A 144,179-nucleotide genomic window follows, 5' to 3' on the forward strand; every position below is an offset into this window, starting at 1 on the left:
AATACTGTGTGCAAACCGACTGGGAATACATGTTTCATAACTACTATAAACTTTTTACAACTAGCCATTGTGTTGTCTGTGAAGTAAATATGATTAAACTTATCCATAATGGATGTTCTACAACACGTTACTATGTATTAAATATATGCTATCCGATCAAACGTATCCGAACACCTCCACATAATGTGGAATTAACCACTAAGTCACACTTTCGTACCAGTACATCATCTTTTAAATAAAATAAATTTGTTATCCTACATATAGATAAGAAAAGCTCTTATAAATAATACACCAAGTAAACAAGTAGCTGCAAACTCTCTACGCAGCTAATGCTAGGAACACATCCAACTGTGCTACTTCTTTGTAACTTTTAGTCAGTCAATTTAGTGAAACAGATAGGCACGCCCGTCCTCTATCAGCCAAATCTGAGTTGGTGCCCAGCGGCAATAGCGACTGGCTTCCGCCTCGCACTTTACTGTACGATTTTGAGTTGATCCAACCCCCTATCACAAATTATGTCTCTTCTCACTTGTGCAAAATAGCGACTTTTTATGAAGTATTTACAAAATACTTATCTCCCTTTAATTGGGGCCTTTTTTATTTCTGAAAATTCCGCATTAATAATTCTTAATTTAGGAATCACTACAATCTGTTCCCACGGTTTGACCGTTGATTCAAAATCTCCCTTCTCGAAAGAGGGGAGGGATGATGTCCTTTCTGTAACGGTTCCTTTCAGGAAAATTTTTTGAAAAACCTCTATTTCTGGAAGGCATAGGCCCAGCTTTCACTGGTAGACACATGGTCCCCACCCCAGGCGCCATGGCCGGCTTTGAAACGGGATGTACTCTTCACACAGGGTCGTTTCATTATCTCAAACAATTTACAGCTGATAGTAATTTTAAAACATTAATAAATGATAGAAATCGAACAGAAATGAAAAACAGGGCGACGAAAAGTGGATTGCCCTACTTGTTGTTGTTGTTGTTGTGGTCTTCAGTCCAGAGACTGGTTTGATGCGTATCTCCATGCTATTGTGTCCTGTGCAAGGTTCTTCATCTCCCAGTACCTACTGCAACCTACATCCTTCTGAATCTGGTTAGTGTATTCCTGTCTTTGTCTCCCTCTACGATTTTTACCGTCCACGATGCCCTCCAATACTAAATTGGTGATCCCTTGATGCCTCAGAATTTGCCCTAGCGACCGATCCCTTCTTCTAGTCAAGTTGTGCTACAAATTCCTCCCCAATTTTATTCAATACCTCCTCATTAGTTATGTGACCTACCCATAGAATCTTCAGCATTCTTCTGTAGCACCACATTTCGAAAGCTTCTATTCTCTTCTTGTCTAAACTATTTATCGTCCATGTTTCACTTCCATACATGGCTACACTCCATAGAAATACTTTCATAAACGACTTCCTGACACTTAAATCTATACTCGATGTTAACAAATTTCTCTTCTTCAGAAACGCTTTCCTTGCCATTGCCGGTCTAGATTTTATATCCTCTCTACTTCGACCAACATCAGTTATTTTGCTCCCCAAATGGCAAAACTCATTTACTACTTTAAGCGTCTCATTTCCTAATCTAATTCCCGCATCATCACCCGATTTAAGTCGACTACATTCCACTATTTTAATTTTGCTTATGTTGTTGTTCATCTTATATCCTCCTTTCAAGACACGGTCCATTCCGTTCAGCTGCTCTTTCAGGTCCTTTGCTGTTTCTGACAGAATTACAATGTCATCGGCGAACCTCGAAGTTTTTAATTCTTCTCCGTGGATTTTAATTCCAACTCCGAATTTTTCTATTGTTTCCTTTACTGCTCGCTCAATATACAGATTGAATAACATCGGGGAGAGGTTAAAACCCTACTTATAAAGCTAATTTACTTTCCCCTATACACTAACGCAAGAAAAATCGCTACCCAAAAAAATAATTAATATAGAATAAAGAAATTTCGGGAATATGTTCATGCATTGTGTTGCACAGGTGAAGGATGTTAGTTTCTGAAATGGAGCTCCATGCCGGTTGCATACGGGCGGCTAGCGCTGTTTGTGGATGACGCTGGAGTTGTCGTCCGATGATATCCTATATGTGGTGATCGGGCAGATCAAGACATCTTCACACGCTATAGAGCATGCTGGGTTACAACAGCGCCATGTGGACGAGCCTTATCCTGTTGGAAAAAGCCCCCTGGAATGTTGTTTACGAACTGCACCTCAACAGATCTAATCATCAGACAGATGTACATATTTGCAGTCTGGGTGCTTGGCATAACTACTAGAGTACTTCTGCTGTCGTATGAAATGACACACTGGAGCATAGCTCCAGTTGTAGGTCCAATGTGTCTAGCATGCAGACAGGATGGTTGCAGGTTCTTAACTAGCCTCCTTATAATCAACACACGACCATCACTGGCATCGAGGCAGAACCAGCTTTCATCGGAAAACACAACAAACTTCCATTCTCTCCTCCACGATAGTCGCAAATGGTGTTGGTTTGGTGTCAATGTAATACATGCTGCACGCCACCTCGCTAGCTGCCTCAAAGTAACCGATTTGTTGAAGTTCTTTTTGTCACTGTGGTGCCTAATGCTGCTCAGATTGCTGCTGCAGACGAAGTACGATGGGAAAGAACGATACCCCGAATACGATGGTCACCCTGTCGGTAGTGCCACGTGGCCCTCCGGAACTCGGTCTTCTTGTAACTGTACGTCATTCTCGTGATCCCCGCTGACAGCACTCATGTACAGTGGCTATATTTCCACCAAGTCTTTCCGCAATGTCTCAGAAGGAACATCCAGCCTCTCGTAGCCCTATTACACTACAAAGTGAGGTATTGGCAATGGCGTCTTTGTCACTTTAAAGGCATTCTAGACAGCACCCAATCTCAAAAAATGGTTCAAATTGCTCTAATAACTATGGGACTTAACATCTGGGGTCATCAGCCCCTAGACTCAGAACTACTTAGACCTAACTAACCTAAGGACATCACACACATCCATGCCCGAGGCAGGATTCGAGTCTGCGACCGTAGCAGCAGTGCGGTTCCGGACAAGCGCCTACAACCGTTCGGCTACAGCGGCCGGCACCCAATCTCAAAAGTAATCAACTCTCACGACCGTACAACGTGTATTTAATGCAAACCTGTTTTGCATCCTCTTAGTGGCGATAATAGCGCCGCTCTTACGTGACAGGCGCGAAATTTGAATAGACATCATCTTCTAAATGTTGATACGCGCTTAATAAATTTCGTTTATTTCACACAACTGCTTCTTGGCGTTGAGACTATTTGCTCATCAGTGTATAATACATTTTACTACTGACTGGAGTGATGTAGGATGTGGTTGCGGCCTCCGTAAGATTGCTATCTTGCAGTCTTCCGTAAATGATTTTATGATAACTGAAGATCTGCTGGTCGAATGCAGAAATACATTTTTAAACATGGCTGTTACTGAAAAACCGTATATGATTTTCAAGCATATGAATCATACATCCAACCGATCGCAAATAACTGTTTGGTACAATTGACCTAGATTTCGACATCCACTAATGGTGTCTTCATAAAAAAAAAATGGTTCAAATGGCTCTGAGCACTATGGGACTCAACTGCTGTGGTCATCAGTCCCCTAGAACTTTGAACTACTTAAACCTAACTAACCTAAGGACATCACACACATCCATGCCCGAGGCAGGATTCGAACCTGCGACCGTAGCAGTCGCACGGTTCCGGACTGCGCGCCTAGAACCGCGAGACCACCGCGGCCGGCAAGTGTCTTCATCAGAATGAAAGTTTGAGAAACCGTGAAATTGCATTGTGAGAAGGCAAGTCAGAATTTAGAGCAGCTATGCTCAAGTAAAAATAAAATAAATACGTTCCAGCCTTGTCACGAATGCCTAGCTTGGAATACCATCCTACGTTCGTTATTACTATTGTTCAAAAAAATCTGATTCAATTACAGAACACAACTAGAACACGTATCTGTCATTCGGTAGAACAATCTACAATATTTTCTGTATCTGTAGCTGATACAACGACTGTGGAGAAATATACACAGCCCGACAAGAAAAGGGAAGCACCCTGAAGGATACAAGGAAACTAAATGAAAATTCGTGGGATGAGAGGTATTGCGGTGTTGTTTCAGTGATAACAAAATTGAGTCATATTTACAAAGAACTCTGAAGTATGAGGCCATTCAAAGGCATGACGTTGCATCTACTCTGCACTGGACGCATGCGGAAATTCCACGGGGAAGGGTGTTACCAAAACGTTTATCCACCCCTTAGTAAACTGACCAGCATCTGCTGCAACTGGTCCCTGATATCCTGGATACCAGAACTGCGGCGTACTTGACGCCCAAGGTCGTCCCACACAAGTTCTATTGGGGACAGATCTGGGAGTCTCGTTGATCATAGACGTACCTTAGCAGAATGCAGACAGTTCATAGATATATAAGTGTCACGTGTAGAAGTCTATTGTCCTGTTGAAAAGTGCCGCCACAATGCTGTGGCGTCAGAGTTAGAACACGAGGAAGCAACATTTCCGTGACGTACGTTGTTGTGTGAGAGTCCTCTTAATCACTACTAAATGTGACGTCGTACCCGATGGGTTCCCACATCACGATAAAAAGGGAAACACCACTGTTCTTCTGCAAAACGTTTTAAGAATACGACCTCTCCCCAGATCGCCGGCATACTTGCCGACGTTGATTATCCGGGGTAGATGCAGAACCGCGATTCATCGCTAAACACAATGCGGCGCCTTTCATTTGGAGTCCATGCCTCCCGGTCAGAACACCACTCTGGACGTAGCTGTTCGTGTTGCGGTGCAGACGGCAACTTACACGTAGGACTGTAATTCCCGTGAGGGATGATAAACAGTTTTTCAGGGAGTCTATTACTCGTTCTCGGATGGCAGGTGCAGTTGTCTAGGGGGTTACAATGCGATTAGCGCACAGTATGACTACCCTCCCATGTGTTCGTCAGACGTGGTTGACCGGAACTTAAACGATGCAGTCCAGCATCGGAACACTGTCACAGCCAAATACTCCTGAGTCAGAATTCTGCATGATTCAATCACCCGGCCAAAGAGAACTCGGTCAGCTGCTGATAAAGGCTGCCTCGCAAGAGTGTGTGGCACCTATATGTCCCTCTCAGCGATCATTCAACATCTGTCCCTGTTCCCACCCATCATATACGGAAACGGCAGGGAGCTCGCTTTGGGGTGGAAAGTACTGGCACCACAAAATAAAGTATACATTAACAACAGTTTTGAGATCCCCTGCTGGTTTAATTTGTGGAAAGCGGCCAAAATGAGTGGCTGCAGTTGCACTCCATTAAAAACAGAGCAAGCCAAACATTAATTTTAGAACTTAATACCCGGCTAAATGCGCCATTCAATCTCACGCCTCAAGGGCAAAACAACATTAATTTAAAACTGGCTGAAGGCCAGTCACTTAAGACTCAAATAAGAATTTGAATTTTAAAAGACAGAAGGCCTCATCTTAAAACATTTCTCTAAATTAATCTGAACCCAAACAATTCCACGCCCTAAGGGCAAAACAACTTTAATTGAAAATCGGTTAGAAGCCATACATAAACAAACAACAAGGATAAATAAGAAAAGGCAGCACATCAAACGGCACTCAGAAGTTTCGAAGGGTCGGCCTGGAATTCAAACACTAACGCTCGTTTAGGTGAGACAGAAAGTCGGCTCAACAATTCTCAATCCGACGGCAACCCAACCGACAGACAGTCAACGGACCAAGCGACAGGATACCTTCCGCTCTACCCGACTAGCACACAACAGGGAGTTGAGTGGAACAACGCAGAAGGTATCGGTGCCCACAACGAATTACACATTCAGCTGTCAAACTACACAACGAGGAAAATACACTGCCTGAATTCGCGCCAATGGCCAGGGCAGGTAACCGGAACATTAACAACCACAAGGCAGAAGATTCTTCTGGTGCACTTCAGTTCAAAAATAATCAGGTTAAGTTAAACTCCTCAGGAGGATGGCTAGAATTTCGCCAACTTGAAAACACACATTGTTGCTCGCGGGAATGTCCCAATAGACCACAACGAAATTCAAACGACACAATGTGAACAGTTGGGGCTGGCTGGTAGATTAAGTAAGGACTCAACTTTCGTGTCTGGGATCGGTGAGTCACGGACCTCCTAGCAATGGGGACAGCCCCTCACACTCCGACTATGCGCGGTCGCCGCCAGCGGCCCTGGCCAGAGGCACACCACGGGACTTCCTCGCTGCTCCACGCCAACCGACCAACCTCTCGCACACGGCACAGCCAGAAACTATGAGCGCGAGAGCAAAGATAGTACAAGGCTGCGAATATCGATACACGCTGCTGCTGCTGCGACAGTGTAATCGCGATAACCACGGGAGAATCATCACCGAAAAGCAACCAAGGTTTAATGCAAAGCATGACACGAGCCAGCCACGGCTCGAGTTTATAATAAACAAAATGTTTACAGTTAGAAAAATACAACAGTAATGAAGTGACGTGAAACAAATAAATCTGAAGTAAAAAAAATCTTTGCAGTACTAGTAGTGATGAAATAGTAACAAGTCAAGAAAAAAATTAATAAATGAAAAGAACAGCTTACAGTCAGATGTCAAGTATCTTCCACAGTTGCACTACAAGCTAATTACAATTAAGTGCAATTTAACCAAAATTACTCAACAGTGGCTGCTGAATAACTTGAAAAAACTTAGCAACTGCCAAATTAACTTAAAACCCAATTGAAAGTATTTTCACCGGCAAGTTGAAGAACTCTAAGTTACAAGCAAGTGTAGTACAATGGAGTACAGTACAAATACCAAGGTGAAAGTGCAAGGCAAATCCAATATTATCCTTCGCAACTGCAACAACAGCTCAACACAGTGATAATACTTTTTGATTAACTCTAACACAACACAACTTGTAAGTAGGCTGTTTAGGTTTTCTTATTGGTAACGCCACGTAGAGCTCTGTATGAAAAATCACTGGCTGTGCTGTGTGCAGCCTGTGGCTAGTTTGCATTGTTGTCTGCCATTGTAGTGTTCGGCAGCTGGATGTTAACAGCGCGTAGCGTTGCGCAGTTGTAGGTGAGCCACCAGCAGTGGTGGATGTAGGGAGAGAGATGGCGGAATTTTGAAATTTGTAAGACTGTATGTCATGAACTGCTATATATATTATGACTTTTGAACACTATTGAGGTAGATACATTGTTTGTTCTCTATCAAAATCTTTCATTTGCTAACTATGCCTATCAGTAGTTAGTGCCTTTTATAATCTACTTCAAAAAGTACGAGGGAGCACAAAAAGACATTTTCCTTCACAGGAGTTGCATACATAATTTTTGTTAATGACTGGGTAACTTTCTTGCAGAGTAAGTTTTTGTGATGCATCACTCTGGTGTTAAGATGTGACATAGGTATTAGACATGGCCATTTTTACTGTAATATTTTTTCTGCTAGAGCTATGTCATGTTTAGACATAAGTTATTGCATTTGCTGCTGCTGTTTGCCAGGCATAGTGCTACTAAATTTCACTTTACATTACTCTGTTAAGCCAGTTTTCCTACGAATTTATTTTTCTTGTTTGCTGCGCATTGCCTTATATTAGTTGTAATATTGCATTTGCTTTGCTAATTTATGCTGCTTGCTTTGCCATTTGTATTTTTTGTCATTGCTGTTTGTGTTAATTGTTTTGTGCTGCTGCATTGCCTCGTCCCTTAGTTTAGCACCTGAGCTCAGTAGATTTAAGTTAGCTTAAGATGGGGTAGGCTATATGAGAGAACGAGTTGTGATGAATTGGAAGAAATGTATTGAGAAGCTATAAGAAAATGGTTTGGCCAAAAAAAGAATTTTGAAAGAGAATATGAACACAAAGGTAGGGTTTAGGGACAACAGGTTTAGGTAGGATTTTCTTGGAAATAAATGATGAGGTAATATAATGGAAAATAAATAACGAGGTAAGAAATGTGTGAACATATAAATACAGAAAGCATGCTTGGATAGAATTTTTTTGGTGGAAACAAATGTTGAAATAAGAGGAAAGATATATGGAATGAAGTTTTGAGGTGGACTGCAGTACCAAATGTCACACTGCAAACAAACCCTGTCCTGTATTTTTGTGTTATTACACTATGTGATTTTGTGTTTTTCCTGTCTTAATGTGTTTAGCTAATAAGAGTTATGTTGTAGAATTTTTCTGATAATGTTATTTACTTTGTAAAGATGTTTAGACATTATTTATTCTGTTCTGTTTTAATGCTCATGTGTGAAGTTGATGTTTCAAAAGTTATTCTGATCTTTTATGTATGCACTTATGTCATAATTCTTGTAACACTGGTGTACATGTTTATTTATATTCTTTTGTAAAGCCTGTTTTACTACAAATGTTATCTGTATTGTTATGTTCTTTAATGATGTATTTTGTACCTTTGTTATTGTATTCTTATGTTATCAAATTGTAATTGACAACAGTTCATCAAATTAAGTAACTTGTAAGTTACATTTCACTGCAGACGTTTCTATTGGTCATAGTATATGGACAATATGTGAGAAGTAGGGACTGATAGTGTTTGCACGTGTGTTAATAATTCAGCAAGGGACTGGATAACAGCATTGCTGGTTCTAAGGACATTTCAAAAAATTTTTTTTGTGAGTGCACGAGTGGTGGTTCATGGACTTGCTATATTATCCGCAAGACTCTTCAATGGTGATTGTGCACCTGCACAGTCACAACAGATGGCTGCTGGCCATCTCTACAAGGACTACAGTGGGTCTGCATCTTTGATGACCCACCAATACCATTATTTCTACAAGGACTACAGTGGGTCTACACCTTTGCTGAATCACCAGTGCCATTATTTCTACAAGGACTGCAGTGGGTCTGCACCTCTGGTGGCCCACCAAAACCATACTCTCTACCAGGACTACACTGGGTCTGCTCTGTGATGACCTACCTACCAATATTCTTCAAAACTTCGACTGACTCTGCTGTGGGTTTGCTCTGTTGTGGCGCATTACCTGTCTGCATGTCAAGAGTCAGCAGTGTCTTTCCGTTGGAAGTACAACACTACTTCTTCAAGACTGCATGGAAATCCACTACTTCCATGTGCATTTTCTTTTACTAATGAGACTTTGTGAAAAAAAAACACTGCAATTTTACTGTGATGAATGATCAGGACTGTCTTTATGGACTGTGAGAAAATTTTAGCTTTTGACCAACATTGCATCAATAAGTGTGTGCATTTGATATCTTTGTTATTGTAATTATGAAACATTTTATCAAATCATTATTGGCCACTGCCCAAAACAATTTGTAAAATTTTTGGTGGGGAGCATGGGGGCTATGTAAGTAGGCTGTTTAGGTTTTCTTATTGCTAACGCCACGTAGCGTTCTGTATGGAAAATCACTGGCTGTGCTGTGTGCAGTCTGTGGCTAGTTTGCATTGTTGTCTGCCATTGTAGTGTTGGGCAGCTGGATGTTAACAGCGCGTAGCGTTGCGCAGTTGGAGGTGAGCCGCCTGCAGTGGTGGATGTGGGGAGAGAGATGGCGGAATTTTGAAATTTGTAAGACTGTATGTCATGAACTGCTATACATATTATGACTTTTGAACACTATTGAGGTAAATACATTGTTTGTTCTCTATCAAAATCTTTCATTTGCTAACTATGCCTATCAGTAGTTAGTGCCTTCAGTAGTTTGAATCTTTTATTTAGCTGGCAGTAGTGGCGCTCGCTGTATTGCAGTAGTTCGTGTAACGAAGATTTTTGTGAGGTAAGTGATTTGTGAAAGGTATAGGTTAACGTTAGTCAGGGCCATTCTTTTGTAGGGATTTTTGAAAGTCAGATTGCGTTGCGCTAAAAATATTGTGTGTCAGTTTAAGCACAGTCATGTATAATTTTTCTAAGGGGACGTTTCAAACTCTACAGCTAAAATGACAGCCGGAAACTATACTAGAGGTAGTCTCTAAGCGGCTTTTATTTACTTTCACGTATAGTTTTGATAATTTAAAAATCCAAGCTACGTTCGCTGTTCCAATGACAATAGCAAGAACAGTACAGATTAAGAAAGTAAATGCTAAAAATAGAATTACAGTCAGAACAAAATCTTATAAGTTTTCTCACAAGAAACTTTAACAACATTTTAAAAGAAAGATAAGTTATGAATTAACAGCCATTTGCCACGTAAGGAAACCTTAAAACTGGAGAACACACATTAGGTTTTCCCCCGAAATTCTGTGAAAATATGAGAACTCCGTAAGTAACAGTACTGCAGTCTGGAACCGCGCGACCTCTACGGTCGCAGGCTCGAATCCTGCCTCGGGCATGGATGTGTGTGATGTCCTTAGGTTAGTTAGGCTTAAGTACTTCTAAGTTTTAGGGGACTGACGATCTCAGCTGTTAAGTCCCATAGTGCTCAGAGCCATTTGAACCAAGCGAATGTCGTGCGAAGCTTATCGAATGTAAGCCGATCTCTGCGACTGGACAACTGAATATGTGATGCTGAATGGCGACTTTTGCAGAAAGATATAGTAGTGTTTTGTTAGTACCGTGTATGAAACGCTTGTATATCATTGGCGTCGTCGCGCGTGTGTGTGTATGTGTGTGTGTGTGTGTATGTGTGTGTGTGTGTATGTGTGTGTGTGTGTCTGTGGACAAGATGACCTGACCAATTGTTGTGGCAGTTTGGCAACGGAGAACGTTTAGGTGGTGACAATGAGTGAAACCAGCTCCAAAGCGCAAAGTGTCAAGTATCAAGTTATTTTAATTCGACTGTAGATACCTCCATAGCTAGACGAGGGCGGGCTTATATCCCGTCCGCCGCTGTTTTTGCGGCTAAGTGTCCTCCGGTCTCCCAGCGACGACCAGAGGCATACCTAGCGTAGGCACTATCGATAGTAGTCGTGAGTGCATGGCACATATGTGCTACCAGACCCACTAAGAACACTAAATACGAGCAACACTACTGTACTTTGGTGCCCGTTCTGCCTGTCACAGAGAATTGTAATTCTTTATCATTTACATATCCGCCGATGTTGTGTAAATGTACAGAGTTACATTCAAATACGACCTTATCTTACCGGTGCTTCACTTTCTCTTTATCATGCGGTGTGTATCGGTAAAGCAGGGAGAAACTAAAACAGGATTCCATGAACACACAGATAACAGTAAAAAGCATGCTTCAGCGTACAGAACACCTCAGACAACAAAATTGTAAGATGACGGACACTTCGCAATGCCTGCCGACTTCACTCACAAATTTTGCATGGGATTTAGGCGAGGTATTTTCGGAAAAGAACAATTGTTTGTGGTAACAACGAACACCTGCCACGTCATATAGATTTATTAGGAAGGTCGCACATTTATTCAAACTCCTTCACTTTCTACGAATCACGAACTGAGCTGTCACAAATTAGTGAACGGTTCTAAGTAGCCAGTCAATTGCACACGAAAATCCACGTAACAGTGACCTTTTCACGAAACACAGTTGCTTTATTTGGCACATTCCAACTGTGTCACACAATCCGAAGATACCTTCCATTTCGCCGACTAATTTAATTTCACACGAGCACCTGCACTAGCCACTAAACTATTTTCTAGCTCCTTCCACCCATGTACTTCCGATAAGAGGCCCAACAGTTAATAACTTTCTTAAAACACGACATGTTGCCATCCAGGATTAATTCTCGATCTATCCTGCTATTCTCTTCCCTCTTACAAATTTGTATTAAACGACTGATTCCACTTCTCCCGTCTTCCAATGTCTTCTCTTTCCTTTTATACATGTCCATAGGCTTTAAACGATTTTTACGTACGGGATGTCTCAATTTAGTTTTTCTACCCGTAATAACACGAAGCCTTTACTATTTACAACAACACTCTTTATTACTACTGCAATTTCTCCAAAACAGTTTCAATTTAACTTGATCTCCTTTCAATACCCCTGTCTACACTCTTCTCCACGAGTATCTAGACATTCTCAAAATATTACTTCTTTCCGTATTACATGAACCATTGCTCTACTAACGTTCTGCCATCGTCTCACACCTCCACTAGCAACTGCCTTCCCTTACATTTAACGAAAATAGGTAATAATTACGATCTAATTGGCACAGTGTTTCGTTACGTAGGCAACAAGTTTTACATTGTACACATTGCAAATATTAACATTAAATAAAGTTACAACAAAAGAAACAGCTTTGTAAATGAAGGTTATAATCATTAGTATTAATAAAACGACCTGCAAGTAAATATGATAACAACATAACACTGAAGGCAAATATAATTAAAAAGCAAACGATGCTGTCGAATCCACCCACAGTAATTATATAGGGCGAAAATCTCTCACACATACTGTGCATCGCTTTGAACAGACTATAGAAAGGGTGAGAGATAAATCACATGTTGAATGCTGGCTATTGCTGGAGCATAGGACCGAGAATGGCCGCTCTCCTTGACGCTGGCTTCCATCTGACTATGACAGAAGCCCTCTCTATCCTTACTTTTAAAACTTCGAGCTAAAGCCAAAACTGACGCCCTGACCTCACCACCTTGAATGGCTGATGGTGTCAGAGGCTGACTCGGACTTGTTCATCTGTATTCCGTAGAAGAAAATATATACATTTGATGGGTAATTACTTCTTTCATTCTGAAACTCCCTTCGGATGCCATCATCCCTGCCTATCCCAGGAATTTCAATTTTTGAATGCATTTAGTCTAGTTCCTCGGTTGCGTTAACTTGCTCTAGTATCAGCTCTAATGTCTAACGCTGCCGTTTTTGTGTGTCCACATTTGGGGCAGGCAAAAGCAATCTACGGCAGGCGTTTGCTGGCAAACTTCCCACCGACTCGCCACGGGAACGCTGCAGTAGCGAGCCTGTTACAAAAAAGGCTTTGTCTGCACTTCGCCGCACAGACGTTTCGGTCGGCTTATACCATCCTTGGCTCAAATGGTTCAAATGGCTCTGAGCACTATGGGACTCAACTGCTGTGGTCATCAGTCCCCTAGAACTTAGAACTACTTAAACCTAACTAACCTAAGGACATCACACACATCCATGCCCGAGGCAGGATTCGAACCTGCGACCGCAGCAGTCGTACGGTTCCGGACTGCGCGCCTAGAACCGCGAGACCACCGCGGCCGGCTATACCATCCTTAGTGGATCACCACAGAATACGAAAGTAATGCAAACCAACCAGCTGAATCATAGTTGCTATAATAAAAGGTTCACAAAGCGGGTATGAGAACATTGTACCAACCAACAGAATGCAAAATGTTGTGCTGAATAATTCAAACAACGTTGGAAAGAGAGAATTTTAGTTATTTGGCAGAAAACTATAAGGAAGTTACAGAGGGTAAAATTTTTCTACTATTATTCCTTGTACAGGGTGATTCAGTGTTGATGTTACAAATTTTCAGAAATGGTGGAGAAGGATAAATGTATCAGTTTGAGGCAATGGTCCGGAAACGACCAGTTCGAAATTTATTAGCGAAAATGTATGCTCTAAAATGCATGCACGACTTATGAGCACTTCTTCAGTAGAAGACATGTGTTTCGCCGGCCGCGGTGGCCGAGCGGTTCTAGACGCTTCAGTCCGGAACCTCGCGACTTCCAACGTCGCAGGTTCGAATCCTGCCTCGGGCATGGATGTGTGGGATGTCCTTAGGTTAGTTAGGTTAAAGTAGTTCTAAGTTCTAGGGGACTGATGACCTCAGGTATTAAGTACCATAGTGCTCAGAGCCATTTGAATCAAGACATGTGTCTCACAGTATCAAAGTTGAACAAGTGCTCGTACGTATTTTAGAGGCCATGCTTACTGGAATCTTTTCTTGCTTTGGTGCATACTACCTCCTGCAAAGAGTTTGCAGCAGAAGGGGTCTACTATCAGAGGGATGATAACCATTTTCGTTTATAGCTTTCGATCGGTAGCTTCCCGCAGTGGGATTCCTAAGGCTCATAGTTCCACCATTTTTCAAAATCTCTGAATATCTGCAACATTATGACCGAATCACCCTGTATACATGAGTGACCTCCAGCTTCCCATTCGTTGAGCAGAATTGGTACTTTTTGCAATTGATACAAGTGCTGTAAGACATTCCCATTAGAGAGAGAGCAACAGAAATTAGTGTCCGCCCCCGGTAGCTGAGTGGTCAGCGCAACAGACTGTCAATCCTAAGGGCCCGGGTTCGATTCCCGGCTGGGTAGGAGATTTTCTCCGCTCAGGGACTGGGTATTGTGTTGTCCTAATCATCATCATTTCATCCCCATCGACGCGCAAGTCGCCGAAGTGGCGTCCAATCGAAAGACTTGCACCAGGCGAGCGGTCTACCCGACGGGAGGGCCACGACACACGACAACAGAAATTAGTAATGTTATCAGTGAATTGTTGAATGGTTCCCTGAAAATGGATTGTCCCTTAAATTTGGAGAAATACCAGCCACCTATACACTGTCCAGTCACATTAACGTGACCACTTTTTGCAGTACTGACCGCAGTGAGACTTCCAAATGTGTCATTGAGGTTCTGGAAGGTACCGACAGCGATGTGGAGTCATGCCAGCTACAGCACAATGGCCAATTGCACTAGGTTTTTTGGTTCGGTATCAATTACGCGAACAGCCCGATATACGATTCTCAGTTGGGCTTAGGTACGGGGAGTTTGATGGCCAGGGGACTACGGTAAATTCATCTTGATAACCTTCTCAGCACGCACGTACACTGTGAGCTGTGTGGCACGGTGCATTGACCTGCAGTTAGTGCCATGACACCGAGCTATGGTGAATTGAGAATAGAGGTGAACATGGTGCTCAAGGATAGGTGGATACTTGTGTTCATCCACTGTGACTTCCAGAACGACGAAAAGATTTCCCAGTTCTAAACACGCCGTTCTCCTGGAAGGACCCATCCGAAGATTGCTGAAGGGTGTTCGGTTTCAGGCGTTTCACGCCGACCGAGCATAAAATGTGATTCATCGGAAAGGTGACCTGTCTCCACTCAGTAAAAGCACAATGCAGTTCTGACGCACAAATTCCAGTCTTCAAATGGCTCTGAGCACTATGGGACTCAACAGATGAGGTCATTAGTCCCCTACAACTTAGAACTACTTAAACCTAACTAACCTAAGGACATCACACACATCCATGGCCGAGGCAGGATTCGAAGCTGCAACCGTAGCCGACGCGCTGTTCCAGACTGAAGCGCCTAGAACCGATCGGCCGCATCGGCCGGCTCCAGTCTTCATCGCCGATGAACAGCAATCAGCACGGCTGCATGGACAAGGTGCCTGGTACACAGGACCATACACAGCAACGTTTGCTGAACGACTGTTGAGGAGACCTTGAGTCATTCGCTCAGTCAGTTACAAGACAGTTGCACGTCTGTTGGCCCGAACACATGTCCGCAGCCATCGTAGACCATTGTCGTGTAGGGCCCGTAGTGTACACAGTTGGCTCGGCGCTGGATTTGGTAGCTCCATTTGGCCATGCACGTTATACTTCAATCACGGTGGCACACGAACTGTATACAAACTTAACCGTTTCGCAAATGATTCCATCCTTTGTCCAAAAGGCAATCCTCATGTTCTTTTGGACTTTAGGTGAATCGCCGTGTTTCCGCATTGCGACTGCACTGTTTTCCGCGTCCCCCGACACCATTAATATACCCTCCACTGCCAGACTGTGAAGAATTATTGCACGCCGGCCGGTGTGGCCGAGCGATTCTAGGCGCTTCAGTCTGGAACCGCGCGACCGCTACAGTTCCAGGTTCGAATCCTGCCTCGGGCATGGATGTGTGTGATGTCCTTAGGTTAGTTAGGTTTAAGTAGTTCTAAGTTCTGGGGGACTGATGACCTCAGATGTTAAGCCCATAGTGCTCAGAGCCATTTGAGCCATTTGAATTATTGCACGTTGACGTCTAACTTAGACAGTGGTGACATTAATGAGAGTGGGCCGTTTATCTTGAGGTGTAGGTGGTCTTGCCAAATATCACTGTCGCCACGCACGCCTTCAGTTTGTTCCTGATGAAGACAACGAGTCACATAAATCGAAATACTGTGCATGGACTACACAACCAGCAGAAAACCTGACACCTCAAGACGCAAAAAGATCACCGGGTAAGCCTGAAGAATTACACCAAACCATTATGACCACCTGCTAAATAGCTTGATTGTCCGTCTGTGAAACGAAATACATCACTGGTTCTGCGTATCGCCGGCCGAAGTGGCCGTGCGGTTAAAGGCGCTGCAGTCTGGAACCGCAAGACCGCTACGGTCGCAGGTTCGAATCCTGCCTCGGGCATGGATGTTTGTGCTGTTCTTAGGTTAATTAGGTATAACTAGTTCTAAGTTATAGGGGACTAATGACCTCAGAAGTTGAGTCCCATAGTGCTCAGAGCCATTTGAACCATTTCTGCGTATCAGGAATCCGACAGTATGTTTCTGGAGCTATGTTGCATTAATGCCATAGCACAGGAACTGAAATTCGCGTATATTTTCCGTCCGGACAGGCCTTGGAAGTCACAAAGGTACCCACCGGCCCCCGTGCTATCCTCAGACCACAGGCGGCACTGGATGCGGATATGAAGGGGTATGTGGTCAGCAGACCACTCTCCCGGCCGTATGTCAGTTTACGAGACCGGAGTCGCTACTTCTCAATCAATTAGCTCCTCAGTTTGTCTCACAAGGGATGAGTGCACCCAGCTTGCCAACAGCACTCAGCAGATCGGATGGTCACCCATCCAAGTGCTAGCCCAGCCCGACAGCGCTTAACTTCGGTGATCTGACGGGAGCCGGTGTTACCACTGCAGCAAGGCTGTTGGCAATTCGCGTATATTACGGTCTCTTATTTCCGTAAGCGGTGATGGTGCCCGATAACGACCCATATCATAGGATTTACATCACGCGAATTTGGTCGGCGATCCATCAACATGAGTTCACTATACTGCTTTTCAAACCAGTGTAGCACAGTTCTGGCTCCGAGACAGGGACAATAATACTAATGAAAGACGACATCACCGTCGAGGAAGACATCGAGCATGAAGTCACGCAGGTGGTTCGCAGCTGTCAGCTTGTCTTTCATTACTACCACAGGTGTCGTGCAAGCGCAGGAAAATGTCTCCCGTAGCAAAATACTGCTCCCACCAGCCTGCATCCGCCGTGCGCTGCACGTTTCCAGTCGCCGTTCACTTCGATGACGGCTTTTGTGGGACGAACAGCGACGTAGTGTAGCAAAAACGTGATTCACCCGAAGATCGACCCATTGATCGACGGTCGAATCCCGATGGTTCCGTGCCCCCTGCACGTTGACGTCGAACTTAGGCAGTGGTGACATTAATGTGAGTGGACCGTGTATCTTGATGTGTAGGGGGTCCTGCCAAATATCACTGTCACCACGCACGCTTTCAGGTTGTTCCTGATGAAGGCAACGAGTCACATAATTCGAAATACTGTGCAAGGACTACACTGTCGTTGGGTGAGCATGCGAACGTATAGGGGTGGTTGGCTGTGGAGCTCCATTTTCAATAACGTGCGATGAACGATGTAGACCTACTCCGAAACGCTTGTAAGTGCACCAGCTTTGTGATGTTTATGCAGGGATCCTACATACCGTCAGCTATCCTACTTTACAGAGCAGTCAATCCTCCGTTCCACACGTAGCGCCTAGTGTAGTTTCAGTATCCTACTTCTTTCCATAGTTGCTCACAAAATTAGGACGTGAACATTTGACCAGCTTCGCCGTTCTGGAGATAGTCTTTCACAGGCTCCGCTTAATAATAATCTTCTCTTTATCAGAGTCGCTTATCTCTATGGATTTCCCCATTTGCAGCCCATATCTTCGCTTGGGTGATCTCCCGTCCGTGTCTGCTCCGCTTACAATACAATTGTCACCGCGTTACCCGCCTTTTAGCGCTACCAAGCGGCATCCAAACTCGCGGTGGGGAGTAGTCATAATATTTTCGATCAACAATTTGTATACCTTTGTACAAGAGATAGTCCTCCCAACCACTGATGTGACATATGAAACTGGTGTTATTAAACGGAGTACAATGGTCCCAATTTTTGGGTTATATATTGCTGAACTGGTCAACAATTGATTTCAGTTGTGTTTATTAGTTGTCTAATTGCTACTCTTGGAAACAAACTAGTCAACCTTCGAAACTATTTTAGATATTTCTGCTCAATAATGTGTGAGGGGATAATTTTCTGGTTTAATTCATCATTTAGCAAGCAACTATCGATTGTGCAAAAGCGAGCAGTAAGAACAGTGTGTGGTAATCACCAGCATAATTTTGGATCATACCTGCGCTGTACAATGTTTCCACTCATACCTTACCTCACGTCAACAGTGTGTAGTGATTGGAACAAAAACATATGAATGGAGTGATGCAGTATCAATGGTGCCACGAGGATCAGTACTGCATCCATTTCAATCTCGTTATATGTTAATGATGTGACAACTATTCTCTGCCACAGCAGATTCCACTCATATTCTGACGATCTTCGGTTATATCGAAGTGGAAGTTTAAGAAATCTGTGTACAGTTATGAAACATGTAAATGCCGTTTTACTTGTCTCATCAAAGAAGGAGCAGAACACAGCTTTGAAACGTAACCCACCAAAAACACAAACAGTCTTAGTCGCTCATAAAACACATAACGTCTTAATTCAGACAAACCTTCCATCCATAATCCTAAGTGGCTCAGAAATAACCCATTCTTCAACCGCAAAAAAAATTGGGATGATTCTCGAAAATCACTCAGATTATAAAATGTAAGATCAAATCACATTGAGCCGGCCGGTGTGGCCATGCGGTTCTAGGCGCATCAGTCTGGAACCGCAAGACCGCTACGGTCGCAGGTTCGAATCCTGCCTCGGGCATGGATGTATGTGATGTCCTTAGGTTAGTTAGGTTTAAGTAGGTCTAAGTTCTCGGGGACTGATGACTTCAGCTGTTAAGTCCCATAGTGCTCACAGCCATTTGAACCAAATCACATTCAGCCACTTTAACTTCCAGTTCAGCGCTAGATTACACCATCTTTAGGCCTCTTACCTGTCTCGTAGGAAGAATCCCACCTCTGGTTCAGCCAAAATAGGGGCGAGCATTCAGTGACTCGTATCCGTAGATTGCTTGTTAAAATAGCGATTTCTTCGATCATCACGCGAGTCAGCAAGATATGATCGAAGAGATCACTGTGTTAAGAAGAAATCTACGAATACCAGTCACTGAATGCTCGCCCCTACTTTGGCTGATCGAGAGATGGGATTCATCCTACGCGTCGGTCAGGAGGCCTAAGGATGGTGTAATGTAGTACTTCAACTAGTTGCACAAATAAAATACAACTGGAACTTTAAATGGCTGAAGATGTTTTGATTTGACATTTTACACTGAACAGCCGAGGCCCCGCAACCAGCTTGTGTAAAGATGGACTTACAGAGATCACATGGATTCGTCTGAGGAGGAGGAGGAGGAGATTACTGTTTAACGTCCCGTCGACAACGAGGTCATTAGAGACGGAGCACAAGCTCGGATTAGGGAAGGATGGGGAAGGAAATCGGCCGTGCCCTTTCTAAGGAACCATCCCGGCATTTGCCTGAAGCGCTTTAGGGAAATCACGGAAAACCTAAATCAGGATGGTCGGACCCGGGATTGAACTATCGTCCTCCCGAATGCGAGTCCAGTGTAGATTTGTCTGAACAAACATCTGCAGTCAGTAATAAGGTGTCTCTGTCACTCTATTCACTACAGAAATGTGGAATAGTATTTACTTTAGAGGTTAAAAAGGAGCTCGCAGAGTCACAAATACTCCGCGTACTTGATTAAGGTGACACTATTGTCCAAGGACTTTCGTACGAAAGCTCGCGCCGACTGCTGTTGGCGATGAATTCTTGTGTGCGATTCATTTCTGACGCGCTACTTCGACTATATCACTCCTGCCTACGAACAATTATCAGGGCCAAGTACCGATAAGCAGAGAAACTACCATATTCTATATTTGTTCTATCATATTCGCAATCATTTCACTCCTTCTAATTTATCTTCAGCTCTATAATGAGCACAGTACAGCAGAAATACTCGTTCTCAACAAAGTAAAATCCTCTCTATATTATTATGTAACACTTCTATATCCTCTAAATCATTTCCTATAGTAGGGACCAGGCTTTGGAACAACCTTCCTCGAGACGTTAGAGTGATTGAATTCCTTCAAAACTTCAAAAGACACTTAATGGTCCAACCTGTATCACAATAACCACCTATCTCATCCACTAGTCTCACCTCCCCCACAACTTTTCCGTCTCCATTGTCTTGAGTGTTCTCTTTTTAAATTCCGTTCTTTCGTAACAGGTACAGTCTTCTGAATTTTCACCAGTTACTTTATCCTTTCCGCTTATTACAAGTCACTTCAATGTGCTAACTAATGTATACCACTCTCAATGCCCTTTCCTATTATTATTATTATGGACGTTGGTTTCAGGCGGAATAGTGTGGGAGTGTCTGCAGTTGTGGATCCGTCAGCAGCCCATCGTGTTCTACTTGACAGCAATGGATCACCTCGTCTCACAGTGGGATAAATGTCCTAAGGCATGTGGTTATTACCTTTCAATTGAACTATTACATTGCCCTGCTGTGGCTGGTATCCGGGTTTGATTTGACTGTCCCTTTTATTATTATTACTATTATTATTATTATTAGGCTATGATTATTAATATTAAAACCTATGACGGCCCAATGGCACCGACCAACCTCAGTGTCATCCTCAGCCCACAGTCGTCACTGGATGCGTATACGGAGGGGCTTGTGGTCAGCACACCTCTCTCCCGGCCGTACGTTAGTTTCCAAGACCGGAGCCGCTACTTCTCAATCAAGTAGCTCCTCAGTTTGCCTCACAAGGGCTGAGCGCACCCCGCTTGCCAACAGCGCTCGGCAGACAAGACGGTCACCCATCCAAGTGCTAGCCCAGCCCGACAGTGCTTAACTTCGATAGTCTGCCGGGAACCGGTGTTACCACTGCGGCAAAGCCGTTGGCGATTATTTATATTACTGTCACTAAATTGTTTAAAAGCAGTCAATTTTATCTCAATAAGATCGCTATTCTCCAAATGTGTTATGTAAATTTACTTTCATTATTATAAATGGTTTTATACGTAATTCGTGGTCAGGTAAAATAAATAAATAAATAAGTATTTATATTTATCAATTTCAATGTTGTAGATCTATATCCTTGCACATATATCACGTTGTTGAAATCATCCAGCACAGAGTACGTAAATAATGCAGATATCGTGACAGCGAACTTCGTGAGCAGATGGTTCAGAAATACAGTAGCAACAGTACTGGTTTTTATACACGTACACCTGGCTAATCTGGGCCTGTACTCGACAAGCTACCTTTCACAGCTGAATTGGCGAATGGTACGTGAGAAGAATGCCTGTAGTTATCCTTTCGTATAATGTTTAATTTCTATTGTTTTCTCGTCACAGTCATTTCGCGATGGATATAGCGTAGGAAGTGATATGTTGTCCGACCCTTCTTAGAATGTACGATCTCGGAAACTTAAGAGAAAACCTCTCGGTGGAGCACAACGTTTCTCTTGTAGCGTCTGCCACTGCAGTTTGTTGAACATCTGGGTATCGCTTCCATCTCACAGATCTGTTCAATATGGTAAAGCTCCCAGGTTGATGAATATACTCAAGAAACGGTCTTACACAAGTGTTTTCTATGCCTCTTCCATCGTGGTAGAATTTGTTTAATATTTATCCACTGAACCACTGCCTGGAAAGTACCTCAAGGTTGTTAAGGACTTCCTGTGGTTTGTTGTCACTACTGTAACAGAACAGCAGTGAATCTGTCGGCCTATCTATACGCAATACGTTACATTTATTTAAGTTCAGCGTACACCACCAGTCCTCCGCAGGTCTGCAGGCATTTCGCTACAGTCTTGTGGAGTTGCAACTTGGGCTCTTTCTTTACAAAACCTACATGTTTTGCCGGCCGGAATGGTCCAGCGGTTCTAGGCGCTAGAGTCTGGAAGCGCGCGACCGCTACGGTCGCAGGTTCGAATCCTGCCTCGGGCATGGATGTGTGTGATGTCCTTAGGTTAGTTAGGTTTAAGTAGTTCTAAGTTCTAGGGGACTAATGATCTCAGCTGTTAAGTCCCATAGTGCTCAGAGCCATTTGAACCATTTTGAACCTACATGTTTTCCTCATTGATACTAAGGTTAGAGCCTAGCTTTAGTGCTTTTGTGCGTCTTTCCTACTTCTCCCTTTAAAACGATAATGTAAAATGCAGATATGCTATGAAAGATACCGCCAACCTTTATTTCAAATCAAGACTTTTAAAAGTTGAGATATTCCTTATCTATCTGCCGGTGAACGTATTTTTTCACTGCCTTAAACAAAATTAATCTTTCGAGTGTGACATATTCTGCTGTTATTCGTAATTCTGTCATTCATATGTATTCACTTACTTACAAAATATTCAACGGCTCGAAAGCGAAGTCGGCAACGAATTGTTGTTGGAGACGTTAGACTGAACACATACCGTGTACGGTCATTAATTTGTCTTTGAACAGAATAAAAAATGGCCATGAGATACATTACCGGTCATTTGAAGTATATTGCAGTAATCTTTGTGCGACCTGTGCTGAGAATAATTTGGTCATTGGTCTCTAAACAGTGGCGCTGTCGATCTTCGCTTCCAGTCAGCCACTGGCTCCACTGTCCTTTATTTAATCTGGGAGGAAAAGGTCTAGTATTCGCATACAGAACTCTGTACTGAATGACTGTACTGTCTTTCCGAAACACGAACCCTGTGTGATAACAAGATCACTTATCACCATCAAATGAATTGTTACTCTCTCGTGGCTATTGTTGTCTGCATCTGTACGTACATGTCATTTAATTAAATTAATTCAATTGTATCGAATCTAGGGAAACTTTCACACTTCAGAGAAATCGGAGGGAGGTAATATTTCAATCTTTCTTATACACGACATCCTTATGAAGCTGCCTGCGTTATTCACTAGACTGTATATATTATGAATAGTATCGGCCGTATAACTCTCCACTGGAGTGCTACTCAGAGATTTTCATATTTATCGATCTCGGTGCGTTAAGAACGACGTGTTGAGTTCTGACTGCTGGGAAGTCCAGCATCGAGCCAGAAATCAGGTCCGACACTCGGTAAAGTCTTATTTTATTCACTAAACGACTGTGCGGAACTGTATCGAACGTATTCCTGAAGTCAAGCACCACGCCATCAGCCTGGGCGCCATGTTCTCCGGCGCTCTCGATTTCACAGGGGAACAGAGTGAGCTGCGTTACGCGAGATCTCTGCTTACGTAATTCACGAGGACTCCTACGTATGCTAGAAACGTTATAAAGCATGAGTATGAAACATTTCCATTATTCTCGTACAGAATGGAATTACCTGTATTACTTGACACCTGTTTGTTTAACCTTTAAATCTAAAGGGGGTGGAAGTGCTGACCCAATAAAGTGAACATTTCAATTCCAATGGGTTTATTAGCTACCCAGACAAACACATATACTTTGACAGGCGCCACTCGGGTAAGATTATTTAAGAGGCTTACATTACATAGAATCATAAGCAAGTTAATAAATCATTAGCCAAACATTAAGAACCGCCACTCAGGCAAAATATGACCGTGAGTTAACAAAGCAGCTCTACTTAGGGCACAACAAAAAAAAAATGTTCAAATGTGTGTGAAATCTTATGGGACTTAACTGCTAAGGTCATCAGTCCCTAAGCTTACTCACTACTTAGCCTAAATTATCCTAAGGACAAACACACACCCATGCCCGAGGGAGGACTCGAACCTCCGCCGGGACCAGCCCCACAGTCCATGGCTGCAGCGCCTTGGACCGCTCGGCTAATCCCGCGCGACTAAGACACAACAGAAAATGTGTACCAACCGAAGCAAGGCCCAAGCTTGTCAGGCCGAAGTTTAACCACGAACTGTGGAACCGACTGAGAGAAGTAATACTTCGAACCAAGACGTGGCTCCGTTTGTAACCCCACGTCGAGTAGACCACCGAAATGTGAACCAAGCAAACGCTACCGAAGAGGAACATACGAGCTCAGGCGAAGTCCACCGCCCGTAAGCCAAACTTGTAATCTAAAGGGAAGCTCTACGCTTCCGTTGCCCGCTGCCTAGCTCACTGAAACACAGACCACACACAACAACCGGAGGCAGGAAACTTTCCTTAACTTTAAAATCTAAGGTAGACCAGTAAATTATGAAATCAAGGCTAAACAATAACTAATTTCACTCGCAAGTCCTTCAAGTGAAACAGTACTTGATAAACACTAAGAGTGGAAAATGAACTGGCTCACGAGAACCGACACTGACTAGAACTTAAGGACACACATCTGCAAATACATCGATGTTGTGCGGAAGTAGAGCACACGCTTAGTAAGAGGCCTCAAATGAAATCAAACATAACATCACACGTCTTGCAACGTCTAACTGTACCGAAAGCGATCACATTGACAGTTAACTAAGCGCTCTTAGTCAGTAGCGTATTTAACTTGGTGTCTTGATTCTGGGGCGATTTTGCGAAGATGTCATCACTTCGAAAGGCCATAGCAGCGTGTCCCTCCAAGGAAGCGGGCACATCCACAGCTCACGACGTTCCCGGAGAATGCACAACGCCGGCCAACTCCCGCCGACTCCAGTACAACCACGTGACAACCGCCGCCCTGCCTCGGGCACGCCGTCTTCGCTTCCGTCCGGCACCCAATCGCCGACTCAGGTACCGCAGCGTAACGTTCTCAAAGCGTCGTGTCCTCTCTCCTGTTCGCGGTCGGCACAGCCTTAAATCTGTAGCCAGCTCAAGCCCAAAGCCAAACCTCTGCAAGAGGAAATGGATTGTACTCATGTCAGAGATACTACTGGCGCCAGTCCCACTAATGCTCAAACCCTTTTTCCATTCGATTCTTCCTGTTGTTCCAGCGACCTACGATAAACAGTTGTGAGAAGGGGAGCAAGTTATGTCCAATATTCTCTGTAGAATATTATTGCACAGCAGAACAGTTCAGTTTAGGAAGACTGGTTGGTTCAAATGGCTCTGAGCACTATGAGACTTAACTTCCGAGGTCATCAGTCCCCTAGAACTTAGAACAACTTAAACCTAACTAACCTAAGGACATCACACACATCCACGACCGTAGCGGTCGCGCGGTTCCAGACTGTAGCGCCTAGAACCGCTCGGCCACCCCTAGGAAGACAGGAAATTACTTAGTAACAAGTTAAGCTTCCCAGTACGCCAGCCGGCACGACAGTAGTCATTAGATCAGAAGGGTCGATGGTGTTCACCTCATTCTCACTCGAGTCTCTGATTACTGTTAAGTAGCAGTTTCTAGAAGATTGCTCTATTTCTCCGGTCCATCTCTGCCGCACTGCCGAGCGAGGATAACTGCGTCTTCTAGAGCTGCGAAGAGCCGTCTGAGACCAGAACGATAACTGCCGCTGATGAGCCACTCAGGAGCTAGACAGAACGGGAAGGAAGTGTACTGAACTGTGGAAAAAGAAGCAAAAAAGAAACAGTGAACGGGCCAAGCTCAAGATGTACAACGTCGAGACAGTTGCAAGAGCTCCATAGTCGTGGCTGTGTGGTCGCGAAATTGGGCTGGGCACGAGTTGTTCTAAGCTCGCAGCCTCTGACCCACGACAACGCGCTCACCTTATGGGCACCAGCGTCGGCCATGTCGGCAACATGCACTGCCTGGTAGGCCAATAGCGTCGGGGGTCACATCACCCGACAATTCGACGAGGCGGTTTGGGAAGTCGAGAGGAGGTGCATGACAGACTGAGCACTGCCGCACATGTCCAGTCAGAGAACCACAGCAGCAAACGGACATGAGAGTCCGTCCTCAGGACATAACAGAAGACGCCGTCTGGACTGTAAAATTACTAACCATTTCATACACGTGATTCCCCTTCTACTGCGTTTGCCGATAAGCATCCTAAAGCAGGTAGGGTCATCAGAAGGCCGTCCTGCCGCCCGTTCTCTCTGGTCCAAAAACGTTTACACATATCAGCAGCTCTACTCCGTGACTTTTCTGATATATCTTGAGCCAAAACATTGTGATCACTGCCCTCTACAATAGTGTATGCTGTCTGGTGGCACTATGGACAGAGACGGATGGAGAATCATCTTAGCGACCATACAGGGCGCAAATGCAAAATCCTCTGACAAAAGCGACATAATCGCACACCTACCACACTAGTACCAGTTTATATGCCAATTAGTTTCGCAGGCGTTGAAGAGACTGAAGAAATGTACGATCAGATACAAGAAATTATTCAGATAGTTAAAGGAAACGAATATTTGTGATGGGGACTGGAATTCGATAGAAGCAAAAGGAAGAGAAGAGAAACATAATAGGTGAATATTGACTTGGGGAAATGAATAAAAGGAAAACCTGTCTGGTAGAATGTTGGAAACAGCATAATTTAATCATCACTAACATTTGGGTTAGGAATCAAAGAGACCTGAAGACCACGGAGAGGCCGGCCGCGGTGGCCGTGCGGTTCTGGCGCTGCAGTCCGGAACCGCGGGACTGCTACGGTCGCAAGTACGAATCCTGCCTCGGGCATGGGTGTGTGTAATGTCCTTAGGTTAGTTAGGTTTAAGTAGTTCTAAGTTCTAGGGGACTTATGACCTACGATGTTGAGTCCCATAGTGCTCAGAGCCATTTGAACCATTTTTAAACCACGGAGAGTTTCAGACTGATTACATAATGGAAGGTTTCAAATTGTTTATATCTTGGTAAGACAGAGATTTAGGAACCAAATTTTAAATTTTAACGTATTTGCAGCATCAGGTGTGGAATTTCATCACAAGTTACTGGTTATGAACTGTAGATCAAAACTGAATAAATTTCAGAAAGATAGGAAACTATAAAAGGTGGGAATTTAAGGAGATGGGACCTGGATAAACACTAAACCAGAGGTTGTACAGAGTTACAGGGAGAGCATAAGGGAACAATTGACAGGAATGGGGGAAAGAAATATAGTAGAAGAAGAATGGGTAGCTTTGAGAGATGAAGTAGTGAACGCAGCAGAGGATCATGTAGGTAAAAAGATGAGGGCTAGTAGAAATCCTTGGGTAACAGAAGAAATATTGAATTTAATTGATGAAAGGAGAAAATATAAAGATGCAGTAAATGAAGCAGGCAAAAAGCAGTACAAACGTCTGAAAAATGAGATCGACAGGAAGTGCAAAATGGCTAAGCACGGATAGCTAGAGGACAAATGTAAGGATGTAGAGGCTTATCCCACTACGGGTAAGGTAGATACTGCCTACAGGAAAATGAAAGAATCCTTTGGAGGACTTGTATGAATATCAGGAGCTCAGATGGAAACCCAGTTCTAAGCAAGGAAGGGAAAGCAGAAAGGTGGAAGGAGTATATATGGGGTCTATACAAGGGCGATGAAGTTGAGGACAATATCATGGAAATGGAAGAGGATGTAGATGAAGATGAAATGGGAGATACGATACTGCGTTACGAGTTTGACAGAGCATTGAAAGACCTGAGTCGAAACAAGGCTCCGGGAGTAGACAACATTCCATTAGAACTACTTAAAGCCTTGGGAGAGCCAGCCCTGACAAAACTCTACCATCTGGTGAGCAAAATGTATGAGACAGGCGAAATACCCTCACACTTCAAGAAGAATATAATAATTCCAATCCCAAAGAAAGCAGGTGTTGACAGATGTGAAAATTACCGAACTGTCAGTTTAATAAGTCACAGCTGCAAAATACTAACACGAATTCTTTACAGACGAATGGAAAAACTGGTAGGAGCCGACCTCGGGGAAAATCAGTTTCTATTCCGTAGAAATAGTGGAACACGTGAGGCAATACTGACTCTACGAGTTATCTTAGAAGAAAGATTAAGGAGAGGAAAACCAACGTTTCTAGCATTTGTAAACTTAGAGAAAGCTTCTGAAAATGTTGACTGGAATACTCTCTTTCAAATTCTAAAGTTGGCACGGGTAAAATACAGGGAGCGAAGGGCTATTTACAATTCGCACAGAAACCAGATGGCACTTATAAAAGTCGAGGTGCATGAAAGGGAACCAGTGCTTGGGAAGGGAGTGAGACAGGGTTGTAGCCTCTCCTCGATGTTATTCAATCTGTGTATTGAGCAAGCAGTAAAGGAAACAAAAGAAAAATTCGGAGTAGGTATTAAAATCCATGGGGAAGAAATAAAAACTTTGAGGTTCGACGATGACATTGAAATTCTCTCAGAGACAGCAAAGGACTTAGAGCAGTTGAACGGAATGGATAGTGTCTTGAAAGGAGGATATAAGATGTACATCAACAAACGAAAAACGAGGATAACGGAATGTAGTCGAATTAAGTCGGGTGATGCTGAGGGAATTAGATTAGGAAATGAGACACTTAAAGTAGTAAAGGAGTTTTGCTATTTGGAGAGCAAAATAACTGATGATGGTCGAAGTAGAGAGAATATAAAATGTAGACTGTCAATGGCAAGGAAAGCGTTTCTGAAGAAGAGAAATTTGTTCCCATCGAGTATAGATTTAAGTGTCAGGAAGTCGTATCTGAAAGTATTTGTATGGAGTGTAGCCATGTATGGAAGTGAAACATGGACGATAACTAGTTTGGACAAGAAGAGAATAGAAGCTTTCGAAATGTGGTGCTACAGAAGAATGCTGAACATTAGATGGGTAGATCATAAAACCAATGAGGAGGTATTGAATAGGATTGGGGAGAAGTTTGTGGCACAACTTGACTAGTAGAAGGGATCGGTTGGTAGGACATGTTCTGAGGCATCAAGGGATCACCAATTTAGTATTGGAGGGCAGCGTGGAGGTTAAAAATCGTAGAGGGAGACCAAGAGATGAATACACTAAACAGATACAGAAGGATGTATGTTCAGTAGGTACTGGAAGAAACTTGCAAAGTATAGAGTAGCATGTAGAGCTGCATCAACCCAGTCTCAGGACTGAAGACCACAACAACAACAACAAGAAATTAAGGAGATGGGACGCAGATAAGTTGAAAGAATCAGACGTTGTTGAAAGTGTCAGAGGCATAATTAGGCATAGGTTGACTAGAAAAGGGGAAAGGAATTCAGTGGAAACTTCAAGAGACGAAATAGTGCACGTAGCATAGCATCAAACATGTAAACAGGCAATGCCTCATCCTTGGATAACACAGGAGACGTTGAATTTAACTGATGAAAGAAAAATATAAAAATGCAGCAAATATAGCGGTCAAAATGGAATAAAAACGTCTAAAATGAAATTGACAGGAAGTGCAAAGTGGCTAAGCAGGAATGGCTATAGTAGAGATGTAATGCTTCTGAGGCATACTTCAATAAGAGAAAAACAGAGAACGCCTGCAGAAAAAAGAGACTCTTCGAGAAAACAGAAGCAGCCGTATGAATATGAAGAACTCAGATGGAAAACCAGTACTAATCAAAGAATGGAAAGTTGAAAGCTGGAAGGACTACATAGAGGGCCTTTACAAGGGTGATGACGAAGTCAATGATACTATAGACATGTAAGAGGACGTAGATGAAGATGAGATGAGAGATATGATACTGCGAGAAGAATTCGACAGGGCACTGAAAAACTTAAGAGGAAACAGGGCTGCTGGAGTAGACGACATTCCGTCAGAATTACTGATAGCCATGGGAGAGATAGCCGTGGCAAAACTCTTCCATATGGTTCAGATGGCTCTGAGCACTATGGGACTCAACTGCTGAGGTCATGTCCCCTAGAACTTAGAACTACTTAAACCTAACTAACCTAAGGACATCACACACATCCATGCCCGAGGCAGGATTCGAACCTGCTACCATAGTCTTCCATCTGGTGTGCAACGTGTATGAGACAGGGGAAATACCCTCAGACTTTAAGAAGAATGTAATAATTCGAATTCTAAACAAAGCTGTTGCTGAAAGGTGCGAAAATTACCGAACTGTCACTTTAATAAGCCATGGCTGCAAAACATTAACACGGATTATATACAGAAGAATGAAAAAAAATCTGGTACAAGCCGACCTTGGGAAGAACAGCTTGGATTCTGAAGAAATGTAGGAACACGCGAGGAAGCATTGACCCTACGACTTATCATAGAAGATAGGGTATAATTGCGATTATAGCATTTGTATACTTAAAGAAAGCTTTTGGCGATGTCGACTGGAATACACTCTTTGAGATTCTGAAGGTAGCAGGAATAAAATATAAGAGCGAAAGGCTATTTACAACTTGTGCAGGAACTAGACGGCAATTATAAGGGTCGATGGGCACGAGAGGGAAGCAGTGTTTGGGAAGGGGTGAAACAGAGTTGTAGCATATGCCGGAAGTCATTCGATCTGTATATTGAGCAAGCAGTAAAGGAAAAAAAAAAAAAAAAAAACGTAGGAATTAAAGTCAAGGGAAGAGAAATAAAAACTCTGAGATTTTCCAATGAAATTGTGATTTTGTCTGAGACAGCAAAGGACTTCGAAGAGCAGTTGAACGGACGGACATTGTCTTGAGAGTATGATGTAAGATGAACATCAGTAAAGCATAGCAAAGGTAAAGGAATGTAATCGAATTAAATAAAGTGGTGCTAAAGGAATTAGATTACAAAACGAGGCACCTAAAGTAATAAATGAATTTTTTCTGTTTGGGCAGTAAAATGACTGATGATGATCGAAGTAGAGAGGATATAAAATGTAGAATGTCAATGGCAAGAAAAGTATTTCGGAAGAAGAAAAATTTGTTAACACCGAATATAGATTTAAGTGTTAGAAAGTCTTTACTGGATTTATTTGTCTTAAGCGTAGCCATGTTTGGAAATGAAACGTGGACGACAAACAGTTTGGCCAAAAAGAGAATAGAAGCTTTCGAAATGTGGGGATCGGTTGATAGGACACACTCTGAGACATCACTAATTTTGTATTGGAGGGAAGTGTGGAGAAGGGACGGGCTATATAACAGAGGGATACCAAAAGATGAATACTGTAAGTGGATTCAGGAGGATGTAGGTTGCAGTAATTCGGAGTTGAAGAGGCTCGAAAAGGATAAGGTAGCATGGATTGAAGACCAGCAAAAAAGGACAGGCAGCGATTTGTAGAAGACCTGTCGACAGGCTGTAACGTGCTGTAGGCGCAAGTGTTTCTGAACTCATTGTTTAGCTGGCATTATTGAACATGATTCTCCGCAGTAGACAAACCACACCTGTTCCCATGTTGACCTGCATGAATTGGCAATTACAATTTCAGTGGACATGGGATCATTGAGACTGGACCGTGGATTAATGGAAGGATGTTGTCTGGTCGAATGAGTAACATTTGTTGTTGCACCAGGTCGACGTTTACGGAACAGCTGTTCGAAACATGCAAAGCAGGACAATGGCGGTAACATCATGCTATGAGGGTCACGTTGCCAGGTTTCTATAGGACCTGTGGTGGTAGTCGAAGATACTATAAGACATGTGAACTATATGAACATCATTGCACTCTACCTCCATCACTTTATGCTTGAGATCTTCCCCGATGGTGAGGGCATCTTCCAGCAAGCTGACTGTTCGTTTCAGAAGGACAGTATCGTGCTACAGTGGTTGAGGAGCACGATAGTGAACTCACGTCGATGTCTTGGGTACCAGTGTCGCCAGATCTGAACCTGACGGGAAAAATCCAGAACGTTATGCTCCCTAGCTAACAAACCGCCAGCCCGCAATTTACGGGAATTGCTTGAGCTGCACGGATATCCGGTGTCGCATACCTTTGCAAACCTAACAAGCACTTGTCGAATCTATGATACGCCGAATCGTTGCTATACTGCTTTCCAAAGGTGCACCAACACGCTTTTAACGAGACAATCATAGTGTTTTGACTTATTAGAGCATTCACCTATAAGCCCAAGATACTTCTCTGTTGAAATGATCCACACAAAGAGATCGTCACGTATTGTTGGCTAAGGGACGGATCTTACCTCTCAATGCTATGACACAAAAAGCATACTATCACAAAGGCGGGGTTTCTAATCAAAAAAAGGTGCACTAGTATCAAATATTGGCCTAGATTTAAGGAAGAAATTCCTGAAAATGTATACCAGCGGTACAGCATTGAATGCGTGACCATCATGGACCGTGGAACAACCGGAGAAGATTAGGATCGAAGCTTTTGTGATGTGGGCCTGTGGAACGAAGTTGAACAATTAGAAGGCCCGCCACAGACTCTTTGCAGAATCGGCTGGGAACGAAATATGTGGAAAAGACTGACAAGAGAAAGGGACAATAAGGTGGGGCATGCGTTAAAACATGCGCGAATAACTTGCACAGTACTAGAGGGATCTGTGGAGGGTAAAAACTACAAGAGAAGACGGAGATTTGAATATAGTCAACAAACAACTGACAACGTAGGCTGTAAAGGGTGCAAGTGTTATTCTGAGATGGAGATATTGTTCACGAGAGGTTTCGTGGCATAAGGCATCAAACTAGTCGGGGGACTTATGACCCAAAAGGAAATACAATAAAATAAAATAAAAACAAGCTAAAAAGAAGCACACACAGGCATTTCTATAAATCTGCTAATGAGCCCAAGTCGACCGTTCGCCTTTCCTGCAATCAACGTAACGTGCTCGTTCCATTTCATGTCGCTTTGTAACGTTACGCTTAAATATTTAATCTACGTGACTATATAAGGCGGCACACCGCTGAAGTTGTATTCGCAAATTACAGAATTGTTTCTCCTACTCACTTTCACAAACTTACATAATTCCAATAGGACTATGTCCACTAAAGCAGTTCGGTGATGAAACAAATCTTCGGCTTGGAAACAACTCAGCAGAAAGATAATGATGTTACACAACCTGCAGAGTTACAGCACGCATTCAGTGACTGATACCAACAAGCTTCCCATTGGATTGCTACATTGTGTAATATCACCAAAACTAAGTATTGTTGGTGGAGAGGAGAGCCTATCCAGTTATCAATATTTCTAAAAAGCATTATTTCACTGGCGTGGCCAGTATGAAGGTATCACAGCCTTCATTAGATATTACAGTGTTAGATTCATCAGCTGTTGGTCGTCTCAACCTGTACTGTCTAATTAGCACCACATCATAGGCGGTGTGGATGATTTGAATGTTATCTATATAGTTAATTATTAAGACTGTTTGAAAATGGAATTAAGGAGAGCAGCAATATTATAAGAAAAGACGTGACATTCTGATAAAGAAACTGAAATGAATAAAAGTCTTACGTTACAATAGTCGTAGCTGGTCTTCTTTGTTAGTCTTTTAATAGAGTGATACTAGACCGTACATCGGTAACAAACGTTTGAATCGCAAATGCTGGCTTGAATAAAAATGCTGTCAAGGAATTGTAATTGGACTTTGTAAATTATGAAAGGATAGTGAAGGCAGATTCTACGAATGATCATGGAAATTTGGGTATAGAGTGCGACAATGGCGTCGCATCATTTGCATCACCTTGTAAGGACTTCCACGTCGCCTCGTTTCAAATTAATGCTGAAACAGATAAATACTGGCTAGGATACTGTAGATGCAGTAATTCACTTTAAATAAGAATATTCAGAGTTTAAGTGGTATACTATTAACATAAAACATGCAAGCACTAAAAATGCGTATACATCGGAAGCTGAGACAGAAGAAAGCCGGCCGCTGTGACCTAGCGGTTCTAGTCACTTCAGTCCGGAGCCGCGCTGCTGCTACGGTCGCAGGTTCGAATCCTGCCTCGGGCATGGATGTGTGTGATGTCCTTAGGTTCGTTAGGTTTAAGTAGTTCTAAGTTCTAGGGGACTGATGACCAGAGATGTTAAGTCCCATAATGCTTAGAGCCATTTGAAACATTTTTGAACAGAAGAAAGTGAGGGAGACAAGATTATTCGCTAAAGAACCTAGAATCATTCGTTTCAACAGGTATTAGTTCACATTTGAAGATTCATAGATTACTTTTACATAATGTTCTTACTACGTGACTCGTTCCGTCTGGGTAGCGGTCGATAATCCAATTACTTTAGAAAAAAGAGTATTAAAAAAAATGGTTCAAATGGCTCTGAGGACTATGGGACTTAACATCTATGGTCATCAGTCCCCTAGAACTTAGAACTACTTAAACCTAACTAACCTAAGGACATCACACAACACCCAGCCATCACGAGGCAGAGAAAATCCCTGACCCCGCCGGGAATCGAACCCGGGAACCCGGGAAAATGAGTATCACATGGTCTCCTTGAATGGCGTTGACACAGTTTATCGTCTAACTTGGTGACGTCATTCAAGGAGTGGTGAACTGGTGGCTGTTAATTGTCTGGTTCCCTCATAATCGTTTCTCATTAAGCATTTTCACACTAATTATTCAATAAAATACTTTACAAAAAACTGTACTTTTCATTTTACATATATGTGAGTTCATAAATAACAAATGGTTGTTTTACTTATATAGATACTCTCTTTGGTCAGTTTGGGATCTGCATTGTCTTTTTCTTTTGGTTAGAGGATTCTAATCATACTTACTCTTTGACGATATTAGATGCTACATAATTGTTTTTCCCGGGTTCGATTCCCGGCGGGGTCAGGGATTATCTCTGCCTCGTGATGACTGGGTGTTGTGTGATGTCCTTAGGTTAAGTTAAGTTTAATTAGTTCTAAGTTCTAGGGGGCTGATGACCATAGATGTTAAGTCCCATAGTGCTCAGAGCCATAATCGTTTCACTTTTAGCAAAAAGAAGGGCTTATATAAGTTTCACTGTTAACAAAAAGAGGGATTTATATAAGTTTCATTTTTAGATTTTACATTGATTCTGTATGACAGTATGTTATGTGTCTAGACGCAGAACCGTTGTGGTCACCACGTGTGACGTATGGCGGCACACGATAACGTGTGGTGGCAGCTCAGGGGTTAGGACTCAAGCTAGGAGTTATCTGTCTGGACTGGCACATGGCGTTATAGCATGCTTAACAGTTTCAGAAATTATGAAACAATAACACAATCGAGTCAGTGCTGCCCCAGTACAACGCACGATGGTTGTGTGAAAGAAAATCATTAGATACTAAAATATAAAATAGTCGTTCTTGACAAGTACGGGAATAAAAATGTGAAATGGTCTTTTTTGTGTTTATTTTAGAAATCTGTTAAATCTTCTGCCAAGAGATATCAAACTTCTTAAAGTTTATTTTGTGCTATTTTGTCTACTACTTTTCAAAAATGGCTCCGAGCACTATTTGACTTAACGTCTGAGGTCATCAATCCCCTAGAACTTAGTACTACTTAAACCTAACTAACCCAAGGACATCATACACATGCATGCCCAAGGCTGGATTCGAACCTGCAACCGTAGCGGTCGCGCGGTTCCAGACTGAAGCGCCTAGAACCGCTCGGCCACACCCGCCGGCCTACTACTTTTCGTCGCGGTGTAACCACAAAAGTTCCGCGACTGCTCCACAACACAAAGCAGTCTTTATCATCCCAGTTCACCACAAATGTTCATAAAACGCATTATGTTTTAGCGTCCATTTTATTCCTTCTCTTTACTTTCATTGATACTTTACATTTGAAACTTTGCCAAGTCCCGCTACTTGAAAGTTTGTCCTATCTGAAATTCTTGTTATCCAGGCCCTATGTCCTGAGTTGTTCAGTGTCCAGTGTGTGGCCTACAGCCAAGCTTCTACGTGAAATGTTTTTAAGATAAGGCCTTCAGCTGTCTTAAAATAAAATTTTTTAAATTCATTTGTTTAAAACTAATTTTTTGTAAATTAGGTCTATCTGAAATTATTGTTACCCAGGCCCTAAGCCCTGACTTGTTCAGTGTCTTGTGTGTGGCCTTCAGCCGAGTATTTACGTGAAACATTTTTTTTTAAATAGGGCCTTCAGCCGCGTGTGTTCTTTAAAGCACTTTTTAGAACGTGTTCAGGCCTTCAGCCGTTCTTGTTTTTGCCGTGGTTTTGGGCCTTCAGCCGAGGAGGTATCCCAAGTTTTCTTAACTAAGTCTTCAGCCGTATTATTTTAATTTGATCCTTCTAAGGGAATGTGTAATTAAGTGGTTCTTAGGAAAATAAAAGTTTGTGTGTTTTGTGCAGTAACTGATTTCGCCCCCCTCCACAACCATAAACTGATCCGCTCCATCCTGCGAAACCAGATTTCAGCTGGTAGCAGAGCGTGGGTTCGATCCACGGACATTTAGGTTATGGGCCCAGGACGCTAGGTAGCACCAAAAAATAGGGTTCGTTCTATTATGGATGTCAATGCCCGAAGGCAATGGAAGTCAGTTGATTGGATAAGTCTCCACACTTTCGAATTTCTGGGCGAGTCCCAGGTCGAAGTGTGAAACGTGATGGGGGTACGACGACGATTTGGGCAGCCATGTCGTGGCATTCCATGGGCCCCACGGTTATTCTGCCAACGTTTATGTTACCTTTTGGCTGATCAGCTCTATTTCCTGGTACAATGTTTGTTCACCACTGGTGATGCTGTGTTCCGAGACGACGGAACCCCTGTTCAGACAGCTCGCATCGTCCAGGACTGTTTTAGTGAGCACGAGGATGAACTGTAACAAATTCCCTGGTCACCACAGTTACCAGATCTCAATATTATTGTGATATCGATAGTAACGATGCCACATAGTTTCAAAGGTTGGCACTACCACGAGACACCGACGGCAGCGTCCTCTAACTGGTGCTGTGCAGCTCTACGAGCTCCGCTACAGATTCTTCCCATTTCATCATGTGCAGCCAGGCAGGAAACTTCGCACCACCTTGCAAGTTACGTATTCTTATTGCTTGAGTAAAAGGGATTTAAATTCATACGGCAGAACCGACGCGTTTTACGTTTTCCTCATCCAGCCCACGCACCGGCTTTCAGGCGGAATACAAAAATTGTAGATCGCATATGGTCTGCCTTGGAGAGAAGCGTGAGTGATAGCCATCCACCTTCATAATCTTTACCTGAACTTGCGACTATTTTCAAGGAAAGATGATATAATGCTCTCTTGAACATCATACAGGTCCTATATTTATCCACTCAGGGACGACTGGAAGTTGTTTTGAATGGTAACAGATGTACTACGCCGCATTAGGCACGATAATGTGTTGTGTTTCGGGTGTTTCCATGTTTTCATCCAACCACTGTACAGGATGGCTGCGAAGACAAAGTAAGAGAGCAATCAAGACTCCTACGGAAGCATATAAACCAGGGGTGTCCAACCGGCGGCCTGCGGGTTGCTTGTGGCCCAAAGCTAGTATCAGTGCGTCCCAACAAGTGAACATATATCATATGACCCGAAAAAACCTTCATAGTTGATGTTCGTCGGTTCGTTCCACTATACTCGTCGCCATTGAAGAATACTCAGTATTGTAGAAAACTCAGTATAACGTCATTTGTTGAAACTGAACTACACTTGTCAAACAATCACTATATACACACAAAAACAAAAAACTTGTGGACGACCATTCATCAAGAGCGTCGGTGAGGTCCGTCAGAGGTGGTCCTAGCTCGACGAGGAACTGTCTGTACTGCTTTTTTTTTTCTTTAATGTGATTTTGATCACCTTATACAAAGGCGGGCTGTCAGCAGCATAGTACGCCGCTCTTCAGCCTTGCGTTTTACAATAAGTATTACATATAAGTGGCACAGAGAATACAATCAAAACGGCGGGCAAAAAATGGAGACACGAAAACACAAAAAACATGGAGCCGTTCACGCTGGACGAGAAATATCACGAACACTAGTTGACACGGCGCACACATAACATGGAAGACGGCGACGGCACACGTGAACAGTGGTGGCGTGACGGCGAAAGAACACTAAACACAAACGAAGGCACACACACGAGACACTGATGGCGATGATCTCCGGCGCGCGAATGTTCACTGAGCGTGTGCGAGTCCGGGGACCTGCCAAGAGAGGAGGAGGGGGGGGAGAGGGAGAGGGGAGAGCAGAGATGCCATAGGCGGGGGAGATAGGGGGAGGGAGGAAGGGGGAGGGGAAGCCCGGGCGAAGAGGGGCGGAGGAAGGGAGATGGGGGAAAAGGAAAGAGAAAGGAGGGAGGGTGCCTAAAGGAAAGGACACAGGAAGTGGGGGGGGGAGGATCAAAGTTGATAGGAGGGGTAGACGGAGGGGAGGAGGTCATCATCAGGGAGGGGGAGCTGGCGGAAGCCACCATGGGAGAGGGTAAGGAGGGTGGAGAGATGGAGACCGGGTGGGACGTTGGAATACAGGCGTGGCAGTGGGCGGGGGTGGGAGAGGATGGGTGAGACAAGTGGGTGAAGAGGATCGAGTTTGCAGGAGGTGTACAGGATCCGTACCCTTTCAAGGAAAAGAGGAGGTGGGGGAAGGGGATGAGATCGTACAGGATCCGTGTGGGGGAGGGGAGACAGATGCGATAGGCAAGGTGGAGAGCATGGCGTTCAAGGATTTGGAGGGATTTATAAAAGGTAGGGGGGGGGGGCGGAGATCCAGGCCGGATGGGCGTCACAAAGGATAGGGTGGATGAGGGATTTATAGGTGTGGAGGATGGTGGAGGGGGCTGTACTGCTGCTGCGCTGGCCTTATAAAGGTGGCAGAGGCCGGCGGAGTACTCCAATTTTCCCTGTATTTGTGAGGCGACCTCTGCAGAAAAATGTTATCATTAGTCTCTAGCAAGTTCTGTTAGTTTTGAAGAATTGGTTTCCTCTTGGTTACGCCTGCAAGTGCTTGTGTATGTTATATGGTATACATAGGTGTCTTGAGTGTAGTCTGCCTTTTAGGGGCCGTCTGTGGCAGACGTAACAATAATATTCCAGTTACATAAAGTTATGACAAATTGAATAGTTTCAATGTGAAACTCCCAACAAACGATGATGTTCTCTCATTGGTACAACCTTTTCTTCCCAGGGTGCCCCAAGTAAGTTAAGAGGCTGGGTATCCCCGATATGGACAGTGGCTTTCCTATCGCTCCATTCGCTAGTGAAATAGGAAAGGGAATGAATGGCAACAGTACAAGGTACCCTTCAGAAGTCGATTGCTGATTACGTATGTATATGTAGACGACGACTGACAGCCACTGTAATTGCGTCGTGAACTTTGTCCGCTGCAGAGTTACATAGGGTCAACTGCTTAGCAGATGGGGTAGGTCTGGACCGGGTGTACGGCCAGACGTTCATTTCGGAAGTGTGTCAGAGATTAGGGGCCGGCCCGATCCGGCTGAGCACTGCCCGACCTCACCAAGTCCGTCCGCCGCAGGTGAGGCGAGGTGTGGACAACCGCCGGTGCGGGGTGATCAGCCAGCTGATCTCGGCTCCGCCGGGGTGCGAGGCGGGCACGGCGCGCATGCGCTCCGGGCGCCGCGCCCCGGTGTGGCGCGCCTTCCGCCCTCCACCCTCCGCCTGCACAGACTCCGCCGCTGCAGTCGCCGGGCGGCAAGCGGCACAGGCCGGCAGCTCGGCTCCACTCCCGCCACTCACCGGCTGCACCCAGCAGGCGCCGCGCGGCACCCCCGGCCTCGTCATGGCTGCAGGTCAGTACACGACGCGCCGGCTGTAGCCTGTCGCCACGGGCACCAACTGCTACCGCCACTACGAGATGGCACCGACGTGCCGTAAACAATACGAGACGACAAAATTTTGAGATGACACCCAACTGAATATCTCATTGTTGGCAATCTGACTATACACCACTTCTTTTCAGAACTACAACAATGCAGTGAAGAGCCATATACACAGTGTGATCAAAGGATCTGCTCTGTATATTCTCCCCCTCGTATCTAATAATGAGTAAGACAACGTCTTGCTATTGCTCCAACGGTGAGGCCATTCCTTTATATTCTGACATCTTATTTCAGTTCTTCGTGAAGAACTGCCGACAATATTTTAGTCGCTACGGGGCCAGCCGCACTGGCCGTTATCGTGTAAAACATCCTTTTACTGTGTCTTGTTTTTTATTTTACACTGTACACTACTAAACAATCGTTTAAACAGTAAACAACCTGTGCTGAAATTGGTAACATTCGAGATATTGCAGCTGAGTTTCTGAGCCAATTGAGGCGACATCCAAGTTACTATCTTGTCGCTGCCAAACCAATAATATATGACTTTTCTTAAGGTCGAATAAGAAGTAAACGGTTTTTGTTCCATTGATTTTTGTTTAGTTGTAACTAGTTTTTGGATTATTGGACCATCTTCAGGAAACAACTGATTCGTGTCCCGATGGACAGTAGTTCTTAGGTAACCAAACATTATGAGCAAAGATGTAGTCCACTTGCGGAGAACTTTGTGCACCACACTTGTTTTTTAACGTTATGAAATTCACTATACACAACGGATAATATTAAATGCAGTAAATAATTAAAGTGCACAATATTACAGGTTATATAGTTACAGTGCTAAAGTTTGTAGAGTCTTCACAGCACTCTTCATTTATGTTGTCCAGCAAACATATTTTCTGACATGATAACTTGAACCTTACACAGTGGACGCTATTAAACAGAATACATAATTAAAATACACACTATTAAAGTCGTGCAGGCTATATCGTTATGATGCTATAGTTTCTGAGGTCGTGACGTTGGTTCCGAACTGTCTAACTGAGCACTAGCCGCTTATTTTGAGCAATAAACATGTTTCTTATTGTAAATTACAGTTTACGGAAAGAACAATATTAAAGATGATACATGGTTTCCCGAAGATGAGACAATAAGCCGAAAAGTAGTTAGAAATAAACAGAAATCAATAAAACAAAAACTGTTTACTTGTTATACAACATTAAATAAATAAAAAAAAATTACACGACTTGTTACAGGAAAAGGACAAAACCCACTTCGACTAGCTCCATATACCTTCCCCATGTACCTGACACCAAGTAAGACAAGATCTTGTAGTTGCTGCTAGTTGAATCTCGACAGGAGTTTCCATTGTTTTATGATAAATTCTTCTCATTATGTATAATGAATATCTTAATGCAGCTGCTGCTGGGTTTTTTGGCGTTCAGAGGTGACACCCAGCTCACCATGAAATTCGTACCAAACTGACATACACATGTTCCCGGGGCTAAAACAACTCGCCGCCATATCTTGTACATTATGTTACCAAGAAAAAAACACATCGTCTTCCGCTACATACAAGCTCCTCACGTGTAGTAACTTAGTTGGTATCGTTTCACTTCTGCTACAGAGTTCAAGCTGTGGAGAAGACTTTCCATTATATTTCGATATCGTCTTGCGATTATTCATGAATAATGTGCCCATTGTTGCTCGGTGTTTGGCCGAATCGAGGTGACATCCAACTGACGATCTCAATGGTACCAAGCTGCCAGTACAAAGTGTGTTATCCGGACTCAAACAACACCCCGACTTATCGTATACAGTACAGTATGTGACCAATCAGAAAACACACTGCCGACTGCCACTCGTTGTATACTTGTATTCCACGTATCCAATACCGTGTTTGCTTTTATTTTTTTAATTCATTTATTTTCCTACTTTGTTCAAAGTACAGAGAGAACTTCACACTTTCTTATTATTCTTCATACGGTATAGTGGTATTTTTTCTGGGTTTTTGGATGAACTGAGGTGACACACAACTGACGATCTTATTAATAGCAAATTGCCAACAAAGCACTTGTTAACACAACGACAAGAGTGCAACGACGTATCGTAAACACTATATGACCAAACAACTAAACACTCTGCAGCTCGCAGCGTGCTCGCTCCTCACGTATTTAATGGCATCTATGCTTGCCATTAATACCGAGTTTAATCTCTGGAGAAGAGTTTCCGTTAATCTTTTGATATATTTTTGTAATTGTTCATCATAAATATATTTTCCGCATGCAAAAACCATTTTTTCGTCAACCGTAGTATGTCAGAAATCTTTCTTGTACATATGAGCAGAGTGTATGCGGGTCATTCAATAATTAAAGATACAAATTGGTCTGGGGAGAAAACTGTTAGTAGGACAAGTTTAGTACTTTTATGGCTTTAAGTTGGCATCACTAGGTTGAACCCTGATCAGCTGAAACGTCCACATTAACTGAAGAACGTCCTGTTATTCGCTTTTTACTTGCTGTAGGCGAGAAACCAGTGAATATATACTGTAGAGTGTCTAATGTTTATGGTGAAGGTTCTATGAAACGTGCAAATTTTTACAAATGGGTAGAGCAATTCAAAATGGCTGCAACTCAGTGACTGACGAACACCATTCTGGGCGACAAGTTGTAGTTTCAACTCCCTCACTTGTAAGTAGAATTAATGACAGTATTCGTGCCGACTGACGGGTGACTGTGGAAATGATAGTTGATAAGGTTCAAGTTAGTACTGGTACAGCTCATGGCGTTATCTGCAACAAGCTGAAGTATCGGAAAAAATGCGCAAGCTGGATTCCAAAGGAGTTGACGCGGCTACACAAGGAAATAAAGTTGATAGTGTGCACAGAGCTAAACGAACGTTATTTAAGAGAGGTTGAGCACTTCCTCAACCAAATTTTAACTCGTGATGGTACTTGGATTCACTATTATGAGCCAGACAGAATCAAAAAGACCAATCATGGAGTGGAAGCAACTCACCTGTCAAGAAAAATTCAAAACCCAAGCATCAGCAGAAAAAGTCATGATGACGGTGTTCTGGGATGCTGAAGGTCCAATTTTTTGTGATTACCTCGAAGAGCAACTTACAATGAACAGCCAATATTACTCGTATTTGCTTTTAAACAAGGTGAAGCCAGCCATGAGAGAGAGACGTCGTGGATCTCAGAGGAGAGATGTGATTCTCCAGCAAGACAAAGCACGTCCTTATATTGCTGAACCAACCCGTGAAACCATCGACAAAATGGCTGGGACGTACTGTCTGATCCTCCTTGCTGCTCCGATTTAGCACTTAGTGATTTCTATCTGTTTGGCGCCCTGAAGGAGGCATTACGTGGGAAGAGATTCCAGGACAACGAGGACGTGAAATAGTTTGGGGGAAACTGGTTCAAACATCAAGCCGGAATAGAAAAACTTGTAGCCCGTTGGAACAAGTGCATAAATGTTCAAGGGATTATGTTGAAAAGTAGAGAAAGTATTGTTTTGTAAAAATTAACGCTTTTTCCTCCAGACCAAGTTGTCTCTTCAATTATTGAAGGACCCTCGTACATTACTGGCCAGTTTCAACCTGTGACCATTTTCGGGTTAGGGATTTCTGACATGAATTATCCAAATCTGTGGGATAAACAGTATAGGAGCCAGAGTTGATGGTATGACGGCAAACGATTATAGAAGCCTTCGCAACAGGCAAGCGAAAATGAGACAAAAATGTCTCGGAAACGGTAGTACGTACGTGAGATGAACATCAAAATAAAATAAAAAATACATCTGTCAGGAAATTGGCTTTGATTGGAATAAATAACGAACAGTTGATACTCCTTTGCCTATTCGGCACATAGCTGACTCAATGAAAATAGGTTCTGAATATAGAAAACACGTTGCAATAACAAACTGTATTTGAAAATAGTCATAGTTTTAAGATGGCCAGTAATATACTACATGATATAATTAAGTTCAAATGTATAAGAAATTCCTGCCAGTCTACGATTTGACAAAATGGAGTGGTTTTAGTACTCAGTAGTTACGTCGAGGACAGACAAGTGGGGAAATCCAAGCACTGCTGCTAGGTACGTGGCCGAATTTAGGGGACACTCGATCGACAACTACGTTGATACCAAAGTCGATAGACGATCATGAGCTTCGACGCTCTCCTTCGAAGAGCGATGTCATTTGCTTTGTTGAAAGTTGCATTGTCATGCCGGCTTAGAGAAAATTTTGTTCCAAGTTTATGGGATTAATGCGAGTCTTTTTATTATATAAAAGTTTTCGAAACATACCTGTATACTAGTAGCTACAACTATTTTACTTCTAGGTTTTTTGCGCCCCAAACCCTGATTTTACGTGGCGAGAAAATCGAGAATGTTTCATACATGAATGTCGCGAGAAACTTCGTTTTAAACTACCTTACTCGTTGAATTTGTCTGAGTACGCATTGTGTTTTGACTAGTAATTACTACCATTTTCCTTATCTCTCCAGGTGAAAGGCACAGTACAACGGTATCGTGACATTCATACACAGTATGAAATGTACTCTATGACAGGAAGTTTATTTCAGCCAGTGCTAACCAAATCACATAATGGCTCAATCGGTTTCAATTCTACTGTCATTATCAATAGCACAAAATTATTGCTTGAACAACGATCGCATCTAAATATGCTGAGAGTCAACATTTCATCGAGGCTCCTACTACAGAACTATGTTAACTCCCAGTATCTTTGGTGGTAGCGGTTGGCCAAGCAATATTTATGAGTTATTGCAAGTGATTACGCAGTCGAAATCTATCTATCAGGAGGTATAATCACACTATAGTATTTCCATCATCTACGGAACACATATTATAAATTAATCTCAAGAACTAATGCAGGGATTCCTTCGTCTTCGCTAATTGATTAGGAAAGTTTGTTTACATAATTTATTACCACAACACCAACAGGTCGTTCGGCTGTTTTTCCCGTGGTATGCAGGAGTATGTCGCCAGTTTACCTACAATTACGATTTTGCCTTCAATAACTAATTTATTGAAGGATATGTACCATCTGAGGACGTGGCTTAGTGCATCGCTTGCCTCACTGTAAGCCAAACACTTGCGGATGTTCCGTCTCTCGAAATTTGTTGCTTCTGGGACCAGTGATGAAGATAAACACGCCAGCTGCACCTTAAAGGAATATACATTTGACGGCAGTGTTTATTTTGCCATCGTACGAAACTATAACACCTATGGAAACAGTCCTTGGTCACCCAGAGCGGTTTTGTCAAAGTAAAAAGTCACTGAACATCTTTCGCCAGGCATCTCTCCGGTCTACATAATCACGTGTGAATGTTACGTGAGGCACCGTTGCTCTCCAATCCAAAAAACACTATCTCACCGATCCAGAAACTAATGACGGCATTGTTGGTACCGCTTCGGGCGACTTTGGACATTCCATCGTTTAATCGGTAGATTCTGGGCTGCAGCACGACAGTGAAAATTGACCGCTGTTACCCATCGATCGATGGTTGTGTCATTGGCCTACACTAATAAGTTGCAAAGTAGCAGTTCAGAAAATTTGTGGTTTTTATCACACAGCATGCATTTAAGCTCGGCGATCTCTAGAAACTAATTCCCTACAGCTTCTTAGGGTGATATTTTCGTTTCGCGTACACCTGACTTAACAATAACATCAGACTCGCAGCGCACAGTAAGAGCCCTATAAAATCTCACTCACGCAGTATGTAAACATTTGGTCCTACAGTCCTTCCCGTTCCAAATATTCATTCCATCCGTTGTCGAATGGACATAGGAAGTACATCTGTGAAGTAAATGCAATATTATGTTTGTTCTTATTATACTCATTGCACACTGCGACGTACCGCAAAATGTATTCATTGTGGTACACAGATACGTTGTGCTACATATTTCACGTAAAATTCCATATAAGGGGCATAACCAAAATGCTTGTATAAACTTTGAGGGTATTTTCCTCCAAAAATAAGTCAGAAAAAACTTGCCTATACATGCTTTGTTTTTTAATTCTAACAAATGATCGTTTTATGAGATTTTTATTGGTGTAAGTGAGACTGGCAAGAATTTCTTCGTTTCTATGATGGGGGAGACTGCAAATTTTAATCAGATACATTGAAATGCACCGGGTGAGGTCTACCATGACAGAGGGAGAGGTATGATTTGAGTAGTTACGTGGCCAACGTCAATTTTCGTGTGAAGCGAATTTCACACACAGAGTGGCCGTGTCAACGCGTCACGAAGTCCTGTGAGACCCTTGGATACTGCTGAAGAGCTCTTGGAAGGCTGTTTCTGTCAATGGCACGAGGGAGTTGTTCGTCTATACAAGAAAGGAGAGGATATTACGAAATATTTTATGAACTTGGGTGTGGTGGTACCACTGAGAACATTTCCCGTAGGTCCGATCATTTTTCCATTAATAATTCAAAGGCTAAAAATATTTTGGGCCTGTATTTACGTGACAGTTTATCATTCAAAAGCAAAAAAATTTTGGACCTGTACTTACGTGACAGTTTATCTCATTGTGTGCCTATCCGCACCGAAATAACGTCACGTTATCATGGCCATCTGTATTACGTTACTTCGTAATGTATGTCAAAGAAGATAAGATACTTGATTTATCAATATCAGTAAAGGGTGGAACTCCGTTAGGATAATTTTACGAACGTACATACAATACTCTGCAGCCAAAACATGTTAAAAATTATGAACATGTAAAAAGTAACTAGTAACCCGCCTTTTCGCGGTTTCTTTTAATTGTTTTACTTCGAATTCCATGACCGAATTAAAGCTCACATCTCTTCGTTAGATATGACACTTTCTACTGGTTTTCAGGTTTGGAATTTATTGGCTTATGAATTTTAGTGATGTTATGGATTTTACAGTTTTGTTTTCTAATTTTTGCATATTACATTCTACTTCAAGGGAAACTAACAAAGTTAAAAATTACGCCCGTTCTCTCTAGCTACTTGAAGTAAAATAAAACAAAGGTATCGTTATATTATCTCTTCGGAATTTTTAGGCTAAGATGAATTTTTATATATTGCATGATTTAATTACTTCTCGTAATATGCTCATTTAAATGATATCTCCACAGGAACACCAATATCAAGAGAACATACGTAGGCGAATATTGAGTGATATCAAAGGTGTGCAACATAACTGTGACTTTTGTTGGGAACTGACGTTCAGTCCCGCTAAACTTTTATCTATGATTTATACATTTTTGGACTCTCTGTTATTTAAAAACCTAGCTGGACTACTTACTGCATTTCGACGAGACAGTCTTGCAATTTTACAGTAACCTAAATTCATGGGTCGCTGCCTCAAGTCATATTATTATCTTCAGTTGTCTTGTTAATTGCTTGTACACAACAAAAATACGTGAAACTTTGAATTTTTTATACTTTCATACTGTTAATGAGACTTCTAATTTTCATGACGCTTGCGTATAACACCATCCCAGAAAATTATTGCGACTGTGTCACCAAACACCATGTTTGTCAGTTTTGCGATCGTTATTCACGGTGGCGTCACCAACATGAAAGCACAAAGTATAAATATTCCAACAGTGTCATGCAATCTGCCCTGTGGGAATGAATCATAAGCCAGCGCAGGGAACAAAGTGATACAAATGAAAAAGAGCGCAACGTAAAATTACTGGCAAGTGTACCATCTGATGGCGATTTGACTGAAAGCGGCTTTGGTCCCAACAGGAAATGAAATCGAAGAGTGATTGATCGCTGATAATTTTCTACGCTTTTGTAATCACATAGCTACCCATTTATGGATTAACGGATTAAGAGTCTGTAATGTATACAGATTTAGCATTGTTTCGCACTGAAAGAGTTACCAGTCCATTCTAAACAAATTTGTGGTTGTTGTTGAGGTGTTCAGTCCGAAGATTGGTGCGATGTTGCTCTCTGTCCTAGCCTATACCGTACAAGACTCTTCATAACTGCTACAAACTACATGAAGTTGGAGCTTGTTACTGTTTTCAAGTAATGGGCTCCCTCGATAATTTTCACGCCCCCTCTCCCGAGCCTCCCTCCCTCCTCCGCACTTACTTCCATCCCAAGCAAGACAATTCCTTAATGCCTCAGGATGTGTCCTTTAAAGTGAACCATCTTTTACTCATGATTTTATATTTTCCCCAGTTCGATTAATTACCTTGAGATTAGTTATTCGAGCTATTCATCTAATCTTCCACATTCTTCTATGGCATCACATTTAACAAACGACTGTGCTGTTCTTGTCTCAACTGCTTACGTCCACTTTTAGCTTCCGTACAAGGCTACACTCCACACAAATACATTCAGAAAACACTTCTAGCGGTCAAATTTATACCAGAAGTTAACAAATTCCCCTGTTTCTGAATAATGTTTCGTGGTACTGCGAGTCTGCATTTTATATTGTCTCTACTTCACCCATCGCCAGTTATTCCGTGCCGGCCATGGTGGTTGAGCGGTTCTAGGCGCTTCAGTCTGTTGCCCGAATCGCAAAACTCAACTACTACTTTTAGTTTATCATTTCCTAATCGAATGCCTAAGCGTCACTTGATTTAAGTTGACTACACTCCATTATCCTTGTGCTGCTTTTGCTGATCTGCATCTTACAATCTCTTGTCAAGACACAGTATATTCTGTTCAACTGCTATCCTAAGACTTTGCCCTCTCTGAAAAATTTTCAATGACCTCGGCGAACGTCAAAGTGTTTATTTCTTTTCCCTACACTTAAATGTCCTTTCTGATTTCCCCGCCGTTTCCTTTACTGCTTGCTCAATGTACGTATTGAGTAACAGTGGGAGTAGCCCATTCACTGTCTTACCTCGGTCGCAGCAATTGCTTCCCTTCCATGTCCTTCGATTATTGCAGCTGCACATGTCACATTTCGGATACTTATGCCATTTTTGAAAGTAAAAATATAAAGGATGGAAATGCACATGTCTAACATTCTCACAGCGTTGAAGTCTTTCACCGTCGAAGACGAGACGCATGATGAGGATGAACGCACAAGATAAAGAAAATGTAAGTCCGGAAAATGCCATTAAATCGTCGAAAATTTTATATATATAGTGACCGGGCAAATATCTCACGAAATATGCGTCAAACGAAAAAACTGCAAAGAACGAAACTTTTCTAGCTTGAAGGGGGAAACCAGATGGTGCTATGGTTGGCCCGCTACATGGCGCTACCATAGATCAAACGGATATCAACTGCGTTTTTTTAAAATGGGAACCCACATTTTTTATTACGTATTGGTGAAGTACGTAAAGAAACATGAATGTTTTAGTTGGACCACTTTTTCCGCTTTGTGACAGATAGCGCTGTAATAGTCACAAACGTATAAGTACGTGGTATCACGTAACATTCCGCCAGTGCGGGCGGTATTTGCTTCGTGATACATTACTTTTGTTAAAATGGACCGTTTAACAATTGCGGAAAAGGTCGATATCGTGTTGATGTATGGCTATTGGGATCAAAATGCCCAACGGCCGTGTGCTATGTATGCTGCTCGGTATCCTGGACGACATCATCCAAGTGTCCGGACCGTTCGCCGGATAGTTACGCTATTTAAGGAAACAGGAAGTGTTCAGCAACATACGAAACATCAGCCACGACCTGCAACAAATGATGATGCCCATGTAGATGTTTTAGCTGCTGCCGCGGCTAATCCGCACATCAGTAGCAGACAAACTGCGTGAGAATCCGGAATCTCAAAAACGTCGGTGTTGAGAATGCTACATCAACATCGATTGCACCCGGACCATATTTCTATGCACCAGGAATTGCAGGGCGACGACTTTGAACGTCGTGTACAGTTCTGCCACTGGGCACAAGAGAAATTACGGGACGATGACAGATTTTTTGCACGCGTTCTATTGACCGACGAAGCGTCATTCACCAACAGCGGTAGCGTAAACCGGCATAAAATGCACTATTGGGCAACGGGAAATCCACGATGGCTGCGACAAGTGGAACATCAGCGACCTTTGCGGGTTAATGTATAGTGCGGCATTATGGGAGGAAGGATAATTGGCCCCCATTTTATCATTGGCAATCTAAATGGTGCAGTGTATGCTGATTTCCTACGTAATGTTCTACCGATGTTACTACAACATGTTTCACTGCATGACAGAATGGCGATGTAATTCCAACATAATAGATGTCCGGCACATAGCTCGCGCGCTGTTGAAGCGGTATTGAATAGCATATTTCATGACAGGTCGATTGGTCGTCGAAGTACCATACCATGGCTCGCACGTTCACCGGATCTGACGTCCCGGATTTCTTTCTGTGGGGAAAGTTGTTGGATATTTGCTATCGTGATCCAGCCCACGACGAGTGAATTCCCACAATTTATCCATCCAGTATTTGAGAAGAGAGCACTTAGCGACCTGCAATAAACTTTACATAAGTTCATAGCTTCACTAATTTTTTCCCCGTTGAAAACTTGACAACTTCTGTTGAATAATTAACAAAAGAAAAATATTTCTCGCTTACTACTTTCCCGCTGCTCATTCAATAAAAGTACTGCATGAAGTCTAGCGTTATAATTTATTACTTCTTTGCTACCAACTGTATTCGCGACACATTTTACAGACGGTATGCATGCCACTGAATATATATCCTTTATTATATCATCATACTATTCATAGATCAGGAGATATGACGTCATAAACAATCAGAAGCCTGCGCATCAAGTGTGACATTCAATTTTATTATTTCTTTACTACTAATTCTATTCGCAATAAATATCACAGGCAGGATCCACATATGCCGCGGAATGTACCTACAAAATTATATGATTGTATGAGAAACACAGTTCAGGAAATATGACGTCATAAAGATTAAACACAACGCCAGACGCTACGTGGTACAAGCGTGGGCGCATAGCTGTAATAAATACCTTGGGGTGCGCTGGGTTTATCCGCTAGTTGCTCTAATAAAGCGCTGTGAATGGAGATGGGGAGAAACTGGAGAGATAAAGTAAGTTCGTTTGATATGTGAGTTCAGTTGACATGGAGACCGTCCATATAGCAAAGAATGAAGAAAGGCTCAATAGTAATCTAGCTGTAGGAACATTTGCAGCTCAGGCGTAAGTTATTTAGAGAGATCTTTGGTGGGATGGACGAAAGTGGTATGACCGAGATTTGAACCCAGCACATCGGTGCTGTAAAGGCGAGTTCATGTAAATAAACTACACCAGTAACTAAACGAAGGTATACGTTTGTCATTCTTTAGGTTTTCTAAGCATCATGAGAGGTATAAACAGCGCATAACAGGGCTCTTTATCTGCGAGTCCCTTGTAGCCTCCAGAGGTTTACTAAAGAATAGTATTTGTTGTTCAGAGCACGAAGTTGTTTGGAATTAACGGATCACATGATATATCGCTAACAAATATAGATTTACATAATAGGGAGAAGTTCTATTTGGCACATTTCTAACCACACATTTTACAAACGTGTAAAGTAGGATACTGTTGCGGAATGTACACTTTCATTATTCAACGTACGAGACGAACCAGCACAAGTATAAATGAAAAAACTAGTGCACAGCCATGCAAATAAAACGACAAAAGTAATAAAACTATTTTCTCAAAATAAACCAATTCCACCATTGTTGCTACATCAGAGGGAAACATCAGATTTTTTTCAATACGGTCGCCTTTAGAAGAAGTCTGAAGAACTAACTATATTGATAAATAGGGATAGTTGATTAAGTGCAAGATTGTGCAAATCACAATACTTTGTGGAGAATTGTTACGTGTCAAACAAAGAGCCTGTCATTATAAGAACAGACAGCAAAAGAAATACATGCTTCTTGTGTGTGAAATACTGTGTTAATCTTCTCTCGCTCGGAATGGGGTGAAGACACTGTATCTCACGCACGTCGTTTCATTCATGAGCTTTGGCTTTCTTTAAATTTATTTTTCCATCATTCAGTGCTTTTGATACGAGTGGAAAAACATTGAAACCAAACATTAATCTTACGACGCATATTTCGTTAGGTGACAGATTTCTCAGCGCTACGACAGCTTGTAACCTCCCCACAGAAATGAATGAAAATAATTAAATGTAAATGGACATCGTGCTAAAGGTAACCTCCCAGCAGAAATAAAAGAAAAGTCTATGATAATGAAAACGAGCCAAATGTTTGCTCCCCACAAAAATTATAGAATAATAATGACCCAAATGTAAACTCGACACAAAAATTAAGAAATCAAGATTAATCATTAAACCCACAATAATAGGGCAGCATCGCTGACCTTAGGCCCTGTGCAATAATTAATCTGATAAATTGATTCTGGGAGGAAGAGCATAGGAAATGTGTTTCAATTGGAATGATTCTTTTCTTAAAAACGATTGCTTTGAAAACCAAATTATTATTGGGGCATTTCTTGAACAAATTAATTACAATTAACATACATTACATTATCAGACGTGCGCAATGCTGCTTCATTACCTTATTTTACAATATACCTCGTCCCGAACCTTGACCAGGGACCAATGTCGACTCCCGCCGACTCCTCACACACTACTCCGACTGAGTCCAACTCGCAACTGAACTCTCGCGCAGTCAAGCGCAGACTAGCAACGATAACTAACTCTCTGGTCAGAGATTCTGTCATGCCTCGCCATCGCTGGTACTGAATACATACGCGTTTCAAGCTAGAGTCGCTGCAGCTATCAGGTGGTACCGCGACTGTATGCGTTTGCTGCTGCTGTATCTTAGTTCATACTCCCAGGACCGCATGCTGTCGCAAGTTGAGAAGTAAACCATTAAATGGTTAACAACGGCTCTCTTATAGGGTCTGTCACTGGGGTTGGATGAGCTTCTGTGTGGCACTTTGACGCTGCTAACCGAACTCGTGACGCAAAGTACTGCTCTTTGCAACAATACCCCCTATATCGTCCGTCTATCCTACCTGGTAAGGGCCCACCCTGGAAAACGATATATCAAGTATTGATCGAACGAACATTTTGTAAGATATATCTTTCATGGCCAGACTATACTTCGTGGAGATTCTTCTAATGAATTTCAATTTGGGATCTGGCTTTCCTGCGATTACTACTTGCGTACAGATTCAGCAAAGTAGTATCTATGTACTACAGCAACTCTTTACATTTATTTGATAAGACTCTAGCTAAAGAGTCGGTCAACATAATAATTATCACCGCATTAGAGTGAAAAGTACAAATTTCCGAAACTGAACTTCACCTAAAATTGGCCAAAAGTTACTACTTCAGTTAAATATCTGGATGGTTTCATCAAGGGTAGGCAGTGTTTAATGGATGTGACTATCTCCAGTGCTTGTTTAGCAGTCGTATAATCAAACAAGAACTAGTTTCTCCGCCTATTTATGAGCATTACGTTATGTTTGCTTGAGTTGAGGGTGAACTACCACTTTCTGCAGCAAGCGGAAATCGTCTGTGGTTTTTTTTTTTTTTTTTTTTCCTCCATTTCGTTGTCCGCCCCAATGTCTGAGTAGTCAGTGTGGCGTATTTCCGTCCTACGGGCCTGGGTTCAAATGGTTCAAATGGCTCTGAGCACTATGGGACTTAACATCTGAGGTCATCAGTCCCCTTGAACTTAGAACTACTTAAACCTAACTAACCTAAGGACATCACACACATCCATGCCCGAGACAGGATACGAACCTGCGACCGTAGCGGTCACGCGGTTCCAGACTGAAGCGCCTAGAACCGCTCGGCCACATCGGCCGGCGGCCTGGGTTCGATTCCCGGCTCGGTCGGGGATTTTCTCCGCTCAGGGACTGGGTGTTGTGCTGTCTTCATCATCATTTCATCCCCATCCGGCGCGCAGGTCGCCCAATGTGGCGTCAAATATAAAAAGACCTGCACCAAGGTGGCCGGACCTGCCCCGCAAGGGGCCTCCCGGCCAATGGCGCCAAACGCTCATTTCCATTTCCATTTCGTTATAGTTTTCTAGCGTTGCAGTTCCTTTATATTCAATAATATTGTAAAGCTCTCCATATTATTATGTTATGAATACCAAAGGTCTAGTAGTACTATAATCGAACATGTCCGAGTATAGTCTTACCTCAGAAGATTTCTTTCAGTTATCAAATTTATTTCTGTTAACGACGCTGTCTATATCTACATATACATTAATACTCCGGAGGCCACTATATGGTAAGTTAATGCAGATGAGTAGGAAAAACAAACCCGTGTTGTTAGAATATAGCATTAGTTGCGTGACACACTCACATGGAATAAATTGGTAGACCTAACGTTGCAAAGCGGTATGAAATAAGAATGTAAGGATTGTAGTAGGGAAGGCGAATGTTAGAGTTCTGTTTATGGGAAGAATTTCAGGAAAGTGTGGTTCACTGGTAAAGGACACCGCAAGTAGGATACTAGTGCGACCCATTCTTGAGTACTGCTTAAGTATTCGGAATCTGCACCAGGGCGAATTTATGGAAGGCATAGAAGCAGTTCACAGGTGGGCTGCTAAATTCGTTATCGGTCGGTTAGAGTAACACGCAAGTGCTACGGAGATACTTTGGGAACTCAAAAGGGGAATCCCTGGAGGGAAGGCGACGTTATTTTCGATGAACAGTATTAAGAAAATTCAGCAAGCGACATTTGAAGCAAAATGGAGACGACTCTACACCCTTCAGCGTACATTTCGTGTAAGGACTACGAAGATAACAGAAATTAGAGCTCCTACGGAGGCATATATACAATAGTTTCTCCCTGGCTCAACTTGCAAATGGAACAGGAAAGGAAATAACCCGTAGTGGTATAGGTAACGCTCCACCAAGCAACTAAACCTTGGCTTACAGAGTATATATGTAGGTGTACATGTGCATGGAGGATTATACCTAGCACTGCTATTAGTCATTTTCTTTCCTATTCTAAATCGCAGATGGAGCGAGGGAGAAATTGCGGTCTAATTTCTCGTATCTTATCTTCGTCGTCCTTAAGCTACACGTACGTTGGTGGCAGTAGAATCGTACTGCAGTCAGCCTCAAGTTCCGGTTCTCTAAGTTTTCTCAACAGTGTTTCTGGAAACGAACGTCGTCTTCACTCCAGGGATTAACCACTAAGTTCACAATCATCTCCGTAAAATTCGTGTCTTGGTAGAAACTACCGGTAACAAACCTAGCAGCACGCCTCTGAATTGCTTCGATGTTTCCCTTTATCCTGATTTGGTTCGAATGACAAACACTCGAGCAGTATTCAAGAGCGGGTCGCATTAGTGTTCTACACGCGCTTTGTTTTATAGAAAAACGACACTTTCTTAAAACTTCTCTCAATAAGGCAAAGTCGCCCATTCGCGTTCGCTACCACCGTCCTCACGTACTCGTTCCATTTCATTTCCATTTGCGACGTTACGCCTAGATGTTGAACAGAAACACTCTAGCGTTGTATTCGACCATTGTGGGATTTTTTTCCCTAGTAACAGGCACCAACTTAAATTTTTCTACTTTTGAAGGAAACTGTCATTCATAACAACAATTAGAAATTTTGGAATTTGTAATATTGGAAACCAAGATCACTTGATGTGAAATAGTTTATTTCACGTCCAGTTTGGACAATAACCAGCTGACGTCATCAAAACATGAGATGTCCCAGAAATACTACACATCTGTCTCGTCGACATACTGAGGACATGCTCCAATTACAATAATACAGCTCCACATTTGCTTGTCAAACGTATAAAAGTTGCTAAATAATGTGTGTGGTTTCGTCATTTTTACTGATTACTTTTTTTTCCTGCACTTGTTATTGGTGAAACTATTTTATTGATCTGGCAAACCAGTGTGTAGCTGTATTATTGTAACTGGAGCATTTTCTCAGTGTATCGATGAGACTGATGTGTTGTTATATGCCTGGGAGAATTGATAATCTGAAGATGACAGCTAATAACTGTTGAAAATGGTCATGAAATGAAGTGATTTTGCCCTCTAATACTATAAATTACACCATTAAGTATCCTGAACAACACTCGTAAACTATATAGAAATATTATCTCTGTCATTGTGTATACTCCTACAGTCACTCAACGGCTACACCTTCCGGTACACCACAGCATCACCAGCAGACAGCTGCAGATTATTACACATCCTGTCCGTTTGGTCATACATGTATATAGAGAATAAGAGTGTTTCTATTACATACCCCGGGGCGCTGATGAACACTCACCGTTGCTCTGTTCTCCGGTAACACTTCAATCACTTTTTAAGCTGACCTAGTAACTAATACGTTCGTCTTTCGTGCGTTAGGCTACTGTGCGGCACTGTGTCAAACACCTCCCGGAAGTCAAGGAACACAAATTTTGGTGCCGTCATCTGCTGCAATCGTGGTTTCGTTGACGAACAGAGCGGCCTGGGTATCAGAACATCGTTGTTTGCTGAATCCGAGCTGATTCCTACAGAGAAAAATTACGTGCCTGCAAGGAGTGTTGTGTCAGTACGGTGTCATGGTGTAGCAGCGGAGTGGCAGAATCACATTCCAGCTCGCGGACTACGGTAAACAATACGCAGTTTTGCGCAGAGCGAAGCACAATGCCGCCAGACGTGGAGTTTTTCCGCGAGGGGCTTTTGTGCTCGCGGCTGCTCCTGGGCCACGCTGGTCTGCTTCCGCGCTCCTGGCGTGCTGTCAGGGACAGCTGGCGTTCGCTCTGGATTACGCCTCTCCTCTGCCCCCTCTCTCGGGCCGATTATTGCAGCTTCCCGGAAATCTGGGGTCTCGCAGCGGCGCGGGGATGAAGCGAGGCCGGTGGGAGAGCTCGCTCGCTCCTCCGCTGGCACGCGAACAGCTAGAATTTGTATATGGGGCAGTTCTGGACCCGATGCGAGCTGCACCCTGCAAGTGAACGGCTTGATGTTCAGTTATTTTTTCCTAGGTTTACAGCAAAAAAGGAAAAATAGCAAACAAGGGGGTAACTTCAGAATATAGCCGACGGACGAAACTTAGTCAACATGTAACACGCATGGTATGCCATGAATAAGACATAAAAATAAATTAATTTTCAGAACAACAGATTATGAAAGCTGCGGTTGAAATGTAGATTAAACAGTCTAAGACAAAGAGACCGATGGCCCTAGCAGTCTGGTCCCTTCAATCCCACAAATCAACCAACCTCTAAGGCAAAGAAACAAATCAAGAAAAATAAATAAAAAGAAAAAGCACCCACATACCACGAAGAAACTACCCGGATGGAACGGAAATCGTTAGATATGATGTACATGCGCAAACGAATGATTACAATTTTGGAAAAGTGTGATTCAAGAGAGAGGGATTCACGAACTGAGCAAGTCAATGACGTGCTGGTGCAGCCCCAGCGATCATGCAGTCAGCATTGATTCATAGAGTTGTTGGACGTCCTGAGAGATATCGTGCTAAAGTCTGTCCAGTTGAGTTGGAGGGCCTGCCCATAATGCTCCAATTGGGGAGAGATGCAGCGACCTTGCTGGCTAAAGTAGGGTTTGTGAAGCAGCAATACAAGCAGTAGAAACTATCGCCCTGTGCAGGCGTGTATTACCTTGATGAAATGTCAGCCCAGAATGGCTTGCTGTGAAACGCAACAAAGTGGGGCGTAGAACATCGTCGACGTACCGCTGCTCTTTAAACGTGCCGCCAGTGGCAACCAAAGAGTTCCTGTAACGAAAGGAGGTGACACACCAGACGATCACTCCAGCTTGGCGGGCCGTACGTCGCGCGACAGTCATGTTGGCATCACATCACTCTCCATGGCGTCTCCCGACACTTCTTTGACCTGGAATCTCATTAACTTGAGTCAAACTGTCTTGTGCGATAAGTCCCGCTTCTAACTGAGCCCCGACGACTCAGCGGCACCCACACAGCACATCGGTACATCGACGATGTTCTAAGCCTCATTTTGTTGTCCTTCATGGTAAGGTATCCTTGGTTTACATTTCAGGAAAATAATGCCCGCCTGCACACGGCGAGAGATTCTAGTGCTTGTATTTGTGCCTTCCAAACCCTACCTTGACCAGCAAGGTGGCCTGATCTCTCCTCGTTTGAGACAGTTTGGAGGATTATGGGCAGGGCTCTCCAACCAGCTTCGGATTTTGACAATCTAACGTGGCAATTGGACAGAATTTTGCACAATGTCCATCAGGAGGACACCAACAACTCAGTCAGTCGATGCCAAGCCAAATAAATGCTCGCATTGTGGCCAGAGGTGGAACAGCGCGTTATTGACTTGCTCAGATTACGAAGCACTTCCTCTGGAACAGATCATCGTTTCTCTGTATATGTAGATCACAGCTACGAGTTTCCGTCCCATTCGGTTGAAATAATTCGTGATGAGTGTTATTAGGATGTATTTATTTTCCCATAGAACTGTCTTTTATTTAAAAATTGAATATGTAGTTACAACTGTAAATTTTCTCTATGAAGTTTCGGGACTGCAACCGCATGACATCACAATCCGGCCACTATATTTGTGCTGACAATCATTCAGCCATCTTCACTTGAGAGTTTGGCACCGGAGATTGCCAGTACAAGTCGTTAACTTTTTACTAAAATAGGAGTAGAGACACATACGGAAAAGCATCCACTACGTTAGCGACCTGTGCCGACTTTCGCGTCCTCTTCGAATACTGCATCATCTATGGCACCCAGGAGCATGTGTAATGGTGATACTACAGACGCCCTTCTGCGTCAGAATACGGGCTCGCGGAGCGGACATTAGGGTGTCAAATTAATAAAATTAAATGTCGCTGCATGGGAAATTGGTCGTAAGAAGTTTTATTCCTGAAGATATTAAAGGAATGACCGGATCACACGCCTTATTCAGTCGAAAGCAACCATCAGGGATAATGAGGTCTCCCGCCAAACGCATTTCCACCGACTCTTTAACAATTGAATCCCTGAAGGATCTCGTGGAGACCAAGATTTGCGTGTCAGAATACTCCATAGATCTCCTGTGGAGATACAATGCTTAGCTATGGCTGACTTGCTGGGCTGCAAAATGTGAGTGTGGCGGTTGTGTTCAGCGCACCTTTCACGTACCTTGCGTGTTCGCTCATCAACGAATGTTTTGTCACACTGACGTAGTATTCTGTAAACTCCAGCCATCTACAATTCTAGATTGTCCCTTACGGAATCGAGATGAACACTAGGGTTTTTACGTCCTGGAAGATAACTTTGACATGATGTTCCCTTAGGATACTGCCTTTCGACAAAATATTGCTGACACATTTCCAGCCTTCTGCAATCACACATCTTCCTTTACCGAACCGAGATGAACATCAGTTTTTGGAGGTGGACAGAACATTACTTTGACATTGTTTCCTTAGGATCTTGTATTTTGAGAAAATACTGCAGACACACGGCACGCCACATTCGGCTTTAGCAGGCCAGTAACTCGGTCTTAGCCGAACGTTGTATCTCCACAGGACATTCTATGGTTTATTCTGTCACGCAGATCTTGACTTTGACGAGATCCTTCTGGGATTCAGTTATTAAGGAATCAGTGGAAATAACTTTGGCAGGATATCTTATTAATTGCGATGGCAGCTTTCAATTGCATAAGGATTGGGACCTGGTGATTTCTTTACTACCTTAAAAAATATTTTATGACTAATGACACGTGTAGCGACAATTTTATTAATTTTACATCTAAATTTTATTTCCACGAGACAGCATTCCGATAGAGGGCACGCGCGTGATATAGTTACACAAGCGCCTGCGTACCATTGCTGAGGCAATATTCGAAGCAGCGCTGAACTCCAAAGTGGTCGCTCATTTACTGGCTGGAATTGGACATGCGTCCCCACGCAAATTTTTGGTATAAATTTAACTATGTGAACTAGCAATTACGAGCGTAAAATTCTCACTGAAAATGGCGGAATGATTGTCAGCCTAAATATCTTTGCAAATAGTCGACGGCACCCTGCTACAATTCAGAAAGTTAATGGAGTATCCTTCATGCTGCGAAAATTTCAAGAATCACAATCTTAACTTTGTTCCTGACCTGAAACCAAAACCGAATTTGCTGCGTTTCGAGACTATTCACGACAACCATTCGGCTGTCTGAGCACATTTCTTGGCAGGACTCAAATTTGGTTGTTGTTGATGTTCCGACCAGTGATTTCCGATCACTACTACGAGAGGTTCTCCCGTTGGCTACGTGGAAGGAGATGTACTGAGGGGAAGGGAGGGAGGGGAGACACAGCTGTTAGAAGACCATGACTTACCCTGTAGCAAGGAAACACGATCACGTGGCGACGCTGTGCTGTGAGAATTACGACTTTGTCTGAGAGTGCTGCAAACAACTTACACGAGGAGCATACCCTGGCCTCCTCTGCAATCTTAATCTCTCCCCCACAAACAAACATCCCTAAACTGCTGATTCGTTGATGTCTCAGAACGTTTCCTCAACTGATCCTTTATTTTATTCAAGTAGAGCCTCAAATTTATTTTCTCCCCAGTTTTATTCAATACATCTTCGTAAGTTAAATGTTGCATCCGTCTAATCTTCAGCATTATTCTGTAGTACCACATTTAAAAAGCTTCTGTAATTTTATTCTTTGTCCACTGTTCACTTCCATACAGGTTGACACGTCGGACATGTTTTCGGACAAGATTTCCTAGCGCTTTAACCTATATTCAGTTTCAACAAATTTCTCTTCTTCAGAAACACTTTTCTTGCCATTGCCGGGCTACATTTTATATCCTCTCTGTTTCGGTGGTCATCCGCTATTTTTCTGTAGAAATAACAAAACTCACCTACAACTCATCTATCACTGTCAGCGCCTCATTTGCTAATGTAATTCTTTTAGTATCGCCTGAGTTAATTCGACTGCATTTCATTATACTTGTTTTGCTTTTTGTGAAGTTAATCCTATACCCTACTTTCAAGAAACTATCCATTCCATTCAACTACTCTTCGAAGTCATTTGCTATGACCGAATTACACTTCCATAGGCAAACCACAAAGATTTTATTCTTTCTCCTCGATCTTTAAGTCCTTCTCCAAATTTACATTTGGTTCCTTTTACTGCTTGGTGTACAGATCTAATAACAACTAGAATAGACTAAAACCCAGTCTTATTCCTTTCTCAACCACTGCATCCCTTTTGATGTGATGGCAGAAGAGCCAACACCGTGTTGCTAGAGGGGGCCGAAATACACGCGTTTAAGCTCACGCAGACTGGCGTGAGGTCTGGAACAGTTAAAGGAGTTGAGTCTACTAAATAAAGTACGGAGTTGCTTGAATACTTAACTTTAATCCATAATTGGAGAACATCGCTCTTGATGATACATAATTACAATCTCAATATAAACTGGTAATGGCGCCTTGCTAGGTCGTAGCAAATGACGTAGCTGAAGGCTATGCTAACTATCGCCTCGGCAAATGAGAGCGTATTTGTCAGTGTAGCATCGCTAGGAAAGTCTGCTGTACAACTGGGTCGAGTGCTAGGAAGTCTCTCTAGACCTGCCGTGTGGCGGCGCTCGGTCTGCAATCACTGACAGTGGCGACACGCGGGTCCGACGTATACTAATGGACCGCGGCCGATTTAAAGGCTGCCACCTAGCAAGTGTGGTGTCTGGCGGTGACACCACACCTTTCACGCTCCTTGACTTTTATAGCTACTGTCTGGTTTCTGCACAAATTGTAAATAGGCTTTTACTCCCTGTATCTGACTCCTGCTATCTTCAGAATTTCAAAACGTGTGATCCAGTCAACATTATCAAAAGCTTTCTCTATGTCTATAAAATGTATAAACCTAGGTTTGCCTTTCCGTAACCTGTCTTCTAAGAAAAGCCGTAGCGTCACTATTGCCTCACGTGTTCCTGTTCTTCCCCGAGGTCGGCTTCTGCCAGCTTTTCCATTCTTCTGTACAGAATTCGTGTAAATATTTCGCAACCATAGCTTGCCAAACTTGATAGTTTGTGGGTATTCACACCTATGAGCACCTACTTCATTCTGAACTGGAGTTATTGCAGACTTCTTGAAGTCTGAGGGTATATTACGTGTTTGTTGCGTGCCAGGCGAAATATTTTCTTCATGTCTGTCTCTGCCAAGGATATCAGTAATAATAGTTGTGATGGGATGCCGTTGGCTCCAGGGGCGTTGTTTCGGCTTAGGTCTTTCAGCGCTCTGTCACATTAGTCTCGCAATATAATACCTCCATCTTCAACTACGTCCTATTCCCTTCCTACAACACTGCCTTCAAGTTGGCTTGCCTTGCACAAGCCCTCAATATACTCCTTCCAACGTTTTCGTATCCCTTCTTTGCTTAGTACTGGGTGCCCATTTGAGATATTGATGTTCACACAGCTGCTTCTATTTTCTCCAAAGGCCTATTTACTTTCCTATAAGCAGCATACATCTTTTCCATATCCTTACATCTATTCTTTAGACATTCCTGTTTAGCCATTTTGCACATTCTGTCAGTCTCACTTTTTAGACGTATTTCATTTCAGCTGCTTCATTTGCTGCAATTTTATATTCTCTCCTTTCGTCAGTTAAATTCAGTATCTCCTGTGATATCCAAGGATATGTAGAAGGCCTTATCTTTATACCTGTACGATCCTCTACTGATCTCTCTTTCTCTGTTGCAGTGTATCGTTGCCTAATGCTCCCTCTGAAACTCTCAACAACATCTGGTTCTTTCAACATATGCGGAACCCTCCTCCTTAATTTCCATCCGTTTTTCAATTTCTTCATTTTTTATCGACAATTTATAACGAAAAAATTGTGGTAAGAGTCATGCACTGGAAACCTCTTACAGTTTTCTTTCCTAAATCTCTGTCCCACCATCATGTAATCAATCTGCAACCTGCCTGTGTTTCCAGGTCTCTTCCGCATATACAAACCTATTTCAAGTTTCTTAAACAAGGTGTAACGATGTTTTAATTATGCCGATCTGTTGTAATGTATTTAAAAATTCCCACTTCGTGTAGTCTAAGAGATCTTTTTCTAAATGTGGAATAATGCCTGAAACGAAGGACAGAACTCGATAATATCTGCTTACAAGTTTAGTGTTGAACATGAAATGAATGAAATATTCATATACCCTGGGAGAATCTCTGGTACAATTAATTCTATCTTCACTGATTTCATCCATTAGTTCCATTCCATTGGATCTAGTTTATCCCACATTTATAGACTGCTTGCCGGTTTCGAAAGAAGCCCATCCTGAGGCCTGATAAATAACACTAAATTAGAAACAAACAAAAAAATAATCTTGCGAAATGTGTGTATTAAACTGTTCCACAAACGCCAGAAACATTAATATTATTTAAGATATTCTGGATGTCATGACACATAAATCAAGTTTAAATTAGATGATTGCCTCTGAGATTTTAAATATGGTACTTATTGTACTAAGTCATGAAGCAACTAATGGGTCCCCATTTATTGTCATGCAAACTGTAATAGGTACAGAAGTTAAAAAAGTTTAACAGAGCAAAATTTCAACAACATACTGTCATTTCACCACACAATGACCACCGTACGTTATGCACTTTTACCAACGACGAACGAACGATAGCGGCATGGCCAATTTGTGAAACTGAGCTCAGGCTAGTTCCAGCCTTGAGACGAGACTCCACAAATTTCTTTTTCTACTGTGATAATTTAAACGAATTTTAAAATCACACCTATCACATAACGATATAGCAACACACAAGCTTTGGTGTCGGGAACTTCACTGGATTTTAATTTTTGAATATTTAATATGACTTCAATGTTACTTTTGAAAACCAACTTTTGGTACTCAGGCTTCAATTCTCATATTCGAGGTTTTTAAGATACATTCACAAGAAATTTTTCAACAGTTCTATGTATTTATTTTATGAGAGCTGTACTTATTTTCAGTGTTTCTTTTTTTTCAAGCTTCAAACTTAAGTTTTCTTCAAATATCGGTGAAGCGTGGTACTACTCAATTCTTTAGGAAATCAAAATTACAGTCTCACCGCAGTTATTTACAGAAAATAGGAAGCTCGAGATCACTGGTGATGGACAAGCTTGTGATTGTTTTACAATTTTAATTTAACGCAAAACAGAATTTATTATAAACTTCATTTCGGACTTTTGTCCTCTTACTGATGCAAAATACAAATTTTCACTTTAATTGAATTGATAAGCACGAATAAGAATCATATTTTGCATCTCCAACCAAAAACATACATATATAGTAGGCACGGTGAATAATCAATCATAAACAATCGTTCTTGTTTAACCATATCTCAAAGGCTAGTAACACTATATACTTCCAACCCAAAGTTACCCAGCTACATAATACCACAACTTCATTACAAAAAAAAAAAAAAGAAAAAAAAAGAAAAATCTTAAAGCTCAATAAAACTGAACTGCCCACATTAAGGACCGCAATGAGACATGCTTATACTGAAATTCAAAGTGGGCCAACCAAGGTCGCACAACTGGCACACAGGGAAATTAACAGCTTGCACATTCATTAAAGATACACAAATGATTAAAATAAGTGTTGAATACGAAAGGCTAGTAGTAACCAGTAAAATAACTTACAGAAACGCTAATATTAACAAAGTGACCTCACTTAACCTTAGAGAACAGCGATAAGGCCCACAGCAGTATTTGGAAGCAATAACGCTACGGCCGGCAGGCAACACGAGCGTTCACTGCCCATGGCTTGTGCAGAGGCTCACAAGCAGGCGGTATATATTTATATATAGTCCGACCGACATCACAATGTGCGGTCCTGACAAGAATCCATAACCGCACCGACGCCAGGAAACGAGCAGACTTAACAAATGGCCTGCAGCACAAATAGATTTCAATGAATACAAGGTCAAATCACAGCCACACTGGAATATATAATAAGCATGCCCCCAAATTCTTATAGGGCAATGCTCTAACAGTGCCCGTCTTCCAGTAAATTAGCAGGAAACGTAGAGATCACTTGCAGATGCCTACAGGCACTTTCAACGTTAAAGAAACATACCAAATTCTGCCGTGACAAATGATTAAACCATTAACTCCATGGCTGCCGAGCGCGTACAAAACGGCAACCAGCCACCAAGCGGTCAATATGTCCTAAAACAAGTTAAAAATGGCTTGGAAACCACTTAAAAACACATTTCACAGATGATGAGAAACGAAATGAGGAACATCAGCCTCCTTAAAATAGCCACTGTGGAACCAAGTTCAGAACCATCTCCGGCAGCTACCCATGACACAATAAGTTTCAACAATCTTCTTAGTTAAACACAGAATAACTTGCAAATTACGAGCTGGGAAGCTGTTCAGCGTGAGACGACGAACCCACCTCAATTTTTCACGTCAAGGCGCCCAGTGATCGGCACCGTGCATCCAACGCGACAAAAGTCAAGGACGGCGAGCACTGCGAGGCCCATGCACCACGGTTAGGGAGGCCGGCTTGTTTTCCACACAAGTTGGCTTGATGAACGCTGACCGGAGACTCTTCCGTCACACGTTCACCGGGAAAACCCGCCGGGGGGAGCAGTCAAAGATAGCGAGACAGCCGAATATCGATATCAGCGATGCAAGTAGAACACCCTAGCGCCAGCCGCCGCGGCTCAATCGGTTCATACATGTGATAATATAGTTGACAAACTATATTTTAGATAATACTAATGCATATAAGTATACAAATTCCTCAATACTTCTTCCTGCAAAAATTTAATTGAGACAGATTAATATTTGGGATGAAGAAGTTTGCACGGAACTCAGGAAAACAACATGAAGGGAAAACGGATTTAAAATTTTTATTAAGAAGTGGATACTAGTTTAAGGGACATAGCCATCAAAATTCGCCAGCACCAAACGCTTTCTCTTTTTGCTGCTGTAAGGCTTCTTTGTGTTATTTCAAGACCAGGATAGCCCTTTTCTTGAATTTTTGCTTCTCCAAGCCGCATCTTGTGGACTGCTCGAACTGTCATTGATCTCTGGACAAGCTGACCTTCTTCAGGGAGCGTGATAAAGGAGTGTTGGAACTCTTCCTTTCTTCAGTCTTCAAAAGATCCCATATCGAACTGAGAAACAGCTTCTAAAGAGACAAAAGTGCCTTTTTTACGGCACTTGGGCCAAATGACACTGTGTAAACATTTTTTTTTTACATTTTGTACGTTTCTAACAGCGAATCTTATTATAAGCGCATCAGATAGAAGTCTCTGATACACGGGTATTACCTTGATCATTTTGGCAGTTGTCAGTGTGCCATGGCCTGTTTCACAGCCCATACTTCTAATATTTCTCAGACATACTTGTAATTCTAATACAGCAAAATCTTTTTGGGATCTTAGAGTAAAAACTTCAAACATAAGAAATAGTCATTAAAACTTTTTGAAAGAAATTGAAGTTTAGGTGTCCATCTTCAATAGCACCAAAGAGACTGATATTTGGATATGATAAATCTGTATTGTAATGTGGATGATGTTGGACAGTCTAGCCAAATTTGGCACTGAGTTCCATGGTCACAACATGGCCGTGGGACCAACCATTATCGTGTTGCAGGTGGACGTTTGTTTTATCAGGACTGACTCTGGGAGTTTGGGCTCGCTACCTAATCAGTGTTGTCTTGTAGCGTTCTGAATTGACGATCACTTTAGGCTCCAAGACATGTACCCGGCCTATGCCTGGAAACTTTGTACGTCAGTTTGCCTGAAGTACCTGTCTTGAATTTACTCTGTGATGGAGAAGCTCGCTGTCACCACTCTATGCACTTTGTTGCGGATTTCGGTTCGTAGTGGCAACGCCAAGTTTCATTACCATCAGTCTTGTAGATCCCGACAAAACTCTGTCCGATTGGTTTCTTGGTCCTGCTTAAGCGTTTCGGGGCCCACGTCGAGCGCAGATAGTGACAACCTAAGTTGCGTATCATCTGGTGTGAGCACTGCAGCCGACACTCAGTGGTGCGAGCAATTTCTTGGTAGCAGTCCCACGATCATCATCGACTGGTTGATGGAATCGTTGTTCACTATGAAATTTTGGTTTTATGTTAAAGTGGTAGGTGGACCAAAACAAAATGCCCAGACACTCTGTGACCAAAATGGTACTGAAACTGAGGATGACAGACTAAAGGCCGAAATACTAAATGTCTTTTTCTAAAGCTGTTTGACAGAGGAAGACTGCACTGTTGTTCCTTCTCCAGATTGTCGCACAGATGACAAAATGGTAGATATCGAAATAGACGACTGAGGGATAGAAAAACTATTAAAATCGCTCAAAAGAGGAAAGGTCGCTGGACCTGATGGGATACCAGTTCGATTTTACACAGAGTACGCGAGGGAACTTGCCCTCCTTCTTGCAGTGGTGTACCGTAGGTCTCTAGAAGAGCGTAGCGTTCCAAGGGATTGGAAAAGGGCACAGGTCATCCCCGTTTTCAAGAAGGGACGACGAACAGATGTGCAGAACTATAGACCTATATTTCAAACGTCGATCAGTTGTATAATTTTGGAACACGTATTATGTTCGAGTATAATGACTTTTCTGGAAACTAGAAATCTACTCTGTAGGAAACAGCATGGGTTTCGAAAAAGAGGATCATGTGAAACCCAGCTCGCGCTATTCGTCCACGAGGCTCAGAGGGCCACAGACACGGGTCCGCAAGGCGTTTGATACAGTTCCCCACAGTCGTTTAATGAACAAAGTATGAGCATATGAACTTTCAGACCTATTGTGTGATTGGGTTGAAGAGATCCTAGATAACAGAACGTAGCATGTCATCCTCAATGGAGAGAAGTCTTCCGAAGTAACAGTGTTTTCAGGTGTGCCGCAAGGGAGTGTCGTAGGACCGTTGCTATTCACAATATACATAAATGAGCTTGTAGATAATATCGGAAGTGTACTGAGTCTTTTTGCGGATGATGCTGTAGTATATCGAGAGGTTTTAACAATGAAAAGTTGTACTGAAATGCAGGAGGATCTGCAACGAATTGACGCATGGTGCAGGAAATGCCAATTGAATCTCAATGTAGACAAGTGTAATGTGCTGCGATTACATAGAAAGAAAGATCCTTTATCATTTAGCTACAACATAGCAGGTCAGCAACTGGAGCAGTTAATTCCATAAATTATCTGGGAGTAGGCATTAGGGGTGATTTAAAATGGAATGATCATATAAAGTTGATCGCCGGTAAAGCAGATGCCAGACTGTGATTCATTGGAAGAATCCTAAGGAAATGCAATCCGAAAACAAAGGAAGTAAGTTACAGTACACTTGTTCGGCCACTGCGTGAATACCACTCACCAGTGTGGGATCTGTAGCAGATAGAGGTGATAGAAGAGATAGAGAAGATCCAACGGAGAGCAGCGCGCTTCGGTACAGGATCATTTACTAATTGCGAGGTGAAAGATAAACTCCAGTGGAAGACTATGCAGGAGAGACGTTCAGTACCTCGGTACGGGCTTTTGTTGAAGTTTCGAGAACATACCTTCACCGAGGAGTCAAGTAGTATATTGCTCCCTCCAACGTATATGTCGCGAAGAGGCCATGAGGATAAAATGATTAGAGCCCACACAGAGGCATACCGACAATCTTTTTTTCCACGAACTAGACGAGACTGGAAGAGAAGGGAGAACCGATAGAGTTACTCAAAGTACCCTCCGCAACACACCGTCAGGTGGTTTGGAGTATGGATGTAGATGTAGATGGTAGCTGTGCAGGGTCTAGTGGGACGTGACTTGTCGAGCGACATCTTTCCACCACTACTGAAACGCCGTACCCACCGCCTCACACTCCTCACATCCACCATATCGTCTCCATACACTTTTATCAAGCGTCGATGGATTTCACTTAGCGCAGTTCTGTTCTGCCGTGAGGGATTCAATGACGTAGCTGATTTAAACGCAGATCGACATCAGATTCCATTTAGAATTGCTCCCCTGATATCTGTCGCAGGACAACAATAGCGAATTACGCATTTGCAGGAATATGTAGCACACCAACTGTTGTACTGTGCTCAGTTGTAGGGTATACTTTCGCAACGACATTTGCTACGCTTTGGTGTACTAAAACACGTTACATGCCTAGCAGTGACTGTATGACCTCTACTAAGTTGGCTACGACTAACACATGCACTGGCTGACTGTTCAGTCAAATTTCATACTACGGGTATTTAATATTGTATCAGTTAAATACAGTGCCTAAGTCTCGTCTGGAAGAGATACGACATCAGGTACAATATTTGACAAGTATCCTATTGAGACGAAGTTTCAAGAAATTCCTCCAAGTCTAGCCGCGAAACGATGAACTGACGAACGGGCGGCAGATGACAAAGACTAGTTGCTAGCTGTCTCGCGATCGTTGCAACCAAAAGCTTCGGCATCACTTGCAGAACTAGACTCGCCAATTCACTGTCCAGTCGTGCTATGTAACGAACATATTTTTTTTTTTTGGCTGGCGCGGGGGGGGGGGGGAGGGAGGGAAGGACTGATACAAAGCAACGCTCTGCTTCCACCCACGAGAGACACGATGCCAACTAGGGCGGCAGAAGTGTATGCTAGAGCGGATCTAGAGGTTTTCAACTGTACGTCGTCTCGCACTTAACGCCTTCTGAGGAGGCAACCCAAATGACCCTTTTGTACTGCGCGAAGCTTATGCGCCACGTGGTATACAGCGGCAACATAATTTGGCTGGTACAGCCAACGTCAACACAAAATAAAAGGGTGGTACATGTTTCAAACTGAGACTGGCACGCATTTTTTTTTTTTTTTTTTTTGTGAGTCGTCAGTATTCTGACTGGTTCGATGCGGCCCGTCACGAATTCCTTTCCTGTGCCAACCCTTTCATTTAGTGCTGCATTTAACCTACATTTTCAATTAGTTGCTGGATGTATTCCAGTGTCTCTCTTCCTCCACACTTTTTAACGTCTGCAGCTCCCTCTAGTACAATGGAAGTCATTTCATGATGTCTTAACAGATGTCCTACCATCCTGTCCCTTCTCGTTGTCAGTGTTTTCCGTATATTAATTTCTGAATCTACGCAGAACCTCCTCAATCCGTACCTTATCAGTCAATCGAATTTTCAACATTCGACTGTAACACCACATCTCAAATTTTTCCATTCTCTTCTGTTGCGGCTTTTCCACAATCCATGTTTCACTACCATACAAAGCTGTGCTGGAAACGTGCATTCTTAGTAATTACTTCTCATTACTTTCGTCTTTCTTCGATTTACTGTCAGTTCATATTCTGTACTCATTAGACTGTTCATTCCATTCAGCAGATCCTGTAATTGTCCTTCACGTTCACTGAGGATAGCAATGTCATTAGCGAATCGTACAATCGTATCGTTGATATCCTTTCACCTGAACCTTCCTTTTATTTCCATAATTGCTTCTTCGATGTACAGATTGAACAGAAGGATCGGAAGACTACATCCGTGTATTACACCCCTTTTAATGCAAGCATTTCGTTCTTGATCGCCCACTCTTATTGTTCACTCTTCGCTCTTTTACATATTGTGTATTACCTGTCTCCCCCTATAGCTTACAACTATTTTTCTTAGAATTGCCACATATTGCATTATTTTACATTCTCGAACACTTATTCCAGGTCAACAAATCCTATGAACATTTCTTGACATTTCCTTAGTCTTGCCTCCATTATCAACCTCAACGTCAGAATTGCTTCTCTGGTGCCTTTACCTTTCCTAAGGACAAACCGATCCTCATGTAACACATTCTGAAATTTCTTTTCCGTTCTTCTGTATATTGTTTTCATCAGGAAAATGGATGCATGGGCCGTTAAATTGTCTGTGTGACAATTCTCTCACTTGTCAGCTTTTCCATTATTCGAAATTGTGTGGATAATATATTTCCGGAAGTCAGATGGTATTTCGCCAGACATACATTCTACACGTCCTCATGAATAATCGCTTAGTTGACACTTCCCCAATGATTTTAGAAATTCTGATGGAATGTTACTCTATGTGATGAAAAGTATCCGGACAGTATTGTGCTGCCACCTACTGGCAGGTGCTCTATATCAGCGATCTCAGTAGTCATTAGACATCGTGAGAGAGCAGAATGGGGAGCTCCCCGGAACTCACGGACTTCGAACGTGATCAGGTGATAGGGTGTCACTTGTGTCGTAAGTGTGGACGAGAGATTTCCACACTCCTAAACATACCTAGGTCCACTGTTTCCGATGAGGTAGTAAAGTGGAAACGTGAAGGAACACGTAAAGCATAAAAGCCTACAGGCCGACCTCGTCTGTTCACTGACAGAGACCGCTGACAGTTGAAGAGGGCCGTGATGTGTAATAGGCAGACATCTATCCATACCATCGCACGGGACTTCCAAACTGCATCAGGATCCACTGCAAGTACTATAACAGTTAGACGGGAGGTGAGGATTTCATGGTCGAGTGGCTGCTCATAAACTACACATCACGCCGCTAAATGCCAAACGACGCCTCGCTTGGTGTAAAGAGCGTAAACATTTTACGATTAAACAGTGGAAAAACGCTGTGTGGAGTGACTAATTACGGTACAAAATGTGGCGATCCGATGGCAAGGTGTGGGTAAGACGAATGCCCGGTGAACATTATCTGCCAGAGTGTGTAGTATTAACAGTAAAATTGGGAGGCGGTGGTGTCATGGTGTGGTTGTGTTTTTCACGGGCGGTTTGCACCCCTTGTTGTTTTGCGTGGCACTATCACAGCACAGGCCTACATTGATGTTTTAAGCACCTTATTGCTTTCCACTGTTGAAGAGCAATTCAGGGATGGCGATTGGATTTTTCAACACGATCAAGCACCTGTTCATAATGTACGGCCTGTGGCGGAGTGGTTACACGACAATAAAATCTCTGTTATGGACTGGCCTGCGAAGAGTCATGACCTGATTCCTATAGAGCACATTTGGGATGTTTTGAAACGCCAACTTCGTGCTAGGCCTCACCGACCGACATCGGCACCTCTCCTCAGTGCAACACTCCGTGAAGAATTGGATGCCATTCCCCAAGAAACCCTCCAGCATCTGATTGACGTACTCCTGCGAGAGTGGAAGCTGTCATCAAGGCTAAGGGTGGTCCAATACCATACTGAATTCCAGCATTACCGATAGAGGGAGCCACGAACTTGTGATTTTGAGTCATGTGTCGCATACTTTTGATCACATAGTGTATTTATCCCTTCTGCCTTATTTGATATTAACATTGCTCTTTTAAATTCTGATTCTAATACTAGATCCTCTTTCTCTCTTAAATCGACTCCTGTTTCTCCTTCTATGACATCAGGCCATGCCGCGCGCGGTAGCCGAGCGGTCTTGGGCGCCTTGTCACGGTTCGCGCGGCTCCCCCGCCTGAGCTTCGAGTCCTCCCTCGTACATGGGTGTGTGTATTGTCCTTAGCGTAAGTTAGGTTAAGTAATGTGTAGGCTTAAGGACCGATGATCTCAGCAGTTTGGTCCCTAAGTGCCTTACCACAAATTTCCATCAGGCAAATCTTCCCCTCAGAGAGGTCTTCAGTGTAATCTTTCCACCTAACCGCTGTCTCTTCTGTATTTAACAGTGGAATTCCCATTGCACTCTTAATGTTACGACCCGAGGTTTTAGTTTCACCGAAGGTTACTTCGACTTTCCTATATGCTGACTCAGTACTTCCGACAACCATTTCTTTTACGATTTCGTTACATTGTTCATGCAGCCGTTTCACCTTAGCTTCCCTGCACTTCCTATTTGTTTTATTCCTCAAAGATGTGTATTTCTGTAATTCTGAATTTCTCTAAACCTTTGTGTACTTCCTTCTTTTATCGATCAACTGAAGTATTTCTTCTCTTAACCATGGTTTCTTCGCAGATCCCCTCTTTGTATCTAGTTTTTCTTTCCAACTTCTGTGATTTCCCTTTATAAAGATATCCATTCCTCTTCAACTGTACTGTCTACTGAGCTATTCCTTACTGCGGTGTCTATAGCCTTCAATCTTGTCTCGTCATCCCTTAATACTTCTCCATCCCACTTCTTCGCATATTGATTCTTCTTGACTAGTCTCTTGAACTTCAGCCTATTCTTCATCACTAATACATTGTGATCTAAATCTATTATCTGCTCCTTCGTACGCCCCATAACCTAGAATCTGATTTCGGGATATCTGACTGACCGTGATGTAATCTAACTGTAATCTTCCCGTGTCACCCGACCTTTTCCAAGTCTACCACTTTCTCTTGTGATTCTTGAACAGCGTACTCTCTACTACTAGCTGAAATTTATTACAGAACTCAATTAGTGTTTGTCTTCTCTCATTCCTTGTCTTAGACCCATATTCTCCTGTAACCATTTCTTCCACTCTTTCGCCTACAACTACATTCCAGTCCCCCATGACAATTACACTTTCAACTCCCTTTACATACTGTATTTCCCTTTCAATATCCTCGCATACTTTCCTTGTCTCTTCACCTTCAGCTTGCGACGTCGGCCTGTTACGTTAACTAGCGTTATCGGTATTTGTTTGGTGTCTATACTGATAAGAACAACCGTATCACTGAACTGTTCACACTAACGCACTCTCTGCCACACCTTCCTATTCATAACGAATCCTACTCCCGTTATACCATTTTCTGCTGCTGTCGATATTACCCTATACTCATCTGAGATAAATCCTTGTCTTCTTTCCAATACACTTCACTAACCCCTACTATATCTAGACTGAGCCTTTGCGTTTTTCTTTTCAAATTAATGAAAGGAAATTTTGCTAGTATCCCTACCACGTTCAAGCTTATGAAATTCTACGCCCTGACTCGTAGAACGTTAGCGTTTCGTTAGCTATTCTGTCTTTTTCTTAAGGTCACCTCCCCCTTGATCGTCCGCTCTCAGAGACAGATCCGAATAGGGAACTATCACGGAACCTTTTGCCAATGGAGAGATCATCATGACTCTTTCTCAATTGCAGGCCACATATCCTGTCGATACACGCTATGCGTCTTTAATACAGTGGTTTCCATTATCTTCAGCATCTTCAAGCCACTGATCATTGCTGCTTCTTCCACCTGTAGGTGCAGTTTCCCACCTCAAGGACAAGAGAGTGCCGTGAGCCTCTGTCCTCTCCTCCACCCTCTATGGCGACGCCGCTGGCGGAATGAGGGTGACTTCTTATTCCGGAAATCTTAGGCCGCCAATGCCGATTTTTAATAAAAATTTTAGCGATGGTAGATTCGAATCCGGGCCTGAGGATGTTCTGATTACAGATCGAAGACGTTACGCTAGAAATATTATCAGAGTGTCTTGGTACATCATGAAATCTCAGTGGACCTTAGTCAAATCATCATGTAACTAACACACCTGCAAAAAGGAGAAAAAAATTTGTTGTGATAACGGAATAACAAGTGAAAAGAGAAAGGCAAAAAAAAAAAACCAACGTAGGCGACAAATCACCAATAAACGTTCATGATATGTATCAACAATTTTATAATAGTCTTTATATTTTATTACGGTTTTAAAATATTTCATTTATTTTGTGTTATTTACATTTCTTGTTTTAATTTTTTATGTAGGATCTAAAAGCAGAAGGACAATGAAATCAGATTGTATTCTAAATAACAAGCTAAGAAAAATTCACATTTCATTCCAAAGACTGTATCCGTTCATGTCTATATATAATTCATCTATACACATACTGAGTCAAAACACAAAACAAAAAGAGCAGGGAAACTAGGAGAGAACGAGCCGAAGCAAGTCTTGTACCGCGCGCCGCGCAATTTGAATCCGCGCCAGACGTCATGGACGTCGAAGACCCCTAGAGGTCTCTGCACCATCGCGCCGTAAGCTGTGGCGGCGCGCGCCTCCTGGCCTGCATTTAGAGTGAGGGCGCCACAGTGGAACACGTGGTTCCAGTGGCCAATAGCGGCGCCCCCGATAGCGTACTTAAGCGCCTGTCTCTCGCTCAGCCAGCATTTTTTTCGCCATGTTACTCTTTAAGTCTCCGATTTAATCGCCTGTTTTTATTATTTATTCTCTTCATCTTTTTAACAAAGTCTGTAGGCTGAAGAGCGGCATATTAAGCTGCTGCCAGCCCGCCCCCTTACGTCGGTTGACACCTCGCCTCACGTTAGACAGTTTACTTCCTTGTACGAGTGGACGTGTTTGTTTCCTTGTGACACCGTTGTTCGATCTTGTATTCGTTCTGTCCTTCGTTGGTCGTGTCCTTCCTCTCCCGTTGTGTTGTTGTTCGCTGGCCTCTCCGTTGGTCCCGCCACGCTTTCCGTCATTGCTACCCCGCGACCGTCCCGGTCGCACCTACAACAGCAAGTAATATGGAAACATACATAAGAAAGTAGTGGCATATGATCAGAAAAATGAAATTGACCAACACCTGCCGACGGAAAACGAGATTCAACATGATGGCGAAGAGGTCTTGATATCGAGACATTCGCAAGCATGTCCAGTAAGCCGCGATCATGTACTGCATGAAATTCATGTGATCTTGTGCCTCTCCTTCTACAACAGGGCTTCACAACATACGTGCTCGCGGAGCAAGCTGTGAGCAGCAAGGCGCGAGCACGGAGCAGCGCGAGCACGCTACCCCCACTACCGGACCAGAGCGGAGAGTGGGGAGAGTCACGTGGGGTACACAACAGCTGCCGCCAGTCGATGTAAATCCGCGGCCACCTGCAGGGATATCACTCACGAATTATTACTGCGACAAATGAAACAAATAAAGGATAATGTACACGTGCCTCATAATTTTATTAACTTAGTGTATGCCTCTACCATCTGTAGACACTGAAACTAAAGAATTCCACGACAATCCTATATTTTCAACACTTTCTTCAACACTACTTAAAATATCACCTCCGGTTGTAGTGTTCTTCATGGCTACTACATCGAGGAGCTCCTCCCTCACCTGAAGATCTCTATTAACACCTCTAATAAATATGGCAAGCTTCGCTGTTCCAGTGATATCAACACTTTCGTCCAGAGCTAGAGAATACGCCATAAAATCATTACAGATATTTGCAAACTGGCTCTGGACGTCGTCTGCCGTGTCCTGTATGCGACGCATAATGATGTTAGATAATGGCACAATCAGAAACTGTTCAACTTGAGATGGACACAAATGTTCCGCTGCAGCTACCAAACATTCTTTTATTAAATCGCCATCAGTTAAGGGGCGCAGGGATTTTGCTAAAAGCAAAGCAATTTTGTAACCCACTCTGAGAGCTGCCTCAGTTGATTTTTCTTCGTCGTCCAGATCTTCTTCGGATAGCTTCCTTTTAAGTTTAATAACTTCCTGTGCACGATCTGGTCAATCACATTTTCCACGTCCGTAGTCTTTCGCGTGGTACGACATATAATGTCGCTGCAAATTAAATTTCGTAAAAGAATTCAGCGTTTTGTGACATACTAATCATTTTGCAACACCATCTTTTTCAGTAAACAGATACAATTCCTCCCAATGGGGGTTGAACTGCGAAAGCATGGTTGGGGTTACACAACGGCGACTTCACATGATTCTTAACCAGCGAAGTGACTGTTACGAGCTGATCGTAGTACTTTAAACGTTACACAGTCGGCGCGAATTCAATAGGCACGCTGCGGCCGTATTCAAACGTGCGCGCGCACATCCCCTACCTCCCCACTCCGCGACCTTGCAGCTGCTCGCGAGCAGGTGCCTGAGCAGATGCGAGTACTCGTGCTCAAAACCGGCCAGTTGTTAAGCCCTGTTCCACAACATAATGGAAGAAGTGTTCCAGTAACCACACAACGGTATCGGTTTCCGACCGTGGAAATAAGGAAGAATCTGGGCGCAATATGATGTCCGTTGTGTATACAGTCTCAGATGATCGAGTAAGAAAGGCCAATTGTGTCCTAATCCAAGATCAATTTGCCATATGACCTCCACAAGTAAAGCGATGTCGTATCGTATCTGTAGAAGTACAACGACTACAAATTCCGTGTCGCTAAGCCCAATACGGGAAAGTTGCTCCTTCGTTGGAATCAAGTTATTTACTACCTTATACTACGAGGACGCTACGCGCATCGGCAAGATTGGTAGACTGATATTGAACCAAACTGTCGTCCAGGTCGTTTGCGGCGATTCACTTCCAACGAGATTCGGGCAAGGGACTGGTTTCCAACGAGCCTGTAGGAATTTCATGGTGACGTCGGGTCTCCATAAAATGTCAGCCCCTAAATAGCACACCGCAGGATAGAAGTCACGAATGTGTTTTAACTTACTATTTATGCGACCAACATCAATAGGGGGTTTAATGCTAGCAGGACGGATACAGTAAAATAAACGAGACGTTAATGTGTGAGTTTCTCGAGTCATCGTCAAATCCATGCGTCGCACGTACTGCATCTGCGTCTTCCTTCGTACATCAGCCTTACCCATCCCCCAAAGGAACGAAGCTTCGTGACCACCTCATACCGTAAGCGAAATATAAGTCTCTTCCATAAGAAACGACCAGACAATAATAGTTTTAGTTTCTTCGCCGTCATCGAGGGAGGCGGATAAACTTGCGCCACGTAATATGCTTTGCATAAAACATATGTATCTAGTATTCGGAATTTCTGGAGCAGAGTAAGAGAACGCCTTTCTGCATTTACTTTCATTAAGCAGTGCACCTGAACTTCGAGAATACTCATCGATTTCAGCCTTCAGTAGAGGTATCTCCGCAGGATTTCGGAGTAGAACCATCACGTCATCAGCGTATGCACGAACAGTTGCAGTCCCATCCAGAAAACGTCTAGCCTTTCAGCTGCGATGCTTGCATCCGAAGTAGGGGCTTCAGAGACAGCACAAATAAAGTCAATGACGGCGGGCTTTCTTGGGGCACTACCAGACGGGTATTTATCACAGGTGTCAGTTGGCCATTAACAACCAAAGCTGAAATACCAGTAAACAGGTATGATGGCACTCGCCATGTATCAACATTAAAACTACCTACAGAATCCTCAGCAAAAAGTCGTGATTAACATTAGATTAGATTAGATTAGATTAATACTAGTTCCATGGATCATGAATACGATATTTCGTAATGATGTGGAACGAGTCGAATTTTCCAATACAAGACATAATTAGGTTAATTTAACAACATACTTAAGTTAATATAACAACTTTATTTTATTGTGTTTTTTGTTTTTCTTTATTTTTTATTTTTATTTTTTTTATTTTTCATTTATTTTTTAATATTTTTTTGTTTTTTTTTCTTAATTTATATCTAAAAATTCCTCTATGGAGTAGATGGAGTTGTCATTCAGAAATTCTTTTAATTTCTTCTTAAATACTTGTTGGTTATCTGTCAGACTTTTGATACTATTTGGTAAGTGACCAAAGACTTTAGTCCCAGTATAATTCACCCCTTTCTGTGCCAAAGTTAGATTTAATCTTGAATAGTGAAGATCATCCTTTCTCCTAGTATTGTAGTTATGCACACTGCTATTACTTTTGAATTGGGTTTGGTTGTTAATAACAAATTTCATAAGAGAGTATATATACTGAGAAGCTACTGTGAATATCCCTAGATCCTTAAATAAATGTCTGCAGGATGATCTTGGGTGGACTCCAGCTATTATTCTGATTACACGCTTTTGTGCAATAAATACTTTATTCCTCAGTGATGAATTACCCCAAAATATGATGCCATATGAAAGCAATGAGTGAAAATAGGCGTAGTAAGCTAATTTACTAAGATGTTTATCACCAAAATTTGCAATGACCCTTATTGCATAAGTAGCTGAACTCAAACGTTTCAGCAGATCATCAATGTGTTTCTTTCAATTTAATCTCTCATCAATGGACACACCTAAAAATTTGCAATATTCTACCTTAGCTATATGCTTCTGATTAAGGTCTATATTTATTAATGGCGTCATACCATTCACTGTACGGAACTGTATGTACTGTGTCTTATCAAAATTCAGTGAGTGTCCGTTTACAAGGAACCACTTAGTAATTTTCTGAAAGACAGTATTGACAATTTCATCAGTTAATTCTTGTTTGTCAGGTGTGATTACTATACTTGTATTATCAGCAAAGAGAACTAACTTTGCCTCTTCATGAATATAGAATGGCAAGTCATTAATATATAATAAGAACAACAAAGGACCCAAGACTGACCCTTGTGGAACCCCATTCTTGATAGTTCCCCAGTTTGAGGAATGTGCTGATCTTTGCATGTTACGAGAACTACTTATTTCAACTTTCTGCACTCTTCCAGTTAGGTATGAATTAAACCATTTGTGCACTGTCCCACTCATGCCACAATACTTGAGCTTGTCTAGCAGAATTTCATGATTTACACAATCAAAAGCCTTTGAGAGATCACAAAAAATCCCAATGGGTGGTGTTCGGTTATTCAGATCATTCAAAATTTGACTGGTGAAAGCATATATGGCATTTTCTGTTGAAAAACCTTTCTGAAAACCAAACTGACATTTTGTTAGTACTTCATTTTTACAGATATGTGAAGCTACTCTTGAATACATTACTTTCTCAAAAATTTTAGATAAAGCTGTTAGAAGGGAGATTGGACGGTAATTGTTGACATCAGATCTATCCCCCTTTTTATGCAAAGGTATAACAATAGCATATTTCAGTCTATCAGGGAAAATGCCCTGTTCTAGAGAGCTATTACACAGGTGGCTGAGAATCTTACTTATCTGTTGAGAACAAGCTTTTAGTATTTTGCTGGAAATGCCATCAATTCCATGTGATTTTTTGCTTTTAAGCAAGTTTATTATTTTCCTAATTTCAGAGGGAGAAGTGGGTGAGATTTCAATTGTATCAAATTGCATAGGTATGGCCTCTTCCATTAACAGCCTAGCATCTTCTAATGAACACCTGGATCCTACTATATCCACAACATTTAGAAAATGATTATTAAAAATATTTTCAACTTCTGACTTTTTGTTCGTAAAGTTTTCATTCAATTTGATGGTAATACTGTCTTCCTCTGCTCTTGGTTGACCTGTTTCTCTTTTAATAATATTCCAAATTGTTTTAATTTTATTATCAGAGTTGCTGATTTCAGACATGATACACATACTCCTGGATTTTTTAATAACTTTTCTTAATATAACACAGTAGTTTTTATAATTTTTGATAGTTTCTGGGTCACTATTCTTTCTTGCTGTCAGATACATTTCCCTTTTCCGGTTAGAAGATATTTTTATACCCTTAGTAAGCCATGGTTTGTTACAAGGTTCTTACGAGTATATTTAACTATTTTCTTGGGGAAGCAGTTTTCAAACGCATTTACAAAAATGTCATGAAATAAATTATATTTTAAATTGGCATCAGGTTCACGGTACACCTCATCCCAGTCTAACTGCTGTAGGCTTTCCCTGAAATTTGCAATTGTTAAATCGTTGACTGAACGTACTACTTTGGAGGACTGTTTAGTATTGCTGAATGGAGCTATGTCATATATTGTAACTAGCTGTGCACCATGATCAGAAAGACCATTCTCAACAGGCTGAGCATTTATCTGGTTAAACTTATCTTGGTCTATAAAGAAGTTATCTATCAGTGAGCTGCTATCCTTTACCACTTATCTTGGTCTATAAAGAAGTTATCTATCAGTGAGCTGTTATCCTTTACCACACGATCAAATGCTTTATCAAAGTCTAAAAAAGCAAGGGCACAAGGGAGGAACGTTACAGCAGTAACCGAAATCACGACACTCTATCATGGAGGTAAGAATGGGACGACCAGGTTCGCAGCTTTGCCGTCTTGCAACAACCGTCTCCATCAGAGCCGTCATCCTACTATTAAACCACCTTTGCGTCAGTCTTATAATCAAAGTTTAACAAAGTAACTGGCGGAAAGCTATCAGGGGCAGCCGGTCCAGGGCGTTCGGGACTAAAGTAATTTTTCCTACCTTGAACGAGGTCGGCACTTCTCTACCCTATACCACTTCATTCAGAAGTGATGTAAAGGTTTCTCCCAACAACGGCCAAAAGCGCACGTAAAATTTCTTGGGAAGTCCATCCAAACCCATGCACTTTTGAGAAGGAGATCCCACAATATGTTTGTAAACTTCCTCAGGCTCAGCCGGCCGCTGTGGCCTAGCGATTGTAGGCGCTTCAGTCCGGAACCATACGGCTCCTACGGTCGCAGGTTCGATTTCTGCCTCGGCCGTGAATATGTGTGATGTCCTTAGGTTAGTTAGGTTTAAGTAGTTCTGTCTAGGGGACTGATGACCTCAGATGTTAAGTCCCATAGTGCTTAGAGCCATTTGAGCCTCAGGCTGAAAGGTCTCTGAGAGCATTTCATTATGTTTAGTTGTAAGTGTCGTATTCAAGACGCTGACTAGTGGGTCGTAAAAGGTTTCAATGGACTCATAGATGTCGTAGATTTCTACATAGAGTTGGTGTAAGACACACACGGTATCAGCCTGCGCCATTACGATACGTCCGTTATTTTTCGTGAGAGAATGAATACAAGCATTTCGGCGACAGGACTGATGCCGAAGAACATGATTTGGGATCAGTTCTTCCTTCACCAATGAACGTGGCTTGGATAGCATTTTGAAACCTTCCATTTGTATTCTCTTCAAGGTCAACAATTTTGCCTTTACACCCCTAACACCTGCAATTGGCAGAGGGGTGTGATACCCAGGCAGCACAAAGTTTACGCAGGGTGGAATAGTAAAAATCATAAGGCCTCCGAAAGTGTCGCCATTTGGCAGCACAGAAAGTATCGAAGTTTGCCTGAACCTCTGTTTTCGCAGGTGTGTCCACCACTCAAGGATTGAAGATTACTTCCCAGTGGGCGGTAGGGTACACTCCCCACGGCTCGCATTACGTCATCGAGAGAGAAACAGCTAAGTGAGCAGCGTTTAACATCCACAGAGTGCGAAACAATTTGGTTGTCGTTCAAGACAAAGTTGCAGTCAGAGCACAGTGATCCGTAAAGAGATCGGGGATGAAATCAACTTTAGGAATACTATCGCTCAGGCAGTATGCTACTAGAAGTCCCAGTAAAGTCGTTAAAATTAACTAACGTCGGATTTTTACCTTTAGAGACGTCTTTCAGGAGTAAGGAGCGGACCAATTCATGTAATTCACGAGAGAAATTAAAATTTGGAGATTGATCTGCAGGACGCAACAAACAGTTAAAATCACCACCCAAACGAATATCCGAAGGACTCTTACGTTACAGATAAAAAAAAATTGTTCAAATGGCTCTGAGCACTATGGGACTTAACTGCTCTGGTCATCAGTCCCCTAGAACTTAGAACTACTTAAACCTAACTAACCTAAGGACATCACACACATCCATGCCCGAGGCAGGGTTCGATCCTGCGACCGTAGCGGTCTCGCGGTTCCAGACTGTAGCGCCTAGAACCGATCGGCCATTTCGGCCGGCTTTACAGATAAACAATTTCCTCTTTATAAAGACGCGAAAGGTCCATTGGGCGACCAGTGTCAGAAGGAGCATATAAAAGAACCAAGGTAAGATTAAAAAGTTGACAACCTAAGCCCCTGCCAGAATCCAGCATTCCACCTCAGCAATAGGAATGTCTTCGCGAAAGAATAAGACGGTCCCCTACAATATTCGCGTGCTAGATTAAAGATGACACGAAAACCGGGTAAGGAGAAATGCCAAAATAACACCTCCTGTAAGAATACTAATATGAATAATAAATGAACTGACGCAGCGAAGCCAATCACAACTCTGATTCCACACGATTAACGTTTAAAAAAAGGAACGTGTAGGCTTGAGTCATTGATCATAGCTATACAGTGATGTACGGAACGTACCGAGCAGAACTAGGTAGACAGCTGTGTGTCAAAGTTCGCTGCGGAGTCCACAGATTGATCAGACATCGTGGGACCAGAATCCCAGTCATTGCAACCTCTTTTCTTACATTTCTTACGTGCCACCGCACGGTTAGGTTGTATACACTATTTCTGTCGGTAACCTGGCATGCCTACCTCTGCAGACGGAGGTGTGGGAGGTGTCGTAGAAAGAGCTTAATGCCTCACATAACAGGGGTCACGTAATGCTGGTCGAGTCACTAAGGTGGAAGCATTCTGAGGAAAAATCAATGCAACAGGGGATACTTGGTCACTAATTTTACTCTCTTCAGGAGCTGCTATAGGCGGCAAATTCAGGAAATCTTCGGCTTCTGGAGACGAAGGAGTAGGAGGACATTGCATCGTCTATAACGTGAGACAGTCCGCAGCTCGTGGTCGTGCGGTAGCGTTATCGCTTCCCACGCCCGGGTTCGATTCCCGGTGGGGTCAGGGATTTTCTCTGCCTCGTGATGACTGGGTGTTGTGTGCTGTCCTTAGGTTAGTTAGGTTTAAGTAGTTCTACGTTCTAGGGGACTGATGACCACAGATGTTAAGTCCCATAGTGCTCAGAGCCATTTGAACCATTTTTGAACGTGAGACACAAAGACGAAGGATGGGACTCCGTTCCCTCTCCACACACAGGTGTCACGTAATGCTGGAGGCATACTGTGGAAAAACCAATGCAAGAGGTGATACTTGGTCACTAATTTTACTCTCCCCAGGAGCTGCTGTGTTGTTGTTGTTGTGTTGTTGTGGTCTTCAGTCCTGAGACTGGTTTGATGCAGCTCTCCATGCTACTCTATCCTGTGCAAGCTTCTTCATCTCCCAGTACCTACTGCAACCTACATCCTTCTGAATCTGCTTAGTGTATGCATCTCTTGGTCTCCCCCTACGATTTTTACCCTCCACGCTGCACTCCAATACTAAATTCGTGATACCTTGATGCCTCAGAATATGTCCTACCAACCGATCCCTTCTTCTGGTCAAGTTGTGCCACAAACTCCTCTTCTCCCCAATCCTATTCAGTACCTCCTCATTATATGTGATCTACCCATCTAATCTGCAGCATTCTTCTGTAGCACCACATTTCGAAAGCGTCTATTCTCTTCTTGTCCAAACTATTTATCGTCCATGTTTCACTTCCATACATGGCTACACTCCATACAAATACTTTCAGAAATGACTTCCTGACACTCAAATCTGTACTCGACGTTAACAAATTTCTCTTCTTCAGAAACGCTTTTCTTGCCATTGCCAGTCTACATTTTATATCCTCTCTACTTCGACCATCATCCGTTATTTTGCTCCCCAAATAGCAAAACTCCTTTACTACTTTAAGTGTCTCATTTCCTAATCTAATACCCTCAACATCACCCGACTTTATTCGACTACATTCCATTATCGTCGTTTTGCTTTTGTTGATGTTCATCTTATATCCTCCCTTCAAGACACCATCCATTCCCTTTCAACTGCTCTTCCAAGTCCTTTGCTGTCTCTGACAGAATTACAATGTCATCGGCGAACCTCAAAATTTTTATTTCTTCTCCATGGATTTTAATACCTACTCCGAATTTTTCTTTGGTTTCCTTTACTACTTGCTCAATATACAGATTGAATAACATCGGGGAGAGGCTACAACCCTGTCTTACTCCCTTCCCAACCACTGCTTCCCTTTCATGTCCCTCGACTCTTATAACTGCCATCTGGTTTCTGTACAAATTGTAAATAGCCTTTCGCTCCCGGTATTTTACCCCTGCCCAGGAGCTGCTATAGGCGGCAAATTCAGGAAACCTTCGGCGGCTGAAGATGAAGGAGTAGGAGGACACTGCATCGTCTTAGAGTATAACGGAGTACACAAAGAAGGAGGAGGGGACTCCGTTCCCTCTCCACACGCAGGGATCTCAGAAGCAGCCACGTCGCTAGCAGGAGGGATGCTGGAGATAAATTATTCGCTGCTTACCGTATCAGAGACGGGACGTATCGTGGCATCGGGAGGAGTAGGTACACAATCGAGCGCGACGTCGCTTGTTTGTCACTGTTACAGGTTCTATTCTGGGGGCAATTTGATTCTGAACCTGTCGCGGATATAAAGGCAAAAATTCATTGATACGGTAATCAGAACTGACTTTTTGTTCATTATGATCCGAAGCAGAAGTAGGTCCGATGGCGGGAGTGGAAGGAACACGATCACTAACCGTCAATTTGCGACGCTGCAATATTGACGGCTTTAACATAAAAACTGTCCGCTGGCAATTAGAGCGAACGTGACCACTTTAATTAAATAGGAGGCAAGTTCCCTCGTAACCAGCATGCATGATACGAACGCGGTAATCACACACTTGTAAATGTGATCGAATATCGCATTTGACAAGCATTTCCACGGAATGAATTCCACTACATCACTGTAATCAGTGTTGAGTAGATCAGCGTTCGCGGCGGATGTTTTTCACGTTAAGACAAGGAGTCAATATATCCTCTAGAAAGTTGTCATCAATCTCGGGCGGGAGGTTGGACACTCGAACTTTGGTTCAAATGGCTTTGAGCACTATGGGACCACATCTTAGGTCATCAGTCCCCTAGAACTTAGAACTACTTAAACCTAACTAACCTAAGGACATTACACACAGCCATGCCGAGGCAGGATTCGAACCTGCGACAGTAGCAGTCGCGCAGTTCCGGATTTCGCGCCTAGAACCGCTTGGCCACCGTGGCCGGTGAACTTTGGTATAGTCAGTTTCAGTATGTGGGAGTGACACCATAATAACGGAATTATCGCGATCCTTCGACGATACTTAAGAACCATGTCGCGAGAGTAATCTTTCGACGTGAAGGAGATCCCTAAATTTGACGTAAAACACGTACTCGTCTACATCAAATTATGCAGTGTGTGCCTGACCAGAGGTCACATGAATTTTATCGACAAGCCAGTAGTGGATTACAAAAGAGCCGGGCTGCATGTGTCGCATTGCTTTCTCGAAAGTAAAGCTCACACTACTTTTTTGTGGAATACATGTGGATGCCGATTCCGCTTCAAGCAGACTTACACAAACAAACAGGAAGGCAGAGCGGAGTCGCTACGACTCACTCGCAGACAGAACAACAGTAACGAGGAAAACTTCACAAGCGACATTGTGGCAAGTGAAGTAAACAAGAAACTCCCCCCTCGGCGCTATAATCGGAACTGTCCTCTAGACCACTTAGTCTACAACAATAGATGAAACTGATTTGGAAAAAAACATCAGTTACTTCAAGAGCGCCATTTCTTGGCCCGCATGTGGAAATGTTGCAGGAGCACCAATGTTCACCACCTAGCAATTATCATTTAACATGGCAGCATTCCGTTTCGCTTTGTACGTCAACGATGTATCGTTCTGTAACACTCTTCATAGTCATCACTTATGTCATTACAAGCTAGCCGAAACAAATCCAGGTGAAGAAATTCATGTTTAAATACATGTTATACCATTTAAATAGTATCACTTTTCCGAAATCACGTAATTGTCTCCCATTGCGACGCTTGAGTTTAATTTTGATCGAAAGATGTGTGCAACCTTTACGTGCAATGGGAGACAACCCTTACGTGCAGATATGCACGATAAAAATGCCAGAGATCACAAGTTCATGTGAGGTGTAAGGTGGATTAGTGATGTGACATGGGCACCAGGTAAAGTCACTATGTTTTCCGACGCCATCGCGTGCATGTTAGGTGGTCAAACCATCTTGTAACACCGAAAATGCAGGATGCATGGCAGCTGCTACCGATATATAATTCTTTTTTGCTGAATTGTATGTTTCTAATGGTTCAAATGGCTCTGAGCACTATGGAACTTAACATCTCAGGTCATCAGTTCCCTACAACTTAGAACTACTTAAACCTAACTAAGGATATCACACGCATCCATGCCCGAGGCAGGATTCGAACCTGCGGCTATAGTGTCTCGCGGTTCCAGACTGAAGCGCCTAGAACCCCTCGGCCTCTGCGGCTGGCCTGAATTGTGTGTAATTGTATGTAAATATTTGTAATTTAAATGCTTTCTGTTAATAAGTAAGGACATTTCTTCACTGTAAGTGTAAATTTAGGTAGAAGTTGTAACCTCCCCACATAAAATGTTTTAAATGAAAATGAAAATGGAAATGAGCTAAGTGTAACCTCACCACAAAAAATGATAATTAAATGAATTTTTCTAATATTGTAACCTCTGAACAAAATTGGGTCCCATTTATAGTCTGTGCGCAGAAATGCATTCACATTTAATGTTACCACATAAATTCTATTCTCATTTAATGTCAAATTCGAAACAGAAAAATTCCTAAACACCAAAATAATAAAAAAGTTTTGTAACCTGATGAATTTTATGAGAACAGCAGCGCTGCCCTTCGGCCCTGTATTCTGAATAAAAAAAAGCAAAAATTCTAACCTCAATAAAACTGCAATTATATCTGCTCTTAATTAGTCATTTTTCGACACAGCTTCGTGCAATGCTGGCGTATATTTTTTTTAATTCTTGGAAGCAATGATAATCCATTGGAAATATTCTTTAAATTGAAATGAATGCTTTTCTTTAAAAGAGTTGCTTTATATTATAAAAATTATTATTGGGGCATATCTTAGTACAAATTAAATTACAATCAACATACATTATTAAATATGCGCAAGGCTGCTTCTTTACCTTCTACAACAATACTCATCCTCCAGAATCCTGACCAGAGTCGCGAGCAGAGCACACAGCCGACGCATGCCGACTCCCGCCGACTCACGCACACTACTACTGTCGACTCGCGCAGACAAGCGCAGACTAGCGACAAGCAACAACTAACGACAAACTACTCTCTGGTCAGAGATTCTGCCATGCCTCGCCCATCGCCGGCAAAGCATACGTCTTACATAACCCTCCACTGGGGGGGGGGGGGGGGGGGGGGGGCAAAAATTTGGCAGCGATGGTGAGTCAATTGGACTTGCCATGAGCAACAAATTTTTCTTAATTAACTAACTTTACAATCACAGAATATGTACATGTATATAGGTGCAGAACATGAAATAAAATATAGTGCACATGCACTGAGTACAGAACATATCAGGTAATGACAAAATGTATACACAATGGGTACAAAACATATTAACAAATGACAAAAGTGCACACGCACTGTAAAACTCTTTAGCATTTTTATAACAAATAAACATAATAAGTACAAATCATATTGACAAATGACAAAAATGCACACGCACTGTAGTTCAGAACATATCAGCAAATCACAAAAATTTATATGCAATGAATACACATCATGTTAACAAAATGACGAAAGTGCACACGAACTGTAATACAGAACATATCTGGGAATCACAAAATGTATACGTAATGAGTACAAATGGCATAAAGTGCACACGCACTGTAAAACTCTCTAACATTTTTACAACAAATAAACATATCAAGGAGTGAAATAAAGTGCACACGCACTGTATAAGTCTTTAGCATTTTTAGGACAACTAATCTTGTTAACAAATGAGATGAAGTGCACACGCACTATATACGTCTTTATCATTTTAAAACAATTTAAACGCATTGTATAAGTGTTTACCATTTTACAAGAACTAGGAAAGGAATGGGAAGGATTGCGTCATGGTTGTAGCACTTTAGGTTGCACGCAGCTGCACTGAAAGTCCATATCTTTCTATAGAAGCACAACACCAAGTGAAACAATCTGAAGTTCTTTTCCTTGAAGTATTAATCAGTGTAGCCAAGACACTGAAATGTCGTAATAATATTCCATGCTATCATTTTGGTAGTACACTAGGTACACCAAACAGTGGGACCATAATAACATCTCCATCGCTCAAGGTGGTGGACAGCATGTCGTGTCAACACCATGTTCTTGTAAAGTAGACCAACGTAGAATTAGTGCAAAAACCAAATATAGTGCTCCATGATCATGAGGATAGACAGGAAAAATGGATATTGCAGTAATTTCTGGTAATTAGGTCAGAAGGTGAAGGACATTAAGTCACATACTAGTCTTCATTGAGAATTACACTAGTCTAACAACTGATTTGAGTAATTGGTGGCACTCATCGCCCAGTTACTGAACATTTCTGTACCATGTATGTAGTATTACAGATTAATGTTCATAAATTATCTGAATATAGTAATTATTGGCACTCATTGGCCAGATACAAAGCATTGTTTTATGCATTATTCAGAAGTCATCATTCAAAATGAGTTAATTATTTGTATAGCATTTATACATAATTAATCTAATTATAGTAATCGTTGGCATCATAGGTCATCTTATTACAGTAATCAGTGGCATTCATAGGCCAGCTACAAAGCTTTTTTTTTATGCATTGTTCAGAAGTGATCATTCAAAATGAGTTAATTATTGGCATAGCATTTATACATAATTAATCTAATTATAGTAATCATTGGCATCATAGGTCATCTTATTACAGTAATCAGTGGCATTCATTGGCCAGTTACAAAGCATTTTTTTTTGTGCTAGCAATGCATTGCGTTGGGATCGATAATTAATTACTGGGGCATAACAATATTTGCTTTTGAGTTATTGCTGCAAATGAAGATGTGTAACGTCATTTGTCACGAGTCAGCTGTAACAAGGTTATGAAACAAGTAAAGTAAATGTGATCACATTCATAAATGACATAGGTTTAATGAACAACTGCTTATAGCACATTAATTTCATCAATAATTTCTCCTGCAAAATATACAAAATGGATTATTAAACTGAAAGAATAAACGCATATTATGCTGAAAAGTAGTGAACTTCCAATTAACAGGTAGTGAAATGTGTATAAAAAATATATATGTTCTCTAGCTGTCCTTTCTAAAACCTTCAGTCATCATACCATGCAATATAAGACATACTGTCAAAACGAACTGCAACAAATACTTAAATATCTACATAGCATCTCTTAACTAACAGTAAATATATAAAAAGAAAAAACTTCATTATTCATATTGTCATAACTCCATTATTATCATCACCTGTAAAGAAAAACTTCATTATCCATAGTAGCATATTCTTCATCATTATTCATCATCATTCATTATCATCTGCAAGAAAGTCACTTCATTATTCATTATACAACTATTCCTTATTTCTAGCATATTTCATCACTAAAACTAAGATGTGTAGTTCTGTCTGACAGCCTGCATCAGTCGCCACGTATTCTGAAAGAAAAAATTAGTTAAGACTGCTATCATACGATGTGTATAGTATATTCTTGTTAATGCTTGTTAATTCTGATCCATTTACTCTTCGTCACGAGGTATTGCATCTTCTTTCGTTCATTCCGAAAGTAAAATTCCCATTTCTGTTTAATTTATTTCGTTTACACGTTATTTATTTCTGAAAATGATGAACAAAGATTAATGTCTTGCATTTAATTCATATACCCATTAAATAAAAACTGGTTTATAGTAACATAATTGAGCATACAGCATAGCATGACAGAAAACGTAATATGTCAAAAACGTCGACAGTGTTCAGAAGCAAAAATGTACACAGTGTATCACAATGTAGCAGAAAAAAAAAGTAAAGTAGTCACGATGTTGAGATATCATATGGCAAAATGTTAAAGTCAACTGGTATTTGTTATATCTTAACTATTTCATAGTGCATACAAACAAAACAGGAAAACAATCATACATACATAAAAAATGGAAAATATGCACGGTCTGATGTGTAACGACAAGAAAAGCGACCTGCTAACCTTACCTTGCCGGGCACTTGCCAAGAAAAAATACGATAATCATCAGTAAGTGTTCATGTGAATATAATTGCATAAGTGGTCATAAAAAAAATTAGGAAATGGCATTACAGTGTGATAAATCATAAAGTATCTTCATTCAATAAAAGGTTTGATGTTGGATATGTGGTGGTTCCCTTTGGTTTTTCTGGTTCTCAGAGTTTCGACGTGTACTACATTGGGGTGAGGAATGCTGCGAATCCGATATGGACCTGCGTATAGAAGCTCAAATTTACTACACCTACCTTTTCCTCTATTGGATAAATAGTGTGTGCGTACTAATATCTGCTGTCCAATATGAAAGTCACGGCGTGTACAAACCTGTTTTTGCTGTCTTCTCCGGCGCTCTGCGGCACGTTTGATGTTGTTCAGCGCAATGTCAATTATTTCATGGTGTCGTAGTCGACGAGATGTAGGAAAGGTTACTAATTCTTTAATTTTGTTAGGTGGTTCAACATTTTTCAGTATAACAGACGGAGATAGCATAGTAGATTCATTTGGTATGGAATTAATTACATCCTGGAATGAGAGTATTTGTGTGTCCCAATCAATATGTTTTTTATGGCAGTATATTCTACACAGTTTACCAATTTCTTTCATTAATCGTTCACAAGGGTTCGAAGAAGCATGGTTCGGTTATATAGATCGGAAAAATGTTTGTAGCTCGTAACATACGTGTCCATATAGCAGATCGAAACTGTGATCCATTGTCGGAAATTACTTTCAACACATGCCCTACATGAAATAGAAAATGTTTTACAAATGATTTCGAAACAGTTTTAGCAGTAGCTTTGCGTAACGGAGTGAAGGTAATAAATTTTGAAGTGACTTCAACAGCGACAAAGATGTAGCAAAAACCTCTCTTAGTTCTGGGAATCGGACCAAAAATGTCTACAGCGGCCATATGTCTCAATTCAACAGGTACAATAGGATATAATGAAGGAACATGTGAAGTCGTGTCTGATTTAGCTTTCTGGCAGATTTTACATGACGCTAAAACTCGTCGTATATGTTTCTCCATGTTGGTAAAATAACAGTTCGGTCTCAGTATATGAAAACATTTTCTGGCTCCGTAATGTGCGTAACTTAAATGAGTATACCAGACCAATTTGTTAACAAGTTCGTCAGGAATGCATAATAACCAATTGTTGCTGTCAGGATGAGAGAGGCGAAACAGAATGTCATTGCGTACAGTGTAATGGTTTCTAATGGTAACGTTATTCCTATCTTGCCAAAGGTGTTTAATTTCTTTCCATACGTTGTCTTTACTCTGCTCTTGTGCTATGTCTTGTAATGACGACGAAATGAAATTTTCAAATGCAACTTGTTGAATGTACATGACGCTGAAATTTGCTTTGCAGAAGTTGGTTGCGATGTCTTGCTGATTGTTGTTAAGAGAACGGGATAGTGCGTCTGCTACATTATTTTGTGTGCCGGGAATGTGAACAATTGTAAAATTAAATTCCTGCAAATAAAGTTTCCATCTACTTAATCTGTCGTGTTTAAATTTAGCCGAAAGTAGAAATTGTATCGCTCTATGATCTGTGTAAACGGTAGTGTGTCTTCCATAAAGAAAATGCCTAAATCTGGTAAAAACCCATACAACACATAATGTTTCAAGTTCTGTTACAGAATAATTTCGTTCAGCAGGTGACAGAATGCGACTTGCAAAAGCGATGTTTTTAATTACTGTACAACCATCTTCTTCAATTTCCTGAAAAATATGTACGCCTAAAGCGGTGTTAGAACTGTCGGTGGCAATAGAAAAATTTCTGGTAAGATCTGGGTGCGATAAAAGTGGTGCATTCAACAAGGTTTCTTTCAGGTTCACAAATTCAGAGTGTGCTTGCCTATCCCAGGATCAAATAGTGTTTCTACCTGTCAATTGACATAATCTAGGGGTGTCTAAAGCAGAGTAATGAATAAATTTACGGAAAAAGTTAATTAAACCCAAAAAACTGCGTAGTTGTTTCTTCGTCGTAGGAACAGTAATGTCACGTAAAGCTTGAAGTTTTTCCGGATCAGGCGTTATGCCCTCTGCTGAAATTACATGTCCATGAAATTTTATAGAAGTTTTACCAAAGTGCGATTTACTGAGATTAACTGTGAGTCCTTGTGCACGAAAAGTTTGCAACAGTTGTTCAAGAATCAGATTGTGTTCAGACCAGTTAGCTTCTGCAATAAGAATGTCGTCTACGTACGTTGAGATTCTGTCTTTAAGTTCTGTCGGAAGTATTGTATTCAAACCGCGCATAAAAGCTGCTGAAGAAATTGTTAAACCGAACGGTAATTTACAAAATTGATAACAGTCACCAAAGAAGAGAAATTCTGTGTACTTTCTACAGTTCGGATGGAGCTGAATTTGCCAAAATCCCGATTTCAAATCTAATGTGGAATAAATAGCAGTACCATGAAATTTTTGTAGAAGTTCTTCTAGTGTTTGAGGGCGATCTGTTTCATTAATAATAATGTCACTGATGTGACGCGAATCAAGTACGAGGCGAAGTGAACCAACTTTTTTCTTGACAATATGGAGCGGGTTTATGTACGGACTAACTGCCGGTTCAATAATTCCTTGGTCAAGCATAGCTTGCAATTCTTTCTTAACTTGTTCTCTATGAATATACGGAATGGGATAATGCTTCGCTTTAAATGTGTCGTGCTGTTTAACTTGAAATTCATACATAAAACCGGACATAGTACCAGGAACGTTGTCAAAAACTGGAGCTTGCTGTAAAAGAATTTTGTGTAGTTGCGTGCGTTCGACGTCTGTATTTGCACTGCTCTGTTTAACTTTATCAGAAATCGTCTGTATAACGTCATAGTCGGCTTCGTCTGGAGTATTATAGTTGTGTACGTACGTATCTTTGAACAATGTGGAATTACAGTCTATGTTACGTGATGCGGAAATGACCTCTGTACGATTAATTGTTTGTTCTTCCGCAGATAAAGAGTGCTGAAATTCTAAAGCCAGTTGTACATTTTCATCCTTTAACATTATATAGGAATTTTGAAAATCAATAATTGCGTCGTGTTGTACCAGAAAATTCGTACCTAAAATAACGTCTGTTGTCAATAAGGGAACAATCCAAAAATTTGAGTGAAATGTATGACCTGCAATACAAAATGATAAATGTGTCTGTAATTTTACATCTACTCCTTTACCAGATACTGCTCCTTTTACTTTCGTTTTACCTAATGGTAACGTAGGATAGGTATTCTCTTTGTTACACTCGTTGAAAGTTTCTTCATTTATAACTGACATAGGTGATCCAGAATCGATTACTGCCGAAAATTTCGATGATCCAATTTTAACTTCGATGACAGGGTGTGAAATGGTTTTTTGAACAACTGGTCTTTCCTGCAAAAGAGTGTCTCTGATGTCGTCAAAAGTAATAACATTTTCGTGAACAAAATTCTGTGTATCTGAAGTATTGCTTACGTTGCTGGAATATGCAACCCGTACTGTATCTAGTCAAATTCTATATGACGTGTTATTATTTTCAGGAGGATGCTGTGGCATTTCGACTATTTGAACTGTTCTGTTATTTCTTCCTGACGTATTACGTTCGGAATGATATCTACTGTCTGGTTCATTCATGATAATATGTTGTTGCTGATCTTCTTGCTGCTCATAAGATCGACTGTTATTACATGTACGCTGAAAATTGTGCTCATTATTTTTACGTCTGTCATGATAGTCATTTCTATACGGCGCATTGCGATAGGAAATGAAGTAGTGTGTCTTCTGTACGTACTGATTCCCTTGTTGCTGTGCGTTACTATTTGTTGGGGGCGACGCTATACGCGTACGCGGCGAAACATTATAGCTCGGTTGACCTTGTATATTACATTGTTGGTTAGGTATGCTAACTGGTTGGTTTTGTTGCTGTTGTTGGGAAAAACGTCTATTGTTACCAAAATGTGGTTCCTGTTGCTGATAATTTTGACGATACTGATAATTAAAATATTGTCTGTTATTAAAGTTCAGGTGGTTGTCGTTCTTGAAGCGCCTATTAGCTTTGCTATTGAAATTGCGTGGCTGATCGTAATTGCTGTATGTTTGTTGACCTTGGTTATTATATGAAAAATTTTTGTTTATAAAGGAATAATCCGATTGCTGCACTTCCAAAAGCTGTAACAGATCTCTGAATGCCGAAATATTTTCTTTCTGCTGATCCGTTAAAAGTGACACTCTTAATGATCGTGGTAAATTAGAAATACATAACTGAATAAGTGCAGATTCACTGTATGGTTCACTTAAGTACTGGTTTTGTTGGACCATGTGTTCAAAAAATTGCGTGACACTGGGAAAATTTGAGTTCTCATAATTCGGTAAACTAATTAGTTGATCCTTAATTCCGCGCTGTGTCGTCTTCGACCAATACGCTGACAGAAAAGCATTCTGAAATTCTTCTACTGAGTAGCATTGTCTCGCGATCGGTCTCATACGAGTTTCCGGTTCGCCTTCCAAAAAACTGCAAATAAATTCAAGTTTGTGCGTTACAGGCCAAGTCGGTGGGAAAGCAAAGCTAAATTGTTGTATCCAATCCATGGGGTGAATCTGTGTTCTGTCATTTTTAAATACTTTAAATTTTCTCACTGATAGAAAATGTTTTTAATCAAAATTATAGTCTCTGTATGTCTGAACAGGTTCACGATTGTATGAGAATCTATTTGTCTGTGACTGTTCGGAATCTAACTCACATACTCTCTGTAAATTACCTAAATTATACACGCTGTGTGAGTCTGACAAATGTTCGCAAAGTGGCGTCTGCTGTGATGTGTTAAACGCTGAAACATTTTTCATCTCTGTTACTTCTTGCTGTAAAGTTGACAATTTTCTACGTAATGTATTATTGGACGAATCTATCTCACTGATTGTCTGCTGTAGATTTTGGAATTCAGGTGTTTGGTTAAACGAAATCGGTGAATTATCGTCTGATTTGCTGTCATTATTACTTTCAATAACGTCAATATGACTGGCCAATTCATCATATTTTTCAGTCAGTATTTTTACCTGATCATCGTTTTTAGTGTCAGAAGCATTAATTTGTTTCTGTATTTTACGTGTGGTTTCGTTCAATTTTTTAACTTCGGCTTTGATGACATCGAAATCTTGTGTTAGTTCTAATTGTTCGAGTCTGTCCGTCACTGTCTGAAAGTCTGCTGTGTGTGTATCTGTTTTTGATTTTAGATCGGAAATTTCATCACGCAGTTCGGTGTTCAACTGTTTGATGGTATTAATTTCGTCTGATACAGTAGCAATATTGTTGTCTACGTATGTTTTTGCTTTCGTAAACAATTTGCGTTTATCTTCCTGTCTCTGTGAGGTAATTGTTTCCATAACTTGTCGCTTTACTTTATTCTGTTCCTGTATACATTTACGGAAACGCGTTTCACTGTTTTGTAGGTGGTGATTAAAACGTTCGTCAATTTGACTGTTCTGTTGGTCGAATTTCGCGTCTACTTTTGCATCCAGCGTGCGCGAAAGTTCTGCTGTCATTAATTTAAACTCCTCGCGTAACTGCGTTGTGTTTTCAGAGCATTGTTTAGCGACTCCACTAATTTCGTCTCTAAGTGATTCTGTTGTAGCTGTTTGCATATACCTTAATTCTTGAGCAACAGATCTAATTTCTTCACTACTCCTCCTAGCACAAGCCTCAATTTCCTCACGTAACTGTTCTTTAGTATCATGACACTGCGCGGCAACAGCTGCAATCTGTTCACTAAGCTGTCTGGAATTGTTGTCTAATTTTTCATTCAACTGTTTGGAATTGTTGTCTAATTTTTCATTAAGGTTGTCATGTTTTTCATTAAGTTGCTCGTTCTGTTCACTAAGTTGTTTGAAATTTTCATTAAGGTTGTCTTGTTTTTCATTGAGTTGTAGCATTAATGCTATAACTCGATCCATGCGAAAATTAGCTACTGTATTCTCTATGCTGTTTGATGGTGTATGTGCATTTGTCACGTTTTCTGTAACCATTTGGTTATTCTGTGATTCTTGAAAATGCTTGTTAATCGGATGTGCACTGTTGGTTACTACAGCGTAATCAAATAAATCTGTCGCATCTTGAGTACACTGTTCATTTTCGTAAGAAAAATTCATCTGTTCACTATGCAAATTTTGCAAACCGGGTGTGTTAAGCGGGACAGCGTTCATTGTAATGGAACGTGCCGCGTCATCCATTGTCGTTAAATTAACAGACGACACAATTGAATTTATTTGCTCATCACTAGGATCAAAATCAATATTAGTGGTCGGTACGCACTGATTGTCTGTAAATGGAGGATTGTCATCATTACACTGCGTGTCGCAAGTACTATCGGTCAAATTATTCAAGTCGGTTATTTCACTCATTACACATCGCGATGTACTGTTAACAGTTTTCCGCGGCATTTTTACACAAATCAAAATTATTCACAAATGAATCAAAGACAATGCAAAATGCAACAAACACAAATACAACAAAGAGCAACAAATTGCCGATGATATGTGAAAGAAAGAGCGACAAATTAGTAAATGCGTTGCGCCAGATGCAAGCTACGTTTAAGTAAATAAGAGCAGATATATGACTACTTATCAGACGATTCACAAAGAAATACGATCCTGGCCGGATGTCGCCAAGTATAACCTCCCCACATAAAATGTTTTAAATGAAAATGAAAATGGAAATGAGCCAAGTGTAACCTCGCCACAAAATATGATAATTAAATGAATTTTTCTAATATTGTAACCTCTGAACAAAATTGGGTCCCATTTATAGTCTGTGCGCAGAAATGCATTCACATTTAATGTTACCACATAAATTCTATTCTCATTTAATGTCAAATTCGAAACAGAAAAATTCCTAAACACCAAAATAATAAAAAAGTTTTGTAACCTGATGAATTTTATGAGAACAGCAGCGCTGCCCTTCGGTCGTGTATTCTGAATAAAAAAAAGCAAAAATTCTAACCTCAATAAAACTGCAATTATATCTACTCTTAATTAGTCATTTTTCGACACAGCTTCGTGCAATGCTGGCGTATATTTTTTTTTTATTCTTGGAAGCAATGATAATCCATTGGAAATATTCTTTAAATTGAAATGAATGCTTTTCTTTAAAAGAGTTGCTTTATATTAAAAAAATTATTATTGGGGGATTTCTTAGAACAAATTAAATTACAATTAACATACATTATTAAATATGCGCAAGGCTGCTTCTTTACCTTCTACAACAATACTCATCCTCCAGAATCCTGACCAGAGTCGCGAGCAGAGCACACAGCCGACGCATGCCGACTCCCGCCGACTCACGCACACTACTACTGTCGACTCGCGCAGACAAGCGCAGACTAGCGACAAGCAACAACTAACGACAAACTACTCTCTGGTCAGAGATTCTGTCATGCCTCGCCCATCGCCGGCAAAGCATACGTCTTACAAAGTCTGTTGAAATTTCATTGTATTTATGTGTGTCTTACCGTGAAATTTATAAGCTCTAGAAAAAAAAAAAAAAACCCAAAGCCGACCGGAGTGGCCGTGCGGTTCTAGGCGCTACAGTCTGGAACCGAGCGACCGCTACGGTCGCAGGTTCGAATCCTGCCTCGGGCATGGATATGTGTGATGTCCTTAGGTTAGTTAGGTTTAATTAGTTCTAAGTTCTAGGCGACTGATGACCTCAGAATTTAAGTCCCATAGCGCTCAGAGCCATTTGAACCATTTTTTGAACCAAAAAAGCCAAAGGAATTGTTATTTGCATCGACTAGCAACGATAATAGCAGTTCTTGTGCGTTGTAAAATCTTTGGATAGGTAGTTGTTGCGCGGAGCGCGCTGAGAGAGGCAGACGGGTTCCAGCACTTGTAGTGTGCGGAAGTGTGGTGTTAACGCTCTCGCAGTAGAGTGTACCATGTCGGTGGCATCATGTACGCGCGCCGGCCTGATGTCTGTTAGCAGGAGTGACAGTGGACGGGCGGAAGAGGCTGTATTAATTACGATTGCCCTTTCCTGTAATTAGCCGTGTTTCACAAGATGCGACCGTCCTCAACAACAGCAGCAGTTCCAGCAACACAGTTTCGTTGTCGGCTCCGAGTTTCGTCGTATGCACAGCACTGAAGTAAGACTCTTCATTGGTAGAAAGTATTAACGGCTAACCCAGCAGCACAAATGACTGTGATTTTATTGATAAAATTTATTTAAAAAATAATCAGTTAAACTCAAGGCGATTGTGTCCTCATTGTCCTCAGACATTGTTATCTAAAACGGTCCTTGTTCCTTTTCTTCCTTATATGCTAACCGAGTGTCATAAGAAACGAATTAAGTAGTTACAACCAGTTTATTAATGAATAATTTCACTTCTAATAATTGCAGCCTCAGTCTACTTTCAATTAAGTGTTTTACAACAGAGGCTTCAGTATGAGTAAAGTAAAGCAATTTCATTTTTCAAGTTTGAGAATCAATCACTGACAAAAAAAAATCTAAAGAAATGCACAAATTAAGAGTGCGGAAGTTTTATTTATTTTACATATAGCTTGGAGCAAATGACTGTTTGGTTTGGTACATATTCTATTATTTATTTCTGCTCAAGTCAGTAAAAAAGGTTCAGTTGTTCAGACAATAATTTGAAATCCAATTTGCAAAATAAGTAACTGCAAAGTAAAAGGGTTTGCTTTTCTTTCTAAATTTCTTTGATGACATTACGTTGAGGTCACTGAAAGTCGTTGTTCAATACTAACATACAGTTTAGTTGAATATTTTCAAATCATTACTCGATTATTATTTTTCGAAATTTAATGACAAACATAACATAGAGTGACTTCTCTGTTTTCTTTATCATTACCCAGTAACTTAAAATTAGCGCCAAAGAAACGTTACAACATTCAGTTGCCAAGTCAGTGTTTAATAATACGAGGGCAGTTCAATAAGTAATGCAACACTTTTTTTTTCTGAAACAGGGGTTGTTGTATTCAGCATTGAAATACACCAGGTTATTCCCCAATCTTTTAGCTACACAACACTATTTTTCAACGTAATCTCCATTCAATGCTACGGCCTTACGCCACCTTGAAATGAGGGCCTGTATGCCTGCACGGTACCATTCCACTGGTCGATGTCGGAGCCAACGTCGTACTGCATCAATAACTTCTTCATCATCCGCGTAGTGCGTCCCACGGATTGCGTCCTTCATTGTGCCAAACATATGGAAATCCGACGGTGCGAGATCGGGGCTGTAGGGTGCGTGAGGAAGAACAGTCCGCTGAAGTTTTGTGAGCTCCTCTCGGGTGCGGAGACTTGTGTGAGGTCTTGCGTTGTCATGAAGAAGGAGAAGTTAGTTCTGATTTTTATGCCTACGAACACGCTGAAGTCGTTTCTTCAATTACTGAAGAGTAGCACAATACACTTCAGAGTTGATCGTTTGACCATGGGGAAGGACATCGAACAGAATAACCCCTTCAGCGTCCCAGAAGACTGTAACCATGACTTTACCGGCTGAGGGTATGGCTTTAAACTTTTTCTTGGGAGGGGAGTGGGTGTGGCGCCACTCCATTGATTGCCGGTTTGTTTCAGGTTCGAAGTGATGAACCCATGTTTCATCGCCTGTAACAATCTTTGACAAGAAATTGTCACCCTCAGCCACATGACGAGCAAGCAATTCCGCACAGATGGTTCTCCTTTGCTCTTTATGGTGTTCGGTTAGACAACGAGGGACCCAGCGGGAACAAACCTTTGAATATCCCAACTGGTGAACAATTGTGACAGCACTACCAACAGAGATGTCAAGTTGAGCACTGAGTTGTTTGATGGTGATCCGCCGATCATCTCGAACGAGTGTGTTCGCACGCTCCGCCATTGCAGGAGTCACAGCTGTGCACGGCCGGCCCGCACGCGGGAGATCAGACAGTCTTTCTTGACCTTGCGGCGATGATGACACACGCTTTGCCCAACGACTCACCGTGCTTTTGTCCACTGCCAGATCACCGTAGACATTCTGCAAGCGCCTATGAATATCTGAGATGCCCTGGTTTTCCGCCAAAAGAAACTCGATCACTGCCTGTTGTTTGCAACGCACATCCGTTACAGACGCCATTTTAACAGCTCCGTACAGGGCTGCCACCTGTCGGAAGTCAATGAAACTATACGAGACGAAGCGGGAATGTTTGAAAATATTCCACAAGAAATTTCCGGTTTCTTCAACCAAAATTGGCCGAGAAAAAAAATGTGTTGCATTACTTATTGAACTGCCCTCGTATATGTTTTTCTTTCCCATCATCTTGTACAGGATTTTATATGTGCATTCCACTAGAGACTGGCGACCGTTAATTATTTCCTTTTCGTTCATTAGTCTAACTTTTGGATTTGTGATCAGTGGTATCCGTTTTCTGTCCAGTGTTGTTCGTGAGTGAATGCACAAAATAACTTTCATTTTCCCAAATTATAACCCTATTACTTTTTATTTTTAGTTTACTTTTTAGTTTAGTTTTATTACTTTTTATTTTTAGTAGACTTTTCCCTCAGGAGAGTCTGTTGTACACTTTCCCCCTATTTATCGGTATTATTTCTTTGGGAAAGATAGCCTTATCCGTTTAGTAAAAATCCGTTAGGCTTACACGTGATCCTAGGTCATATTTTATACCGCAAGCAGGATTGGCCGGTGAGTAAGGGGGAGGTTACAGTCTTACCAACATTTCATATCTGTTTAAACCCCAACCCTCAGACGCCAGGACAGATGCTCTAGATGCTATGTATCCGTCAGCGAACGACACGCTCTACGAAACAGGAATTTATTGTTTCGTCTCCCAGTGGTACAAATGTGTTCAAGAGTGTGGTCCCTTTGTGTCGGGTGTCCGGATTTCATTTGACTGCAACCTATATCTTTCATAATTGTTCGACGTGCCTTCTGCTGTAAACCACCTCCCTCAACTTTAATTAAATCAAAGAAACGATGTCAGTTTTCGTTATCTTTAATATAAAGGTTGATATTATTATGCTTGGTGGCTGGCGAAGCATTATGCTCGCTGCATCACGTGTCCAGTTGCGCAGTTAATGATTATCAGCAAAATTGGCCATTCTTTAGAATCAGAAAACAGTAAAAACGAAGTCCGAAGATGCAGGAACCAATGAGCCTTTCCATTAGCAAGAAAGTAATACCATAACAAACAAATTGTATAAAATAACAGGAAAGAGACCGAATACTCATTCATTAATCTCGGAAACCAACAATTACGTGGTAAAAAAACGTCACAACCTTTTATGGTAATGATATTCAATCAATATCAAATACTAGTGCGTCAGTTTTAATTGTGCCGTTACGTAGAAAGAGAAGGACATAGCGATTTTTCAATAGTTTCCTTTTTTGGCAGAAAATTATGACACGACAGAACTGTAGAAGCGATAACAAAACGCGCACACATTCTAGGTAACCACTCGCACAATACTCCTCTGACTTGCACGCAACGAAATACTCGTTCGGGACATTACAAGCTGACGCACGCAAACATCCAGATAATAGTCAAACCGGGTTCATACTTCTAGACCCATGTCTGGAATTTATTGTTCGTTACTGCTGCTGCGCGGTTTCGCAGTTCACGCTACAAGGAGGGATAAATTACTTACTCTAAAATAAGGCGACCTTGTCAGCCAGTGGTGCAAAGCGAGAACAGTAAGATCATTACGGGTGATGTGTCTTTGAGGCAGATCATCTACAATGCTCAATGGCTAAAATAGTCAGACGGTTCCAAATTTATGTTGTCCATCTAATGGCTTCCAGAAGGAAAAATTAAAAATATTTTATTTTCAGCATTTCGTATAATGATTGACCGAATAGAAATATTGGAATTGCTGTGATTATCTTCTGATTAAGAGGTATGATCTTACATTAAAAGCTTATCCCAGTAAGTGCAGTATTTCAGTTAGAAATATATGCACAAGTTAGTCACACAATACTCTTATAGTCTTTGTAAATGAGAGCACTTAGCAAGTACAAACAAACTTTAATCGTTATTTCAAAACTTTTCTAAACTTTTCTCGCTTATAAGCCCACAAAACAATGAAAGGGAAACAGTTTGCCGCTTACTAAAGGTTCGTTGTTCGTGTGGTAAAAATTCAGCATTACGCATGGCTCTTCTGCTACACACATAAAAAAAGTTTTGCATCACTTCGACTCCGACAGTTCCGCACAACCGGAATAGAGATCAATATGAACATCATTACGGCCCCTTTTATTGCTCATGTTGTACCACCATACAGCAAGACCTCCTGAGGTGTGAGTCAAGACCCATCGGTACCTCTAGTACCCAGTAGCCCGTCCTCTTGCATTGATGTATGCCTGTAATCGTCGTGGTAAACTATCCACAGGTTCATCAAGGCACTGTTGGTCCAGATTGTCTCATTCCTCAACGGCGATTCGGCGTACATCCCTCAAAGTTGTCGGTCCATAAACAGCCCTTTTCAATCTATCGGAGGCAGGTTCGATAGGGTTCATATCTAGAGAACATAATTGCTACTCTAGTCGAGCGATGTCGTTATACTGAAGGAAGTCATTCACAAGATGTGCACGATGGGGGCGCGAATTGTCGTCCATGAAGACACTATCGGTCGGAAGTTGGCTTTCACGAATCGTACAGCCGTTACGGCGTCTTCCGAGACCACCAGCGGTGTACGTTGGACCCACATAATGCCACTCCAAAACAGCAGGGAACCTCCACCTTTGCTGCACTCGCTGTACAGTGTGTCTAAGGCGTCCAGCCTAACCTGGTCAAACACGTCTCCGGCAATTGTCTTGTTGACGGCATATGCGACACTCGCCGGTAAAAATAACGTGATGCCAATCCTGAGCGGTCCATTCGTTATGTTGCTGGGCCCATCTAAGCCGCGCTGCATGGTGTGGTGGTTGTAAAGATGGACCTCGTCATGGACATCGGGAGTGAAGTTGCGCATTATGCAGCCCACTGCGCACGTCTTGAGTCGTTACAGGACGTCCTGTGGCTGCACGTAAAGCATTATTCAACATGCTGGCGTTGCTGTCAGTGTTCCTCCGAGCCATAATCCATAGGTAGCAGTCATCCACTACAGTAGTATCCCTTGGGCGGCCTGACCGAGGCATGTCATCGACCGTTCCTGTCTCTCTGTATCTACTCCATGTCCGAACACCATCGCTTTGGTTCACTCCGAGACGCTTGGATACTACTCTCGTTGACAGATTTTCCTGTCACAAAGTAACAATGTCAACGGAAGCGAACCGCGGTATTGAATGTCTAGGCGTGGTTGAACTACAAACAACAGGAGTCGTGTGCCTCCTTTGCGGTGGAATGACTGGAACCGATCGGCTGCAGGACCCCCTCCGCTAAAAGGCGCTGCTCATGCATGGTTGTTTACACCTTTGGGTGGGTTTAGTGACATCTCTGAACAGTCAAAGGGGTTGTGTCTGTCCACAGTCAACGCCTATCTTCAGGAGTTTTGGCGAACGGGATGATGCAAAACTTTTTTGATGTGTGTATTATCTCTTTATTATTGACTCTATATGCTACCGTTTTTGTAGACAATATTCGTAAATATATCTGAATATACCTAAAAAAGTATCAGCAGTCGACACACAACTTAGGAGAAATACCAGTTTTCAGAAAAGCTGTGTCATACATATAAGTTCGATTCTTTAAAGAATAGGGAGTAAGAGGTGCTAAAAAATTGTGTTTCATACCAGTGCCAGTGCGATGCTGACACGCTCTGTTGAATAATGAAATTTTCTGGAAATTTTCGGCACGTTCGCGGAGGAAACCAGATGTCCAACATGTATAGCTATATTACGCCTGTAAGCGTCTTCAACTAAAAAAGTATTTCTCATAAATCTGTTCTAGAGAAATAGCACAAGGCACATGGAGATTTGGTCGGCAACGGTAGGTGGCTGATGTGTCTGTACTCTTACGTTGTGGCTATTCACTTTTCCACTTACATGGAACGTAGCCTCATCGCTGAACACTAAACGTAAAATGAAATTCTTATCTTCCATCTTGTCCCATTATCATGAAGCGTTTTTTTCGACTACGTCATCTATGGCTTGTCACACCAACGTTGCTGCAAAATATGCTAGACCAATACCTAAGAAATATCGAACTATCGGTTGCTTCGACGAGTAGATTACTGTGGCCTTCAAGCGCCTTGAATGAGGACGCAGGAGTGACTTGTGGATTTCATTTTACGTGAACAGTCAGCATCTTTATACTGCTGGCGTTATCACCGAATACTTTGGGCTGGAGAAAGGGCAGAGTCGTGCCTTAGACGGAAATCGCGCCTCACAGTTGTAACTGAATAGCTTATGCTGAAAGGAGAACGAAAAACAAATTTTGTTGCCGCGTTGGCATCAGCTCGACTCGACGCCCATATGGCCAATGACCGAGTGACTGCACCGCGGACTCGCCTACCGGCAACAACATGAGCCAACAACTTACATCTAGCAACAAGGTAAACTCTAATTTTTGATATGTGCCGAGATGCCAAAACTCGCTCTTTGGTCACGTAGAAGATACAACCTTGTGAAATCAGATGAATCTTTTTGAAAGTCCCGGGATTATACCGGATTGCGCAGACGACGTAGTACAGGACATCACCAAAAGTATGTAAAAAAAGTCATGTAAATGAAGTCCAGCAGTTCAAGCAATACCTGTTGCGGCGTTATAACGCGGTTCCGGTGCAGAAGTGTAGCAGATATTTCAGCTTCCAGTTAATTAGCCCTAACTGGTTGAAGATACAATTTCTTACCGAAGTTCTGATGGCTCTCTAGAGGAAGTAGCACTTGACACGTAGATGTGTGTGGTACAACACGATGCCCCCGGTTCACTACTCGACAGTTGGTTATGAATGCATCCGCCCAGCTCTTTTCTGATCACTGGAAGGGGCGCAAACGCGTTACCAGTTGAGCTCCACCTTCTCCTGATATAATGCCACTCGATTCTTTTCTCACGTTCTGTCATAACGTTGAAGTCTATGTACAAATTCCGACGACCAAAGATGAATCAAAATGTCGCATTCTTATAGCCTACGCAATGACTTCGCAGAAATATTATTTTATCCAGAAGTCCTTGCAGCAGCGACTGAAAACGTCTATTGCATTTCGAACACTTGGTGATCATAAATGGAATTTTTAAGAAATGTTTCTGACCGAATCCTTTTGTGATTCCATTATTGTTACTGATGCTGATGAAATTTAGCATATTAAGTGTGTACTCGGCATTAAATAGATGACGCGAAGTTATTATTTAACATTGTTTATAACGTCAGTTCTCTGCTTCACAAATTCATTCAACTGTTGACATATACCTTTCTATCAACGCAGTGACAGAAACAAGGCCAGGACCGTTCCCGTAACTAACTGGCGAATCACCCTTAGACGCCACGTTCCTTCCCTTCTAGTTGGTGACTGTCCATCCACATGTTGCCAAATGTAATGGAAATCAGTTTTAAACTTTTCTCCACTCTCCCGCTTTTGTAAGCAGACTCTCTCAACTGCCTCAGGCTGCAGTATCCCGTCAGAATGATGTTACAGTTCTGTGTAACATCAGTAATTTCCGCATAACAATAATTTGTTTCACGTTCAAAACAGATAACACCTAAGATCTAAATCTTGTAACTACTCCGAAGCTAGTAATAGGATTGTGAAACGCCACTGAATTCATCTGTTTTGGAACTACAATGCTACCAGAAAAAGTTACTTGAGCTATATTTGAAGAGGTGAAGTTGCTATTGACATCTGTAATTAATATAGCAATAGAAAGATATTATACGTCATTTGGGTAGTTGTAGAGTTTAGGTATATTAAACTTTTGAAGGAAATATATTCACATTCATGTAGGTTATCTGATTTGTTTGAAAGAAAAAGTATGATTTATGGGACTGTTATTATATTTTCATAGCGGATCAACCTTTCTTGGAATAACACTTCCACTCGTGGCTCTGACGAAGCACTATGACACAGCCTTATTTTAAGGACACTTCACATTCTGTGTATCATGTTGTTACTGATTCCTGTCACAGCCGCCCGGAGTGGCCGTGCGGTTCTAGGCGCTACAGTCTGGAACCGAGCGACCGGTACGGTCGCAGGTTCGAATCCTGCCTCGGGCATGGATGTGTGTGATGTCCTTAGGTTAGTTAGGTTTAATTAGTTCTAAGTTCTAGGCGACTGATGACCTCAGAAGTAAAGTCGCATAGTGCTCAGAACCATTTGAACCATTCCTGTCACACAACCGTCGTTAGACAACCCGCAATCACGACTATGCGGAAACACAAAGACTCTGAACTAATTATGGGACCATAGTTCGTAATCTCCATATGTCTTACAGTTAAAGGGCGATTCTTTTCATCCTTCGAGTGCCTGGTGGGCACCATAAAAGCATATATGCCCGTACGTTTCAAATCATGGAACTCCCCCGTATTAAATACCAGAATTTTTTCCTGCAGTCGATAAACTTAAAACAGATACGTCAGGAACCGACAGTGGAGTATAGAATGAAATTGATTGTTACTTTATCCTAGAGTTCTTTCTTGGTCCCCTTCCCTAACTGTTTTTAATAGTTCACAGAGGAATCTCCAAGAGAAGTTTGTATCTACCGTACTGCTTCCACACTACGAAGATATTACATTGTACCCTGATTTACATGAACTTACAGTAGTGGATCTTTGTCATCTTATTGATGTCGAAGCTTCACATAAAAGTCGCGTCCAGCAAACTTCGAGCAAAGCCGTGTATATTACGTGCTACATTGAATTTTTGCATGTCAAAAGAAATACGAAGAGTCCTTTCACGTTTCAGGAAAGAGGAATGTCCAGTCTTGCTTTTTCCACCACAGTTTCTGTGGAACGTCAACGGATGAAGACGTGAAACTCTTCTTTCACTTACGTACTAATGGGGCCACATTAATAAAGTAGGAATTCCAGAATGCGAATTATCCAGTTCTATAGACATGCCACATAAGGTGAAACATAGAATACGTGCACTGTATGTCAATACTTCTCGTCTTTCTTCCGTTATTGAACCACGTTAAGATCTACGATTAAGCCACTAAGTCAGGTATGCGCTTTTTCCCGTACTCCTTCATCTGTTAGATTTTCTTCTCTTTTCTTGTCAAATTTCTCCCTTTTTTGTTCTTTTGTTTTGTTTTTGCGAAACTTTCGTCCTAGAACCTTTCCCATCTTTTGATTTTGCTTCTTTATTTTGTTCTGTTTTCTATTTCTTTCTGGTCTGTACCGATTTCTTCCAAGTCCTCATTTAATTTCCTAAGCCAGTTCAGTTTGTCCTTATTTTTCCTAAATACTATACAGTTTTTTTTTTGTCAGTTAGTCTGGACTCTTTCTCTGAGTGTGTTCACAGACCATTGGACTTACTTTTCTAAAATCGTCCCTATCTTCTTGTAATTGACAGTATACTTCTTTGTTACTACTTCATTTAAGTGTTGCTACTGTTGATATGTTTCCTAATTTTTTCTCTCCAGATTTCTTTCTTGTTTCCAGATTTTCTCATTTTCTTTTATCGATCTTAAAGTTACTGTTTCTGGTGCATATTTGCATTCTCGCAAAATTACTCTCTTGTAATGATCTAGTCCTGCGGTTCTAGAGAATTATTTTCTTCTGTAAACATCTATTTTTAAAGTGAAACACTAAACCAATCTTTCTTTATCTTGTTTTGTTGGTTTTTTTCTTTCCATTAGGTTGGATGACATATCATTGGATTTACTTATGTCGTTTCTTCAAAAACTAACAATTTTTTGCTTCATTTTGGTGAGTGTATTCTTCTTGCTTGTTTTTACCTCTGGTATTTGGAGGGAGATTTGTTGTTCAGAGTTTCTGTGGTTTTTGTACTTCCGTCATTTCTGTGCTCTCTCTACGATTTCTGCCGCAGTTTGTAAAGCATCTGAGAACTCCAAACAATCAATTTGTTAAATTTCCCTTTCTCGGTCTACATTTTTTCCACTTTTAATGTTAGCTTCTACAAATTTCCTCCTTCAGTCACTAATCATTTTTTTCAGATACAAAGTTCAGCTCCTAGCCTTCTTCCCTTATTAATCTCAAATACGTTTTCTTGTTTTTATAGAATCAATCAATAATAAAAATGTTGCTTTGTAGCAAGACTGTGCAAGGAATATATATCGTAGTATTGCATTCTGCTCGTTTATCAAATAACAGCAATTCACCTTAGGGCATAATTTCAAATGGGATCGTCCTTATCATGTTGCCTAACAAACATTCTACCCGAAAAAGATGAAGCGCACTAAAGAAATATTATATCCGAAGGTTAAACCTGAAGCTGACAAATTTATACTGCCGAAGTACTGCGTAGACACGTCAAGTAATATATGTTTCACACTATTTTCATATATTCCAGCTAACGCATTTTAAGACTGAAGATGAAAAATTAATACGTATTGCAAGTACCGCACTTCACCCATTCGTCTATTTGCTTTTCCCAAGCAATCAACTATAGTCTTAAGCACTTCTAAATACAATCTTTGTAAGTAACAATAATAACGCACTGCACCAGTCATAATACGCTGTAACCACACTGACAGTTTTGTTTTTGTCTTCCTCTCATTGGTACGAAATACACAGCACAAAACTTTCGGAAGGAACTCAATGGTATCAGTGTAGTGTGTTCAAAACCAATTAATTTTTAAACAATTTTTAAACATATCTTCTGGTAAACCTTCAACTCCTAAAGTTTCGTCCAGAGCTGCGCTGGACATATTCAGAGCGCAGCTCTGGACGAAACGTTAGGAGCTGAAGAGATTCATGGACCATGACCTTACATCCCGGAAGGTTTACCAGAAGATATGTCATCCGGTCGTGAAAGCCTTCATACTATAATTTTTAAACAATTCTGAAGTTTAGTCGCTATTTTCCAGCAGCTTCTAAGAAATGTAAGGTCCCCCATACTATTCGCCCTTAGCGGTTCTCCTGAAAAGCATTATAACCGGAAAAGATCGGACACTAATTTCCGGGAAAAAGCGCTTATGTAGTGGATCTGAAACAACCATTATTTATAAATACATTTGGTACGTACGCGGAAGCGTATCAAAAGTGGATGGTTTTGTTTTATAGAAACGAGATTGGTCTGCATATGCGTTACTGCATGTAATTAAGATAACCTGCATATAAAATTTTAAAAAAAATTGGAAAAACGCTGGCCGGTGTGGCCGAGCGGTTCTAGGCGCTTCAGTCTGGAACCGCGCGACCGCTACGATCGCAGGTTCGAATCCTGCCTCGGGCATGGATGTGTGTGATGTCCTTAGGTTAGTTAGGTTTAAGTAGTTCTGAGTTCTAGGGGACTGATGACCTCAGATGTTAAGTCCCACAGTGCTCAGAGCCATTTGAGACATTTAGGAAAAACGTAAATATTGTTCTTCACATTCTGATGTAATAGCAAGAGAATAAAACCAATGTAGGAAAATTTAGCATACATACTTTCAGGTTTCTCAGCTTAAAAATATTACTAATCGTTTTGGGTTGTATTTAACATTAATTGATAATACTTTCAATAAAAAGACAGAACTCTTGAATTATTCCTACGAGAATTGAACGTCTTTTTACATACTGAAATAATACACACGTATTTATCATGAAGAATGCAAAGCAACTACTATGACTTATTCAGAATCTCATGTAAGAAATGCAGCTACTTTTCCCAAACGCATCATAAAACACAGAACACCGTACACAGGCCCTGGAAGCCCATTCGTTGTACAGCGACTGCTGTATTATCCTCCGTCAATGGCATCATTGCCTTTTGTCAGTTTTCGTGACCTGCTTTCTAACACATCGTCACTATTTTGATAGCAAGCTTTATGTCCTGCAACAATCTCCTTAAGACAACTTTAATTTCAAGAGCATGATACTTTAGTGACTCCTGTAGCTTGACTCAGCAACACAAACCTCTATTACTCAAATTTATCGTCACCTATATTATATAAAAATTTGTCAGCTGAACAGCTGAATATTAGACAGTGAGATACAAGACACAGAAATACGTCAGGACAAAGAAAGAAAAAAATTAAATCTATTTCTTTAGGAGAGGATGTTGAATACGAATATATATATAGCTATTTAATCTTCCCCCCATGAACCATGGACCTTGCCGTTGGTGGGGAGGCTTGCGTGCCTCAGCGATACAGATGGCCGTACCGTAGGTGCAACCACAACGGAGGGGTATCTGTTGAGAGGCCAGACAAACATGTGGTTCCTGAAGAGGGGCAGCAGCCTTTTCAGTAGTTGCAGGGGCTACAGTCTGGATGGTTGACTGATCTGGCCTTGTAACATTAACCAAAACGGCCTTGCTGTGCTGGTACTGCGAACGGCTGAAAGCAAGGGGAAACTACAGCCGTAATTTTTCCCGAGGACATGCAGCTTTACTGTATGATTAAATGATGATGGCGACCTCTTGGGTAAAATGTTCCGGAGATAAAATAGTCCCCCATTCGGATCTCCGGGCGGGGACTACTCAAGAGGACGTCGTTATCAGGAGAAAGAAAACTGGCGTTCTACGGATCGGAGCGTGGAATGTCAGATCCCTTAGTCGGGCAGGTAGATTAGAAAATTTAAAAAGGGAAATGGATAGGTTAAAGTTAGATATAGTGGGAATTAGTGAAGTTCGGTGGCAGGAAGAACAAGACTTTTGGTCAGGTGATTACAAGGTTATAAATACAAAATCAAATAGGGCTAATGCAGGAGTAGGTTTAATAATGAATAAAAAAATTGGAGTGCGGGTTAGCTACTACAAACAGCATAGTGAACGCATTATTGTGGCCAAGATAGACACAAAGCCCACGCCTACTACAGTAGTACACGTTTATATGCCAACTAGCTCTGCAGATGATGAAGAAATTGATGAAATGTATGACGAGATAAAAGAAATTATTCAGGTAGTGAAGGGAGACGATAATTTAATAGTCATGGGTGACTGGAATTCGTCACTAGGAAAAGGGAGAGATGGAAACATGGTAGGTGAATATGGATTGGGGGGAAGAAATGAAAGAGGAAGCCGCCTTGTAGAATTTTGCACAGAGCATAACTTAATCATAGCTAACACTTGGTTCAAGAATCAAAAAAGAAGGTTGTATACCTGGAAGAATCCTGGAGATACTAAAAGGTATCAGATAGATTATATAATGGTAAGACAGAGATTTAGGAACCAGGTTTTAAATTGTAAGACATTTCCAGGGGCAGATGTGGATTCTGACGACAATCTATTGGTTATGAATTGCAGATTGAAACTGAAGAAACTGCAAAAAGGTGGGAATTTAAGGAGATGGGACCTGGATAAACTGATGGAACCAGAGGTTGTAGAGAGTTTCAGGGAGAGCATAAGGGAACAATCGACAGGAATGGGGGAAAGGAATACAGTAGAAGAAGAATGGGTAGCTCTGAGGGATGAAGTAGTGAAGGCAGCAGAGGATCAAGTAGGTAAAAAGACGAGGGCTAATAGAAATCCTTGGGTAACAGAAGAAATATTGAATTTAATTGATGAAAGGAGAAAGTATAAATGTGCAGTAAGTGAAGCAGGCAAAAAGGAATACAAACGTCTCAAAAATGAGATCGACAGGAAGTGCAAAATGGCTAAGCAGGGATGGCTAGAGGACAAATGTAAGGATGTAGAGGACTATCTCACTAGGGGTAAGATAGATACTGCCTACAGGAAAACTAAAGAGACCTTTGGAGAGAAGAGAACCACTTGTATGAATATCAAGAGCTCAGATGGCAACCCAGTTCTAAGCAAAGAAGGGAAGGCAGAAAGGTGGAAGGAGTATATAGAGGGTTTATACAAGGGCGATGTACTTGAGGACAATATTATGGAAATGGAAGAGGATGTAGATGAAGACGAAGAGTTTGACAGAGCACTGAAAGACCTGAGTCGAAACAAGGCCCCGGGAGTAGACAACATTCCATTAGAACTACTGATGGCCTTGGGAGAGCCAGCCCTGACGGAACTCCACCATCTGGTGAGCAAGATGTATGAGACAGGCGAAATACCCTCAGACTTCAAGAAGAATATAATAATTCCAATCCCAAAGAAAGCAGGGACTGACAGATGTGAAAATTACCGAACTATCAGTTTAATAAGTGACAGCTGCAAAATACTAACGCGAATTCTTTATAGACGAATGGAAAAACTGGTAGAAGCCGACCTCGGGGAAGATCAGTTTGGATTCCGTAGAAATGTTGGAACACGTGAGGCAATACTAACCTTACGACTTATCTTAGAAGAAAGATTAAGAAAAGGCAAACCTACGTTTCTAGCATTTGTAGACTTAGAGAAAGCTTTTGACAATGTTAACTGGAATACTCTCTTTCAAATTCTGAAGGTGGCAGGGGTAAAATACAGGGAGCGAAAGGCTATTTACAATTTGTACAGAAACCAGATGGCAGTTATAAGAGTCGAGGGGCATGAAAGGGAAGCAGTGGTTGGGAAAGGAGTGAGACAGGGTTGTAGCCTCTCCCCGATGTTATTCAATCTGTATATTGAGCAAGCAGTAAAGGAAACAAAAGAAAAATTCGGAGTAGGTATTAAAATCCATGGAGAAGAAGTCAAAACGTTGAGGTTCGCCGATGACATTGTAATTCTGTCAGAGACAGCAAAGGACTTGGAAGAGCAGTTGAACGGAATGGACAGTGTCTTGAAAGGAGGATATGAACATCAACAAAAGCAAAACGAGGATAATGGAATGTAGTCAAATTAAATCGGGTGATGCTGAGGGAATTAGATTAGGAAATGAGACACTTAAAGTAGTAAAGGAGTTTTGCTAAAGTTAACTGTTCACCCAGAACATACATTTCTTCGTACAATGGGTCGTTTACGATATAATTAGTTATCTCAGGTTAAAACGAACGTCCTTTACACATAGGTATAGAAGATTGTTCATTTATTTTCACCATCCCAATAACCTTTTATCCAGAAGCAAAATAGCAAAAGGACTAAGAAAATGTTCAACTGACAGAGGGACATTAACCATCACGACAGCCTTTCTTGTAACTGTTCGCTACGAAGACATGAACGCAGCACTTCCTCTCTCAGCATGGCAGCGCTCTCATACTGAGGCCAACATAGTATCGAGCCAGCAAGGCTCTGCCCCACTTCGTATTTATGAAGTAAAATAACTGATGATGGTCGAGGTAGAGAGGATATAAAATGTAGACTGGCAGTGGCAAGGAAATCGTTTCTGAAGAAGAGAAATTTGTTAACATCGAGTATAGATTTAAGTGTCAGGAAGTCATTTCTGAAAGTATTTGTATGGAGTGTAGCCATGTATGGAAGTGAAACGTGGACGATAAATAGTTTGGACAAAAAGAGAATAGAAGCTTTTGAAATGTGGTGCTACAGAAGAATGCTGAAGATTAGATGGGTAGACCACATAACTAATGATGAAGTATTGAATAGGGAGAAGAGGAGTATGTGCCACAATTTGACATAAAGAAGAGACCGGTTGCTAGGACATGTTCTGAGGCATCAGGGGATCACCAATTTAGCATTGGAGGGCAGCGTGGAGGGTAACAATCGTAGAGGGACACCAAGAGATGAATATACTAAGCAGATTCAGAAGGATGTAGGTTGCAGTAGGTACTGGGAGATGAAGAAGCTTGCACAGGATAGAGTAGCATGGAGAGCTGCATCAAACCAGTCTCAGGACTGAAGACCACTACAACAACATAGCTATTTAATAGAGATGTGCTGCGTTCATGTGTTCGTAGCGAACACAGTTACAAGAAAGGCTGTCGTGATGGTTAATGTCCCTCTGTCAGTTGAACATTTTCTTAGTACTTTTACTATTTTGCTTCTGGATAAAAGGTTATTGGGATGGTGAAAATAAATGAACAATCTTCTATACCTATGTGTAAAGGACGTTCGTTTTAACCTGAGATAACTAATTATATCGTAAACGACCCATTGTACGAAGAAATGTATGTTCTGGGTGAACAGTTAAGTTTAGTAAAAGGAACATCTTTCTGTGCTGTAACTGGACACTTCCTGACGACCCCTTCTACGTGGGTGGCTCAACTTTGTATTTTCAAATGAGATTGCCCCCCTCCCCATTTTATTGCATATTCGGATTTTGCATCAAAAAAATGTTCACAATAGATCTGCATCTATTTCTTGAGGAGAGGATGTGGAATACGAATATATATAGCTATTTAATAGAGATGTGCTACGTTCATATCTTCGTAGCGAACAAAGTTTACCTTTGGGTGAAGCTCTTTCACTGCCATGTAGCTGACCAATTTTCATGAAACTGGTGGAATCGTACAAAGATTGCGTTGTCGTACCAAAATTGGCAACACGAATCGATAGCACAGAGGCCTCGCTACAAACCCGCAACGACTTGGGGGAGACGCTCCTGAACTCCACGCTTCCTCTCTCAGCATGGCAGCGCTCTCATTCTGAGGCCAACATAGTATCGAGCCAGCAAGGCTCTGCCCCACTACCAGACCTCAGCTACAGTAGTGAAAATTATTGAATAGGACAGTGGCAGTTTAAATTTCAGGTGGACCAACACTTTTGTCTGTGTTGAAAATAGTGTGTCAAGAGAACTGTTTGTTAATCAGTGCGTCAAGTGATGCTTTTCCAGTCCATGGCAGTTGCAAATTACCCAGTACTCTCGTGGAAAATAAGTGTGTCAAAGTTAAGTAAATCCTTTAGTCAGTTATGCATGAAGGTAAACTAATATTTCATGTGGCCTTCATCCATAGCAATGAAAGAACTCACAGTTGTGTCCAGACGGAAGTAGTTACACCTGGCCACAACAAAACTCGTCACAACCTAAGAGAATAGCTGAATGTCGCATTATAACAGCCTAACAAAACGCCAAGGCAGCTCATATCTTAATGACACGAGAGGTGTCTAGATCATTGTGCCGAGCTAGGAATCTAAAGCTCTCGAAGTTTATTATTATCAAATATTGCTCAACAGCGCAAGGAGGTATATAGATGGACTTGTGCGAACCTTTCATGTACAACTCACAGAATTCGGTAGGTGAGCTTCCCTCGACCGAAGACGATAAGTGCTATTGGCAGAGGAGCAAGAAGTTATATTCAAAAATCAGATCTTTCAAATTCATGTTAAACATTCTAACTATCGTGGAACACAAATAGTCAGTGCTCTAGGGATATATTTATCCAAAGAAACAACACACTATTTTTTTCTAAGAACGTGAACCAGCGAACGAATTAATTTATTTAACGGGAAAGACGCTAGATTTTGCAACCGATAATAATGATTTTTTTTAAAATAAAATGACGAACAAATTACAGAACTGACTTTAGACTTTTATACTACACCCTTAAGAACGTATGACGTATTTTTAATTAGCTGGTTGGTGGGTGCTCTGAACGGTACAATTTTCAACCTGGAACAAAATTTCAACAACTGCTTTGATGATATTGTCTAACATAGTACGTAGGGACACTTTAAAAACAGTTTTTAGCTAAATGACGGAATTCTGCAATGAAAGTCAATGTATTCGACAGAAAAGTCGTTACAAAAACGTACACCAAAGATCTAAATCAAAAAATATCGCAAAAACCCTACGTGCCATAGTAGGAAAAAAGGCGACTCACGAAGTTATACTGTAACTGCATGTGTATTTAATGGGTTACAGCTCCCGCCAACTTGAATTTTTTAGTAAAAAGCGTTTTAAGTTTCAACTTATGTTTTTTAGTACTGAAACCAAACAAACCTTTAAATGGCAATGCTAGCACCAACCAGGTGGCCATTTTTTCACCGATTTTGAAGCATTCTCGTTTTTATGAAAATATATCGATTAAATGGTTTACTCATGGCTATAGAAGCGCTTATTGCACGACTGGGATTACGTTTCGAACCTTTTCCACCCACATTAATATTTTTTTTTTTTGTAAGTTTCAAGCACTAACATCTTACTTCGTGTAAAATAGAATCAAAATGACAAGTTAAGCAGATGCGAGACAAGCACGCACTTTTAGGCTTTCTACCATATATGAATGATGTTACGAAGAGAAATCTTCTAGAGAAAAGGAATTTAGTTGAGACTAATGAATCTGCGATAAAAGGAGCCTCACTCCGTTGGTAACGTCGGTTGCATTCGAATGAGGCAGACCCCATTCAGTAAATCGCAGTTTTAACATATTTTGACATTTGTGGCACACTTTATATGAATGAATCTTAAACATAGGCACTCTTTTGAACATTTTAAGATAGTGAAAGTTTTAAGCTACAAATTTTCTACCCCGGTCTGTTGTAGACTGGAGCATCCACTTTGATGAAAATCGCGCTGCTACTGAAAACAACAAATAAAGGTGTCCTGGTAGGATGGACGTGTATGTTCTAGGGCAGCACACACAATATAACAGAGTGAATAATAAAATATGTTACTTTTGGTATCGATGGTTACAGCTACGATAGAATGCAGGTTTAGCATCTGTCCTGCGTTGAATACAGTTCCACGAGTTCTGACTAAATAATATTCTTTGAAATAACATCAGAAGAAAAACAATTCTGTCTTGATGTACTATTCGAAGAACAGGTCAGTTAAATCTCTAGGCCGGTGGCCTCTGTCCATACACGATAATTCTATACATGGTTCTGCTTCTGCTGAAGACTAACCAGTGTCCATTCATCGGCCACTGTTTATACCTCACTCTACGACTTGAAGACTGGAAGATACGACGTACGTTATGCAGGAACTGGATAGCAAGACTAAGACTGACTGACAATTTGCCGCCGGTCGCTGTGGCCGAGCGGTTCTAGGAGCTTCAGTTGGGAACCGCGCTGCTACTACGGTCGCAAATTCGAATCCTGTCTCGGGCATGTATGTGTGTCATGTCCTTAGGTTAGTTAGGTTTAAGTAGCTCTAAGTCTAGGGAACTGATGACCTCAGATGTTAAGTCCCATAGTGCTTAGAGCCATTTGAACCATTTTCTTGACAATATGCAACTGACAACTTCTATTAGTGTACGGTTACTTAAGCGCGCGTTTCTCTTCCTGGTGGTGCTGCCGCTCCAGGGGCGTGATTGTCGCGAGCAACGTGATTGGTTTGCGCGCAGCGATGTTCCTGCTGCGGACGGATGTCCACGGTACTTCTGGTACCAAATGTCACAAACTCTTTTTTTGTGATATCTCAGTATACCACATGGTCCCCCGCCTTAAGAACAAGACGTTTTTTAGTGGGGTACTGCGAGCTGACTATCGGGGAAGGCGGAGAGCAGCGAGTAGGGTGGAGAGAGACCCGAGTCAGCGGGACGCCACCTGCGCCACGGCAGATACTGCTCCGCCGGCGATCACTGCCTCGCCACGCTGTCTTGGCTGTCTGCCCCGAAAATCACACTAGCTTTCAACCTGAGACTCATGCCTCTCAGAGTGGTAACGAACAGGCAGGTGTTTGTTCTCGTGCGTAATGATGGCTGTCCTTTGCACAACGGCATGTCAGGTAGGACGACGCTGCCGTACAGCATATGTGCAAGATAGGAAAGTCAAGTTAAAACACTCTTTTGCTGAGTCATTTTGACTTCCTTAGGATTATACCGACAGATACGACTGGCAGTTGTCTTCTACACGTCTAGATTTGTGCGGTTAGTCCACCTCAAACCACTCTGCAAAGGATCCTCTAGACACTCGAAGATGGCAACTGATTCCAATTATCATAGTTTGCGTAGTCCTTTCGTTCAGTTGCATTACATTTATTTATGTTTAGAGTCGGTTGCCAATGTTTGCATGAACACCATCTCCCAGTCTAAAAAATTGTTCAAATGGCTCTGAGCACTATGGGACTTATCATCTATGTTCATCAGTCCCCTAGAACTTAGAAATACTTAAACCTAACTAACCTAAGGACATCACACACATCCATGCCCGAGGCAGTATTCGAACCTGCGACCGTAGCAGTCGCGCGGCTCCGGACTGAGCGCCTAGAACCGCTAGACCACCGCGGTCGGCCATCTCCCAGTCTCTCTGCACTTCCTGCCTAACACCCCATGTACACAAATGTATCAGCTGCGAAGAGTGTCATTGGGTGACTCACAAAGTCGTACGCATAAATTTACCAATGAAGATATTCAAATGTATCATCCTGCAACCGAATGGTGTCACAGTCCAAATGAATGCGTTGTCCTATTGTCTGCATACTCCTATTGTCTACATACTCGAATTTTACCAGGGGTGAGGTCCGGTGACTGGGTGGGCGATTCAAGTGGACGACCTCGTCCTATCCATGGTAGATGTGGAAATGCCTTCACACGGGAATTCGGAAGTAAACTGGAGAACCATCAAGTAGCAGTCACATTACGCTTCATACCACAAAAGGCAAGTCTTCCAAAAGGTTGAGTCAACATCTAGAACAAATATACCTTGCCTGTGATGGGTTGTCCTATCACACGGACGCCAGTCATCCCCGTCCACAGATCAAAGTTGAACCGGTGCTGACGTTTCGCTGCGACCATACGCTGAGGATTCTCCACTGTATAATACTAAGGAAGCAGAATCTTGTAACCTACAACAGTAGTAAACTGTGCTGTAGCTACTGAATGAATCCGAAGATGCTTTCTGCGCGAGTCTTAAATCTCTCCGGAATATTATTACAGCCATTAACCATTCTCCATTTCGCTGCTCTCTTTCCGATACAGCTGGACGGTATCCACAAATGTATGTGTGTCCACGTGCGCCATATTGAAGTACGCTATTATCAATGAAATTGTGAGGCTATTGTGTGAGGGAGTAAACGATAAATCATACTCTCTCTGGTAATATTATCTAAAACAATCATTAATACGTTTATATTTTATTTCATGATTGGGAGACGGAAGTATTCTTATAATATACGGAACTGTATTTCTGTCTGATGACGCAATATATCGAGACGTTGAACGCTCATCCCTTTCAGTATATATTCGAACCCGCAGCTGTGCGGTTTTTTCCAAAGATTACTTTTATTATGACTTACAACGAACTTACTAATACTTCAATGTTATAAGTGGTTAGGTGGTACAGGCAAACATGTTTCATACATTGCAGAAGCCAATAATAATATCATCTGCCAAAATCTCATTTCGATATTTGAAACCGTATATGAAATATGAGGAAGGTTGTGGATATTTCACTCTGGCTCTATGGCTGGTGGGACGCGATCGCAAATGAGATTGGTGACCGACAAGTACCTCTACCAAAATCTAAAGAAAAAGTCAGTTTGTTAGCTTAATGCCATATGTAACAAAAAATTATGTAATGTGCACCAAAAGCTTAATCATAGAGACCTATGTCTTTTTATTTTACATTTTTCCGAATTTCACGCAGTGTCTTACTTTCATGTAAATATCGTAATAACTATGACCATCAACGAAATGATGGGCACATCTTCATGAACCTCACATGCAAGGCTATAAGTGACGCAAAAATGAATTTTTTTTCCGAATAGTTTCTGTAAATAGCTTGAGAAAGATAGCAGTGTGTGCGCGTCGATTCTGTCATCGCCGATCGCCGACCGGCCGAAAGGTGGCGAATGCTTGTTCGCTTCCCCTTTTGAACAAACGAATGAACTGGCCCAGCGGTTCGGACGATAACTGGTCACTGCGCGTCAGCCAACATATACTGCGCGAGCTGTACGTATGTAAACACCTGCAGGGAATTTACTCCCAATTAACTGCGAGCCGGAGTAAATGTAACAAGGCCTCCGACGAGCTGCGAGATGCGAGCTGTCAGCAGCGACCAGCGAGCTGCTTGCAACGAGGCTACAGCGTAAACGCACCAAGCGATACTTATCAAACCGAGGAGGAAACTACATTTGGGCGCTGATAACCTCGTTGTTGTGCGCCCTAAAACACTAATCATCATCAGGAAAGTACATTGAGGCATAAAATACAATATCTGATAGAAAGTATCCGGACACCTAGCTGAAAATGACTTAAAAGTTCGTGGCGCTCTCCACTGGTAATGCTGGAATTCAATATGGTGTTGGACCACCCTTAGCCTTGATGACAGCTTCCACTCTCGCAGGCATGCGCTCAGTTAGCTGCTGGAGGGTTTCTTGGGGAGTGGCAGCCCATTCTTCACGGAGTGTTGCACTGAGGAGAGGTGTCGATGTCGGTCGGTGAGGCCTGGCACGAAGTCGACTTTCCAAAATGTGCAGGCCAGTCCATTACAGGGATGTTATTGTCATGTAACCACTCCGCCACAGACTGTGCATTGTGAACAGGTGCTCGATCGTGTTGAAAAATGCAGTCGCCATCGCCGAATTGCTCTTCAACAGTGAGAAGCAAAACGCTGCTGAAAACATCAATGTAGGGCTGTGCTGTGATAGTGCGAAGCAAAACAAGGGTTGCAAGCCTTCCTAGGCGTCCGAATTTTACTGTTAGCACTACACACGCTGGCAGATGACGTTCATCGGGCATTCGCCTTTCCCACACCATGCCATCGTATCGCCACATTGTGGACCGTGATTCGTCATCCCACACAACATTTTTCCTCTGTTCAGTCGTCCAACGTTTACGCTCCTTACACCAAGAGACGCTCGACCATGAAATCCATGTTTTCTCACCTCCCGCCTAAGTGTCATAGTACTTGCAGTGGATCATGATGCAGTTTGGAATTCCTGCGTGATCTTCTGGATAGATGTCTGCCTATTACACATTAAGACCCTCTTGACTGTCGGCGGTCTCTGTCAGCCAACAGACAAGGTCTGCCTGTACGCTTTTGTGCTATACGTGTCGCTTCACGTTTCCACTTCACTATCACATCGGAAAGAGTGGACCTAGGAATGTTTAGAAGTGTGGTAATCTCTCGTACAGATATATGACACAAGGGACACCCAATCAATTGACCACGTTCGAAGTCTGTGAGTTCCTCGGAGCACCACGTTCAGCCCTCTCAAAAAATGGTTCAAATGGCTCTGAGCACTATGGAACTTAACATCTGAGGTCATCAGTCCCCTAGAACCTAGAACTACTTAAACCTAACTAACCTAAGGACATCACACACATCCATGCCCGAGGCAGGATTCGAACCTGCGACCGTAGCGGTCGCGCAGTTCCAGACTGAAGCGCCTAGGACCGTGTGGCCACCACGGCCATCATTTTGCCCTCTCACGATGTCTAATGACTACTGACGTCGCTGATATGGAGTACCTGGCAGTAGGTGGGAGCACAATGCAACTAATATGAAAAATGAAAAACATATATTTTTGGGGCTGTCGGGGTACATTTGATCACATAGTGCATTTTTTTTTAGTCCATAGTCAGACTAGGAACGTGTTCTGCATTAGTAACGATTTGAGCTGAGAAATAAAAGCCTGTAGGCGCTATCTTCTCGTCGTCACAATAAACAGATTTTCATGCTACCTACCACTCTATTAATAACAATTTTTTACACCATTGCTCTGAATCAGCACCTTAGTGTGTCTGTTACAATATATAATAAATAAATAATTCCCTTATTATGGTAGATGTTGTGGGAAGTAGCGTTCATAAATGGAAGTCGATATCTAATTACCGATCATTTATGCAACTTCAAAATTAACATGTAATCCTATTTCAATGTGACTCTTGTGATACAAAATCATCGTAAACTAACAAGAGAAACTGGTATTAAAATTACGTGGGACTTGGACTGACATAATTAGGAAGACTTAAAAGAACAATTCAAACCTACTAATCGACACTACACGCATTTTCAAATAAACTAGTAGGATAAACAAACCAACTATGTATCCAACAAGCACAAACAGCCAGATAAATGAGAGCACTTCAGTGTACAGACTCTGAGATCTAAGAGAGACATTTAATACTTAAAGAGACGAATTCATGTATAAATAAAGTAGTTTGCAAGGAAGTTTAGTACTTTCGTGACTTCAGGTTTTCATCACTGGGATGAGCTGAGAACACCTGACAGACAAAATTTGTTTTGTTTATAATCTCAATATTGCATTTAACCGAGACTTTTCCGGTTGAAGTTTCCACATTAGTTGTACAACGGATGAGATGGTTACCCAGAACCAGTTGTAGATTGCCTATCTAAGGACTCCAGAAAAAATCATTTTTTCGTATAATTGTTGATTTAAATGAAACAACAAGTTTGCTGTTATCAGTCACCGTTTTATTTATCTCCACGACGCGTTTCAAAGGTTTAAATTTCCATCATCAGGTGGATTTACATTAGTTAATATGACATTTGTGTGTGTTTTGTGTTACGATTTTTTGGAGGAACTTGTGGCACTGTCTAGTGGAGAAACAAGACACTATTTCAGAACATGGTTTTGGGTTTCTTCTGACAAAAAATTAAACTTATATCCAACGGTGAACATAAAATAAGTAAAATAGAGTACTTCCAGTGGTCACAGGTTCCTTTCGCTGTCATAACACATCACATGTATAATGTCATATTTGTAAACAAATATGGCGTCTGGAAACTGTTTAGTGCAAGGTTCGTATAGCAGAAGAGAAGATATTATCGCAAAGTACAAAGAATACTTACCGTAACAACATTATTACAGAATAATATTTTTAAATTATTTTAAGGTGTTCGCATTGTCGACTTAATTTAAAAATTTAAAATACTGTCAGAATCCGCTAACTAAGAAGTGTAATCTTACGTTGAAAGTTTAAGGCAGTAAGTATGAATGTTATAAACCTTACATACATCTTCAGGTAGTCTAATGCTTGGCGCGAAAACTAATGAGGATGAGAGCACGTATCGACTTCCAGTGAATTTACACATAATTAGAAACCTTTTCAAAACTTCTTCTCTCCCAACAAAATAATGAAACGGTGAAGTTTATCTATTACTACAATTTCGCTGTGCATGCACTAAAGCTTCAGCATCAGACACTATCTTTTAATTCATTACTTCTTACTTTTAACTTTACCCGCAACGCAGTTCGCAGACAGCAGCCACACACAGAACTGAGTCTACCTGAAAACTTATATCGTTGTACGACACAGAGTTTAGGAGATATGACGTGATGAACATTCATATTCGGGAAAAACTAGCTATTTTATACATAATAGATCCATTTTTTAAAGAACTATGTTGGAGGTTTACTGATATGAAACTAACAACTGATGCAGTAGCAAAAAGCAAAACTTACATCTTCACATTTCACAGTCAGCACTGGACAACTGACAGAAAGCCTAATGAGTTAATAAACGTTGACAACATATTTTTCCTCTATAATAGCAAACGACTAGCATAAGAAAGAAGGACGGCAGGAAGGGAGGAAAATTAGAGTTTACCGTTCCGTCGACAGAGCAGTCATTGCAGACGGCATGGTATAAAACGTAACGTTAAAATAGAAGCATCCCCTTACCCCTGGCACGTAGTCATCAAGCTCTCTTCCTAAGTACGGGTGCCGTACACTAAAAGCGAAGGTCATTGCTATATTCCAAGTAGATGAAGACGGTGGTCACAAGAGGTAAGTTTGTCCTCTGCGTGCAGTTTCTTCATAATTCTTAAACAGAGTCACAGGGATGTACACTCCGTCCGAACAGGTCTTGAGGCTCAGCGGTACGGACCGACCGCCGTGTCATCCTCAGTTCACAGGCGTCACTGAATGCGGATTTGGAGGGGTCAGCATACCGCTCTCACGGCTGTTGTTAGTTTTCATAATTGCTACTTCTTCATCAAGCAACTACTCAATTGGCCTCGTAAGGCTGAGTGCACCACAAATACCATCAGCGCTCGGCAGACCGGAGAATCACCCATGCAAGTGCTAGCCAAACCCGATAACACTTAACTTCGGTGATCTGGCAGGAACCGGTGTTACCACTGAGGCAAGGCCGTTGGCAAAGTGATGTAAAAGATATATAAATAAACAGGACAAAGTCTGAAATGTAAGAAGGTAAATAATTTAGTATAAAACAGTCCCCTCTGTAATAAAATATGAAAACCAAAATAACAGGCCGGCCGGGGTAGCCGAGCGGTTCTAGGCGCTACAGTCTGGAACCGCGCGATCGCTACGGTCGCAGGTTTGAATCCTGCCTCGGGCCTGGGTGTGTGTGATATCCTTAAGTTAGTTAGATTTAAGTAGTTCTAAGTTCTAGGGGACTGATGACCTCAGAAGTTAAGTCCCATAGTGCTCACAGCCATTTGAACCATTTTTTAACCAAAATAACAAACCTTAGTTGCTATATGAATTACCCACCAATGATCTTCTTCAGTGCGGATGCGCTCACATTGCTCAAACTCTTACGGGAATCGGTAGATTGAGATGAGTGTAGTGGGCAGGGGCACTACAAATGTGTGGACAGTAAGTTGGAAATATGGGTCTCTCGAGTAGCGTGCCAGTCTCAGTCACAGTATTCTCTGTGTCTTTGATGGCACAATCGGATAGATAGTCTTCCATGTGAGCAGGAAATCCCGGGTTCGAGTCCCGATCGGAGTAGACATTTTCAAATATTTTTCAACGCCTGTAAGCATCTAATCTTCTGTATCTCATTGTAATTTTAGTTGCTATATTTTAATTCACCGTATACTCAGAGTTTCCAAGGAGAGATGCTCAGTATTTACGTATATGACAGGAACGACCATCATTCCAAGGAAGTCTAGTAAACAGTGTCTCTAAAATGCATACCTTGAATGCTGTGAACACTTCTACATCTTCAATACTGTCAAACAAATCCTCTTCCACTGCAAGCTCCCTGCTTTCCATATTTTGAGAGGTAGTAGTATGGACCAACACAAGAACAAAATATCCAGTAAACATGGGATCTGATGGCGATGAACACTTGTTCAGTAGAAGTGATATGTTCCGCAGCAGCGAAGATAATCAGGTACTCATATTTCTTAAGGTATGCTGGGTAACCTGTCTCTTCTACTGGGCTCTAAAGTGCATACCTTAAGAACTATGAGCATTTGTTTATCTTCGCTGCTGCGAAACACATAGCTTCTTCCGAACAAGTACTCCTAGCTCTTACGGTATGAATTTTAGAGCCTATACTTACTGGACGTTTTGTTCTTGTTTTCTTGTTTTGGTCCATACTACCATATCTCAAAATATGCAAAGCAGACAGCTTGCAGTAGAAGCGATTGGTCTGATATTGTCAAAGACGAAGAAATGCTCATATTTCTTAAGGTATTCATTGTAGAGGGCATGTTTGCTAGATTTCTTGCTTCGAATGATCGTTCCTGTCTTATACCTGAATATTGATCATTATTTCTGGGACACCTTGTATACGTCGATTGGGCCATTAATCTTTTAATCATGTATGTGTTGTTTAGCTCGCCCGGCTAGCCGCGCGATCTTACGCGCTGCTTCCTGAGCGGGAAGGCGTGCCGGTCCCCGGCATGAACCCGCCCAGGGGATTAGTGACGGGATCTGGTGTGCCGGCCAGCGTGTGGATGATTCTAAAGACGGTTTTCCATCTGCCTTGGCGAATGCGGGCTGGTTTCCCTCATTCCACCTCAGTTACACTCTATGTCGACGATTACCCTAACACGCAAATATTTGGGGTTACACTATTCTGATGTAAGACGTTCCCGTGAGGGGGGGGAGGGGAGGGGGGGAACTGCACAGTAACCCTGGGTTCGTTGTGGGGCGGCAGTGGCGTGAGTGGACTGCTGTAGCTTGTTGTGGCGTTGTGACCCACTGAGGCCGTTACAAGAATAGCATATATACTAAAAACCAGATACCCAACATCCAGGGGCACTAGTGACGCAGTTTGGTTATGTATGACTCTGCAAATGTCAGCTGACGATCTATGGCGGCAGTAGCTCTTCATCAAGTGGTTTCCGCGTGATAAAAAATAGAGGTTATGTTAGACGATGATCAGTTTGGCTTTAGCAAAGGCACTAGGGAGGCAGTTCGGACGTTGCGGTTGATAACGGAAGGAAGACGGAAGAAAAATCAAAACACGTTTATAGGATCTGTCGACCTGGGAAAAACGTTCGGCAGTGTAAAATGGTGCAACGCGTTTGAAATTCTGAGGAAAACAGCGGTAAGCTATAGGGAAACATGGGTAACATACAACATGTACAAGAACCAAGAGGGAGTAAAAAGAGTGGAAGACCAAGAATGAAGCGCTCATACAAAAAAGGATGTAAGGCAGGGATACAGTCTTTTGCCCCTTACTGTACAATCTATACATTTAAAAAGCAGTGACGAAAGATTGAATTAAAATTCGTGGTAAAAGGATATTAATGATAAGATTCTCTGACGACATTGCTATACTGAGTGAATGTGAAGAAGAATTACATGATCTGCTGAATTAAATGAGCACAGAATATGGACTGAGAATAAATGGAAGAACGACGGAAGTAATGAGAAGTAGCAGAAATGAGAACAGTGAGAAACTTAATATCAGGATTGATGGTCTACATCTACATCTACATCTACATTTATACTCCGCAAGCCACCCAACGGTGTGTGGCGGAGGGCACTTTACGTGCCACTGTCATTACCTCCCTTTCCTGTTCCAGTCGCGTATGGTTCGCGGGAAGAACGACTGTCTGAAAGCCTCAATGCGCGCTCTAATCTCTAATTTTACATTCGTGATCTCCTCGGGAGGTATAAGTAGGGGGAAGCAATATATTCGATACATCCAGAAACGCACCCTCTCGAAACCTGGCGAGCAAGCTACACCGCGATGCAGAGCGCCTCTCTTGCAGAGTCTGCCACTTGAGTTTATTAAACATCTCCGTAACGCTATCACGGTTACCGAATAACCCTGTCACGAAACGCGCCGCTCTTCTTTGGATCTTCTCTATCTCCTCCGTCGACCCGATCTGGTACGGATCCCACACTGATGAGCAATACTCAAGTATAGGTCGAACGAGTGTTTTGTAAGCCACCTCCTTTGTTGATGGACTACATTTTCTAAGCACTCTCCCAATGAATCTCAACCTGGTACCCGCCTTACCAACAATTAATTTTATATGATCATTCCACTTCAAATCGTGCCGCACGCATACTCCCAGATATTTTACAGAAGTAACTGCTACCAGTGTTTGTTCCGCTATCATATAATCATACAATAAAGGATCCTTCTTTCTATGTATTCGCAATGCATTACATTTGTCTATGTTAAGAGTCAGTTGCCACTCCCTGCACCAAGTGCCTATCCGCTGCAGATCTTCCTGCATTTCGCTACAATTTTCTAATGCTGCAACTTCTCTGTATACTACAGCATCATCCGCAAAAAGCCGCATGGAACTTCCGACACTATCTACTAGGTCATTTATATATATTGTGAAAAGCAATGGTCCCATAACACTCCCCTGTGGCACGCCAGAGGTTACTTTAACGTCTGTAGACGTCTCTCCATTGATAACAACATGCTGTGTTCTGTTTGCTAAAAACTCTTCAATCCAGCCACACAGCTGGTCTGATATTCCGTAGGCTCTTACTTTGTTTATCAGGCGACAGTGCGGAACTGTATCGAACGCCTTCCGGAAGTCAGAAAAAAGCATCTACCTGGGAGCCTGTATCTAATATTTTCTGGGTCTCATGAACAAATAAAGCGAGTTGGGTCTCACACGATCGTTGTTTCCGGAATCCATGTTGATTCCTACATAGTAGATTCTGGGTTTCCAAAAACGACATGATACTCTAGCACAAAACATGTTCTAAAATTCTACAACAGATCGACGTCAGAGATATAGATCTATAGTTTTGCGCATCTGCTCGACGACCCTTCTTGAAGACTGGGACTACATGTGCTCTTTTCCAATCATTTGGAACCTTCTGTTCCTCTAGAGACTTGCGGTACACGGCTGTTAGAAGGGGGGCAAGTTCTTTCGCATACTCTGTGTAGAATCGAATTGGTATCCCGTCAGGTCCAGTGGACTTTCCTCTGTTGAGTGATTCCAGTTGCTTTTCTATTCCTTGGACACTTATTTCGATGTCAGCCAATTTTTCGTTTGCGCGAGGATTTAGAGAAGGAACTGCAGTGCGGTCTTCCTCTGTGAAACAGCTTTGGAAAAAGGAGTTTAGTATTTCAGCTTTACGCGTGTCATCCTCTGTTTCAATGCCATCATCATCCCGGAGTGTCTGGATATGCTGTTTCGAGCCACTTACTGATTTAACGTAAGGTCAGAACTTCCTAGGATTTTCTGTCAAGTCGGTACATAGAATTTTACTGTCGAATTCACTGAACGCTTCACGCATAGCCCTCCTTACGCTAACTTTGACATCGTTTAGCTTCTGTTTGTCTGAGAGGTTTTGGCTGCGTTTAAACTTGGAGTGAAGCTCTCTTTGCTTTCTCAGTAGTTTCCTAACTTTGTTGTTGTACCACGGTGGGTTTTTCCCTTCCCACACAGTTTTACTCGGCACGTACCCGTCTAAAACGCATTCTACGATTGCCTTGAACTTTTTCCATAAACACTCAACGTTGTCAGTGTCGGAACAGAAATTTTCGTTTTGATCTGTTAGGTAGTCAGAAATCTGCCTTCTATTACTCTTGCTAAACAGATAAACCTTCCTCTTTTTTTTTATATCCCTATTAAATTCCATATTCAGGGATGCTGCAACGGCCTTATGATCACTGATTCCCTGTTCTGCACATACAGAGTCGAAAAGTTCGGGTCTGTTTGTTATCAGTAGGTCCAAGATGTTATCTCCACGAGTCGGTTCTCTGCTTAATTGCTCGAGGTAATTTTCGGATAGTGCACTCAGTATAATGTCACTCGATGCTCTGTCCCTACCACCCGTCCTAAACATCTGAGTGTCCCAGTCTATATCTGGTAAATTGAAATTTCCACCTAATACTATAACATGCTGAGAAAATTTATGTGAAATGTATTCCAAATTTTCTATCAGTTGTTCTGCCACTAATGCTGCTGAGTCGGGAGGTCGGTAAAAGGAGCCAATTATTAACCTAGCTCGGTTGTTGAGTGTAACCTCCACCCATAATAATTCACACGAACTATCCACTTCTACTTCACTACAGGATAAACTACTACTAACAGCGACGAACACTCCACCACCGGTTGCATGCAATCTATCCTTTCTAAACACCGTCTGTACCTTTGTAAAAATTTCGGCAGAATTTATCTCTGGCTTCAGCCAGCTTTCTGTACCTATAACGATTTCAGCTTCTGTGCTTTCTATCAGCGCTTGAAGTTCCGGTACTTTACCAACGCAGCTTCGACAGTTGACAATTACAATACCGATTGCTGCTTGGTCCCCGCATGTCCTGACTTTGCCCCGCACCCACTGAGACTGTTGCCCTTTCTGTACTTGCCCGAGGCCATCTAACTTAAAAAACCGCCCAGCCCACGCCACACAACCCCTGCTACCCGTGTAGCCGCTTGTTGCGTGTAGTGGACTCCTGACCTATCCAGCGGAACCAGAAACCCCACCACCCTATGGCGCAAGTCGAGGAATCTGCAGCCCACATGGTCGCAGAACCGTCTCAGCCTCTGATTCAGACCCTCCACTCGGCTCTGTACCAAAGGTCCGCAGTCAGTCCTGTCGACGATGCTGCAGATGGTGAGCTCTGCTTTCATCTTGCTAGCGAGACTGGCAGTCTTCACCAAATCAGATAGCAGCCGGCAGCCAGAGAGGATTTCCTCCGATCCATAGCGACACACATCATTGGTGCCGACATGAGCGTCCACCTGCAGATGGGTGCACCCTGTACCCTTCATGGCATCCGGAAGGACCCTTTCCACATCTGGAATGACTCCCACCGGTATGCACACGGAGTGCACATTGGTTTTCTTCCCCTCTCTTGCTGCCATTTCCCTAAGGGGCCCCATTACGCGCCTGACGTTGGAGCTTCAACTACCAGTAAGCCCACCCTCTGCGACCGCCCGGATCTTGCAGACTGAGGGGCAACCTCTGGAACAGGACAAGCAGCCATGTCAGGCCGAAGATCAGTATCAGCCTGAGACAGAGCCTGAAACCGGTTCGTCAGACAAACTGGAGAGGCCTTCCGTTCAGCCCTCCGGAATGTCTTTCGCCCCCTGCCACACCTTGAGACGACCTCCCACTCTACCACAGGTGAGGGATCAGCCTCAATGCGGGCAGTATCCCGGGCAACCACAGTCGTAGTCCGATCGGGGGATGCGTGGGACGAGCTGGCCGTCCCCGAAAAACCCCCATCCGGACCCCCACAGTGATGCCCATTGGCAACAGCCTCAAGCTGTGTGACCGAAGCCAACACTGCCTGAAGCTGGGAGCGAAGGGATGCCAACTCAGCCTGCATCCGAACGCAGCAGTTGCAGTCCCTATCCATGCTAAAAACTGTTGTGCAAAGAACGTCTGAACTAATCTACAGAGAGCGCAAACAAATCGACACAAAATTTAAACGCTTATTAAAATACAAGATTGCCTATTAAATGCAGTAATGCTGCTACTTGCGCACTGCTGACACACTGCTCGGCGGCGGAAGGAGACTACGCGATTTTACACTTTTCAGGTACTAAAACGCGATGCTACAACTCTCAAATACTGTAATACGCCCGAAATTTATGAATTAAACAATGCAAGTACCAAGAACACGCAAAGAAATTGAGAATTAAACTATGTAACAAATGAGTGAGCTAGGAGTATATGACTTGCTGCTGCAGCTGCTTATCCAACGGCGGCAGGGAGCACACGAAGTAGATGAAGTTAAGGAATTCTACTACCTAGGCAGCAAAATAACCAATGACGGACGGAGCAAGTAGGACGCCAAAGGCAGACTGTACTGGCAAATAGGACATCCCTGGCCAAGAGAACTCTACTATTATCAAACATAGGCCTTATTTGAGGAACAAATTTTTGAGAGTGTACGTTTGGAGCATGGCATTGTATGGTAGTGGAACATGGACTGTAGGAAAACCGGAACAGAAGAAAATCGAAGCATTTGAGATGTCGTGCTACAAACTAATGTTGAAAAGGGGTGTACTGATAAGGTAAGTAATGAGGAGATCCTGTGCAGGGTCAGAGAGGAAAGGAATGTGTGGAAAACTCTGACAACAGGAGGGAACAGAATGATAGGACATCTGTTGAGACATTAGGGAATAACTTCCCTGCAGCTAGAGAGAGCTGTGTAAGAAGCTATAGAGGAAGACAGAGGTTGGAATAATACATCCAGAAAAAAGTTGAGAACGTAATTTGCAAGTGATAGTATAAGATAAAGAGGTTGGCGTAGGAGGGGAGTTCGTGATGGACCTCATCAAACCAGCCGGAAGACTGATGACTCAAAAAGGCCATTCCTCGTTGGGAACGGGTAGACGTGAGAAGGTGTTTTGATAGGCTTGGCGTTTGGAGAAGAGATCATATAACCGCAACACTAATTCCTAAACCGTGTCTTCATGTGAGTGATATACTTCTATAGAAAGCTTAGGATTTCTTTGAAACATTTGCATCAGTAATGAGCATGGAAATGCACAGCTATTTGGCACTGCGAAACCACTTGATGCTGTCTGAACGTCTTTGAAACGTCTTTGGTCCATGGTTAAACGAGTTCATGCGTGAATTAAATTTTGAAGAGAACATTTTAAACATGTCCTATCTGTAATGCCACTGAGAATCAATCCTATGAGTCGATTATTCCGACCATCCAACGTAACTGTTTAACGTCAGTTTCACAGATTTTCATCTAGGCATCGTATGCCTGTTGGTTGTTGAAAGAATGAAGTTCGAAGTGTGCGTTATGCCTACTGGGATTTAATCTTATTAGATTCAACCATATTATAATAGATATAGACAGGACACTTTGTGGTCTTCTTTGTCCTCAGTCTTTCCGTAAATTCGTTCACTCTGTCATTCAACATTTCAAGTCTTCCTCTGTCTCTCTTTACTGAAATCTTTCCTTCATTGACTGTTTCAGACAATTTCTCCACAACATTGGCCCATGTCCCAGCCAGAGTGATTACCTCATTCCTGTGATTATCACTAGTTTCCTTCTCTGCCTTATTCCTACAAATACTTCGCCAAGCGTCACTGCGTTAGTCCATTTCGTTTTTACCATTTTACACCAGAATTAAATTTTAAATCTTTCCAAGTGCTGGACGTCCCAGAAATGTTGCAACCAACTTCGAGCGATTCTAGAGGTTTTCTTGAGGAACAAATCGGGGATAGGCACCAGTGTCCGCTTATCTCGTGAACGACGCTAGAGAGTGTCGAAGTCGAGGGCGGCAAAAGTGGCTTTCTCTTCTGACGGAGTGTAGGCGGGACTTGCAATGTTTGCTATTCAATGATCGCGACTGACTGGCTACTCCATAGGAAGTTCTTGTCTCTTATAAATGCTATTTTCTGTTGCCACGTAAAGTGACCGTTTTTGAGACAGGTTTCTCGCTGCAGTTTATTTTTCTGCTGGAACCCTAAAAAATCCTCAATGTTTTTCTATATGCAGGAGAAGAACAAACTGCAGATGGAAACCCGTGTCCGAAACCGTCATCCATTGAGGTTACAGATCGTCGCATTCATAGAGGAGGAGGGCCTGTGTACGGAGCAGCTAGATCTAGCTTTTCCACTGGTAACCGTTACCATCAGCCGCTATCATTGAAAAACAAATTACATTAGCGCACAGGATCATCCTGGTTGGACGATACGCCCTTAGAATACACACCACAGACTATAGATCATAGATATCATCGTAGATCACAGATGGAAACCTATCACCTACTCTTAAGAATCACGATTTATCTTACATAAGGTCGACCGTGATCTTGGCAAATAGCTGCTCGAGAAATGCAACTCGCCATCGAAGCAGGCCTTTCTGGCCGGTGTTATGTTACGGGGGTCATCCACTTGACTTACGGGGCACTTATGGTGGTAATCTAAGGCTGTATGACAACTGCTGATTACGTTAACATTATTGCGAACCACTTGATGTCTTTCCGACGATAGTATGTTCCAAGAGGATAACTGCCCTCATCACATGGCCAGAATCGTGCGACAGTGGTTTGAGGAGAATGAACTGGCGATGATATCTCGGTCACCAAGTTCACCTGACCTGAATTCTACGAAATTCAACTCGGTATTGGATGCCAGATCAGCATTCACAAACCACCAGCCCGTATTTACGGAAACTGTGTGTCCTTTCTGTAAAAATCTGGTGCCTCAGACGTGCCAAGGACTTGTCGAATCAGTGCCACGCTGAATCATTGACGTCTTGCGTTGTAAATGTAGAACAAGATAACATCATGCATGTGATTCATGTTCTGGATTATTAGTGTGGTCTTCTGGAAATTCCATAGTTCGTATAACACTATACTGTGGACAAAATATTTCGCAAATATCTTCCTTGGTTCTACCGGAATAAATTTTACTGTCAATCGACCGTGCTCTTTTTGAAAAGTCCTATACTGTGGATAGCACAGGTAAAGAATGAATTGTCGGCGGCCACGTTGTCAGTCCAGCGGGTCAGCAAAAGAGGCAGTTGAACCCTGCGGTCTGTGTTCCGCGCAGCCGCGGGGCGGTGGGCGGCTATTTTGTGACGAGGGCCCGCGGGGCGTCGAAGCGGGGGTGGGGGAGGGGGAGGGAGGAGGTGCTCGACTCGCGCAGTGCGACGCTGGAGGGTCCCAGTAACAGGCGGCGCGGCGGTCCAGACACACAGCCAGCCCAGACACGCCGCGGGCCGCGCCGCTTACAAAGGCAGCTGACACGGCTAGAGAGGGCGGAGGGCCCTTCGCCAGGCTCTACACTCCCTTTTTGCTATTGCTTCGCCTGGTGCCGAATTTACAAAGCTTTCACCTTACGCTCGACTCACAAAAGTAATGGAAAGCTGTCCCCCAGAGACTTCTAAAAATAAATTTCATTACGAATCCATTCACACTTCCGTTTCGAGGAAGAGGAAGCGACGTTTCCGAGAAACAGAAGAAAACTATTTGGGGGGCAGTTGCTTCATAGTTAGTGCGTCCAGTAAAAAAGCGTCCTTCAGTTGGAGTTACAAATATGGAAGCACAAGGCAAACTTTGACCATTTTCATTTGTGAACCCTATGTTTTAGTGTGGCCCACACCCGTTCGTCCTGATAACACCAGCGATACATCATGACAGGAATTCCACGAGACAAGTGGCTTCAAATGGCTCTGAGCACTATGGCACTTAACATCTATGGTCATCAGTCCCCTAGAACTTAGAACTACTTAAACCTAATTAACCTAATGACATCACACAACACCCAGTCATCACGAGGCAGAGAAAATCCCTGACCCCGTCGGTAATCGAGCCCGGGAAGCGAGAACGCTACCGCACGACCACGAGCTGCGGACAATCCCACGAGACACCGAAATATTTCCGTGACCTCTCGAATGCATAATGCGACTAGCTGAGACCGATCGAATATGGGTCTAAGAGGGTTCTTTGTTGATGCGATCTTAAGTTTCGCACTCTCGGTTAGTCAGCAAAATACGAACTTATCGAGTATAGGACCAGATTTGTGGTTGGATTCAATGCTTCGCAAGAGATGTATCTCAATATATTGTTCTTAACGTGATGACATCGCCAGACAGACGTAAAGCCAATCTGTTGAGTCCTCCAAGACATTTTTGCTGGGCCATTACCCATTACAAATTTCTGGGACTTGTATAGGGCAGTGAGTACATAACAGTTTGAATAGGAGAATAGGAATCCATGTCCGGAAACGAAACTTTTCTGTTCTACGATGATTTCAGTTGCACGTATCCTTCCACTCAAGCTAACTGATCCTGTACACTTGATCTTCGTCCAAAACGTATTCGACCCGTTCTTGGAAGCTGTACCCTGAAAGTCCGTCAGGAAATGTGGTTTCAGCATGATTCCGCATTTGGAGATATCTCGACAGACAATATGGTGGATGATAGGTAGCTCAAGGTGGTCCAATCGCGTGGCCAGCGCTACTACCGCATTTAAAACCTATGAAATATTTCTTGTTAGGTCGTATACAAAGTTTAATTTACAAAACGAATTTAGAGACAGAGCAAGACCTCGAATCACTCTACTGTGATCATTGAGATCTTAATATGTACCCATTCGGTGTGTTAGTTGTTTCTTCTCTCCATCTACGAGTCTTCCTACGTACACATTACATAACTTCCTAGCTGATGTTTTCTGCTCGCTAGCAACTGCACCGGTAAGTGGACCACACCTGTCAATATAGACTTAACGTTTTGCATCCACGTGTCCACACTTCAACACCTGACCTGCAACCCTAATGGAAATAAGCATTAACGACTTCCCCTTGACTTGTCGCATTGATTTGGAGGTATTAACTAACCTAAAAACATATTACCTCTAACAGCTGTAATTAATAGTCAGCAAAATTAGTAATTACTGTCGTCAGTCGCCACAAAGGAGTCGTTGTGCGTTACAGGAAGGTTTACTATTGAAGCTCCCGGAGTGTACACTCGAAGCAGAGCCGTATAACACATTACATCCTCCCACATGCGTCTCGACAAATGGTCGCCACCAGAAAATCAGCGAAACTAGAGCTCATATGTTAAGTTTATAGTAGTCATTGTTCTCGCGTCCATCTCATGAGTGTAGCACAGAAGGGACAAACCGATAGTGTTTCCGGAGGTATATTTCACCACACACCGTCAGACGGTTTGCAACAGTAGAGAATTTAAATCACATTTGGAGAAGGGGGAGATCCTAGGCATCCTTACGTCTATGGAGTACTCAGTAAACCAGTCCAATACTTTTCGCAGCAACCGCTTGTTGCTGTCTCCTGAAGAAACAATAGCTCCTCTGTGGGGTAATGTAGGCTAATAAACGGATGCCAATGTAAGGCAGCAGATTCCTGTACTGTAAGCCATTCATATGCGCCGGTGTGTTGTAGCAGCGGCGCCACTTTATCCCACTTCAACATCCTCATTTGAAAACAATCTCACCCGACTTAATGTAAGTTACCCCACTCAATGAGTCAGTAACCTTGTAGGGCAGTAGGTGCTGCAGATGAGGTACCAGGTGGTCACGTCACCCTCCACCGCCCGCGTGAGCCGTGGCAGTGAGGCGGTGTGTTTGGGCCAGTCGGTCGTATGGAATCAGAGAGGTCAGCTGGGTAGACCTCGAGAGTAACGAAATAGGAGAATGGAACCATTGTGTTTCAACCTGCCCAAGTTCACACGGCGAATGAAGTCGCCCCATTTGTTGGTGTATTAGCAGAGTATATCCAAGGAATTGTGGACCACTAGCAGGCTTGTAACACATGGTAAGAACAGTGGTAATGAAAAAGTCGTAACCGACAGTGAAAGGAGAGGAGGCCTTGTCCGTGTCAATTGGTTTCGAACTACACAGGACTTCGTGTGTCAGTGACTGCAAGTACATTTCAACCAGTTACAGAGCGGGAACTGTGTGCAATTGACATTTAGACTAAGCTACCTTAAAGAAAGATATTTCTCACTAAGGGCCACAAAGCTGCAATCCGTCAGTGGGACAAACAACACATAGGTGGACAGGAGGCGAGTAATTTGCTAGTACAAGCAGCAATGATACGTCTTTTCTAATAACGCCAGGCGTCAAGTGCACCCATGATTTTTTTAATCCGCAGTGTGTGCGGGGTGTTGTTCAAGCTGGTTGTTTTGATTTGTTTCCAAGATTTCAGGTCACTATGAATGTGGGACTGAGTGTTTAACTTTCTCAGTGACCAAGGATCGCCATGTTGTCTTCAGCTTGTAGCTGCTGTGATTTTACGTCTGATTGATTGGATGGAGCTGAAACGTACCGTCTGTGACTGTTTCCAAGCCAGTATATAAAGACACTCGTGGCTGCCAGTCTTCTGTTCCTGGATCTAGGAGATATCAGCCTTCTACCCTTACCTCAGGTGTTTCTATTAACTGGATGTGTAGCTTAATTAGTGAAAGGGACAGAGGGAAAGCTATAGACGAGTACCCCACGGCGAATTGATGTTAAATCAGGTATCTTAACTTCAGAAACACACTAAATGCGAGATAATCTTATCACGTCCCCTGGAACTTAATCAGCCCACAATTCTGATGACAAGCTTCCGTCTTGCCGTAGGGCAAGAAACACGTGGAAAGACGTTGAGAAACAAAAGGGAAACAACGATAATTCGTTCAGTCCCTAGAGGGAATAATAAATGGAAAACTGGCAAGGGGGCCTTCAGAACTGTTAATCAAGAACTGTCTTCAGTGCTTGTCTAGTGGCTTTTCATGCGACTCCCCCTAGTTTTCGACAGAGTTTTATGAATGCCTTTTTTGCGAGTAGCGCTAGCCTCTTTTCGACCACGCGGAAGTACGTAGCACAGCGGATAAAGTTCGAGACTGTTGTGCTGGAGGTACAATTTCAAAACTTGCCCGTGTACCTTCTTTTTTTCAGTGTCATCGTACTCGGATATTATTAAATGGTACGGGTCATGCAAAATTACTGCAAAGTATCCACCTCCACCGTACTAATTTCATTAATAAATCATTTATTACAGAGTATTCCCTTCAGAGGTGTATTCTGTTTGTTACATAACACAGTACAGGATCGTCTTACGCGCGTGCAGTACACATTACACGGTCGGCTTACTCGTAATAGCGCGGCATCGCTTGCTGTATTGCAACGGAATTCTGGATTGTAATTGCCGCAGAAGGAACCGAAACACAAATTCGTAGAGCACGACGCACATTTAATGAAAGCTATTGCCTTCCAGGCACACGGATTTTTCAGGAGCGATAGCGGAAGAAATAGCTCGCTTGGATTCATAAAGATAGATCTTTCTTCAAATGCAATGAAAACCATGGGTGTTTGAGCATTACTGTGGAAGCAGGAACACTAAATTTGGAGCAGAATTAAAGAACGTATTCCTACAGGATCTTCACTTTTAGCTATTTCCTTGCTATTCTTTAGCAAGTTAGGAACATTTTGATTTTTTTCCATAAGAACAGTAACCTGCCTGTAAAAGTAAACGTCCTGTTTTGTCAAAGTGGAGTGTATTTCGGTGACAATTTTTGTGGTTCTGCTGCGTGATTTCGTTCCATCTACAAAGTTGTGACTGTAAATGTCTGACTAGTCTGCACTCCACAAGAATCAAGCGAACGTTGTTGAAATGTTCAGAATTTCAGTTACGAATCAGAAATGGAATACACATTTGAAGCATGTTTACTGTAATGATTCATTTATGATGGAAATTAAACAACGAAAATGACCATTTTCGAGTAATTTTGCATCGACTACACTATTTAACGATTTCCGGCGAGATGAAACTGAAGAGAATACCTGAGCAAGAGTTGAACATATATCGAAACGAGGGTGGCCATTAACCTAAAGACACTGCGCCTGTTCTTTCTTTTTATTATTAGAGTGACTTGGTACTATCATGAAACTTCAGTTGACAATAGTTAGATCATCATGTAAGATAGCTCCAAACGAGAGAAAAATTAATTATGGTAACAGAATAATGTTAAAAATAGAAAGGAAGAAACCGGCAACATATCCGATAATCCTCTACCAAGTTCTCATGCTGTGTATCAACAACGTTTTATTTAGTTTTTATATTTTATTAATTTCTTTAAAATATTTATTTCATATTTTTATATTTATTTTTCTAGTTTTGCATAGAATCTAAAAGTAGAAGGTCAACTGAATCACATTATATTCTAATCGCGAGATAAGCCTTCCGACTTGAGAAAAATTCCAAGTTCATAGCAAGGATTATATACCCTCATGTGAATATATACTTCATCTATACACATTATACAGTGGAACTGGAGCGATACTGAGGAAAAGGAGAAAACAAAACGAACAGCGAAAGCTAGAAGATAAATAGCGAAAGCAAAACACGTGGGAACATAGGTAACAATGAAAACACCTGTCATCAGGAAAATGTAATGAACCAACACGTTGCCGATGAAAAAAAAAAAAAAAAAGTATGCAACATGTCAGTGAAGAGCTCTCGACATCGAGGCAGTCGCAGGCATGTTCAATAAGCCGTGATCTTATACTGCCTGAAGGCCCTGTGATCTTCCCCCGCACCTTCTACGACACAATGAACGACGTGTCCCAGCAACCACATTACGGTATGGGTTTTCGACCGTGAAAAGAAGGAAGAATATGGGCGCAGTATGATGTCCGTGATGTATACGTCTCAGAAGAACGAGTAAGGAAGACCAGTTGTGTCCTAATCTAAGACCAGCTTGCCATATACCTCCATAAGTAAACCGATGTCGTATCGTACCTGTAACCGTACCACTACATAGATCCGTGTCGCTAAGCCCGTTGCTGAAAAGTCGTTCGTTCGTTGGAATCAAGTTATTTACTAGCTTATACCACGAGACCGCTATGCGGATAGGCGAATTCGGAAGACTGAAATTGTTCCACTGTCGACCAGGTTGTTTGCGGCGATTCTCTTTCAACGAGATTGTGACAAGGGACTCTTTCCCAATAAGTCTTTTAGGATCTGCATGGTGAGTGCAGGTCTCCATAAAATGTCAGCCTCTAAATAGCATACCGCAAGATAAAAGTCATTAATGTTTTTAACTTATAATTTATGCGACCAACATCAATAGGGGATTCAAGACTAGCATAACGGACACAGAGAAATAAACGTGAATGCGTGAGTTTCTTGAGTCATCGTCAAAACACTACGACGCACATATAGCATCTGCGTCTTCCCTCATATACACTCCAGGAAATGGAAAAAAGAACACATTGACACCGGTGTGTCAGACCCACCATACTTGCTCCGGACACTGCGAGACGGCTGTACAAGCAATGATCACACGCACGGCACAGCGGACACACCAGGAACCGCGGTGTTGGCCGTCGAATGGCGCTAGCTGCGCAGCATTTGTGCACCGCCGCCGTCAGTGTCAGCCAGTTTGCCGTGGCATACGGAGCTCCATCGCAGTCTTTAACACTGGTAGCATGCTGCGACAGCGTGGACGTGAACCGTATGTGCAGTTGACGGACTTTGAGCGAGGGCGTATAGTGGGCATGCGGGAGGCCGGGTGGACGTACCGCCGAATTGCTCAACACGTGGGGCGTGAGGTCTCCACAGTACATCGATGTTGTCGCCAGTGGTCGGTGGAAGGTGCACGTGCCCGTCGACCTGGGACCGGACCGCAGCGACGCACGGATGCACGCCAAGACCGTAGGATCCTACGCAGTGCCGTAGGGGACCGCACCGCCACTTCCCAGCAAATTAGGGACACTGTTGCTCCTGGGGTATCGGCGAGGACCATTCGCAACCGTCTCCATGAAGCTGGGATACGGTCCCGCACACCGTTAGGCCGTCTTCCGCTCACGCCCCAACATCGTGCAGCCTGCCTCCAGTGGTGTCGCGACAGGCGTGAATGGAGGGACGAATGGAGACGTGTCGTCTTCAGTGATGAGAGTCGCTTCTGCCTTGGTGCCAATGATGGTCGTATGCGTGTTTGGCGCCGTGCAGGTGAGCGCCACAATCAGGACTGCATACGACCGAGGCACACAGGGCCAACACCCGGCATCATGGTGTGGGGAGCGATCTCCTACACTGGCCGTACACCACTGGTGATCGTCGATGGGACACTGAATAGCGCACGGTACATCCAAACCGTCATCGAACCCATCGTTCTACCAGTCCTAGACGGGCAAGGGAACTTGCTGTTCCAACAGGACAACGCACGTCCGCATGTATCCCGTGCCACCCAACGTGCTCTAGAAGGTGTAAGTCAACTACCCTGGCCAGCAAGATCTCCGGATCTGTCCCCCATTGAGCATGTTTGGGACTGGATGAAACGTCGTCTCACGCGGTCTGCACGTCCAGCACGAACGCTGGTCCAACTGAGGCGCCAGGTGGAAATGGCATGGCAAGCCGTTCCACAGGACTACATCCAGCATCTCTACGATCGTCTCCATGGGAGAATAGCAGCCTACATTGCTGCGAAAGGTGGATATACACTGTACTAGTGCCGACATTGTGCATGCTCTGTTGCCTGTGTCTATGTGCCTGTGGTTCTGTCAGTGTGATCATGTGATGTATCTGACCCCAGGAATGTGTCAATAAAGTTTCCCCTTCCTGGGACAATGAATTCACGGTGTTCTTATTTCAATTTCCAGGAGTGTATCACCCAGACCCAACACTCCAAAGGAACGAGGCGTCATCACTATCTCACTCCGTAAGCGAAACATAGCAAGTTTCCACAAGAAACGACTAGAGAAGTGTTGTAATTTCTTTGCCATCATCGAGGGAAGTGGTAAAACTTTGTCCACGTAATAAGCATTTCATAAGACGTATGTCACTGCCTTCGGATTTTCTGGAGCAGAGTAAGAGAATCCATTCCATGTTCTAATATCGCTCCCTAAATTTTGTCCGTAACAGACTTCCAGTTGAACGTCGCCATTTTGAGTGAACAACGATCAATGATGATACCGAGGGACGTACGCCGATCCACTGCAGTAGTCGATGCAACAACCGCGCCATCAAAACCTGGCAAAGCAAGAAGCCCGCATTCATCTTCAATCCCGACAATAATCATCGATTTCAGCTTTCAGTCGAGGTATCTCCGCAGGACTGCGGAGTAGAACCGTCACGTCATCCGCGTATGCACGAACACCTATTGTCTCTCTGGAAAGCGTTCAATCTTTCAGCTGGGGTGCCAACGGTCCGAAGCAGGGGCTCCAAGACAACACAGTCAAACCCATTGACAGCGGGTTCGCTTGAGGCAATCCCCGACGGATATTCATCGGGGGCGTCAGTTGGCCTTTAACAACCACCGAAGCTGAAATACGCGTAAACAGATTTGAGAGCACTCGCCGTGTGTCAACAGTAAAGTGAAATGCCTCCAGAATCCGAAGCAAAAAATCGTGATTAACACGGGCAAATGCCTTATCAAATTCTAGAAAAGTAATGGCACAAGGAAAAGACGTTACAACAGCGAATGACACCGCATTACGACGCTCGACTATAGGGGTAATAATGGTACTAACCGGTATGCAGCTCCGATGTTTTGCAACAACCATCAGAGACGACATCCTGATATTAACTGCCACAGTCATATAATCAAAGTTTAACAAAGTAATTGGGCGAAAGCTGTCAGGAGCAGCCGGTCTAGTGCGTTTCGGGATTAAAACAATTTTTTCCACTTTGAACGAGGCTGGCGATACTATCCTCAGTAACACTTTCTTCAAAAGGGACGTGAACGTAGCACTTAACATCGGCCTAGAGCGCACGCACGTAAAATACCTTGGAAAGTCCATCCAGACCCGGGGACTTTTGAAAAGGCGATCCCACAATAACACTGTAAACTTCCTCGGGCCTGAAAGGCAGATAAGAGCTTTTCATTATGTCCAGGCGATTTGTCGTATCTGAGGTATTGACTAGTAAATGTAAATGGTAGCTCTGGAGTCACCGTTGTCGTAGATGTTTACATAAAGTTGGTGTAAGACACAAACTATATCATCCTTTACCATTACGGTATATCCATCATTTGTCATGAGAGAATGAATACAAGCACTTCGGTGACTGGTCTGACGCCGAAGCAAATGATGCAATCAGGTCAGTTCTTCCATCACCAATGAACGTGGCTTGGTTCTCATTTTCAAATCTTCCATTTGCATCCTCTTCATGGTCAACAGATTAACCTTTACACTCCTAACACCTGTAATTCGCCGAGGGAAATGATTCGCAGCATCATAAAGTTCACGCAGGATGGAACAGTAATATTCAGAAGTTCTCCGGAAGTCTTGCGCTTTGGCTGCACAAAAAAGAATCAAAGCTTTACGAGGCCTCAGTTTTGTCAGTTTCTTTCCACCAATCAAGGGTGGACTAGTACTTCCCAGTGAATCGTAGAGTATGTTTCCACACGGCTCGCATCACGTTATCCAGAGAGGGGTGAGCTAGGTGAGCGACGTTTAACATCCACGGAGTGCGAAACAATTTGACTGATTGCTGTTCAAGATTGAAAGTTGTAGTCACAGCACAGTGATCCGTAAAGGTAGCAGGGATAACTTAAAAACTGAGAATGCTATTATGCAGGCTGTCTGATAAGTAAAACATCTAATCTGCTTAGAAGTCGCAGTGAAGTGGATAAGTTTAACTGTCGTCGGGTACTTACGTATCCAGACGTCCTCCAGGCATAAGGAGCGGACCAATCCGTGTAATTCTCGAGAGAAATTAAAATTGAAGTCACCACCCAACAGAATACCCGGAAGACTATAATGCAACAGATGAACAATTTCCTGCTTATAAAATAGCGAACGATCCACTGTGCCACCAGTTCCGAAACGGCAATATGAAAGAATCAAGGTAAGATTAAAAAGTTGACAGCCTGTGCCCCTGCCAGAATCCAATTTCCACCTCAGCGATAGGAATGCCTTATTGGAAGAATAAGGCGGTTCCCGTAGAATATAATAAAGACAACACGAAATCAAGGTAAGAAGAAATGCCTATGTAACACCACCTGTAAGAATACTATGTCCGCACACGAAACATATATAAACGCAGCAAAGCCAATCGCAATTCTCATTTCACTCGATTAAAATTTAAGGAAAGGAACGTGTAGGCTTGGGTCATTGACCACAGCTATACAAAGATGTACGGAACACCGAGCAGAATTGCGTAGACAGCTGTGTGTCAACGTTCATTGCGGAGTCCGCAGATGATCACACACAGAGGGACCAGATTCGCCGCCATCGGAAGGTTTTTTTCTCTGATTTATTGCGTGCCACCGCACGGTCAGACGCTATTTCTGTCGGCTACGTGACATGGTGGCATCTGCAGACGGAGGTATGGGAGGGGTCACAGGCGCAGCTTCCTGCCCCAGAGAACAAAGTACATGTAACGTAGGTTCAGTAACTATGGTGGAAGCGTTCTGTGGAACCACCAACGCAACATGTGCTACTTCGTCACAAATTTTATTCGCCTCTGTAGTTGATAAAGGTGGCAGATTCAGGAAACCGTCGGTGGCTGAAGATGAAGGAGCAGAAGGACATTTCACCGTCTCAGGCTGTCACGGGTGACACAGGGATTGGCTGGGGAGTGGGGGGGGGGGGGGGGAAGAGGTTGGGAAACGTTCCCTCTCCACGCGGTGACAGCTCAGAAGATACCATTACGCGAGCGGGAGGGATACTGTAAATAACTCGTTCGCCACTCACCGTACCACGGACGGGAGGTATCGTATCGTCGAGAGCAGCAGTGGACAAAATCGATGCGGAGGAGGTAGGGGCAGAAGAAGGCACAGCCAAATCCTACTCTCCACCATCGTGAGTGCGACGTCGCTTGTTTATCACTGTTGCAAGTTCTATCCTGGGGGCAATTGAATTTCGATCCTGTCTCGAAAGTAAAAGCGGAAATTCATTTACACGATTATCAGAACTGTCTTTTGGTTCATTACGATCCGAA

The 144,179-nt window shown here is 42.3% G+C and overlaps 1 pseudogene; it reads right to left on the reverse strand.

Annotated features, from left to right (window-relative positions):
* Window positions 1-16,715: 16,715 nt before the first annotated feature.
* Window positions 16,716-16,833, reverse strand: LOC126204602 (5S ribosomal RNA; annotated as a pseudogene).
* Between the last annotated feature and the right edge of the window lie 127,346 nt (window positions 16,834-144,179).

This window comes from Schistocerca nitens, chromosome 9, assembly GCF_023898315.1.
Source record: "Schistocerca nitens isolate TAMUIC-IGC-003100 chromosome 9, iqSchNite1.1, whole genome shotgun sequence".
NCBI classification, from domain to species: domain Eukaryota; kingdom Metazoa; phylum Arthropoda; class Insecta; order Orthoptera; family Acrididae; genus Schistocerca; species Schistocerca nitens.